Consider the following 141,499-nt stretch of genomic DNA (forward strand, 5'->3'; position numbering starts at 1 on the left):
AACTGTGTCCTCCACACCTTGTGCCTGGCCCCCAAACCCCTGATGGACACAGTCCTAGAGAGCTGGCAGCTCTGTGGGGCCTGAGGACATCCTCGGAGCTGAATAAAGGAGAATTCTTTCCTGCCAAGCATCTGGCCGGTGTGGCTCTCCCTGAGAACCTGACTTGGAAATTCCATGGTGAGGGCCCATCTCCAAGTGTTTGGCAACCAACAAAGAATATAGGGAAGCATTGCCCAGCTGCTCTCTCACGGGTCTAAGGAACTAAGAGGAAATTCATTCTTTATTGTAGCAAGAAAGATTTCAGTTAGACTGCAGAAGGGACTTACTGACAGAGAAGGGAACAAGCCTGGAGCTCCTAACTAGAGTTAGAAAATGACTCAGTGGTCCCTGTGGGTAGCTCCACAGGCCGACTCCTGGGACAGGAGGGAGCCATAGTCCCTACAGTTCCTGCACAGGCGGACCATTGTCTAATGGAGGAAACATGTCACATCCCCAGGTCAACAGCCGAGTGTGAGGACACCAGAGAGGAGAGAGGAGAACTGGGGGGGAAGGGGGCTCTGAGAGAATGAGTGCGTGTGGTCACATGGGAGGTACTCCTGGGGTGCGGGGTGGGTAACAAGAGCGTGAAGATGTCCAAGGCAAGTGAGGGGAATAATGGGGAACCCTCTGCTGTATGCCACGCCCCATGCTCAGCACTTTACGTGTGGGGTGTCATTTCATCCATACATCCAACAAATACTTCTTGAATGGGCCAGGCTCCGTGCTAGGGACTGAGGCTACAGCTGTGAACAAGGCAGACACAGTCCCTCCTCTCCTGAAACTTAGAAGGGGGAGGAGACAATCAACACATATGTAATAACAAGGATGATACGTGCTTTCAAGAAAAGTAAAGCAGGGAAGGAGGTAGAGCAAGGTGGCAACTGGAGTCAGGACTGCATTTTTTTGTTTGTTTGTTTGTTTTTGTTTTAGGTGAAAGAAGGCATCTCCGCAGAGGTGACATTAAGCAGAAAACTGAATAAAGTGAGGCAACAGTCAGTGCAAAGGCCCTGAGGTGGGAGTGTGCCTGCCAGGCTCTGGGAACAGCAGGCTGCCTGCGAGAGTGAATGAGGGACATGTTGAACCACAGCTAAGGGGAGAGATGAGCGCATTCTGGTGCGCGCTGGTCAGCCACAGCACGATATGTGATCTTGTTATAATGTGATAGGAAACCACTGGAAGGTTTTTGAGCAGGAGAGTAATATGACTTGTGTTTTAAAATATATTTTTGGGGGGAGTCTGGGTGGCTCAGTTGGTTCAGCAGCTGTCTTAGGGTCAGGTTGTGGTCCCGGGGTCCTGGGATTGAGCCCCATGATGGGCTCTCTGCTTGGCGGGGAGCCTGCTTCTCCCTCCCCCCCACACCCCCCCCCACTCGTGTTCTCTCTCACTATCTCTCTCTCAAACAGATAACATAGAATCTTTAAAAAAATGAAATGAAATAAATATCTATTTTTAAAATTTTATTTTTAAGCAATCTTGATTACTTAAAACATTAAAATCTTGACCCTGAGATCAAGAGTCTCACACTGCACTGACTGAGCCAGCCAGACGCCCCTTAATTTAATTTTTTTTTTTTTTAAAGATTTTATTTGTTTATTTGACAGAGATAGAGACAGCCAGCGAGAGAGGGAACACAAGCAGAGGGAGTGGGAGAGGAAGAAGCAGGCTCACAGCAGAGGAGCCTGATGTGGGGCTCGATCCCATAACGCCGGGATCACGCCCTGAGCCGAAGGCAGACGCTTAACCGCTGTGCCACCCAGGCGCCCCGCCCCTTAATTTAATTTTTAAACAGATAATACATTCATGTGGTTCAAAAAGAAAAATATATATAAAAGCCCCCAAAATGCAAAGGCCCTGCAAAATCTTGTTCCCCTTCATCCCCTCATTTTCTCTCTTTTTTTTAAAGATTTTATTTATTTATTTGACAAAGAGAGCCAGCCAGCAGGGAGAGTGGGAGAGGAAGAAGCAGGCTCCTAGTGGAGGAGCCTGATGTGGGGCGAGATCCCAGAACTCCAGGATCACGCCCTGTGCAGAAGGCAGACACTTAACGACTGCGCCCCCCAGGCGCCCCCCCCATTTTCTCTTTTATACCAATCACACGTTTTAGTTTCTTGGTTGTCCTTCTAAGATTTCTTTATACAAATGCAAGCATATATTTAATTAACATTTGTATAGCACTTACTGTGTGTCAGACCTTATTCTAAATTCTTTAAAATATAACTCATTTAATCCTCATAACTCAACCTTGTGAGATAAATACTGTTAGCCCTACTTTACAGATGAGGAAACTAGGGTACAGAGAGACTAACTTAATCCCCAAGATTGCACAGCTTTCTAAATAGCCATATTCGTTTTCTAGGGCTGCCGTAACAGATTACCACAAACTGATGGCTTCAAACAACAGAAATTTGTTCTTCATAGTTCTGGAGGCTAGAAGTCCAAAACCATGGTGTCAACAGGGTTCATTCTTTTTTTTTTTTAAGATTTTATTTATTGGGATGCCTGGGTGGCTCAGTGAGTTAAGCGTCTGCCTTCGGCTCAGGTCAGGATCCCAGGATCCTGGGATCGAGTCCCATCAGGCTGCTTGCTCCGCTGGGAGCCTGCTTCTCCCTTTGCCTGCTGTTCCCTCTGCTTGTGCCCCCCCCCCAATTTATTAAATAAATAAATAAATAAATAAATAAAATCTTTAAAAAAAAGATTTTAATGTTTAACAAACTGAGTCACCCATGTGCCCCACTCACTAAATATTGTTAAAACAAAATTAATACCTTAAAATCCGCTTTTTCCAAAACCAGTTCTTCCTTGTTCAGTTTTCAGAGTAATAAAAGAGGGTTTTGAGGTAAAAAAAGATTTTATTTATTTATTTGAGAGAGAGTGAGAGAGAGAAAGAGAGTACAAGCAGGGGAGGGGGCAGAGGGAGAGGGAGAAGCAGACTCCTGGCTGAGCAGGGCTTGATCCCAGGACCCCGGGATCATGACCTGAGCCGAAGGCAGATGCTTAACTGACTGGGACCCACGGTTCATTCTTTTTAGAGGCTCTGGAATTTGTCCCTGCCTCTCTCCCAGCTGCAGGTGGTGCCCGCAATCCTTGGTGGTCCTTGGCTTGTGGATGCCTGTCTCCGATCTCTACCTCTGCCTTCTCGTGGCATTTTCCACTGTATGTCTGTTTCTATGCCCAAATATTCCTCTTCTTACAAGGACACCAGTCATGTTGGATTTAGGGCCAGGCCTGATCAGGTATGACCTTAACTTGATCTACAAAGACCCTATTTCCAAACAAGGTCACATTCATAGGTTCCGGGTGGACATGGATTTTGGTGGGACATTACTCAGCCCAGTGTCATGCTAGAATGTGTATTTGAACTAAGGCAGTCTGGCTTCTGAGTCTGGGCTCTTAATCACTGGTTACGCTGTCACTCAGTAAGATTCTAAATACATATAAACAAAAAATATTAAAATCTCCCTTTTCTACAAACAGTGGAATATCATATATGCTTCTTTGTACCTCATTTTTTATTATTTATTTATTTTTTAAAGTAAGCTCTACACCCAGTGTGGGGCTTGAACTCATGACCCTGAGATCAAAAGTATCATGCTCTGCCCACCAAGCCACCCAGGCACTGCATACCTTCTTTTTTAAAGATTTTATTTATTTATTTATTTATTTATTTATTTATTTATTTATTTATGGGCAGAGGGAGAGGAAGAGAGAGAATCTGAAGAAGACTCCAAGGTACCCTACTTTTTAAAATTAATGTCCATTAAAGGACTTTCCTGGGGATTCTGGGTGGCTCAGTTGGCTGAGCGACCGGCTTTTGACTTCAGTGCAAGTCATGATCTCAGGGTCTTGGGACTGAGCCCGTCATCAGGTTCCACACTCAGTAGCAGGGAGTCTGCTTGAAGATTCTCTCCTGCCGTCCCTCCTGCAACTTGTGCACTCGCTCCCCCTCTCTCAAATACATAAATAAATCTTAAAAAAAAAAAAACTTTCCCGGGGCGCCTGGGTGGCACAGCGGTTAAGCGTCTGCCTTCGGCTCAGGGCGTGATCCCAGCGTTCTGGGATCGAGCCCCACATCAGGCTCTTCCTCTATGAGCCTGCTTCTTCCTCTCCCACTCCCCCTGCTTGTGTTCCCTCTCTCGCTGGCTGTCTCTATCTCTGTCAAATAAAGAAATTTAAAAATCTTAAAAAAAAAAAAAAACCTTTCCCTATCAAGACACGCGATCTTCCTCATTCTTTCTCATAGTTGCGTAGTGTCCCATTTAATGGATCGACTGTCCCTTACCTAAGCTAACCCTTCACTAATGGACAATTGGATTATTTTGAGTCTTTTGCTGTTGCGAACAGTGCTGCAGAGAATAACTTTTTTTAAAAAAGATTTTATTTATTCATTCGACAGAGAGAGAGACAGCCAGTGAGAGAGGGAACACAAGCAGGGGGAGTGGGAGAGGAAGAAGCAGGCTCCCAGCAGAGGAGCCTGATGTGGGGCTCCATCCCAGAACGCCAGGATCACGCCCTGAGCCGAAGGCAGATGCTCAATGACTGAGCCACCCAGGCGCCCCCTGAAGATTATTTTTATTTATTTGGAGGGGAGGGGAAAGAGCACAAGTGGGCAGAGGGGCAGAGGGAGAGGGAGAAACAGACTCCCCACTGAGCAGGGAGCCCGATGCAGGGCTCGATCCCAGGACCCTGGGATCATGACCTGAGCTGAAGGCAGCCGCTTAACCTACTGAGCCACCCAGGTGTCCCAGACAATAACTTTATATAAACTTCATTTCTCACTTGCGCAAGCATATCTGAAGGATAAATTTCCAGAATCAGGATATCTGGATGCATTGAGAATTTTGGTAGATTTTGCCAAAATGCCCTTTTGGGGGCCTGTACTGATTTATATTCACATGTGTGAGAGTACTCTGTGACAGCGTGCACAAGAACATGGTTTCCTTACAGAAACAGCTGCAGGGGCGCCTGGGTGGCTCAGTGGGTTAAACGTCTGCCTTTGGCTCAGGTCATGATCCCAGCGTTCTGGGATCGAGCCCTGTGTTGGGCTCCCTGCTCTGCGGGGAGCTTGCTTCTCCCTCTCCCTTGGCCCTTCCCCTGCTTGTGCTCTCTTGTGCTCTCTCTCTCCCTCAAAAAAAAAAAAATTAATTCTTAAAAAAAAAATGAAGTAGTTGCAGACTATACTATTAAACTTCGGGATCTTTTGCCAGACTGATAGGAAATGGTATCTCAGTGTGGTTTCCGATTTTCATTTCTCCTGAGTTTCAGCTTCTTTCCATATGTTGAGAAGCCGTTTGTATTTACCTTTTCGGGAACTGTCAACTCATATCCTGTTCCTGTTTCTATTAGGTTGTTGGTCCTTTTAATGATTTTCCAGAAATGCTTTATAAATTAGATGACCCTTCGCCTGTGATCTGAGTTGCAAATATGTTCCTCTAGTTTGTCATTTGTCTTATGCCTTGATTTATAGTGTTTTACTTGCAAAAGTTTTTGATTTGTGTGTAGTTGACTATAATCAAACTTTTTAAAAAGATATTTATTTATTTATTTGAGAGAGAGAGAGGGAGAGCATGAGTGGGGGGTGGGGAGGCGCGAAGGAGAGGGAGAAGCAGGCTCCCTACTGAGCAGAGCGCGTGACATGAGGCTCAATCCCAGGACCTGGGATCATGACCTGAGCCAGAGGCAGACACTTAACCGACTGAGCCACCCAGGTGCCCTAATCAAACTTTTTTTGACGGCTTTTTGGGTTTGAGTCACGGTTACACTTTTCCCGTTCTGAGATTATAGGTTCTCCAGTGTCTTCCTCTAATGTTTTATGGTTTTGTTTTGATTTTTTAAATATTTAAATTTTTGATCTGTTTGGAGCTTATCCTCGGTGAGGTACTCAATATGACGTACAGATCTAATTTTTTTTCCCAGTTGGCTATCTAAGTTGTGCTAATGCTGTTTATTCGAGTCCATTCTCCACTTTGAGATGCCACGATTATCAAATCCTAAGTGACTGTGCATTGGGTCTATTTCTGGACAGTCTATTCTATTCCATTGGTCTGCTTGTCTCCTCCAGCACCCAAATCAAGTTGTTTTAATTATTGACACTTAAAAAATATTATCTATAGTAGTGAAGTTAGTCTTATCCTCTCCCCCAATACAGTTTCCTGGTATTCGTTTCCCTTTTCTTTTTCTGAGGGTGGTGAACCTCAGGAGATCTCATGGGACTTATACTCTGTAAAGGAACAGACAATAAACAACAATTACATGTCACTTCGTAGTGGAAAAAAAAAACCCAACAATAAAACAGACAAAAGGACAGAAGGCAAGTAGGCAGTCCTATTAGGCGTGCAGCCAGGGAAGGCCTCTAGATGAGGTGAACACACCTGAGTGAAGGGACGGAGACCACCCAGATACCTGGCGGAAGACACTCCTAGCAGGACCAAGGACAAATGCGAAGGCCTGAGCCAGGAGCATGCGTGGCATGTTGAAAACAACCAGGCGGCTAGTGCAGCTGGAATGGAGTGTTCAGATGGGAGACCGGGAGGCGATGAGGTACATCATGCAGGCCTTGAAGGTCATAGCAAGGACGCTGGCTTTTCCTTGGAGATGCGGAGCCAGGGGAGGGGACTGAGCACCATAGTAACAGGTTCTGACCTCCCTTTTAACAGGCTGCAGGGTGGAGAGCAGACTGTACAGGCGAGCGCAGCAGCAGGGAGGGCGATAGGATTGGGGATGGGCGAGTGGATTGTAACTCAGTTTCCTTGTCCGTCTCCCCCAGTAAACTGTGAGTTTACAAGGACAGGCAGTGATCTATGCACAGAGTGGGCATGGATAAACATTTGTGGGAGGAGGAAGGGAGGGAGGATAGACTGGAGGAGGCAGGAGAGGCAGAGTCCCCTGGGGAACGGCTCTGCAAAGGCCACAGACAGTAGAGGGAGCAGATGTGATAACAGAGCCGGCTCCCCAGCAGGGATGAAGGCTGAAAGGGGCTGAAGCTGGGGAAGCTCGTCTTCCCAACCTAGTGCCCCCCCAATCCAAGATCTGTGACTCCCATCAAGAACAGGCTATGTGCAGTTTAGGCTGGAGTTTTGTTACCACGAAGACCCTGGAGAGGGGCTCTGTTCCTCAAGGACAGAGGGTTCAAGAGTGAGGTAGCCTGGGAGAGAGAGCAGCTTTCCTGAATTTTGGCATGCTGAGGCCCTGGGAAGGGATAATTTGTCCTCTTTACAGATGATAAATTGAGGCTCCAAGAAGGAAAGGAACTCACCCAAGGTCACATAGCAAATAAATGGCCCAGTCCAGTGTCAGGGACTTGGTGTCTATAAGACAGCTCCTTGGCCACCGCCCAATTTTTGTCTGGGTCCCTCTGCAGTTTTGGGGAGTGACCAGGTGCAGAAGGGAGAGAGGATTCCTGGCATTCAGCCAGCCCTTAGCTGCTGCCCAGGCACTGCTGCTGCCCCAGTGCGGGTAGGACCAAGCTATGGGGAACAGAAAAATGGGACCCTTCAGGACTTCACGATGCTTTGAGCAGAATGTGCCTGGGAGCAGGGCAGGTAGGTAAGAGGCACCAAGCTAAGGGGCAGAGGAAAGAGGTTGGGCTTTGAAGTTCAGCTTGGCTTTGCCGCTATCTCACTGTGTGACTTCAGGCAAATAGCATCTATCCAGAAACCTCAGTTTGTGCACCTGTAAAATGGGAACAGCACCTCTTCCTTACAGGGCTGGCATGGGGTTGAATGAGGCAATAGGAGTCCAGTGCTACCTGAAAGTGCTTCCTTCCTGGCTTTCCCCCACCCAGACTGGGGTGCTGGTGTCCCTGTCCCCTGTCCCCTGTGCCTAGGTGAAAGGGAACATGAGCTGTGTCTCAAGTCCCAGGCCTACAAGTGGATCTAGGCTATGGGGCATCTGGCCAGTGCCGATGCCTATTAGGGTCAGGTGAGCTGCACGAGCCCCCGGGACAGATGGGTGGACCCTGCTCTGACCAAGTACCTCAAAGTTCTCACTCTGGGCCTCAGTTCCAGGGAATCTCTTGAGCGCTGGTTGGAGGTGGGCAGGAATTAGAGGCCTTCCAATGGGCAGATGGAGTTGGGCTTCAATAGTAGTGAGCTCCCTGTCTATGAGGTATGCAAACAGACTGGACAAGCCCTGGGCAAGGATTCACTCATCAACAGACATCAAATAGCGGCAAGAAAGAGGGTACATGATATGGGTGGGGCTGGTCAAGATCTCTAAACTGAGATCTGAAGGACCAGTATGAGTTAAAGTAGGGAAGAGAAGAGTGTTTAGGTCTGAGAGAACAAGAGGTGCAATGCCTAGAGGCAAGAGACAGCCCTGCATTTTCAAGGAACTGAAAGTTTAGCATGGCGGAAGGGTAGGAAGCAAAGGGCAGTGACTGAGCTGGGTGAGGTCAGAAGTCACCCGTCCTCATCTAAAAAGGGATCCGTCTTAGGGGTCAGGATCCACCCCATCACATGATGGTCAAGGATGAGGAGCAAGCCAGGTGAGAGAGGATGGGGCAGGGAGGGAACCATCTGTGCAAACACCTGGAGGAGAGGAAAGAGTTGAGAGCCCCTCAGTCTGGCTAGTGCCTGGCTGGGAGAGAGGGGAGGGAGTGTGGCTGGGACTAGAGACCCAGGTAGGGCCTTGTGGGTCTTGCTGAGTAGCCTGAGGGCCATTGGGAGTCACCAAAGGATTTTACATGGTGGTGAAAGTGTGTGTGTATTGGGGGAGGGGTAGTGATCCAACCGCAGTAAAAACATTGAGGAAGGATGTCTGGGATGCCCTTTAAAGTCCCTGCAGACCCCAAGACCCTGCAGAAACTCTGGGGAGTCCAGCACTCTTAGGCACAGCACCATTAGAGGCATCTCAGGGGGGATGAGGAAGTTCATTAGTCAGAGGAACCTCAGAGAAGTCAAGTGACACCTGGGGGTGGGGTCTGGTCTCACCTCATCACTGATTCATTGAGTCAGTAAGTCTTAGCTCTCAGAACGTAGGGGCTGGAAAGACAATTCTCTTGTCATAAGATGGGGAAGTGAGGCCCCCAGATAGGTTAAATGAAATTGCTCCAGACCACAGAGCAAATCAGTGGCAGGGTCAGGGTCAGGGAGCAGGAAGCTAGCATCTACTGAGGACGTAGTATGTGCCAGTTCAGTGCTAGGCAATTTAGACATCGTTTAATGCAGTACGGCTTCATTCTGCAGATGGGCAGACTGAGGTGCAGATGGCACGACTCTTGTTTCGGGTCATATAGAGATAGTGCTGGAAGCCAAGTCTGCAGACTCCCTGTCCTGCAGCACCTTTGGGTCTACGTTTAAGGTGGCGGTGGGGGTAGGAGGCGGGGCGTGTCGAGAAGAGTGAGGAGGAGGGTGGGGCTGTTTCTGGGACTTTCCTCTCTGAGGTCAGAGGCCCGAAATAGTTGCGCTCCAGTGGGCGCCCCGAAGCTTGGCCACACTTTATGTGCCCCGCCCGCTGCGGGGAGCGGTCTAGACACAGCGCGCGTCCCCTCCTCTGTTCCATCTCCCGTAGAACGGAGTGAACCTCGCCAAACGCTCGGCGCGCCGTGAACGTGCCCCGGGGTGCCCCGGCGCGCTGAAGCTGGCGCCGCGGCGGCAGGGCGGTGGCCGGCTCCGGGGACACAGCGCCGCACTCCACTGCCTCTCGACTCCCAGCGCAGCTCCTCCGGGGGCCGCGGCTCTGAGCTTGTCCGCCGCCGCCCCGCGCCCGCCAATTAGGAGGCGGAGGCGGACTCCGGGCACGCCTCCCCTGTGACGTCACGCAACAGTCCAGGAAGCCCCGCCCAGTGGCCTTGCCTGGGAAAGGCCTCGGTGGCGGGCGGTGGATGCGAGCTCTAGGTGGGTGGAAAGAACCCCCGTGTGAATTGCACACATTATACCTGCCCTGAGAAACAGAGGCAGGGTGAATAGTCTCCTAATTTTAAAATGTATTTATTCACTCAGTTGCTTTTCCTCCACCCATCCATCGGTCTGTCCATCCATCTGGACCATCCACCCCACCGTCGCTACTGGGCGCCTTCTGTGTGCCAGGAGCTGAACTGGGTGCTAGGGATAAATAACGATGAACCCTGTGCTTGTGTTCAGGGAGCTCAGAGTCTAGTGAGGAAGTCTGACAGTAACAAATGCTTACACCAATCAATCATGCTTTTATTACAATCGTGATCCATTCTCGGAACGTAAAGTACAGGCTGCTGGAATAACGGAGTGTTTAATTTAGATTGGGGGCTTGGGTCTCTGGAGAAGTTATATTCGAGCTGACTCCTGAAGCAACAAGAGTGTTCCAGGCAGAGGGAAGAGCTTGTGGAAAGGCATTGAGGTCGCCACGCACTTGGAGGGTTCTGGAAAGAAATAAGAGGCCAGTATGGCTGGAAAAGAGTTGGGGGAGGGGAAGCAAGGTGAGATAAGACGCTGGAGCTTTGGAGGAGCAGATTATTCAAGACCTTGAACACAAGAGTAAGGGAGTAGAATTTTAAGTGTGATGGGCAGCTCCTGGGGGGCTTTAAGCTGGAAGGGGGGGGTCACTTTGTTTTGCTTTGTTTTAAGATCTTCTTGGCTCTGTGTGAAGAATAGACAAGAGTGGACACAGGGAGACCCATTAGGAAGACCTTGTAGGTGACCTCCAGGACTGAGGGTAATGAGCTAGATGATGAGAGGGGGGCCATGTGCATGGAGAGCCATGAACAGACTCAAGAAATAATTAGAAAATAGGTTCTACAGGCAGCTGGTTGCTGGATTGAGTGTGGGGGGATGGGTGGGACCGAGGGAGATTAAGTACTTTTATTGGACAATTATTTGTAGAGTCCTCTCTGGGTGCCAATTACTGTTCTAGAGTACCTGTCAAGATTCAGATCCTGGTCCTGCCACTTGCTAGCTGTTTACCTTAGGGAAGTCATTTAACCTCTCTCTGCCTTGATCTTTTCCTTTGAAAAGCAAAGATCCCAATAACACCCAAGAGGATTGTTGTCAGGATTAAATGAGTTAATATATGTAAAACCTTGGATCTGGAGGTCTGAGACTGGGCTCTGAGGCTTAGTACTTGGACTTGGTTACTTGGGACTGAGCGCTTGGGCCTGTAACCAAGGCTCCATTTCTTGAGCCTGCCCCTAACCTGACTCTCCTCTCTATGGCTTCATAGCACATGAGAAGGGTGTGACCCTACCTGTCTGCACTGTTTGCTCCACAGAAACCTCAGATGGAAGGGAAATAGAAGGCTGCTCTGGACTTCTCCATGGGGCCTTGCTGGGGCCCCTTTCTTTTCCCCCTAAGCCAGGAAACCCATACTCCCTACTCTTCTGCCCCTCCCCCATAGCCATCTGCTTAAAGGAAGTGGCTCTTTAGTTCTTCACAGGAAGCCACAGGCCTCCTCTGCCTCAGGTCCCTCCAGCTACTGCTGACCCAGGCCCTCTGCTGGCCCAGGCCCCCTTCAAGGCTGAATCCAGGGATACCCTATACCTGGCATCATTCTCTGCTGCCCAGCCAAGGAGAAGTGTGTGTGGATTGTTCTTCTCATTTCCTTTAGATCCCCGTGGCTCCGGTCTGGAAGCACACGCTGTAGGCCTGGAAGTAAGACCTGACTGCAGAGGGTCCTGATTGCTCTGCTGGGGAGTTTGGAGATCCCAGCATTGCAGGACGGAGGGCCTGCAGTGCAAGGGAGAGGAGGGGCAGGCCCTGCAGGGATCCTCAGGATTGACCACTCCTGTGAGCTTCAGGAGCTCCTGCTGTAGAGCACAGGTAGGGTCTGATTCGTTTTGGTCTTCAGCGTCCTTGGTGGGGTCTGCCCTGCGGAGGGCTGGTGGTAATTGTGGAGGGGCCAAGAATGATGCAGGCTGAGGGAGAGTCAGGGCGGGACTGTACTGCCACCTGGTGGCCACAGCGGCACATAGCACCATGGGATGGTGCTGAGAGGAAGTGAGCTGACTTTCAAGGGTCTGGGGGCCAGGGAGGCCCTTAAAGAATAAAAGAAACCCCTACGTGAAGGGATTTTATTAAAGAGGAAGACACCTCTCACTTTAGTACTTGGGAAAGACACTCCAGGTCTAGATGAGAGTCCAACTCCTCCCCTCCTCCATTTCATAGACTAGGACACTGAGGTCCAGAGAGAAATGATGAGGACAGAGGACCTCAATGTTGTTTTCCATCAGGGCAGCCACACAGATGGGATCTATTTTTGGACTTGTCTTAGGGTGTGGTCTCAGAGTGAGGAACTGCCCTGCTGGTTTCTAGTCACCCTCTTTTGTGACCAAACATGGCATCTCTCGGCACCATCACCCACCTTAGTCACCAAAGTTGGCACCACAAGGTGGCTTTTGGCAGCTTCTAAAAATAAAATCCACTCTCAGAGGGCCAGGATCAGACAGGACTGAGAGGATTCCAAAGCATGTGCTCCAGGCTCAGCAGTTTTAGGCAGGAGGTACCTCAGAGACCATAATATCCAAGCCCCCTTGTTTTAAAAATGAGGAAGCCAAGACTCAGAGAAGGCAGGTAACCTGCTGGAGGCACCACCCTGTTGCTGGGCCGGGACTCGGCTTTTTGTCTCTCTGAAGGCCATGGCCAAGGAGGAGTCCACAAACGCATTAGCATCTCCTGACGCGTTGCGTTCGTGAATTCTGGCTTGTGTTCATCATTCTGCCTCACACGTTGGAGACAGGATGATTGTGGCTCATGATGGCTCCTGAGGGCCAGGATGGGTGGAAGGAGATGGGGGCAAGGAGTTGGTGACAGGGAGGGAGGAGGGGGTCATAGATTCTTTGTGGGGTCTCCTCGTCTGTGCACTGTGGGCTCCGAGGAGGTGGGAACTGGGTCTCTTCCACCACAGTGTTCTCAGCAGCCGGCACAGTGCCTGACAGACTGAGGGCCCCATAAATGCCTGAAGAATGAAAGCAAGGAGTCCTCCTGCATAGACCCATGGGATCCTGTGGTAAGAAGAGTGTCCCCTTAAAGACGGGTCATTTTCAGTGTCATTCAGCCTGACAAGTGCTGAAGCCTCAAATCTGAAATCCTGGGGGCAGAGCTGTCTGTCTCTCTCTGGCCTTGAAGCTATTCACGTGAATAAGATGCCAAGGGAAGGGACGTCTGGATGGCTCAGTGGCTTAAAGCGTCCAACTCATGGTTTTGACTCAGGTCATGATCTCAGGGTCCTGGGATTGAACCCTGAGTCAGGCTCCACGCTCAGCATGGAGTCTGCTTAAGGATTCTCTCCCTCTTCCTCTGTCCATCCTCTCTCTCTGTCTCTCTCTCTCTCAAATAAATAAATCTTTTTTTTAAAAAAAGATTTTATTTATTTATTTATTTATTTATTTATTTATGATAGAACGAGAGTGAAAGAGCACAAGCAGGGGAAGCAGCAGGGAGAGGGAGAAGCAGGCTCTCTGCTGAGCAGGGAGCCCAATGCAGGACTCCATCCCAGGACCCTGGGGTCATGACCTGAGCCGAACTGAGCCGCCCAGGCGTCCCAAATAAATAAATAAATCTTTTTAAAAAAAGATGCCGGGGCACCTGAGTGGTTCAGTCGGTTAAGCATCTGCCTTTGGCTCAGGTCCTGATCCCAGGGTCCTGGGATCGAGTCCTGCATCCACATCTGGGCTCCCTGCTCAGTGGGGAGCCTGCTTCTCCTGCTCCCTCCGCCACTCCCCCTGCTTGCACTCTTTCAGTCTTGCTCTCTCTCAAATAAATAAATAAATAAATAAATAAGATCTTAAAAAAAAAGATGCCAAGGGAATAAGTGGGGGGTATATGCTCCTGGGGGCAGGGTGCCCACCCTTGGGAGAAAGGAAGAACAGGGCCTGTGAGCTCCAGAAAGTAAACCCTGACTCCAAAGTCACATGATCTAGTTCCCGGTTGTTATTTGGCTTTTTCCTGTCTGCTTTAGGCTTTCATCTTACAAAGGAGGAAACCGAGTCACATGAAGTGAAGGAACTTGTGTTAGGTCTGTAGGACTCCAGAGAAAATTCCTAGCTACTGTGCTCCACTGCCTTGTTTGAAAACCCCAGCCTCATCTGTGCTGGAGAATGCTGAGTAAGAGGTTAAAGGCCTGTGTTTACTCAGACCAGTGTTAAACAGGGTTCAGCTCCCCCATCCCCAGGCCTACATAGTAGTGGCAGTGGGTATTATCAAGGGTCCCCGAGGGAAAGAACAAGAGGTCCAGTCACCCTTCCCATGAATACTGGGGAAGGTGAAGGGACAGGTAGATGGGAGGCGGCTGACCTCGGGTTCCATTCTACCCACATATATTAGCACTACTGCGTGCCAGGCCTGTGCCAGGCATTGGGGAGGAGAGATATTAGAGATAACGCCCCCCCGAAGGTGTTGAGGGTTACACACCGTGTCTCTGGGATGTCAACCCTATAGACAAACTGGGGTGCAGGGCTCGGTCGAGTGTGAAGCTTGAGACTCCACCTCCTCTGTAGGTGAGAGTCCCCCGCCTGCCCCTCTGGGGATGGCCCCGGCCAAGACAGGACTCTGCTGAGGCCCTATGGTGAGTGTCAGGTCAGGGGATGCAGCCCAGCTTTCGCTTTTTTTTTTTTTTAAGGATTTTATTTATTTGACAGAGAGAGAGACAGCCAGCGAGAGAGGGAACACAGGCAGGGGGAGTGGGAGAGGAAGAGGCAGGCTTCCAGCAGAGGAGCCTGATGTGGGGCTCGATCCCAGCACACCGGGGTCACGCCTTGAGCCAAAGGCAGACGCTTAACGACTGAGCCACCCAGGCGCCCCCCAGCTTTTGCTCTTGGACACAAGCCACGAAGAGTGCCTGAGGAGCAGGCGGTGTCTCTCCCACCTGTGCATCTCTCCCACGAGGAGCGTTTCTCTGGGGCCTGGGGCAGGCCCACTGAGCCACACGACTGCCGGCTGCAGACAGGGCATTAGATCTGGGGCGGGAGCGGGTGGGATGGGACCTCTTACCCGCCTTCCCACACACATCGGTAATTGGAGAAGACTTTGGGGATTATAAGTGGTGAGGGGTGGGCGAGGCCTGAATGGCACTGCTGTGGCCCTTTTGTGACCAGCTTTCATGGTTCACACAGGACTACTCCCCAGGGATGCCGATCTCTGCAGGAGGCTGGTCTGGCCTGGAGGCTGGTGCGCCCACTCACAGACCAGAACCCTGGTGCCGGCACCAGCCCTGTCTTCACTACCATTTTTTTTTCTGGGACCTCTATGCCACCCCCCCTGGACCCCGCCTGGGTCCAGGCACCCTGGTTCACCTGGACAGGCCTCTCAAACTTTGGATCTCCCCAAAGGTTTGGGATGGCCTTTCGTTTCCATTCAGAAGGCGTAAAGACTCCATATGCAAACTGTCCCCTTGATCCCCAGAGTTCTTGGAGGAAAGGAGACCTGGCCGAGCTGAGCCCTCAAAAAGCTGCCATTACATACTTTCCCCAAGGAAAAGATCTGGCCTTATATTCTCCATCTAAGGGAGACCGCTCTGTGCTTCTTCAGAGAATGGAGATCAGGCTTCTCCATCTCTGCCTAATCAGAAAAGTAGCTGGAAGCTTCTCCCACTGAGAACAGACTGAGCTCTGCCTCCCCGGGCACCCTGTGAAATCGAGCCTGAGTGTTCACGCTGTGGCAGGAGGCTCTGCTGGGAAGGAATCCCAGAGGAGGGGATGTCTCAGCTGGGTTATGAGCTTCAGAAGGACATTCGAGGCAGTGAGAACAGCACGTGCTGAGGCCCAGAGACAAAACCACCCGGTTGGGTTCCGGGAGCTGTGGTTGGCTTCAGGGCGGAAGGGGTCGGAGGTGTGTGGAGAAGGCAAATTAGAGCCAGATCTTGCAGGGCTTCTCACAGCAAGTGTGACTCACAGAAGGGCAAAGCATTTTCCTTTTTTTTCCTTTTTTAAAGATTTTATTTATTTGTTTATTTGAGAGAGAGCGCGCGCGAGAGCGCACAAGCAAAGGGAGCGGCAGAACGAGGGGGAGAAGCAGGCTCCCCGCTGAACAGGGAGACAATGTAGGACTCGAACCCAAGACTCTGGGATCATGACCTGAGCCGAAGGCAGATGCTTAACTGACTAAGCCACCCAGACGCCAGGGCAAAGCATTCTCTGATTGAATTTTATTCTGTGTTTTCACTTAGGTCACCGATGAGCGTGACAGAGAAAGCTCTGGACTACAACTGGAGGAAGGAGTGGGTTCCCAGTTGCTGCTGGCTACTCCTCTTCTTCCTCCTCCTCCTCCTTGCTGTTTTCGAGGTGTTTGTGGACCGTGTAGCCCAGTAAGGCACCAATCTTACCCATGAGGACACTGCCACCGCTAGCCCCTGTAAATCAGAGAGAGCCAGGTCACTTGGGGCCTGGGAATCCAAATGCCTGGAAACCATTAGTGAACTCCAACCTCTTCATTTCCAGTGGAGAAACAGGAGCCCTGAGAGAGGACAGGACTTTTGCAAAGTGAATCTAGTTCTCCCTTGACTTGCCATCTCAAACCAGAGATGTGTTTCAGAGTGGAAAATACACAAATAACAGCCCATTCTCTTCACATCTGCAGTGAACACAGTGTTATTAATAATGCTAATAACAGCCACCTCAGTGGAGACGTCCCTGTGGGGGCTGGGGGTTCACACATAAGGGATTTCATCCTCCTTACAACCCTGTGACATGCACGAGCGCAAGCATCCTACAGTGCAGGACTGTTCCTAGCTTTGCCCACACCCTTCACCTCCCACTGCTGGGGTGTAGACTGATCTCTGTCTTCTCTTCTGCCTCCTCTGAGAGGGGCTCTATTCTTTTGGGCTGGTTCTTCGAGCTTTTGTCATCCAGAATTGAGAGCAGATGGAAGATTCAGGAAGGCAGAGGGGGAGTCTGCCAGGGGCAATTTTTTCTCTGGGATTTTAGAGGCCTCAGAGAGGGAGGGAGGGAAAGAAAAAGAAAGGAGTGGAAAAGAGAAGTGAATGCATTTTTTTTATTAAAAAAAATTTTTTTAAGTATAATCTCTACACCCAACATAGGGCTCGAACTCACAACCGGGAGATCAAGAGTCACACGCTCTACCAACAAAACCAGCCAGGCACCCCTCTGCACCACCTGTTTGCCAATCTGGTTCTCTAGGATTGAGCAGATTCCTAAAATGATATATTAAGGATGGTCATCCCCGTTAACAGATAAGGAAACTAAGGCTTGTTGTGACCTGGCCAAAGCATCAGTGAGGCACCTGGCTTTCGTGGTTTAAAGCGAGGAACATGATGAGGTTGGAATCCTGACTCTGATGCTAATTAACTGGGAGAACGCGAGTAAATTACTTAGTCCCTCGGTGCCTCAGTTTCCCCGCTTGCAGGATGGAGAGTGTAAGAACACCCGGACTCGTGGAGTCACCTGGCTCTGGCAGCCCGGCCCGAGGGCCCGGCCGCCAACTCACCGAGGCTCTGCAGCGTGGCCACCAGCCCCCCGGCGGGCACACCGCCCCCGTTCGCCACGGCCGACAAGCTCATCAACGAGGCGCCCACCGAGTTGGCGGCGATGCCGGTGCTCAGGAAGCCCAGCGCGGGCAGCCCGGCGGCCAGGAGCCCTGCAGGAAGAGGAGGTGACGAGGGAACGCCCGCAGCCGGGCGCGCCCCACCTTCCCGAGCTTTCCGGCCCCCGGACACACCTCCTCCGACCACCATGTAGGTCAGTGCGCCCCAGAACCCGGAGCCTCGGTCTTCCGAGCGTCGTTCTTCCTGTTTTCGCTTGCCTATGGAGAGGGGACAAAGTGGAGTGGGGAGCGGGGCTCCCTTCTCTGTGCCTGCTGCTCGAGACCACCCCTAGCCTTCCATTTCGGGGAGCCTCCCTGAAGGGAAGAGACTTCAGCCAAGGCGCGGTGCAGGGCGCAGAACTGGCACAGAGCAGCTTTCGGGTGGAACGGAGGAATTGACATGGGGGCATTCCAATCTGGGGCCCTGGCTACAGCGACCCGGAGCTGTCCATCGTGAGAGCCCTTCCCGTCCCGGAACCAGGGATCCTGACACTCTCCCCCAGGGTCTGAAACTCTCCGCGTCTTTATCCCTCCGCCCTCCGGCGTGCGGGGCTGCTTACCTGCCTCCACCCCGCCGCAGGCGTAGAGTAACAGGTAGCTCAGGAAGAGCGCTACCGCCTCCTGCCGCATGGGGGCGCCGCGCGCAGGCTTTGTCACTGGCCCGAGGAGGGGGAGAGGGAGGAGATGGTCTCCAGAGCTCTTTTGGACCCGCTCGGTGGTTTCCCCTTCCTATTCTGGGATGAGTCCATAAAATACAGCGAGGTGCTCTGGACTGAGCCCAGGACCCTCCTAACGAGCCGCGGGCTTTCAATTTCCTCGTGGCAACGACAGTAATACAGCAAATGTTGCAGCCTAGACACACGCTCAAGACTCGGAATTCAAACCTTATGCTCCTTCCATTATAGCACAGAGTAGGAAAGTACATATGCCCCCAAACTCACCTCTCATGTGATCTTTGTCGGCTCAATGAATTTTCCTTGAATTAAAAACGAACAAACTCCCATATATTGAGGACTTAGCACTTCGTGGCACTAGGCATTCATACCCGGAACAACCCCATGGGGTAGGTACCGTTGCTCTCAACCATGTGTTACAGAGAAGGAAGCTGGAGCTGGGAGCGGTTCAGTCATACTCCTAAGACTGCCCAGCTAGGAAGTGGCAGTCAGCATTTAAACCCACAGTTGACTGATGCCCAAACACACACTTTTTTAACAACCACTCCAGATAACTTCATCTATCCTCAAAGATGAACTCATTGTCACATTAGATCCTACATTAAGGGAGTTTCAGAGATCGTCCAGTCCTTTGGGCAAGTAAGGTAGCTCGGTCTCCATTTTACAGATGCCAAACTAAAGCCCAAAGAAGTGAAGTGCCAGGGTTAAGGCCACAGATTGCTGCGTTGGTACCAAAAGCTAAGTCTCATGCCTCTTGGCATTTTATACCCCAAGCCCCTCAAAGCTCCCAGCCCATCTCCTGGGACCAGTCCTAGCCCAGGGCACTACAAGGGACCCAGGGGGATAGCCTCCCTGAGGAATGCGCATCCGGGCTCTCGGGGCATGAGGCTCACAGGCAGGCAGCCTGGCAGAGGCTGGCAGCTTGCCATTCACACTTCCTAGATTCTGGGATTACCTTGGTGGAGGGGAGAAGAGGAATCTTCCTTTCCTTCCCGGAGCCTGATGTTAGATGGGAATAGCGGTGAGGTAACAGCTCTCTGGCTGAAGGCTGGTTTTTTATAAGCACATTTGGAGTGCCTCCTCCACTCCCAGGCAACCAACCAATCCCAGACTGAGTTTCCGTTTCCTGGACTCATCTTGGGTTTTCTTTCTGCTTTCCTCTAGCTCTGCTCGGTGATGGTGTCTCTGCCATATCCACTGGCAGAAACATATCACTGAAGCCACGGACTTTCTGAACAGCTGAGCAAAGCAGATCATGCTGGAGTGGGAAACACGGCCCTGCTGGGCTTCATGAAGCCGAAACACCAGCTCCTCTCCGGATGCCGAGACCTTTCACAATTCAATTCATAATAATGCTTACCATTTATCGAGCACTTTCTGCACAGCAGGGCCTCTGTAAAATACCTTCTATACATGATCTCTTTCCTATCCCAGAACAATCCTGCGGAGTATCATCAATTGTTTATAATCCTCATTATAAACAGGAGGAGATTTAAGCTTGTGGAAATGACGTCATTCGATTCCATGTTTTCTCAGGCTGGTGCTTCTGGGTGGTAGGCTTATGGTAAGACCAGGGAAGGCCATGTGCATGAGGCCATTGGCTCACATCCTTAGCCATAAAATGGATCCTCTGGTCCTGGTAATGGATTGAGCATTTTCTTTTCTTTTCTTTTTTTTAAAGATTTTATTTTTATTTGTTCATTTGACAGCGAGACAGCCAGCGAGAGAGGGAACACAAGCAGGGGGAGTGGGAGAGGGAGAAGCAGGCTCCTAGGGAGGAGCCTGATGTGGGGCTGGATCCTAGAACGCAGGGATCACGCCCTGGGCCGAAGGCAGACGCTTAACGACTGTGCCACCGAGGCGCCCCATCTTTTTTTTTTTAATTAATTAATTAATTTGACAGAGAGAGATCGTGCACGCGCAAGCAGGCAGAGTGGCAGGCAGAAAGAGGGGAGAAGCAGACTCCCCGCTGAGCAGGGAGCCCTACGTGGGGCTCGATCCCAGGATCCCGGGATCATGGCCTGAGCAGAAGGCAGACGCTCAACTGACTGAGCCACCCAGGCGCCCCTGGATTGAGATTTCTTTAAACCTTTGGATAGTAATGCTTGCAGAAGCGCTAGGGGCAAGAACGGCAACCCATGTTTGGAGTACTCAGCTGAACGTTCTGGTAAGGATGAGTCACTGCCTTCTCCAAAGTGCAAGGGAGCTGATATAACTGAGCTGCCACCAGGGGGCTGGCGGGTCTCCATGACCTGCATCACTACACCGCAGCCTGTGGGCTGGTTGGCTATTTGTTGGCAGTTGCTAGATTAACTTTGGTGAGAGGGAACCCAAGTTGTGGGGTCCATTCAGAGCCTCCATCTTTGCTACCGTGGGCATTCGTTTATGGATCTTTTGCAAAGCAGTAGAGCTGCTAGGCTCAGAGCCTGGTTGACGTCCCCAATATGGGACATGCGACTGTCTGGCTGGACAGCCTCCCCTGCCGTAGACAGTCTCTGGTGAGCGTTAACATGAGACACAAAGATCCGCATGTCTTGTGCCTACTGCCATCCATACACCCCTTACCCAGACCTGCTTTTCTTCGAAATTCCAGTCTTGCGCTTTCCATGCCCTTGACCAACGAGCCAAGCCATTTGCCACTTGTTAGGAATTAGTGTCCGTCTGCACCTCAGTCCATCTCTTCCTCCATGCAAAAGGGGACGTCAGAGTACGCTGCTCACGGTTCTGCCCCTGAGAAGCTTTACCACTGTCCAAGGCTACCCCAACTGGGGCTGTAATAGAGTAGTCCGCTTCCAGCTGGTGCCAAAATATCATACTGACCTATCCGTGAAAGGGGTTTGACTCCTTTCCTCTTTCATAAATCAGCTGCAGGGAACTCTGCATGAGACCATGGCTGTGAGTTAAAGGAGAGGTGTCAGATCAACAGAGTTAGATACAATGAGAGTCCGAGCTGCCTGTTCATTCGACTTATTTGTGCCTTCTGAAGCCTATGGGCCCAGCCCTGAATGTAACACTTCCATCATATTGAATTGCTGTTCTTCCTACCTGATAACATCTAGCTTAAAACATACAGCTCCCTGGCATCCAGTGGTCACAGCGGGGCCCAGTGCCACATCAGGACTTTTTGTTCAAATGGCCCATGGTGAGTATGTCCTTACTCTAGATCTCAGGGGTCCTCACTACACCTCTCCTTTCTGAGCTCCCTACAGAAACTTTATCCACCACAGATGCCTCCAGCCACATTGTATCTGCAGGATCATGTAAGCCACTGGATTTAGGCTAAACTCCATCATCATCTGGCCTCTGTTAGTCCCCGCTCTAACCAGAAAGCTATGTTGGCATTTTGTGTCTCTTAGTTTCTGTGTCAGCTCAGACTCCATATCTTTAACAATCTTTGAAAACTGTGAATATTCTTCTCTTTCCAGTGCACAGTTACCCCAGCAAATGGCCGCAGATCTCTTTGGGGAAGGATCAGAGGGACAGTTACTCTATGTAACTATGGTATCACTCACTGCAGAGCTGCTCCTTAAGGGGGCATGACCTCTCCTATAGTCAAGGTGTTCTGGTTCTGTGAACTTAGGTCTAGGATCTGGGTGAGAGACTGTGATTTTCCATTTCCCATTGTGGCAGTTAATGTCAGTCTTCCACTGATCAGCTTTTGATTTTTTTCTTAAAGATTTTATTTATTTATTTGACAGAGGAAGAGGGAGAGCACAAGCAGGCGCAGTTTCAGGCAGAATGAGAGTGAGAGGGAGCAGAAGGCTCCCCACTGAGCAGAAAGCCCAATGGAGGACTGGATCCCAGAACCCTGGGGTCATGACCTGAGCTGAAGGCAGATGCTTAACCAACTGAGCCAGCCAGGTGCCCCTTGATTTTTTTTTTTTTTATATATAAAAATTGAGAGTGGGTACCTGGCTGGCTCAGTAACTAGAACATGTGACTATTGGTCTTAGGTTCATAAGTTCAAGCCTCATGATGGGTATAAAGATTACTTAAAAATAAAATCTTTTGGGGCGCCTGGGTGGCACAGCGGTTAAGCGTCTGCCTTCGGCTCAGGGCATGATCCGGCGTTATGGGATCGAGCCCCACATCAGGCTCTTCCGCTATGAGCCTGCTTCTTCCTCTCCTCCTCCCCCTGCTTGTGTTCCCTCTCTCACTGGCTGTCTCTATCTCTGTCGAATAAATAAATAAAATCTTAAAAAAAAAATAAGATCTTTTAAGCTTTTTTTTTTTAAGATTTTATTTATTTGAGAGAGTGTAACATGAGAGTGGGGGAGGGACAGAGGGAGAGAATCTCAAGCAGACTCCATGCTGAGCGTAGAACCCAATATGGGGTTTGATCTCACGACCCTGCGATCATGACCTGAGCTGAAACCAAGAGTAGGGCACTTAAACGACTGAGCTACCCAGGCGCCCCCAGAATAAAATCTTTTAAATAAATAAATAAATAAATAAATAAATAAATAAATAAATAAATTAGAGGATTACCCAGTCAGCTGTCCATCCATCCCATCCCCATAGTCAACTTGTCATAGATCCCTGCAGATCAAGGCACCCTCATTGTCACTTTGGCCTTGCTGCCCATGACAGTCATCATACTCACCTGGCCTTGGACGCCACCTCTGCCATTCTGGGATCCCAATATTACTATTATTAGGGATGCCAGTTCCACGGCAGCATCTCTCACTCTTCATCCCCCTCTACCAAAGTTAGACACCACCAAGCTACTCAGAGACGCTAATGTTTATTTCTCAGTGAACCCCTCGTTGCCTTAGTAAAGAGAGTGTCCTCTGGACACTATGTTCTCCTACAGAACATAGTCAGATGCTGAGTTCTTGGATCTTACTTTCCCACCTTCTTGAACTTTCTGACCTCTTCTTAAATACTCGACCATGGAAGTTTTAGCATCTTGACCTCATTTATTGTAGGCCACCATCCTGCTTTAAGGAACCATCCTTGTAAAGTATTAAGCCCATATTTCAATTATTCGTTGCTGAATAACAACCCCCCCAAACTTAAAGGCTTACAACAACCGCATTTATTATTTTTCACAATTCTGCAATCTGGGTTAGGCTTAGTTGAGTGTCCATTTGCTTCATGTGGTGTTTACAGGTGTTTGTAGGAGAAGAAATGTCCAAGATGTACTTTTCACTTACATAAATGGCACTTCAGGTGGGATGGATGGAACACCTGGGGACTGGTCAGTCTTCTCTCTCTTTTTAAAAAAGATTTATTTATTTGAGAGAGAGAAAGAGAGCACACAAGTGTGCACACAGGGAGCAGGGGCAGAGGGAGAGAGAGAGAGAATTCCAAGCAGGCTCCAGCATGGAGCCCGATGTGGGGCTTCATCTCATGACCCTGAGATCATGACCTGAGCTGAAACCAAGAGTTGGATGTGAATGCTTAACTGACTGCGTTCCTCAGTCATCTCTCTTAATATGGTGTCTCCACATGGCTAACTTGTACTTCCTCATAGTATGAGGGTCTCAGTGTGGTTGGATTTCATACATGGTGGCTGGCTTCCAAGAAGGAGGAAATGGAAGCTGCAGTCTTCATGAAGTTTAGGTCTGGAACTGGAACAGTGTCCTTCCACCATATTCTGTTAGTTAAGGCAAATCACAAAACCAGTCCAGATTCCAAGAGAAGAGGAAAACAGGCTCCATCTCTCTCTTTTTTTTTTTTTTAAAGATTTTATTTATTTATTTTGACAGAGAGAGACAGCCAGCGAGAGAGGGAACACAGGCAGGGGGAGTGGGAGAGGAAGAAGCAGGCTCCTAGCAGAGAAGCCTGATGTGGGGCTCGATCCCAGAACCCCGGGATCACGCCCTGAGCCGAAGGCAGACGCTTAAGGGCTGCACCACCCAGGCGCCCCCAGACTCCATCTCTTGATGTGAGGAGGGGCACGTATAAAGAGGAAGGGAAGGATTTTGGAAACTATCTACCAGAGACAAGCTCTAGCTATCCTTTTTTTTTTTTTTCAATTTTTTTTTGTTTAAAGATTTTGTTTATTTATTTGAGAGAGAGAGAGAAAGAGGAAGAGAGAGCACAAGCGGGGTGAGGGGTGGAGGGAGAAGCAGACTCCCCGCTGAGCAGGGAACCCTATGTGGGGCTCAATCCTGGGACTCTGGGATCATGACCTGCAGCAAAGGCAGATGCTTAACCAACTGAGCCACCCAGGCGCCCCTGAGATCTAGCTACCCTTGCAAGAATACTGAAGACTGTGGGTGCCTGTCTGGCTCAGTCAGTGGAGCATGCACTCTTGATCTCAGGGTTGTGGGTTTGAACCCCACGTTGGGTATAGAGATTACTCAAAAATAAAATCTTAAAAAAAAATAATACTGAAGCCTGAGCTATGGGACAGTGGTCCATGATGATGTGATCCCTATGAGCCAGTCTTGTATTCTGCCATGCCTGCCTCCTCACTGCCATGTCTAAAACCCCCAAACTCTCTCCCACATATATTAACTAGGTTTTTTGATACCTTTGATGTATAGCTTATTTTTCCCAGGTCAGGACTTAAATTTCCCCACTCAGGATTTGCCGGAAACTGACCTGGTTATTTGAGGAGGTGATAGGAGCAGGTCTTGAGGAGAATAAATGCCATCTTATGAGGCCTCTGCTTCATGTGAGATTATTGGATAGTCTCAAGGAAAAGGGAAATTGTTCTTCCTTGGGAAGAGGGCAGGGGCTGCTCAAGCGCCCAGGAACACTCAGGAGAATTTATGAGATAAAGAGTTTTAGGTTTGTCTGCCCTAATGTCCCTATCCCAGGTCTCAGGGTCCTACTCTTTCTCTGTCGGGACCTTGACTCTGACACAGGGGATCTACTAAAGCTGCACATTGAGAGTCCTTTGCACCTGTGCCACTTATAACCTGCCTGAGCTGGATGTGGTTTCTTGTTTTGGGGGGTTTGGTTTTGTTTGTTTGTTTTTTTTGTTTTTTGTTTTAGTTTCCCTTCACCACAAGAGAGAGCTTTCATAATTGTTGCAGCTGAAGGCCAAGGTTATCACTTCACTTGCTACCAGCAGTGAGATCCCTATTGCCTTCACATAAGTGAGAAAAACAACCACAGAATCATACACTGAGGGTCTGTTTTCTAGGGCCTCTTCTGATACTAAATGTCAGCCTATGTTCCCTAGAAAATGGAGCCCAAATCGAAGGTTGTATGCTAATGCTTTCTTGGGAGTTTCAATCCCCACAGCCAGGGGAAAAGAGAAGTGAAACAGAGAAGGAAGGAAAGAAATACAAGCTAGTGCATTACTTCGCTGGCCAGAGTCCCACAAAAATCAAAGCCAGTTGCTCAGTCACATAGGATCTCTTCAGAGAGGTCACATAACACTATGTCTCAGAATAGTGCATAAGAAGGAAGAAGAGTGAGGTTCACTCTCTGGTCTCATGGTCACCGACAGGGTCTTAACTCTGCACTTTGGAATTGTGTGAATTCATTCCACTGGGCTGTTTCTGGGCAAGCCAGAGCCTTCCTGGGTCCAGTTGGGTCAGACGTGAGTGCCAGAGCTTCTGTGCTTCCCACTGCAGCAGGCTTCATTGGGCTCATGCTGAACACTAGCATTTGCCTCCCGATGATGCTGAGGCATCCAGGAACGTTTGGAGATGAGGCAGGGATATGGACCGCTGGAAGACATCTAAACTGCGTCTGGGGCAGTGAGACTAAAGACCCGCATTTACTTTAGAGTGAGGTGGGAAGGAAGCTACTGGAAGGATTTGAGCAGAGCGACGTCTGACAAGTTTTAGCAGGATTATTCTGGCTGCCCAGGAATCGATTGCAAAAGTCCAGGTGTTTCAATCAGGGTTCTATCAGAGAAGCAGAACCATTAGCAGTGATATAAAATTAGCGATTTATTATAGGTATTTAGCCTGATACAATCATGAGGGCTGCTTAAACAGATTACATAGGTTGTTGCTTGTGTATCTGGTGTTGGGCTAGAAGTCAACAAGGCAGTTCTGGTGGTGGGTGTTCTGAAAGATGGACATGACGTGCTGGATGTCAAGGTCGAACCGGACCCCTGAAGATGTACGGGAACCCACAAGGCCAAACTAGATCTCCTGTTGGTCTCTGCATACCCCCAAGCCTCCAACTTTGACGACCAGCGATAGAAGCTGATGCCCTTCGTCGACACACACACTTAAGCCTGGAGTCGGAGAAGCGGAAGGCAGAGAACCGGGGGTTGCTGGAGGGGCTGTGGGCCCAGCTGCTGCCTTACACGGACAAGGGGAGCCAGCAGACCGGGGAATACGTGCATGAGCGGCATCTGACTCTGTAGCAACCTTCCACGAGTAGGCGTGGCTACAGCCTCACTCGGCCTCCAAATCCTGCCTACGTCTTCCTTGTGTGGCAAAACCACGCAAGAAAGGGAATTCTGGGAAACGTAGTTCCAGCTTAGCTAAACTGACAGAATACAAATTCCACCACACCAGGTAAGAAATTAGGGTGGTTTGAGCCAGAGTATTGGCAACAGCTGAGATACAAGAGAAAGAGAGAAGTCAAGGATGACACCAAGATTTTTGACCCAAGCAACTGGGAAAACAGAGCTGTCGTTAACTGAAGGGGAGAGGACTGCAGAAGGAGCTGGACATTTTTTGGAGACACCAAGTTTGAAATGCTTAGAAGACATCCAAATAGACATGTCAAGTTCGGGGAGAGGCCGGACTAGAGACAAATTTCAAAGTCATCGGTGATAGAAAAGTCAAGAGCTACATAAGATCTCATAGGATGAGTGGAGAAAGAAAAAAAAGTCCAAGGACTTCTTACATTCCCCACCAGCTGTAAAGAAGTGCTTGAACTCTGGACGTGTCTTGAATATCCCTCACTATCTGAATCTGTTTGCTTTCTTTTTTTTTTTTTAAGATTTTATTTATTTATTTGACAGAGATAGAGACAGCCAGCGAGAGAGGGAACACAAGCAGGGGGAGTGGGAGAGGAAGAAGCAGGCTCATAGCAGAGGAGCCTGATGTGGGGCTCGATCCCATAACCCCGGATCACGCCCTGAGCCGAAGGCAGACGCTTAACCGCTGTGCCACGCAGGCGCCCCTCTGTTTGCTTTCTAAGCTTGGGTGGTGAGTTCCGATGCAAACGTCGCATGCGTTGAGTGAAAAGCAAATGCCCACCACCCTCATCCCTCATCTATACAGCCTGGGACAAAGGTATAAAATAGAGGTGCACCTAGTAGGTCTAAACATTAAAAAACTCTAAACGAAGAGACAACCTATCATTTAAAATATATTCTAGTGCCTGGGTGGCTCAGCTGGTTGGGCGTTCGGGTCTTGATCTCAGGGCTGTGGGTTCAAGCCCCATGTGTGGAGCCTACTTGAAACAAACTAGCTGAATAATAAAATAAAATATATTCTATCTTTATACTTTAAATTTACCTTCATAATGACAAAATAAAAAATATGTGTAGACCTATAACTTTGATGTGACCGAAAGTCTATCAAAGTGAATGCATTTCATTATCATACTACATATCTGGGTGTTCTAGTCCTGAACTGGAAATATTTGGACAAGAATACAAAAATATGTACATAATTAATAAATTATTATATATTTATTCCATATAAAAGAGAGAGAAAAAAGGCTGGCCTGTAACTCACAGCTAGACCATGTTATTGAACATAAATGATCTCACAGGATACCAATCTCAAATGTTACTCTGAGACCATGACAAAATAAGACAAAACAAGGCAAGGCCACTTTATATTTTATCTTAGCACAGATAACAACAAGGTCATTGTGCCTCCCTCAAAATATCAAGCTACCCTTTTCCCCTTAGCTAAAATAAGTGACTGCTACTTCTTAACAATTAGTTTTACCCTCGTGCTAGTCTCGTCTCCCTATGGATAAGATTTATGTATTGAGATTCCCGTAGAATTGTCCTTGCTCTCTCACGTCCAGAGAGTGAGAGCAATCCCTCACTCTCTTAGACTTTCCCCCAAGTCATTCAGCCCTAGTCCAGATCCTATAAAAGGCTGCTTGTAACACCCATGATTCCCAGTGTGTCTATTCTCCCTCGCTGCAGTGCTTTATAAATCCAATTTGTTTATCTATCCGGGGGTCTTTGGCTGAAGACCATTAACACGCTAAGAATATATTTTTCTTGACTTTTTTTTACCAAAATTACTAATCTTTCTTTCTTTTTTTTAAAGTTTGTATTTAAATTCCAGTTAGTTAACATATAACGTAGTTGCACCTTTTGTGCTCATGCTCAGCTCCTGGAAGTCCCCTTGTGGCCTTTCCTATTCTGTTAGCCCTTGGAGGTGGCTCTGAACGTGTGGCTGTTAATCCCCTGGGGCGGCTCCCAGGGTGTGACCAGCATCTGCTTCGCACTCCTCTATCAGGCCTCACTGACTGCCCAACATCAGTTTCAGGGGTACAAATAGTGATTCAACACTCCCATACAACACCTGGTGCTCATCGCCACAAGTGCACCCTAATATTTCTTTTTTTTAAATGTTTTATTTATTCGAGAGACAGAGCACAAGCAGGGGAAGAGGCAGAGGGAGAAGCAGACTCCCTGCTTTCCAAAATATTTAACTCATTTATTAAAAATTTAAAAAGCAAACTATACACATTAATATAACATTTAAAATGAAGATTTAGATGGCACCTGGGTGGCTCAGTTGGTTGAGTGTCTGACTCAGGTCATGATCTTGGGGTGGTGGGATCGAGCCCCTTGTCCAGCTCTGTGCTCAGCATGAAGTCTGCTTCTGCTTTGGATTCTCTCTCTCCCTCTCCCTCTGCCCCTCGCCCCACATGTGCTGTCTCTAAATAAATAAATACTTAAAAAAATAAAATGTAAAGTTGATATATTTTGGTTTTGAAAATTTTATCAAATCTTCCTAATTTTTTAAAAATAAAACTCTCTGCCATTTTAACATTCAATATCCAGCTAAATCCCATAGAAAGAATAGGTACTATGCCTCACACATGTTCCACCTAGATCTATGCATACCCAGATGAGTAATAATATTTGTTCAATTGGAAAACATTCCTCAGCTGCCATGTGTAACCGTTGTGAATGCCAAGGTAATTTACGAGTACCTCCAGTTGGAAATTGAAACTGGAAGAGAAACAAGAAAATGGACACTGGACACTACTGGAAAATGATACTTTGTTGTGCCAGAATTTATTACCTTCGTGCTATCAGAGAGGAAAGTTTTGGCAAGGCAATGAATGAATTTGTCGGTTCTCTTGCCTAAGCTCTATCTTTCAGTGTCCTGCAGACTTTGAAGCAGTGTGTGTTCTCTGATGTTGGCACTGACACAACCTGCAAACCTTTACAGCAATCAGCACAATTCACTTTTGTTTTGGGAACACAGGACACAGGATTTTAGAAGAATTCCCTGGGGCCTGAATTGTGCTAGTCCTAGATGTTTATGATTTTGGGTCGTGCTGTGCCAGTCCTAAACTTCAGATCCTGAGCCACGGAAACACTCGTGTGTTCTTTATCTGATGAGTGCTTGTGATGTGCAGGGTTCTCTAAAACACAGGGCTTGGATCTAAGGATGGTAGTAGTAGTGAGGCGTCCGATATTGAAGGATATTTCAGAAATTGTATTTGTGTCTCTTTGGTTTCTGAGTTTAGATAACAGGAGTTCAACTAGTGAGGGATACCTGGTATTTCAATAATAGAACCAATCAATAGCATTTACAGACAGACCAGAGCTGAGATACAAGAGAAAGAGAGAAGTCAAGGATGACACCAAGATTTTTGACCCAAGCAACTAGGAAAACGGAGCTGTCATTAACTGAAGGCGAGAGGACTGCAGAAGGAGCTGGACATTTTTTGGAGACACCAAGTTTGAAATGCTTAGAAGACATCCAAATAGACATGTCAAGTTCGGGGAGAGGCCAGACTAGAGACAAATTTCAAAGTCATCGGTGATAGAAAAGTCAAGAGCTACATAAGATCTCATAGGATGAGTGGAGAAAGAAAAAAAGTCCAAGGACTTTTTACATTCCCCACCAGCTGTAGATCGTGGAGGAACTCGCTAGAAGAAATCTGGGTGCCTGGATGACAACATGGAGCATAGCTACCAGCTGACCTGGAACGTTAGTCCTTAGACCATTATTGTCAGTTTCAACTGCTGTTAACAGAATACCATCAACTGGATGGCTTATAAACAACAGAAATGTATTTCTCACAGTTCTGTAAACCGGAGAGTCCAAGATCAAGGTACCAGCAGATTCGGTGTCTGGTGAGAACCAGCTTCCTGGTCGCTGTCTTCCCACTGTGTCCTTGCTTGGTGGACGGGGAAGGGAGCTCTCTAGGACTTCTTTTATGAGGGCACTAATCCCATTCAAGAGGGTTTAGCCCTCATGAGCTAATCATGTCTCAGAGCCTCCACCTCGAAATACTATCACATTCAGGATTAGGTTTCAACATGTGAATATCAGGAAGACATAAACTTTGTCCATTGTAATCATATTGTAATTATATTAGAGAAAAATAGACATCTGTCTTGGTCAAGCCACTGAATAATTGTTTGTTCTTGTTGTTAAAGCAGCTTAGTCCAACTCTAGGTGACCAAGCTCATGGAGGTCCCTACCCCCAACATAGTCCAGAAAGAATAGACAGGAGTGGCTGAAGGGTGTGGTTCCTCATGCTAGAGGGTGGTGTGGGGGGCAGTGGAACATTTCCTTCAATCACCTTGAGCAGAGCAGGTATGGCATACATTGCTGGCAGATATGAAGAGGCCTTGTGGTCTAGGTGAGGAGGACTCGGCAGCGAGCTCCTTGGACAAATGACTTGACACCAGATGGGAAAGAGGACAGATGACAAAGACTAGATAATCCTTACCCTACTCCATTCCACCTGTGCCTTCAGCTCAAAAACTTCCCAGAACTCGGATGCAGCCCCTGGGGAATGTGTGGAGCAGACTCGAAGTTACTCCTGCCACTACTTACAGCCAACTTTCCATTCTATGCTGGATCCCATCCCCATTCACCTACTCAAAGGCTTTGTTCCTTCAACTTTCTCCTGCATCAAGTTTCCCCCTTCCTGTAATAGCGCCCACTGAGGAAATAGGTTAATCTTCTCTTGCCTTCACAGCCTTTTAAAATTATACTTTGTCGTTGTGTTCCAAATCCTCTAAATGCTTCTCTATATGCCACTTCCTCACCTCCCATTCTCTCTCTTTCTCCTTTTCTTTCCCTGCCCTGCCTGTCTTTAACCTATCTCAGTCAGGCTTTTCCTCCTGCCAACCCAGTGCAACCACTCTTGTCCATCCCCCCAAAGCTCTTAGCAGCCTTTACCACAGATGATCACTTCTTTCTTTTCTTAAAGTTTACTTATTTATTCACGCAATCTCTACACCCAACAGGGGCCTTGAACTCACAACCCTGAGATCAAGAGTTGTGCGCTCTTCCAACTGAGCCGGCCAGGGGCCCCAGTGATCACTTCTCTTTTTTTTTTTTTTAAAGATTTTATTTATTTTGTTGACAGAGATAGAGATAGCCAGCGAGAGGGGGAACACAAGAAGGGGGAGTGGGGGAGGAAGAAGCAGGCCCATAGCAGAGGAGCCTGACGTGGGGCTCGATCCCATCACGCCGGGATCACGCCCTGAGCCGAAGGCTGACGCTTAACTGCTGTGCCACCCAGGTGCCCCCCCAGTGATCACTTCTTTTTTGAAGACCTTTCTTCACTTTGCTTCTGAGACTCAACACTCTGCTGAGTTTCTTCCTATCCTCACTGGTTGTACCTTCTCAATTTCATTTGCTGGATGACCTCTCCCTCCTCTGCCCCATCCTTCACTTAGGCGCCTGCTCGCGAGCCACCTGCTCAGGGAAGTCTTTCCTGACCATTCCATCTAAAATAGAGCCTCTCCCATTATTCTCTCTCCCTTGTCCCTGCTCTATTTTTTATCTGAGCATTTAGCATCACTTGAAATTATATATACATTTGTTCACTCCTATATCGGCTGCCTCCCCAACCCCTAGAAGGGAAACTTCATGACAGGAGGGACTTGGTTATATTTGTTGCTGTACTTTTAAAAAATAATCTCCATGCCCAACGTGGGGCTCAAACTCACGACCCCAAGATCAAGAGTGGTATGCTCTACTCAATGTGCGAGCCAGGAGCCCCTTATGCTGTACTTTTAAGGCCTAACCCCGGATCTGATACTTACTAGATGGTCAGTGCATGTTTCTTGAATAAATAACATAGAAATTAAATCCAGTTATATGACAATATATCTCAATAAAGTCAGAAACACAATATAAGTAAGAAAATAATGTTTTAGAAAAGAAATTACAGTTTTTTTAAGTTTTATTTCTGAATTTGTGGACCAAGAATTCATCCCTGCGACAGAAGCCAGTTCTAATTTTTGTCAACTCCCCCTTCCCCACTCCAGACCTACACCACCCTCCTTAGCATGAAGATTTTCTGGAGATGGTGAATAGGAGGTAAGCAGTGACACTCCGGGAGAGCTGACCCAGTTGAAGCTAAGTGTCCCCTCTCTGAACTTCCACGGTATCCTAAACACTGAACAATGTATTCATCCATTATTCTGTCAATCGTTATTTCCTGTATTCCCCCTTTCCTCCTGATACTATGAACAATACTGCTAGAAAATTGTCTTCTCCTTCTGCTCCCTCAGGGGTACACCCTGCTGCTGTCAAAGACACATGGAGGAAGGCTGGATAAGGGAAGAGGGACAAGCTTTGACAGGACAGACGTTCAGCAAACACAGGTGTGTGCCCAGGTCAGTTCAGGAAACATCCATCATTGTCCTCACTTCAGTCTCCCAGCAGCTGATGACACTATTGACTAATGTCTCTCACTTTTCTCTTGGCTTCTGTAAAACCACTCTCTCCTCTCTGCACTCTCTTGCTCATGCCTCCTCACAGACGTCTCCTCCTGACCAGAGCTCTGTGTTGGATGGACTTCCTTTTGGATCAGGAAGGCCGCACTGCTCTCCTCTCTCTATGGGCTTCCAAGGTAATATCATCGAGTTTTAGGGCATTAAATAATGTGTATGTACTGATAATGTCGCCCAAACTCTATCTTTGTCCCAGACCTCTTCTCTAAGACATATACAGACTAGGGCCCTCTGCTTACATAACGTCTTCCCCTGGATGTCCCATAGACATCTAGAACTTACTACACGCACACCTTGGAGATATTGCCAGTTGGGTTCCAGACCTTCACAATAAAGTGAATATCACAATAAACTGACTCAAATGAATTTTTTGGTTTTCCAGCACATATAAAGTGTAACGTTTATACTATGCTGTAGTCTATTAAGTGTGCAATGGCATTATATCTAAAAATACAATGTACAAAAGAGTACAATGTACATTATCTTAATAAAAAGATTTTATTGCTAAAAAACGCTAACCATTGTCTGAAGTTTCAGTGTAATGTAATCTTTTTGCTGGTGGAGGTTCTTGCCTTGATTTTTGTTTTAGTCGCTTACGATTTAATTAATTTTCCCTGTTTCAATAGTTATTTACCCCTTCTCACTTTCTTTTTTTTTTTTTTTAAGTGAAGTATAGTTGACATACAACGTCATATTAGTTTTAGGTGTACAACGTGATGATTTGACAATTCTGTACATCATGCTACACTCACCACAGTAAATGAGGTTGCCATCTGTCACCATATTATTGTAATATTATATTATACACATTATATATATTATTACAATATTATTGACTGTATTCTCTATACTGTACCTTCCATCCCCGTGACTCAGTTATAACTAGAAATTTGTACCTCTTAATCCCCCTCACCTATGTTCCCCGTCCCCCACCCCCCTCCCCTCTGGCAAACACCAGTTTGTTCTCTGTATTTGTGAGTCTGTTTCTTTCTGTTTGTTCATTTGTTTTGTTTTTCAGCCTCCACATATCGGTGAAATCATATGGCATTTGTCTTTCTCTGTCTAATTTATTTTACTTAGCGCAATACCCTACACGGGCTTCTATGTAGTCACAGATGGTCTTGCCTTGGAGTTACTAGCTGCTGGCCGATCAGGATGGTGGGTGCTGAAGGTCGGGGTGGCTGTGGCAATTTCTAAAACAATGAAGTTTGCCGCAGCAATTGCCTCTTCCTTTCACAGACGATTTCTCTGGAACATGCGATGCTATTTGATAGCATTTTACTCACAGTAGAACTTCTTTCAAAATTGGAGTCGTTTCTCTCAAACCTTACTGCTGCTTTATCAACTCAGTTTATGTACTATTCTAAACCCTTGGTGTATTTCAACAGTCTTCACAACAGGAGCAGACTCCATCTCAAGAGACCACTTCCTCTGGTCATCCATAAGAAGCAGCTCTTCATCTGTTCAAGTTGTAACATGAGACTGTGGCCGTTCAGTCCCATCTTCAGGCTCCACTTCTCATTCTAGTTTTCTTGCTGTTAACACCACATCTGCAGCTACTTACCCCACTGAAGTCTTGAACCCCTCACAGTCATCCATGAGGGTTGGAATCAACTTTTTCTTTTTTTTTTCTTTTTCTTTTTAAAAATATTTTATTTATTTATTTGACAGAGATAGAGACAGTCAGTGAGAGAGGGAACACAAGCAGGGGGAGTGGGAGAGGAAGAAGCAGGCTCATAGCAGAGGAGCCTGATGTGGGGCTCGATCCCATAACTCCGGGATCATGCCCTGAGCCGAAGGCAGACACTTGACCGCTGTGCCACCCAGGCGCCCCAGGAATCAACTTTTTCTAAACTCCTATCAAAGTTGTTATTTTGACTTCTTTCCATGCATCACGAATGTTCTTAATGGCACGTAGAGAGGTGAATCCTTTCCTGAAGGTTTTCAATGTACTTTTCCCAGATCCACCAGAGGAATCACTCTCTATGGTGACTATACCCTTAAGAAATGTATTTCTTATATAATAATGCCTGGAAGTTGAAATTATTCCTTGATCCATGAGCTGCAGCATACGGATGATATGTTAGCAGGCATGAAAACAACATTAATCTTGATGGACATCTCCATCAGAGCTCGTGGGTGACCAGGTGCATTGTTAATGAGCAGTAATATTTTGAAAGGAATCTTTTTTCTGAGCAGTAAGTCTCAACAGTGGGCTTGAAATATTCAGTAAACCACATTGTAAACTGCCACGCTTTCATCCAGGCTTTGTTTTTCCATTTATAGAGCACAGGCAGAGTAGATTTGGCATTGTTTTTAAGGACTTTTGGAATGGAAATGAGCATTGACCTCAACTTAAATCACCAGCTGCACTAGCCCCTAAAAAGAGAGACAGCCTGTCCTTTGAAGCTTTGAAGCCACTCACTGACTTCTCCTCTCTAGCTATGAAAGTCCTGGATGGCATCTTCTTCCAGTAAAGCTGTTTCACATACATTGAAAACCTGTTGCTTAGTGTAACCGCCTTCATCACTGACCTGAGCCAGGTCTTCTGGAGAACTTGCTGCAGCTTTTCCATCAGCACCTGCTGCTTCCCCTTGCACTTTTATTTTATAGAGATGGCTTCTCTCCTTACCTCTGCTAGCTTCAGACTTTTCTTCTGCAGCTTCCTCCCTCTCTCAGCCTTCATAGAAGTGAAGAGAGTTAGGGCCTTGCTCTGCATGAGGCTTTGGCTTAAAGGAATGTTCTGGTGGGTTTGATCTTTTATCTAGACCACTTGAACTTTATATCAGCAACAAGACTGTTTTGCTTTCTTATTATTCGTGTGTTCACTGGAGTAGCACTGTTAATTTCCTTCAAGAACTGAACCTTTCCTTTCCTTTCACAACTTGGCTAACTGGCACGAGAGGCCTAGCTTTCAGCCTATTCCAGCTTTTGACATGCCTTCCTCACTAAGCTCAATCATTTCTAGCTTTTGATTTAAAGTGAGAGACATTTGGCGCTTCCTTTCACTCGAACACTTAGAAGCCGTTGTAGGGTTAAAAGTTGGACTAATTCCAATATTGTTCCCTGTGTCTCAGGGGACAGAGAGGCCTGAGGAGAGGAAGAGGGAACAGCCGTTTCATAGAGCAGTCAGAACACACACATTTATTGGGATCCCTGGGCGGCTCGGTCAGCTAAGTGTCTGACTCTTGATCTTAGCTCAAGTCTTGATCTCAGGGTCACAAGTTCAAGCCCTATGTTGGGCTCCACGCTGCATGTGGAGCCTACTTAAAAAACAACAACACATGGGACACCCGGGTGGCTCAGTCAGTTAAGTGTCTGTCTTCAGCTCAGGTCATGATCCCAGGGTCCTGGGATTGAGTCCTGTATTGGGCTCCTTGGTCAGTGGGGAGCCTGCTTCTCCCTCTGCCTGCCACTCCCCCTTCTTTTGTTCTATCTCTCTGACAAATAAAGGAATAAAAATCTTTTTAAAAAACCACACATGCATTTATTAATCAAGTTCACCCTCTTATATGAGTGTGGTTTGTGGTATCCCAAACAATTACAATAATAACATCAAAGATCACTGATCGCAGACCACTGTAACAAATACAATAATGAAAAGATTTGAAATACTGTGAGAATTACCAAAATGTGACAGAGACAAGAAGTAAACAAATGTTGTTGGAAAAATGGTGCATATAGACTTGCTTGACACAGTGTTGCCATAAACTTTCAATTTGTAAAAGTGCAATGTCTGCAAAGTGCAATAAAGCCAAGCTCAATAAAATGATGCATGCCTGTATGTCAAAAATAAAACCCTTGATTTTGTCTCTGAAACCTGTCCTTCTTATCTCCTCTTTTGCTGGAAATGATACCACCATCCACATAAGTGGGTACATGGATCATCATTTCTTCCTTTCCCTTACCACCTCCTAAATCCAATCCATCCCTAAATCCTGTTGACTCTCTCGCCAAAATATGTCTTGAATCTGCCCACTTCTCTCACTGCAACATTTTTTTTTAAAAGATTTTATTTATTTGACAGAGATAGAGACAGCCAGAGAGAGGGAACACAAGCAGAGGGAGTGGGAGAGGAAGAAGCAGTCTCACAGCAGAGGAGCCTGATGTGGGGCTCGATCCCACAATGCCGGGATCACGCCCTGAGCCGAAGGCCGACGCTTAGACGCTTAACCGCTGTGCCGCCCAGGCGCCCCCTCACTGCAACATTTTAATCGTCACCTCCCACCTGGACGACTACAGTAGCCCCTCACCAGTCACTGTGCATTTTCGCTGGCCCCCTGCAGTCTATTTTACCCATAGCAGCCAGACCAATCTTAAAAATACAAATCTGTCACTTGTCTGCTTGAAAACTACCAATGGCTTCTTTCCCGTTATACTACATACACTGTGCCATATCACGGTGTACAGATTCTGCACATCTGGCCCCAGCCAATCCCTGCCAACCCCTCTCCTTGCCCGTCCCGCTAAGTTCCAGTTATAGCGGCTTCTTCTTCATTCTTGTAACTGCCTAGCTCTATTCTACCTCAAGATCTTCACCTTTCCCTCTGCCCAGAACATTCTTGGCTAAGTCATATGGCTAATTTCTTGACCTTCATGTCTTGGCACCTCCTCAGAAAATTATTCCCTGACCTTCTAACCACACCCCTTACCTTCTCCCCTATCCCAACATTGTTCTCTATTCCTGCGGTACATCTCATCATTCATAGTCTTTGCAATTCGACTGTCTTTGTTACTAGACTTTTGGCTTCACAAGTTCAGGATTCACATCGGTTTTACATACCAGTGCATCCCCAATGCCTAAGCCAGAGCCTGGTATATAGTGAATACTGAATAAAGATCTGTTGAAAGAAATGACCTAGATATGGCCCTTAAATCCCATAATGCCATACTCTGATAGATGAAAAATGTGCTAATGGGCAATTAGAAAGCTGGTAAGTAATACATTGGAGATCAGAACTGGAACACAGACAGACTCATACCCCAGTGTGGGGTTATGGATGTGAGTAGAAGGGATGCTGTATTTACATGACCCAAGGCAGCAACATCTCCCTGATAAGAAACACAGCTTTTTTCTTCTAATAATGAACATTTACCTAGTACACCAAATTCCATGTATTATTTTTACTGTTTCTTGTTTATTTTGTTTGTGTTTAATATCCCCAAAGTAACACAGCTTCTAAGTGATAGAGCTGGGATTCAAAGCCACACAGTCTAGCTCCCAAACCTACATCTTTTTTTTTTAATGATTTGAGGTGAAATTCACATAATAAAATCTACCATTTTATTTTTTGTTTTTAATTTTTTTAGATTTTATTTATTTATTTGACAGAGAGAGAGAGAGCAAGCAGGGGGAGTTGGCAGGCAGAGGGAGAGGGAGAAACAGACTCCCCACTGAGCAGGGAGCCCAATGCAGGCTCGATCCCAGGGCCCTGGGATCAGCACCCGATCCAAAGGCAGATGTCTAATGGACTACCATTTTAAAGTGAACAGTTCAGTGGCAGTACATTCACAATGTTATGCAACCACTACCTCTATCTAGTTCCAAAACATTTCCATCATTTCAAAGTAAAACCCCTTACTTATTAAGTAGTTTCCCCCCATTACCCTCCATGTACTACTTTTGATTCTCATAATGATCCAGTTGTGCAATTGAGGAAAGTGAGGCCCTGAGAAGCTCAGTGATAAGTCCAAGGTCACATAGTAAATAGTGGAAGAGTGATTTTCAACTTTGGTTTTGAACTTTAGTTCCACTAGTAAATGTGAAATAGTGATTTTGAACTTTAGTTTTCTGACCCCAGAGCCTAAACCTTTGAATAGCACACATCTTTGGGCAAAAACCCAAGAAGGAGGCTGGATTTGGGTTTCAGAGGCAAATTTTGTTGGGGCAGGGATGTAGAAACCGTAAGTGCATCCTCAATTGTAAAAAATGCACGTTGAAGTAAAGCTGCAATTAGTACCCTATAGATGGTTAGCAGGACCAAAAATAATCTAAGGCCACGAGCAGCTATAGGCAGGGACTTGGAAAGGTTAGCACTGCAGGAAACTTTGCCAAAGTCTTAAGAACAAGAAGTTCAAGGGCGCCTGGGTGGCTCAGTCGTTAAGCGTCTGCGTTCGGCTCTGGTCCTGATCCCAGCGCTCTGGGATCCAGCCCCGCATAGGGCTCCCTGCTCAGCGGGAAGCGTGCTTCTCCCGCTCCCCCTGCTTGTGTTCCCTCTCTCACTGCCTCTCTCTCTGTTAAATAAATAAATACTTAAAAAAAATAAAAAAGAACAAGAAGTTCATAATTCCTTGGGCAGCCCCTACATGTGCCAAGCTGAGAGATGGAGAGGCCGAGTGTCCAGGAGGGTGTGGCTTGCCTGGGGGTGGGGGCAGGGTCAGCCAGGAAACCTCAGGTGGGTGGTTGCAAGAGAACCTGGGGCTGCAACTGGGCAACACAAAGTAGGAAACGGGCCTCACACCAAATGTATCCCACTCTGAGGGAGGTCACCAGAGCAGGAGTACTCTGAGGGGTAGAGGGCCTCGCGTTAGTATTCTTCTGCATCGTCCTGGAAGGGCTGTCATCACTCTAGCAGCCCTCCTCCTCAACAGAGAGGTCCTCTTTCTGGGGCTTCCCCCTTTCTCTCTGGAGGTCACTGATCCTCGAGTTCCCCCCCTTTTTGGGGATCTCTGACAGAGGGCACACCTCTTAGGTTGCCTGTCTTGGTTTCCTCTTCTCCCTCCCTGTGTTGGTGATGTTCTCTCACAAGCCCCCCACCTTTTCCAGGCTCGGGATCTTGCCCGAGTTCTAGTTCAACAATGCTCAGCTCTCCGCTCAACCGCGCCCCTCCTGCTCCCAGAGGGCAGCTCCATGGAAACCAAAACATCACAACTCCGCGGAGGTATCGCGAGAGGCGCGGTTGCAACCGCGGCCGGGGAAAGGCGGAGCGAGGGCGGGAACAAAGAGCGAAGTGGGAGGGGTCTGGGCGCTTCCGAGGTCCCGGGCGGGAGAAGGTACCTCCTAGTGGCGCCCCCGCGTGACTGCGCTTTACATAATCGAGGCCACGCGCGTCATAAGTGGCGTACTCCAGTCCAAACCGAATCAGAGTTGTCATAAGCCCTGTGTTCCGCCCCTTCGTGGTTGATGGACGTCGAAATGAACCAGTGAACGGGCGACCAGGTCCGCCGCGCCCGCCCTGATCCGCCCGCACTCGCCGGCCCGCCCGCCTGCAGCAGCCCGCAGCCTGCTGCCGCCACCGCCGCCAGCTTGTCCGTCAGACTGTCAGATAAAGCGGCGGGCCGGGCCGGCTGGGCGGTGAGCACGGCCCGGGCCGGACATGGCGGCTCTCTACGCCTGCACCAAGTGCCACCAGCGCTTCCCCTTCGAGGCGCTGTCTCAGGGGCAGCAGCTGTGCAAGGTGCGCGGGCTGGGGCGGCGGCCGGGAACTGGGACGCTAGAGGCGCGGCCCGGAGCCCCCTGTTCTGCCGGGCCGCTCGGCGGGGTCCCCCGGGCAGGGCGTGGCAGGCCCGCCTAGCTGAGGCGCCTCACCCGCTCCGCTGGGGGCCAGCGGGGCACGTGGGGGAGTCCCGGGCTCCGTCCAGGCCCCCGCGGCCGGCGTGTCCCGGTGCTTAGCAACCGCGAGGGATTGTTCTCGGACCCCTTGAGGTCAGGGGAGGAGACAGTGGGTCCCCTGCTTGCTCCCGACCAGACGCACCGAGATCCCTCTTGGGCTGGCTTCCCCGTCGTTGGTTGCAGACTGAGGGACCCTCTGCCCCGCCTGGGACTGAACTCCAGAGTTGGGTGCTGCCTGGGAGGAGAGTCTTACAACTCGGGTGCCTCACGGGCACTTTCCAGCCAGTCTCAGAGTCGGAGGTGGCGCGGCTTTATAGAAAAGCCCCACAATTAAGCGCACGAAGCAAAAGATTTTTCAGCATCCAGTTGGTGACCTTCGGTCCTGGCCCTAACCAGCTACTGTTCAGTTTTTACTCCTGAAGGTCCAAGTTGCTTTTTTCGTTCGAGTTGCTTCATCCTGCTTTGCCTATTTAAGTTAATAGAAGTGCTGTGAGGTGACAGTTAAAAGTCACAAAGCCGGCCTGAGACAGATTTTGAGATATTCCCAAATAATCCAGTTTGTGCCTCTGATATGGGTAACTCCTAACTGTATGTCACCGTGGCCGCAAATGGCCGTGACTTTGTCACTCTCTGCTTACCCTGTAGGAGAGAGCTCAGATGTTTGAGTGCCTTTTTAAGGCTTCATATAAATATATATATACATTTGAAATATATTATATAAATATATATATATTTGAAATATATATAATGCTTTTAAGGAAGTTTCATATTGGTAAGCAATAATGATTTTAATTTAGCATTTTCATTTCGCAAGTGAACCTGCTCAGAAATCAAGCAGTGGAAGTGGCAGAACTGGAACTAGAATCCAGGGCTTCTGATTTCCAGTCTGAGGCTTATTCATACATACTTTTGTTTTACAATTTATGACTAGTTCCATATAAATTCTTTCTTAATTCCCACATCAATGCAGGCCAGTGATGCCAATATTACAAAAGAGAAAAATAAGGCCCAGAAAGTTCAAGTGACTCACGCAAGCACAGTGGCTATGCTGGGAATAGTAGGTCTTCTGCCTCCTACTGAAGGCTGTTTCTGTTTCTTACTGCCTTTTAAAATTATATCCTCATCTCATTTCAGGAATGTCGGATTGCACACCCTGTTGTGAAGTGCACCTACTGTAGAACTGAATACCAGCAGGAGAGGTACAGTTTTTGTTGACCATGGAAGATGTTAATAGGCTTTTTCCTCTTAAAATCGACAATTAGTTGCTTTTCACGGAACAGATCTGTAATTGAGTGCATTATATACAGATTCTGCAGTTTTTTTATTATAACACATTGACCAATACAAAACACACATCTTGTTCCTTAGTTATCCACTGATTGCTTAAATTTTTTAAGTTACTTTTTTTTCAGCTCCTTGATCGTTATATATTGTGTTTATAATCTTTATGACATGAAGAAACCTTAACAGCAAAACAATGAGCCTCATGTTTCAGTGTGTTTATATTAAGAGCTTCAGGAATTTATAATTCAAAAGAAGATACTTTTGGAAATGTGACAATTCTGATAAGGGTTTGTTAGCCCCAGTCACGTTTGAAACTCATTGGCCTTATGTAAATCTCATTTTTAAAAATGTGAAAAACATTTAGGTGTGAGGAAACACACATTTTGGGGAGACTTTCAATAGCAGCAAAGTAGTTTATTGGTGTAGTAAGTTTTGTGGGACTGCAACTATATTAGTTCTTAAAGCAGGGTGGGGTCTGTTTGCTAACTCACACATAGACCTAGAAACCTACTTTTAATCAGCCTTATTTCAGTTCTAGGAACATCTTCCCCAACACTTCATGAATATTTTCAAACCAGAAATGGTTGAAAGAATTAGACAATAAACACTTATATACCCAGCACTTAGATTCTACAGTGTACATTTATTGTATTGGCATCTATCCATCAGTTTATTAATCCATCTTATTTGTGATGCATTTTATTTATTTATTTTTATTTATTTATTTATTTATTTAAAGATTTTATTTATTTGACGGAGAGAGAGACAGCCAGCGAGAGAGGGAACACAGGCAGGGGGAGTGGTAGAGGAAGAAGCAGGCTTCCAGTGGAGGAACCTGATGTGGGGCTCGACCCCAGGACTCTGGGATCACGCCCTGAGCTGAAGGCAGATGCTTAACGACTGAGCCACCCAGGCGCCCGTGTGATGCACTTTAAAGTGTGGACATCAGTACACTTGATGCTAAACAGTTAAGCATGCATATCATTAACAAAATTCAACATTTCTTTACAGTCCTTTATTTTTTTAGAGGTAAAATTTGTGCTCAGTGATATGCTCAGATCTTAAGTACATCATTTGATGAGTTTTGCAAACCGTATACATCTGTGTAACCCCAAACTGTTTCAAAATATAGAACATTACCATCACCCCAGAGGGTCCTCTCATGCCTCTTCCCTCTCAATCCCTACCCTTCTTGCCTTCCCCACACAGCTACTGTTCTGATTTTCCTTTCCACCATAGATCAGTTTTCCTTGTTCTCGCACTTCATAGAAATGGAAACATACAAAACACGCTCTATAAGCATTATGTTTTAGTTTTTACATTTGGGTCTATGATCCATCTTGAACGAATTTTTGGGTCTGAAGGGAGATATGAAGTTTGACATAAAAATTTATTGAAGATGGCGGTGCCTGGCTAACTTAGACAGTGGAGCATGCGACTCTTGATCTTGGGGTTGTAAATTCGAGCCCCATGTTGGGTGTAGAGATGACTTTAAAAAATTAAATCTTGGGGCGCCTGGGTGGCACAGCGGTTAAGCGTCTGCCTTCGGCTCAGGGCGTGATCCTGGCGTTGTGGGATCGAGCCCCACATCAGGCTCCTCTGCTATGGGCCTGCTTCTTCCTCTCCCACTCCCCTGCTTGTGTTCCCTCTCTCGCTGGCTGTCTCTATCTCTGTCAAATAAATAAATAAAATCTTTAAAAAAAATTAAATCTCAAAAAAATTGATTCAAGGGCACCTGTGTGGCTCAGTCAGTTGAGTGTTTGCCTTTGGCTTGGGTTGTGTTCCCTGAGTCCCAGGATTGAGATCCGCATCGGACATCGGACTCCCAACTTAGTGGGGAGTCTGCTTCTCCCGTTGCCTCTCACCCACCTTGTGCTTTTTCTCTCTCACTGTCTCTCTCAAATAAATAAGTAAAATCTTTTTAAAAATCTTTTAAAAAATTGATTCAAGATGGATCATAGAAATAGTTTTTCTTTGTATGTTTTCTAAGATGTCAGGAGCATTTGTATGGAGATATATATATATGTATTTTTTTCAGTAATAATCTTCAGCAATAAATCTACACTTCTTCAGTAATAAATCTAAACATAAACCGAAATGTTCAACATCACAGAATTGCTGATGTGAATCCTCTTTCTAAAAGAGTTTCCTTTAAATGCACCTCACTTCTTGTACTGCCTCTTTAAAATGGCAGAAAATTGCCCTGGAAAATATTTTGTTTGAATATTTCATTTTGATTTAAATGTTTTCTACTTTTAGGTTTTTCTTTGTTTTAACTTCATGGTCACTTTTATAGGACTTTATGGGAAAATAATCACAAAATAGCTAATAGGCTGGATTTTTATGTGATTTTATTTTCAGCTCCAGAATATTGTTTATTCTTGCACATCAAGCATTTGTTTGTACCTCCCTTTGTGAAGAATTAAACTTTATTTGAAGATGATTTTTTTCCCCAAGGTAGTTTATCAGTTTCAATATTTAGGTAATATTATGACCTCTGGACCTTCATAAGACAGAAGACTTTGTTTTTGTTTTTTGTCAGTGCTTAGTTCTTAGAGAAATTGGAAATATTGATAAAATATTTGGTCATAGCATCTATTTCCCCACATCTGGAATTTTCATATGCTTTTACTTACAGAGGAGAGTGTAGACAGAGTAAAGTCAACATGGATAGAATCTCTAAGTTTGTATTCCAAACACAGATACTTTATTTCTCACCTTAGGTTTCTCAGGTGTTCATCCGAATTGAGGAGAATTACTGCTAGTCCATTTCAGTCTAACATGATATTCTTTTGAGGGTCCTGTCCACGTTTGATCATTTTGTTTAGTGATACTTGGAGATGTAATGTGATAATCAGAAATAACTCATTCTCCATTTTAACTAAAGTCTTATTTAATCTGATCTAATAAAATTAGTAACCACAAAATAATTAACAAAAGAGTTTTTGGCCAGTTACTCAACCTTCAGTTAACCAAGTATCCAGACCACATATCACCTTGGCACTTAGCAATGAGCAAATTCTGTGGGCTTAAGGAGGAATCAGTTTTCAGATGTAAGTAAGACAAGTTTTTTTCTTATGAAAGCCTTGTGTCTCTTTTTTCCTTAACAGTAAAACCAATACAATATGCAAGAAATGTGCTCAGAATGTGCAGTTATATGGAACGGTAAGTAGGGTTTCTCTGTACCTAACAGTGAGTACTCAGGTCTCTTGGAACCTTATATTCTGTGGATTATTAATGTAATTACCATATTTTTATTAGAACTAGTTATGTGTTAATACTTTCTCAGTGAAGTTTATCTAGTATTTGAGCTTTCGAGCTTAGCTAATACTTAGTATTGAGAAGGTCTGTGTTTATGGTCATGATGGTAGGATTGTCATCATAATTTTCCTTGAGAGCTTTAGTAACCAATATGAAAAGAGGAGGGGAAGGATGGATCCTACAATGTGACTTCCTTGTTTGGTAGCAGTTGACTGTTCATTCTGATGAATGGATTTTTGTCTTTCAGTGTTAGGGTTCTGCATACTATGTCCGTCCAGGGAATCTCCCAACTTGTGATATGGTGATAATGGCAAAGAGGCCTTTTGAGAAATTTGGAAGTACCTGCTGGTTTCTTCAAGGAACTGGTTCTGTGAATTTCTCAGAGAAGTCCCAGCATATACACTAATGGGGTTTTATTTGTTTATTTATTTGTTTAAAATCAATAGTCCTGTGCAGAAAAACACCTTACGTAGTGTTAGGAATTGGGGTTCATTTGATCGGTGTAGAAGGAAATTTATGAAGTCGGGAATACATGTCTACAATGACTAATGAACTATGTAGTAGGAATGATTGGTTTAAAAAATGCACTGGTATTTTATAATATACTCAGTTGACCCTTTTTCTCTCTTGAAGCCCAAACCTTGTCAATACTGCAACATAATTGCCGCGTTCATCGGCAACAAATGCCAGCGCTGCACGAACTCAGAGAAGAAGTACGGACCACCATATTCGTGTGAACAGTGTAAGCAGCAGTGTGCATTTGACAGGAAAGATGACAGAAAGAAGGTAAATCTCTGTGTTTTCTGTTGATTTTTTCTTTCAGAGAATTAAGGTGGGTCACTTGTGTCAAAAAGGGGCACCTGCTGGGCTCAGTAGGTGGAGCATATGACTGTGGATCTTGGTTTATCGGTTTGAGCCCCATGTTTGGGTGTAGAGATTACTTAAAATCTTAAAAAAAAAAAAAAAAAAAAGAGGGGCACGTTGCTCAGTGGGTTAAGTGGCCGACTCAATCTCAGCTCAGGTCTTGATCTCAGGGTTGTGAGTTCAAGCTCCCCATTGGGCTCTGTGCTGGGCATGAAGCCTACTTAAAGCCTACTTAAAAAAAAGAAGAAGACATATAACAGAGCAAAGAATTCTCAGTTCCTCTTCTAGTTTTTATTGACCTTGAAGATTTTCAGCCTTTGTTTTCTTCATTTACTAAATGTGGACCATTATATTCTCTTTTTTTTTTTTGAGTATATATATATATATTTTTAAACTTAATTAACTAACTAATTAATTAATTAATTAATGTGCTTTCTGCACCCAGGGTGGGGCACAAACTCATGGCCCTGAGATCCATGTTTGCATGTTCTTTTGCCTGAACCATCCAGGCATCCCTGGACCATTATATTCTAATCTCATGAGTTGGTATTTCATGAGAATCTGAATTACAGTGATCAAAATCCCACATAGGTGAAGTGATGATTGGCAGAATTCTGTAGAATTCTGTAAAGGAGAGATTGTGACTGAAGCAAGATACATGACCAGTTTCACTATCTGAGTCTTCAAAGGTTTCTCTCTGTTGAAGTTAAAAATCACAAGATGACATGGAGGAGAGTTCTGCGTGGAGCAATGGGGCATTGGTAGAATAAAAGTGGTTTAGATTTGTTCTGTTTAAAACCCTCCAGTGGTTTCCAGCTGCACTTAGAATAAAACCCAAAGCTTTTCCCTGGCCTGCACGGCCCATACCTGCCTCTCAGTCTCATCTGACCTCACACCTCCCACCCCTCACCTTATCTCAGCCACACTGGCTGCCTTTCAGCCCTTCAGATGTGGCCGTGTCATTCCCACCTTTGTGCTAGCTGTCGCTTTGCCTGATACGTCCTTCTCAAAAGCATCTTAACTGGTTCCTCATGCTCAGATGCCACTTCTTCACTGAGACCCTTTACTCACTCACTCACCCCCTATCATATTACCCTGTTTTATTGTCTTCATAGCATGTAACATTGTGAGAAATTAATCTTGTTTTTTTTTTTTTTAAAGATTTTATTTATTTGACAGAGGTAGAGACAGCCAGCGAGAGAGGGAACACAAGCAGGGGGAGAGGGAGAGGAAGAAGCAGGCTCACAGCAGAGAAGCCTGACATGGGGCTCGATCCCATAACGCCGGGATCATGCCCTGAGCCGAAGGCAGACGCTTAACCGCTGTGCCACCCAGGCGCCCCTAATCTTGTTTTTTGCTTATATGTTTGTCCACCTCCATTAGAACATGAGCTCTGTCCATCTTGTTGTCACATTTCCTGTGGCCTGGCACATAGTAAGTGCCCCCCCATATTATAATATATATATGTAAATATATCTATTTAGGTTGATAAGACTTGTACTTTATTGAGAACTTTTTTCTCTCCCTTTCAGTTGTTTTACCAGACATGGCCAAAATATTAATCTGAAATATATCTTCAGCTTGCTGTTATTTATTGAGAAAAAGTGTGCTTGTCATTTTCTACTTTTTTAAAAGTGACTGAAAAAGTGATTATTTTATATATCTTTTTAAATTGAGGTATAATCAACATACCTTATATTAGTTTCATATGTACAGCATAACGATTAGATATTTGTGTGTATTGGAAAGTGAGCACCACCATAAGTCCGATTAACATCCATCATTATACACAGTTACAGAATTCTTTTTCTTGTGATGAGAACTTTTAAGATCTCCTCTCTTAGCAACTTTCAAATATGCAGTATAGTATTAACTATAGGCATCATACTGTACATTTTGTCCCTGTGACTTATTTATTTTATAACTAGAAGTTTATACCTTTTGACTACTTTCATCCATTTCACCTGCCCCCCACTCCCCATCTCTGACAACTATCAATTTTTTCTCTTCAATAAATATTCTTTTGGGATGCCTGGGTGGCTCAGTCGGTTAACCGTCTGCCTTCGGCTCGGGTCATGACCCCAGGGTCCTGGGATCGAGTCCTGCATCGGGGGGGGGTCCTTGCTCAGCAGGGAGCCTGCTTCTCCTTCTGGCTGCTGCTCCCTTGCTTCTGCTCTCTCTCTCTGACAAATAAAGAAATAAAATCTTTTTTTTTTTTTTAAAGATTTTATTTATTTATTTGACAGAGATAGAGACAGCCAGCGAGAGAGGGAGCACAAGCAGGGGGAGTGGGAGAGGAAGAAGCAGGCTCACAGCAGAGGAGCCTGATGTGGGGCTCGATCCCATAACGCTGGGATCACGCCCTGAGCCGAAGGCAGACGCTTAACCGCTGTGCCACCCAGGCGCCCCAGAAATAAAATCTTTAAAAAAATAATTAAATACTCTTTTAATGAAAGAATACAGTACAGAAACTTTTTCAGTGTCCAGAGCTACTTTTTGGAGATGCTTAGGCTCACAAGCACTAACTCTTGCCAGCCAAATTTATTAATTTACAATGGGAGGCTATAACTCTCCAGTGACCAGAATACTCCTGCCTGCTAACCAGAGCACATTTTCCCTGCATCAGGATAACTGGAGAGGCTGACTTAGGAATCAGGAGGTAGCATATACTAAGAGTTGGAGTATAAGCTTTGCAGTCCTGAAGGCCTGGGTTAGCTGAATGATCCTGGGCAGGTTTGTTAATCTTATTATGCATCAGTTCCTTCATCTTTGCAGTGGGGAATAGCTGTAGCTGCTTCACAGTGCATAGGGAGATTTAATTGAGGTAGAAGACTTGCCTAAGTTCACACACCTCATAGGTGGGAGAATTGGTACTTAACCCAGAGGGTCTAGCTCCCAGTACTTATAGTCTGTAGTACCCATGTACTACATTTTCTTTTCTTTATCTTTGTCTCCTTGTCTTTCAGGTAGATGGGAAATTGCTGTGCTGGCTGTGCACGCTTTCATATAAACGGGTCCTTCAGAAGACCAAAGAGCAGAGGAAACATCTGAGCAGCTCTTCCCGTGCCAGCCACCAGGAGAAGGAACAGTATAGTCGACTCAGTGGTGGCAGCCATTATAACAGGTAACCCCAAGATGCATAAGGTAGGACTAGAAGTACTGGTTGGTCAGATAGAATACACAGTTAGCCATGGAAGATACCATTTGGTATACATTTTCCTAGTCTTTTCTCTGTAGTTACTAGCCTTAGGAGGAATCTCCTTAACCATATTTCATAGTTCATGTATCTTCCAAGTGCCAGAGAGATTTCCGTAAGGTATCAGGATTTCCTGACTTGGTTTGTATTGTGTCTGAAAAGTTTGTGGACCTTGTTCTACTTTCCCTGTAATGTTCTACTCACCCTTGGAGTGGGTTATCTCTTTAGAAGATTGGACATTTCACTTTCTGAGGTATGCAGTTTTTTTATGCATATTTGTCCAGGAGATTGATAGATGTTCTAGGTTAGTCCTGGTGGGATCTAGTCAAAAAGATGTCCTTTCATTGTAGCCTTAGCTTCCTTTCAGAGTACCTGAAGTGTCGTTAAGAATTCTGGCTCTGGATTGAATCCCAACTCTGCCAGTTTCTCTGTGTGGGTTCTTGGGCAAGCTTTTCTCATCTTTAAAATAGGAAGGGGCGCCTGGGTGGCACAGCGGTTAAGCGTCTGCCTTCGGCTCAGGGCATGATCCTGGCGTTATGGGATCGAGCCCCACATCAGGCTCCTCCGCTATGAGCCTGCTTCTTCCTCTCCCACTCCCCCTGCTTGTGTTCCCTCTCTCGCTGGCTGTCTCTATCTCTATCAAATAAATAAATAAAATCTTTAAAAAAAATAAAATAAAATAGGGAAATAATAGTATTACCTCATGGAATTGTTGTGAAGATAAATTATATAGTGCATGCATAGTGATTAGTTTTATAACTGGCATATAGGAAGCATTCAATATATTTTAGTTACTGTTTGTTATTGTTACCATTATGATTTTGTTTGTTCATTTAGCAAACATTATTAAGTACTCTCATGGGCCAGCAACTCTGCTAGGAAGGCAGAGATGAATAAAAGAATCATGCTGCCCACCAAGAGTATGCAGTCTGGTAGGGAAGACAGACCTGTAATCACATCATTGCAGCATAATTCAATGAGCATGAGAAACATCAAGATACAGGCATGAGATGCAGTAGTAATTAACTGCCTTGGGAAGTCAGGCAAGAGAGGCTCAGAGAAGAGCTGGTGTTGGAGCTGGATTTTAGGATGAGTTGGAATCATCACCAAGGGAATGGGCAGAGGCATCCTAGGCTGAGGGAATAGCGTTTGCAGAGTCACGGAGGGCATAAGACTATGGAACCCTGGGGAATTGCAGGTCCTTTTATGTTGCTGGACCTTACATTTGGGAGTCAGGGAATGGGAGAAAAGGGTATTCTGCGGACATGTTAAGGAGCATGAACCTGATCTTAGGGTCTGTAAAAAAAAAGAAATTAACCCTGATTATTGTGGAGAATACATTGGAAGAAAAAGAGACTGGATGCTGGTTAAGAAGCTTTTTTATGAGTCCAGGGTAAGAGATGTTAATATTAGAAGCCATGGCACCAGAGATCAAAGAAGCAGATTCAGGAAGATCATTTAGAGGGAGAATTATGAGAAATTTAGATAATCTGATGAACAGGTAGAAGGGCAGAACCTGGGTGAGTAACGGATAATTCTCACGTTTCTTACTTAGGTGAATAGGTAGATTCTTAACTGAGAGAGAATATAGGATGAAGAGAAGTTCAGGTTTTAAAAGTTGAGTTTGTGGGACCCCTGCATGGCTCAGTTGGTTAAGCGTCTGCCTTCAGCTCAGGTCCTGATCTCAGGTCCTGGGATTGAGCCGCCAGGTCAGGCGCACTGCTCAGCAGGGTGTCTGCTTCTTCCTCTCCCTCTGCTTCTCCCCCTGTTTGTGCTATCTTTCAAATAAATAAATAAAATCTTTTTAAAAAACTAAAAAAAAATAAGTTGAATTTGGAGCATTAAGAGGAATTATTTTTTGGGAGCTTAGCCTAGAACTCAGAAGAAAGGTTCAGATGAGGCCCATTGGCAGCACATGAGAGTCAGTGGGAATAGAAGTTGTTATAAAGTGTGGATTCCTGCTGCTCCACCCCAGACTTTAATTCATAGGGTGTAAGATGGAGTCCATGAATCTGCATTTGGGGAACACCATTTCCAACCCATATGATAAGTTGTTAAAACCATGCTGTTGGATGGTATAATTCAAGTTGGAGGCTGACAACAGAACTCTAGAAGCACTCAAGAAGGATAGAGTGAGTATTTGCAAACCATATAGCTGATAAGGGGTTAATGTAAAAAATATATGAAGAATTCATGCAACTCAATAATAAAAAAAGCAGATAATCCAATTTAAAAATGGGCAAAGGACCTAAATAGACATTTTTCCAAAGAATACGTACAAATGGCCAGTAGATACATGCAAAGGTGCTAGACATCACTAGTCATCAAGGAAATGCACATCAAAACCACAATGAGATATTACCTCACATCTTTTAGGGTGGCTGTTATCAAAAAGACAAGAGGGGCGCCTGGCTGGCTCAGTCGATGAAGCATGTGGCTCTTGATCTCAAGGTTGTGAGTTCGAGCTCCACTTGGGTGTACAGATTACCTTAAAAAAAGAGAGAGGGGAAAAGACAAGAAATAACGAATGTTGGTGAGGTCGTAGAGAAAAGGGAACCTTATACACCATTAGTGAGAATGTAAATTGGTACAGCCATTGTGCAAAACAGTGTGGTGGTTCGTCAAAAAATTAAAAACAGAGCTACCATATGATCCAGCGGTCATTCCTGGGTATATATTCAAAGGAAACGAGATGGATATATTGAAGAGATACCTGTACCCCTGTGTTCATTGCAGCTTTATTCATAATAGCCAAGATATGGAAACAAAGTAAATGTTTTTCAGTGAATGAATGGATAAAGAAAATGTGATATAGATACACACACACATACTATATGGTATCACTTCTGTGTGGAACCTTTTTAAAAAGCCAGTTCCATAGAAACAGAGTCTGGAATCATGGTTGCCAGGAGCTGGGAAAACGGGCAATGGGGAGATTTAGGTCAAAGAGTATATAAACTTTCAGTTCTAAGAAAAAGTTCTGAGGATCTAATGTACAGCGGAGTGACTACTTTTAATATGGTATATTCTTGAAAATTGCTGAGAGTGGATTGTAAGCATTCTTGCCATTAAAAAAAAAGTTACTATGTGATGTGATAGATGTGTTAATTATCTTAATCTTGGTTATCATTCCATAACATATATGTATATCAAACTCTCACGTTGTATGCTTGTATACAATTTGTCACTTACTCCACAATAAAGTTGGAAGGGGGGAAGGATGGCATGGTCAGTGGTATCAAGTATTGAAGAAATCAAGAAAGAAAGGGTCTTACTTGGGGCGCCTGGGTGGCATGGCGGTTAAGCGTCTGCCTTCGGCTCAGGGCGTGATCCCGGCGTTATGGGATCAAGCCCCACATCAGGCTCTTCAGCTATGAGCCTGCTTCTTCCTCTCCCACTCCCCCTGCTTGTGTTCCCTCTCTCGCTGGCTGTCTCTCTGTCGAATAAATAAATAAAATCTTAAAAAAAAAAAAAAGGGTCTTACTTGAGGGTGAACTCATTGGGCCTAATTTTAATTTTTAGTGGTGTTGTGGGACTCAGATAGTAGATTCACAGAACTACACTGAAAAAGAACTAGACTAGGAGTTCAACCTGGTATCTAGTCCCAGCTTCACTATTGACTAGCTGTATATCCTTGGGTAGGTCAGTTAACCTCAATGAGCCTCAGTTTCTGCAGAGTAGTAATAGTACCTTGTATATACCTCACAGAATTGGAAATGCATATGAAACATTAAATGTAAAAGTGCTCTTTAAGCGGTGTGTGGCTGGCTCAGTTGGTGGAGCGTGTGACTCTTGATCTCAGGGTCATGAATTTGAGCCCCACATTGGGGATGGAGCCTACTTAAAATTTTAAAAATTAAAAAGATTTTTAGAAAAGTACTTTTTAACTGTAAGATAGATTATACTTCCTATTAAAATATTATTGACTCTTGGCTCTGTTCCCATAAATATTAATAAAGCAGGTAATATTTAATTAAAGCTAAGAATTTTGGGGGCCTACGGAAGAGAGCTACCCATGCATCCAGGACCTATGAAATCAATACCTTGGTGGATTTTAATAATCAAGAATGGGATGCCTGGGTGGCTCAGTTGGTTGAGCGTCGGCCTTCGGCTCAGGTCCTGATCCCAGGGTCCTGGGATCAAGCCCCACATCAGGCTCCTTGCCCAGTGGGAGACCTGCTTTTCCCTCTCCCTCTGCCTGCCGCTCCCCCTGCTTGTGCTCTCTCTCTCGCTCTTTCTGTCAAATGAATAAGTGAAATCTTTAAAAAAAAAAATCAAGAATATGGAAGAGTTGTGGTATCATGTTGGAACCATTTAACAAACTTTTATTGTGATGTTTTATAAATCTTTGATTTCTAATATGTGTCTCTCTATTTTTGCATTAAAAGCCAGAAAACACTTTCTACATCGTCAATTCAAAATGAAATCCCAAAGAAAAAATCCAAGTTTGAGTCAATCACAACCAATGGAGACAGGTAAGCCAGTTGGTGTGTGTGCATGTGTCCGTTTGAGCTGCTGCATATACAGGTCTGGAAACGGGTACATTTCAGGGTATGCCTTGGACCTAGTCTAGGGTTGTTGTTGAGCCTCTGAGAGTCATTACATGAGCCGCTTGATATCTCATGAATAAGCATTGCCGATATTTGTTTGTAACTAATCCTGTCAGTAAAACACAAGCACATATAACTGCATTTAATAGCAACTGAATTCTGCAGTCCACAAATAACTCCCTCACACTAATTCTAAGAAGTCAGGAGCTGTATGCCTTTTACTATGATCTGTGCCTGTGGCCTCCTCTAGGCAGGACAGGAATTGGTCTTGAGAGGTGGAGCGGAGACCATTTGGAGTTAAGGCAGTATTGCTCGATCTGTGCGGGGTGATCCATGCTTCCTTAGCATGCAGAAAGCCCAGTGCAGATACTGAACAGCAGAGAATGAGATGCATTTAAATATTTTTGCTTCTTTTTAAACCTGTCTAAATACAAATTTTTATTCTTTGCTTTCCCTTCTCCTGAGCAATGCTTCCTCTTGCAAGCTGCTTTGTCCTAATATCCAGAGTGCCCCATCTGTGTTGGTTCAGTGCTGCTTCCCAACCAAGTCTTGGGGCCACCCATTTTCCTGTTTCTGCAGGCGCAGGCATCCTGAAGTGAGACACTGACATACTCTTCCCCCAGATCCTTGGAATCGTGTCCATTCTGGAAACTCCCAGTATGAGTTGTCCCTCCCAGCCAGGGGTGGGTATGGGCGTAGACTAGCACATAGGCTTACCAGGGCTGAATTTTGTTTAGGGGAACACAAAGCATCTGTGAAATTTACTCTTTCCTGTTACCTCTTTTATTAACCTGATTTCAGATTCTACAAGGTGTCTTATATATTTTTTTAATATTTATTGATTTATTTAAGAGCAAGAGTGTGAAATGGGGAGGGACAGAGGGAGAGAATCTCCAAGCAGACTCCCCACTGAGCGCAGAGCCCGACACAGGACTCGATCCCACAACCCATGAGATCATGACCTGAGCCAAAACCAAGAGTCGGATGCTTAACTCACTGAGCCGCCCAGTCACCCCTACAAGGTGTTTTTTTAATCAGTTAGTATCACTGATTTATACTTTTTGAATTGAACCTTCTGGAAATGTTTTACTTAGATATTCAAATTATATGGGAGAAGGAACCATAAAGACCATCTTCTCTGGTCAGCTCCACTGTTCTCTGAGTAGGTATCCTGGCCGTTATGAGGATTGTCCCATCACCTCTGCCAGGGGGCATGATCCTGCAAAAAGCATGTCAAGGGGTGAACCTTTCTGAGTCCCCTGCCTTTATAGAGGCCTAGACCAAGACTCACAGCCTTTAGGTTCATCATTTCTGTTTTGTGCTCACTTATGACCCAGACTGTATTTGAATGACCTGGAAAACCTCATTTATAACCTTTAGTTGAATCAACCAGTCCTTAAAGTTTGCCTTCTTTTAGCTTATTTTGTTCTTGAGATGCTGCCATTATTCTTGCTGTCCACTGCTATGAATATACAAAGCAAAACTTAAGTTTTCAACTGGTCACCAGTAAAGATTGTTTCCTCAAGTAGGATGCTGGTCCTAACACGGTCTTTCACAATCTCCTCTGGAAAAGATCTCAGAAGATCATTTTTTCCTTGAAATGTAGATGCTAATTTTTTAAATAACTTACCCTAATAACTTGAAAATTTGGAAAATTTTTCTGCTTCCACAAAAATTATTTTCATACATATATGAGTTCTGTTCCATTTGAATGTTCCTGCATTAGCAGGTCCTGACTATCAATTCCACTTGTTTGCATTTCTTTTAAAAGTTCATAGCACAAGTTAAATTACATTTTTCCTTTTCTTTTTCTTTTTCGTGGGTTTTTTTCCTTGTTTTTCCTTCAGTTTGGAAACATTTTATTTATTTATTTATTTATTTATTTATTTATTTATTTATTTTTAAAGATTTTATTTAATTATTTGTCAGAGAGAGAGAGGGAGAAAGAGAGACAGAGCACAAGCAGTGGGGAAGGGCAGGCAGAGGGAGAAGCAGGCTCCCTGCTGAGCAAGGAGCCCAATGCAGGACTCAATCCCAGGACCCTAAGATCATGACCTGAGCCAAAGGCAGATGCTTAACTGACTGGGCCACCCAGACACCCCTTTATTTTATTTTTTAATTTAAGATTTTATTTATTTATTTGAGAGAGATAGAGAGAGCACAAACAGGGAGGAGAGAGAGAAGCAGGTTCCCCTCTGAGCAGGGAGCCCAACACGGGGCTTGATCCCAGGACCCTGGGATCATGACCTGAGCCAAAGGCAGACGCTTAACTGACTGAGCCATGCAGGTGCCCCTGAAGACATTTTTTTTTTAAGATTTATTTATTTGTCAGAGAGAGAGGGAGAGAGAGCACAAGCAGGGGGAGCAGCAGGCAGAGGGAGAAGCAGGCTACCTGCTGAGCAAGAAGCCCAATGCGGGACTTGTTCCCTGGACCCTGAGATCATGACCTGAGCCAAAGGGAGACGCTTAATCAACTGAGCCACCCAATGTCCCGAAGACAATTTTTTTAAAAGATTATTTTAGAGAGAGTGAGTGTGTCTGCACTCACATAGGGGGAGGGGCAGAGGGAAAGAATCTTGAGCAGACTCCCCACTGAGTGTGGAGCCCCACACCAGGCTGAATCTCTTAACCCATGAGATCATAACCTGAGCAGAAACCAGGAGTCGGACACCCAACCAGCTGAGCCACCCAGTCACCCCTCACTTTGAAAACATTCTGATAAGCCTTTTTTTGATGGTCTTTTTGTAATGTCATGCAAACCCCCAGTGTTTTTACTGAGTATCTATCTTGAATTCAGTTCTGTACCAGATGTTGGCAGTCTCGCTTCTGAGCTCTCTGTTGTAGCTGCCGCCCCGTTTTCAGTTGATTGAAGACTACTTCCTGGCCCCTCTTCTAAAATATCCATATATGCTCTTGTCCTTTCATTGTTATCCCCTCTTGTCTTCTTCTTTTTTTTTTTTAAGATCTTATTTATCTATTTGACAGAGAGAGACAGCCAGCAAGAGAGGGAACACAAGTGGGGGAGTGGGAGAGGAAGAAGCAGGCTTTTAGCAGAAGAGCCTGATGTGGGGCTCGATCCGAGAACGCTGGGATCACGCCCTGAGCCGAAGGCAGATGCTTAACGACTGCGCCACCTAGGCGCCCCTCCTCTTGTCTTCTGCAGGCTGCTCTCTAACAACTGCCCATTCACCTTGCTGTTCTACCACATTCTCCTCTCTTAGCTTTTAAGTTTAGAGGCATATTTGATCTTTTTTTCCTTTTTTCCTTCTCCATTAGCCTTCTGTGTTGTACAGAGAGAATGCATCACTTTAGCTTTTGTTTTCTTTTGTTTTTTTTTAAGATTATACTTACTTATTTAAGAGACAGAGCAAGAGAGAGTGTACATGAGCAGGGGGAGGGGCAGAGGGAGAGGGAAAGAGCCGAGCAGACTCCCCCGCTCAGCAAGGAGCCCAAGGCAGGACTCAATCCCAGGACCCCGAGATCATGACCTGACCTGAAGTCAGATGCTTAACCACCTGAGCCACCCAGGCACCCCTAGGTTTTTTATAAAACTTTTTCTTGAATAATTTTATTTTTTATTTTTTTAAAGATATTTATTTATTTGAGGGGGGAGGGGCAGAGGGAGAGGGGAGAGAGAGTCCTAAGCAGACTCTGCACTGAGTGCAGAGCCAGACACAGGGCTCAGTCTCACAACTCCGAGATCACAGCCTGAGCTGAAACCAGATGCAACAAACTGCCACCCAGGCGCCCCCTCAAATAGTTTTGTGCTTCTAGAATGCCTTTGTCTTTTTTTTTAGTATCTTGCAGAATTCATAGTCTCCCTCTCATATTTTCTAGTTTGTTGAAATTGTAGCAAAAACTTTTCAATTTGAGGAAAACCTGAGTTCATTTCTAGCTTTCCTTCCCAGAGAAAATGCACCAGCTATTTTTTGATCATACTTGTTTGTTGTTCTGTTGGTGATAGAAAAGCACTCTCACCTTGTGGTTTATTGTTTCTAAAGGACATTCTTTTCCTTTCCTCATGGGTTTTTTTGTTTTTTTTTTAAGATCTTATTTTTAAGTAATCTCTGCACCCAGCGTGGGGCTTGCACTCACGACCCTGAGATCAAGAATTACAGACTCTGGGGCGGCTGGGTGGCACAGTGGTTAAGCGTCTGCCTTCGGCTCAGGGCGTGATCCCGGTGATGTGGGATCGAGCCTCACATCAGGCTCCTCCGGTGTGAGCCTGCTTCTTCCTCTCCCACTCCCCCTGTTTGTGTTCCCTCTCTCGCTGGCTGTCTCTATCTCTGTTGAATAAATAAATAAAATCTTTAAAAAAAAAAAAAGAATTACAGGCTCCATTGACTGAGCCAGGCTGGTGCCCCTCCTTGTAGTTTTATTTCATTCTCCATTTGAAATATGCCTGAAAGAGTAGACTTACTTTGTGTGACCTTTAAGGACAGACCCAGGGCCAAAGGATAGGAATGACAGGGAGGCAGGTTTTGGCTGAACCTGAGGAGGATTGCTCTTATATTAAAAGGCTTAGAAAAGACAAGAAGCTTTCTAGAGAAGTTGTGAGTTCCCTGTCATTGGAGATATTTGAAAAGAGACTGGATCTAATTTTCTGCCTTGCTAACCTAGCCATCTGTTTTCATTTGATTTCCAGCAGTTCTTATTAATCAGAAGTTAGAGAGTTAGAAAGGTCAGGCCCTAACACAGGATAGACATGACTGGTTTTGTCAACAATGTATTGCTATGGGAAAAATCCTCTCTTAAGCAGGTAGAGAAGAGCTTTAGAAGCTTTTGGGACCACATGATTCATATTAGCCCATTACTCTGTTTCATTTGTCATTCTAGTTACGAGCTTAAGTAAATTCTTTTGGATAGAGGGAAGACAATCCCTTGGCAGGTATTAAAACTGATGGAGACTTTGATGGATTCTTTCAGCATTTTCTCCTGCATGCCTTGTTTTATTATATGGCATTTACTTTTTGTCACCCAGTAATTCTGCATATTCATCAGTTATGAGAGCATGGATCCATTCTTCTCACATGCTTCATGTAGACCAAGAGAGAATCAATGCACTGGGTCTTCTAGCCATGGAAATGTTTGACTTGGTAACTCTGAGGATGTCCAGTGATTCCGCTTGCTCTTTGGAGTTTCTACCTGTGTAGAGAAATGCTGGTTATTAGATGTAGTTCAAGATGGAGGAACGAACCAACAGCAAGGGGGACCTAGAGTCGTTGCTATATTGATATAGGGAACTGGAAGTCAATATTCCAGTGTCTGCTTTGGAAAAATAGGTTTGTGTTTTACTTTAAAGGTTGCCCTGGGAAGAGTAAGAGCTTTCTTTGGGAAGTCTCTAGAGAAGGGCAGGATTTGACTCTCATGGCAATGATTCTTTTATTTTTTTTTTTTAAAGATTTTATTTATTTATTTGACAGAGATAGAGACAGCCAGCGAGAGAGGGAACACAAGCAGGGGTAGTGGGAGAGGAAGAAGCAGGCTCATAGCAGAGGAGCCTGATGTGGGGCTCGATCCCATAACACCGGATCACGCCCTGAGCCGAAGGCAGACGCTTAACTGCTGTGCCACCCAGGCGCCCCATGGCAATGATTCTTAACTTGTTTTGGGTATAAGACATCTCTGACCATGGGGCGCCTGGGTGGCACAGCGGTTAAGCGTCTGCCTTCGGCTCAGGGCGTGATCCCGGTGTTATGGGATCGAGCCCCACATCAGGCTCCACTATGAGCCTGCTTCTTCCTCTCCCACTCCCCCTGTTTGTGTTCCCTCTCTCACTGGCTGTCTCTATCTCTGTAAAATAAATAAAATAAAATCTTTAAAAAAAAAAAAAAAGACATCTCTGACCAACCAAGGAAAGCTATGGATCCTCACCCTAGAAACCACCCATTGTATGTATACACTGAATTGCACATACAATTTCAGGGGGTTACAGATTCCCTGGAGCTGGGCCTGGTTAGAAGATTCTGCTAAGAGGACAGACTTCACCTGGCACTTTGGAAAAATGAAGTGCTCGGGTACTGTTCCTGAGAAGAATCTGTTGAAAACCCAGGTTGTGGTGTGACTCTGGAGTTTACCACCTCTTTGTTCCTTTTCTAACTAAATATCACTGAATTCTTGATATTGGAAGTGGTGGTCAACAGGCCAGTTGCAGTGTAGGGGAAGTTGGCTTCCTTCCTATTGGTTTCATCTTCATGGGGCACCTGGGTGGCTCAGTCGGTTAAGTGTCTGCCTTTGGCTCAGGTCGTGATCCTGGAGTACTGGGATTGAGCCCCACGTGGGGCTCCCTGCTCAGCAGGGTGTCTGCTTCTCCCTCTCCCTCTGCCCCTCCCCCTTCTTGTGCTCCCTGCCTCTCTCTCTCTCCCTCTCAAATCTTTAAAAGAAAATTTCATGTTTTTATAATTTTTAAAAGGGACTGACTGCTCCTGAGATGGAATGCAGCAGCTTTTTTTTTTTTTAAGGTTGTATTTATTTATTTGAGAGAGAGCGAGAATGAGTGTGGGGAGGGACAGAAGGAGAGGGAGAAGCAGACTCCTCACTGAGCAAGGAGCCCAACGTCAGATGCTTAACCGGCCGAGCCACCAGGCGCCCCTACGAGCAGCTTCTTAGCAGCTGCACCACATCACTGTGTTTTGGGGCAAAAAATAAAGAACCAAAAGATGAGGTCTGTGGGGAGCTTTAAAAGAAAAGTACATGAGCTTACAATTGATCATTTAGACAGACTCTAGGGAAATTAGTCACAAAAAATTGACTGTTTCACCCATAAATAATTGGGAATCTTCAGTGCACCTGAAACACAATGTCCTTGACTCTTGGGGAATGCATGTGTTTTTGTCTCGATTGTAAGAGGAGATGCTGCAGAAGTGCTCTGGGTTGTGGTTTGGTTGGTATAGTAACCTCGTGATCGCCTTGCCTGTGCCGCGTAGCAGGTGCTGTTGAGTCTGGCGTATGGGGCATTGTGCTTACTGCTGGGAATTCAAAGAGTTGTTCTTACCCTTGAGCTTGTAGTCAGGTGGCCTGTGGTGTGTCCTCAAGTAGGAAAAAGGTGTATCCCTCCAAGTTACGATTTTTTTCCCCTCCGTGTTTCTACTCAGCTTTTCCCCAGACCTGGCTCTGGACTCACCAGGCACTGACCACTTTGTCATCATTGCCCAACTGAAGGAAGAAGTGGCCACTCTGAAGAAGATGCTACATCAAAAGGATCAAATGATTTTAGAGAAAGAGAAGAAGGTACAGTTTTGTTAATGCCTCTCAGGCCAGAATGATGCAAGGGGAAGCATGTGGTACCACAGGGCATGGTGCTAACTCTTGTTTAGCTGACATTTATTTGGTACTGACCACGGATGCTTTGAGAGATCCAGTGGCAAGGTTGGGATATCCTGGGAGAGGCTTACTATCTGCCAAGATGACTGATGGTCTGGTATTACCGTGGCAAATCCACCTTGGTCAGGTGCATTTAGAAAGTTGATTTTTCTCAGCATTTGGAGGGAGCTTCCGCTTCTCAGGGAGGACTCGTGTTAACCAGCCTTACAGAGGTGATGTATAAAACTACAGTGCCCCTCTTAATTCACAGTGGGGCATTACTGACTACTACTCTTAGCGTGAGCTGCTTTGGAAGGTTGTAATCAGAAGGTGCTGAATGAGCGTGGAGTTGGGACAAGAGGAGGTAGTTATGTAATTGGAACTCTTAATGCTCTCAAGCTAAGCGAACCTGATGTCTCCATCTGTGTTATTGGGATGGCCATGTCTGTGGGACAGTAATACTCAAAATATGTGGGCCAGGTCTCCCTCCTTCCTGGACAATGTTTAGGTAGGCCTTCCTCCGTGACTCTTAGGTCACTTTGCTTCCATTACTGACAACTCCCTTCCTGAGTGACCCGTTCTTGAAATACATTAACATCTTCAGTAAAGTCTTACTCTGGTCTAACAGCCTCCCTCTTTAAGAGAACTTTTTATATCCTTCTTCTGATTGAGGTCTATTTATCTTATTTTTAGGTTCTTAAAGAATATCTCATTTTTGTCTTAATATATTAATAACCATAATAGCTAACTTTTATTGAATACTTAACTATGTGCCTGACTGCTCTGCGTGCTTTCTATGTATTAACTCACTTATCCTCATAATAACCCTTTGAGAGAGGAATTACTGTTACCATCATGTCATAGATGAAGAGAGCCTCCAATATTTTTCCTTTCACGCTTCCATTCCCTTCTCCTAGTTGTGTGTTTTTTCCCTGAGGCTGTATGTTTTTTTGCACCAAGTTTGGAGTGCTAGGATTCATTGTGAATGGCTAACGAAGGCATTTATAATGTTAAAATATTTATATGCATTCTTTCCCTCTAATTTTGACCTCATTTTACAAATGAGGAAATGGACCCAAAGATATTAAATGAGGTACCAACTAGTAAATGGCAGAACAAAGTAATTAACTCAAATCTTTCTGACTCCGCCATTCTTTCTACTAGCCTATGCTTTCTTCTGCCGGTAAGGTGGAGATTCATGGGGAGAGACCAGTATTCTTTCTACTTTACTACATGACTATTGGATGAAAGCAGACCCAAGGGGCGCTTGGGTGGCTCAGTCGTTAAGCGTCTGCCTTCGGCTCAGGGCCTGATCCCATCAGTCATTCGAACAAGCTGTCAGTTACCTCACACTCTCTGGCTGTGCCCGTACAGTTTCCTGTGCTTGGATGCCCCTCTCCCTACCTTGTGTGCCAGTTGTCGCTCATGTACCTCAAAACTCAGCTCACACATCACTTCCTTGACATAGATATCTCTTCTCTCTGCTCCTTGAATAGCATAGTCAATAGAAGAAGACCCTGGGATTTGAATTCTAGCTCTGCCACTTGCCTACATGTTTGATCTCGGCCATGTTATTTAACCCTTTCTAAGCCTTGGTTTTTCCCATCTATAAAATGGGAACAATAATATTGTCCCCCAAAGGTTTATCATGGAATTGGATGAAAAAATATAATCAAACAGTTTGGGACACCTGGCTGTCTCATTTGGAGGAACATGCAACTCTTGATCTTGGGGTTGTGAGTTCAAGCTCCATGCTGGGTATAGAGATTACCAACAAAACTAAACAAAACAAAAACAACCATATATATACATATGCGTGTGTATACACACACACACACACAGAGATTACTAAAAAACAAAAACAACTGTATACATATATGTATGTTCAAACATTTTGCCTGGAACAGGGTTAAAAATTCAATAAATAGCAATAGCTGTTTTTCTCCTGACTTCTTTTAAACCGTCAGTCATATCGTATTATAATCACTGATTTATTTGGAGGATTATTGGCATGTATTAAATACATAAAATCCTTATTTTTTTTTCAAGATTTATTTATTTATTTGACACAGAGAGAGCGCACAAGCAGGCAGAGTGGCAGGCAAAGGGAGAGGGGAAAGCCCGACGCGGGGCTCATGACCTGAGCTGAAGGCAGATGCTTAACCGACTGAACCACCCAGGCGCCCCAATACATAATATCTTTAAAACCTGCCAGTGACGAAGTATCAGAAATGATATGTCAGGATTTTGTGTAATTTTCAGGAAATCTTTAGAAAAAAATAGGATACAGAATCCCCTGGCTTTGATGTAGTTAGGGATCTTCAGGAGAGCCCTGGATTTCATTCATTTGGGAAACCATTTAGTTTTTTGGTACCAGAACATTTTTTGTTGCACAGAGATTTCTTCCGGTCACACCACCTTTTTCCTCTCTCAGATCACAGAGTTGAAGGCTGATTTTCAATACCAAGAATCTCAGATGAGAGCCAAAATGAACCAGATGGAGAAAACCCACAAAGAAGTCACAGAGCAATTGCAGGTGAGTCTGCTCATTTTATGTGATAACCCTGGTTTATTTAGCTGATTGTATTTTAGGTGATTATTTCTTAGATTTCTTTGTTCTCAGGGTATTGACAAATTCACATTAATCAACCTTATAGTTGTCTTTTATTGTTTCACTGTTAGGTGTGTTCTGATCTTTTCCCCTCAAAAACAGTGGAAGTAATAAATGTGTGCTTTGATTTTTGGATAAGCCAGATGTGATTCCAGATGTCTGGATGATGAATTCTGTTTATCCAGCACACGAAGGCGCTTCGCGGCTCGTTTGTGTTGCACAAAGCATCCTTTTGTAACCGTGGATCCCAGGAGATTGAAGTGTGCTGATTAACCTCCAGCAAACACTGTCTTCCCCTGAACCAAGCCCTAGAGCTTTCTGTTGTTTTCTGCCTCTAGAACTTGTTCTCTTCCTGACCCTCTACATTGTATGCCTTAGCATCTGCATGAAAAACATGACCTGTTAAGACATCCTTCTTGCACTTATTTTTTGTTTTGTTTTGTTTAGGCTAAAAACCGAGAGCTCCTGAAGCAGGCAGCTGCCTTGTCTAAGAGCAAGAAGTCCGAGAAGTCAGGAGCTATAACCTCTCCGTGAGAGACCATAAGGAGGCTCCCAGGCAACAGCAAAGGGGTTCCTGGCTTAGGGTGGGTGACCTGGCTGTTCTCTGGGAATTGCAAGCTTTCTTAAGAAATCTCTATTTTATAACAGTTATCCTCCTTCGTGGGATTGCAGTGGGCTGAATGGAAACACCTGGTTTGTGCTGTGTCACGACTGCATGCTTGGATGTTTGGGGTTCCAAGCTCTCTGTCTCATACACTCACTTCCCTTTCCCTCCCTTCTCCCCTCCCCCCTCCACCAGTACTACTCTCTGTCTGTCTCTCCCTTTTGGTACTACTCTGTGTGTGTGTGTGTGTGTGTGTGTGTGTGGTGATCACTGCTCAGTGTTATGTGCAGAATGATTATTTTGTTTGTCTGTTTGTCCATCATCGCATCCTGCCGTACCCATGAGCAAATAGTTTGGCATTAATTACATATCACTGCCACCCTCTGAACTTCGAAAACTGCCACCTTGAGACTTGGTACAATGGAAGAGGCTTTCTCTCTCCAAGAAACCTTTTGCTTCAGGGTATACTCTTGGGTTTTTTTCCAGGTATATTATGTATGAACTTTGTACTATGTATAGCCAGAGTTTTATTTATTTTTTAAAAAAAGAAACTTTTTCTTGATAAAGGAATAATGGTAGCCTAGCTTGTTCTTCTTGTAAAAGTGATGCCTCTTTAAAAAAAAGTTCTCTCTACCTTTTAGTAAAGGAATAAGACCTTTTCTTGTTACCTTGGAGTCTTAAAAAGTGCTTGCTGAGGTGAAACAATTCAGTGCATAAGTATGGAGTTAAGTGCCTTTTGGAGGATTTCTTGGAAGAGCATTTAAGAAGAAGATACTTAAGGGAGGTAGCAAAGATTTGAACAGTCTGTCTTTTTTTAAGTAAGGGCAGAAAGAAAGGTTGTCCAGGTTTTACTGGACATTTCCGTCCCCTACCCCTTTCTTGATTGTTTTATGTGACTGATTTTAAATTCTCACACTGCCACTTCTTTTTTAAAAAAAATATCCTTCAGTTGTTATATTGGGCCATTGTCAGAGAACATTTTTTTAAATGAGCAGATTCAAAATGGGATAATATTTGAACTACAGAGCGTTTTGAGAGTCAGTGTGAGCTGCTCCAGTATGGACTCTGAATCTGATTGGGAGAAAGGACATCACTGGACCTTCTCCCCTCTCCTCATCCACCCCAGCCTGGACACTCCCCGCTTTTAATGGAAATGTATTGAAAACAGGTGCTTGTCAGAAGCAGCTTGGCCTCAGCCAGAATTGTTTGTGTCCTATTTTCCCTTCTTGACCCAATAGGCACATGGATTTACTTTTCCAGGAGAGGAGATAGATTTGCACTTCTAGCCATTCTCTCAGGTCCTTTATGAGATGTTTGTGAAGGAAGTGAGAGACGTGTAATGTACCATGAAACACAATAAAATCAATTACCTTGGAATCATTAATGGAAAGGGAGGGGTGCTGCGGCTAGAGGTAACCATGAGGGCCAATGACCTTTGTACCTCAGTGTACCAAAATTGTAAGCGGTCAGTTTAACTTGCTAGGCATTTCCTAGAGGCAAATGCTTATGATTTGTGATAACATTCTCACAAGCGGAGCCATGCACAGAATGGGCCAGAGATGTGGAAATGGGTGGCTTCTTTCTGAGAAGAGAAACAATGGACCATGTTGCTTCTATCTCACTCTGGTAGGGGAGGTCATTTTCCCTTCTAAGCAGGGGAAATGGTAGTGCTAAATAGTTTTGTAACTTTTTGAATGAGAAACTTTTAGGTAAAGATAAACTGTCAGATAATATTTTTCAGATGCATTTACGTTTGACTATGGGGAAAAGATTGTGAAAAAAGTTACAGTCATGGTTTTTTGGGTTTTTTTAATTTGGAAGACTTGAGAAATTCTGTTTCATGAAGTGATAATATAAAAACACATACTTAGTTTTATACTAAATCTTTTTTTAAGGTCTTGGCATTTAATATAAAGCAGATTCACACATTTTCTAACTTTCCACAAATTCCAAAAAGTGAAGGAAGAAGCCTCAGTCCTGAAATTTTGGTTTTTAAAAATCATGACACTGTTTTACCATGAAATCGAGTAGCTAACTTTTGGTAACACCTTTTGTTCATTTATATGTTTGTATAATGGACATTTTGAAACACAGGAATGTTTTGGTTTGTACAAACTTTGAAAAATGTGTGTTAATAAAAATTCAAATTGACTCAAGTCTAATTGTTGGGTGAGTGATTGACCGATTGATTGCTGTTTTACCAATGGACATATCCCACAGCGCCCTTCAGTCTAGAAGACATTTTGTCTTGCTTGTAGACTTAAATGTTTAATTAAAAGCCTAACGGTGGTAATAGGGAGTTTCATATCCATCAGAGAATAAACTCATTCTCTTTTCTTCTGTGACTTTATTTTCCAGTTTAAGTGCTTGCTTTGTTATAAACACTGTGCTAGACAATGAGAATACAGAAGTGAAGAAGATTGACAGTTACTGTCCTTATGGGCTTCTGCTTCGTGAAATATTGGACAACACCATTGTTTCTTGATTTTGTATTTACCATTATTTTTCGAAATATGATACAGGATGAATCTTTATAAGGTATGAGTGAAAGGATTTTGAGATATCATTTCAAGAAGGAGAGGAATGTATTAGTTTAAAACTTTGGTACTGGTAGGTTTTTTTTTTTTTTTTTAAAGATTTTATTTATTTATTTGACAGAGATAGAGACAGCCAGCGAGAGAGAGAACACAAGCAGGGGGAGTGGGAGAGGAAGAAGCAGGCTCATAGCGGAGGAGTCTGATGTGGGGCTCGATCCCATAACGCCAGGATCACGCCCTGAGACGAAGGCAGACGCTTAACGACTACACCACCCAGGCGTCCCTGGTACTGGTAGGTTTTAACATTAATAACAGGTGCCTCTTAGATATTGTCACTGTCACATCCTGGTCATTCGATTTCATAGACTCAATGACAACTTACTTTCTCTAAATTCAAGACAGTTTTATTTTGTAGGTACCATGGTCTGAATGTTTGTGCCCCTCCCCCCCAATTGATACATTGAAATCGTAACCCCAAAGATGTTAGTGTTAGAAGGTGGTACCTTCCTCTAGAAGGTGCTTAGGCTCTGCCTTCATGGATGGAATCAGAGACACCTTGCCTCTACCGCCATGTGAGGACACAGCAGAAGGCACAGACTGTAGACCAGAAAGAAGGCCATCACTAACGTAACCGTGCTGGCACCTTGATCTTGAACCAGCCTCCAGAACTCTTGAGAAATACGTTTCTGTTGTTTATAAGCATATAAGTTTATCTTATAAGTTTATCTGCGATATATTGTTACAGCAGCCCAGAAACACTAAGACGGTAGGCTATGTTTATAACCATCTTTATTGTGTGAATTACTTTATCCATTTACTCAGCCTTAAAAACCACTGTAGGGGAATTATATAGTATAAACAGTTCAAGAGGGTCTTCAGCCACTTGAAATAACCGTCCAAATTTAGGACTTTGGTTCCATCCTTTGTGGTTTAAGATCATACGTTACCTGCAGTATAGCTGTCTTCGCAACTGATGGCCCTCTCAAGGGTCTTGGAGGAGGGGCCATTTCTGGGAAGGCCCAAACTGTCAGGAGTTGCAGGGTATCCTGATTATTATTCCTACATAAGAAACTACCCCCAAATTTAAATATGCCCACAGACCCTATTGGTCAAGAATTTGGACAGGGCACTGTGGGGATGACTGCTCTTTGTTCTACAATGTCTGGGTCCTCAGTTGGGAAGATTCAAAAGCTGAGGAATGCTTCCTGGAGCTGGAATCATCTCTAAAGGCTGTTTACTTGTATATCTAGTGCCGGGCCGGGATGACTGGAAGTCCAGTAATGCTGACTAGAGCACCTTACGTGGGACCCTTCCATATATAACTTGGCCTTCCCAAGCATGGTGGCTCAAGGTAATCAGACTTCTTCCACGATACCTCTAGACTGCAAGCACAAGTGATCCAGTGAACAAAGCTGACGATGTGTACATCTTCTGGTCTGTGTTCGGAGGTCACATTACCTTACTCGTGCAGTACTCTATTGGTTAAACAGTCAGAAGCCCATCCAGACTTGAGGGGAGGGGACATAGATTCCTTCTCTTTATGAGAGAATGACAAAGTAGAAGAGCATGTTGGGTGGAAACTATTGTGGTGGCTAACTTAAAAAATAGAATCTGCCACATAGATTCTGGAACCAAACCAAATCCAAGAGAGCAAGGCAGAACTGCAGTGTCTGGGGCACCTGGGTGGCTCAGTTGTTAAGCATCTGCCTTCGGCTCGGTGTGATCCCGGGGTCCTGGGATGGAGCCCCACATCGGCCTCCCTGCTCCGCTGGGACCCTGCTTCTTCCTCTCCCACTCTCTCTGCTTGTGTCCCTCTATCGCTGGCTGTCTCTCTCTCTGTCAAATAAATAAAATCTTAAAAAAAAAAAAAGAACTGCAATGTCTTTCAAGGTCTAACTTCAGGTGTGGCTCTCCATCATTTCTGCAATAACTTACTGATTACAGAGGTCAAATTACTGACACTATTCGAGACAGAATGATGCCACCCACGTGGGTACATACCAGGAGGTAAGGATCTTCGGGGTCTGTCTTGTAGGCTGGCTACCACATTGCCCTTTGGCCTATAGGATTGAGTAAAACCCATGTGAACCTCTAGATTTGGAAGCCAGAAGTGAAAGCGTCAGTTTGGGAAAAGTAGTTCATATCCCTCAGCTCTTCCTGGAACCAATGCCTACTTTCCCTACCACTGTTTGCCAGGTTGTCGCTGCAACAGATCATCAACTCTACTTGAAAATTGATGCCGGAGTTGTGCCATGGTTAACTCTGACGTCAGACTGCATGGGTTTGAGCTCTGTCTCTCCTTAGTTTACAGTTGGTGTGAAGATGAAGTCGTATCTGTAGAAGTCGTTAGAACAGTGCTTGGCACGTAGTATGCACTAAACTTTGTAAGCAATTTTTATGCGTGACTTCTATGGAATCTACATTTTCTATTTCCTGAGGGGGAAAGTAATAGAGTCATAAATTAGAATCACCATGGATGTCCACTTGTTTTGGCTTCCATTGTTACCTTATCCCAAGGTCCCATTTAGGCCCTCAGAACATTCATGCAACTCACAACTTGTCTATTCTTTTCTCGACTCCAAACGACCCACCTCGTGCATGCCACTTCATCACACTGGTTCGTAGAGTGTTGTTTTTTTTTAAGTTTAATAAGATATCGATCGCATATAGTAAAATTTATCCATCTTTGTATACAGATCAAAGAGTTTTGGTGGATGTATTCCGTTGTGTAATCACCACAATCAAGATATAAAACATTTCTAGCAACCTCAAAACTTCCCTTATGCCCCTTGGTAGTTAATCCCCTTCCCCCAACTCCAGCCCCTGGCAACCATTAATTTGATTTCTACCGCCGTAGCTTTGCCTTTTCTAGAATGTCTCATAAATGAAATCATACAGGGACGCCTGGGTGGCTCAGCTGGTTGGGTGTCTGCCTTCAGCTCAGGTCATGATCCCGAGGTCCTGGGTAGGAGTCCCACATTGGGCTCTTGGCTCAGTGGGGAGCCTGCTTTTCTGCCTGCCTCTCCCTCTGCTTGTATGCTGTCTCTCTCTCTGACAAATAAAATCTTTAAAAAAATGGAATCATACAATATGAAGGCTTTCATGTCTGACTTCTTTCATTTAGCACCTGCTTTCGAGATTTGTCCTTGTTGTTGCATGTCTCAGTAGTTCATTCCATGTTCCAGTAGTCTGTTTATTTTATAGCTGAATAGTTTTCCATCGTATGACTATATCACAATCTGTTTACTCAGTAGCTGATGGACATTTGAGTTAACTTCCAGCTTTTGGTTATTATGAATAAAGCTGCCTTACACATTCATGTACAGATCTTTATAAAACATGTGTTTTCATTTCTCTTGGGTAAAACACCTAGGGGTGGGATTGCTGGGTTGCTGGATTGTATGGCAAATTTGTTCGATTCTCTAAGAAACCACCAAACTGTTTTCCAAAGTGGCTATATGATTTTGCATTCCCATGAGCAGTGTATGATGAGTGCTCATTTGAATGCAGTCTTCATTGCAACCTAAGTGAATATCTCCATTGACCCTTCCCTACCATTACCAAGAACACTTGCCATATTGGTGATAATGATACTTTATTTTTAAAATATGAAACTTACTTACTGATGTATAGCATACTTCAGAAGAGGACACATCACATGTATATGACTTGTTGAATTTTCATAAAGTAAACACACCTATGTAATCACTACCCAAATCAAGAAGACTGCTACCAGCATCCTAGAAGCTCACTTCATGCGCCCATTCCTAGTTACTACCTCTCTCAAAACTAACTACATACTATGCTGACTTTTAATAATAATTTTGCTGGATATGAATCTAATAAAAATGGATCAATATAGAATGTACTCAGTTTTTTCTGGCTTCTTTTGCTTTGCATTATGTTATTTTTAATTTTTTTTAGGTAGGCTCCATGCCCAACATGGGACTTGAACTCACTCCCTCAAGATCAAGGGTCAAGGGTCGTATGCTCCATCGACTGAGCCAGGCAGGCACCCCACTATGCATTATATTTGAATGAGTTCACCCACATTGCTCACACAGCAGTAGGAAATTTATTTTTGTGTTTATCCATCCTATTGTTGATGGACATTCAGGCTGTTTCCAGTTTGGAATTAGTAAAAATAAATGCTGCTCTGGCCTTCATCATAATAGTCTCAAACTGGAAACAATTCAAATGTCCGTCAATAAGAGAATGGGTAATCAAATCGTAGTATATTTGTATGATAAAATAGTACTCAGCAATAAAAAAGACCAAACCACTGATACATGCAACATCATGGATAAATCTCAAAAATATTATGTTAATTGAAATAAGCCAAGCACTAAACGATACATAAATATGATTCCAGCTCTATGAAGTCCAAGAATAGGGGAAAGAAATCTGTAGTGATAAAAATTAGAAAGTGATTTCTGGGGATGAGAGAAATTGGTTAAGAAGGAGCACAGCTTGATAGAGCAACGTGTACAAACCTGCAGTTCGTTGATGTTTTTGTACAACGCTGACCCTTTCCTTTTTTTCCCCCTATAAAATATGTGATAGAAAGGAGCACAGCTCAAGGAAACTTCCCTGGGTAATGATGAAATTGTCTATATCTTGATATGCGTGATCGTTCCACGGATGTATACAAGTGTCAAAATTCATTGAATTGAACACTTAATGCCTGTACATGACGTTGTATTGTAAGTCAATTATAACTCAATAAAAATAATTAATACAGAAAAATGTTGCTTAGTCCTAAAAAATGCTTTTATGAACATTCCTATACTTGGTTTTTGGAACACATAGGTATTCATATCAGTTGAGTATTTAGTTAGGGGTCGAATTGCTGGGTCATGAATATGTATGAATCACGGCTCTGCAACTTAATAGCTGTATAGCGTTGGGCAAGTACCCAGGACCTCTAGAGAACACCAGATTCCTTATCTGTTACCAAGGAGCTAATCTCACATTGATGGGTGCAAACCATGAAAACTGTTTTTGCCAATTAACAAAAGGACATAATGCTGAGAAAAAAATCACAGATTTTCAGAATATTTGCTATTAGAAATATCAGTAAGAATGGAATATTCCACTCCTGCCTAGAGGATTTGAGTTACTTTGACACAGAGAAGCAGCCTCAATTTCTAACCCAGGTGCAGAGCTTTAGATAAGGGGTTTCCAGCTACAACATTCCACATTTATCTTCACGTTGTAGTTTCCAAGGAAACAAGATCCCGAGTCCTCTTGTTAGTTCAGGCCTGATGATAATCCCCTTCCATGTAGCCTGGTGTGCTTTGAGGCTATTAAAACACTGCTTCTTTTAAATTTTACCTACACTCCATCTTTTCCCCAAATCCTAGGATAGCTCTCCTTCTGTGCTTGGTGAGACGCCCCACGATTCCTCCGGTATGCAGTCTCCCCCGCAGCATTAACTTAATAAACCTAACTTTGTCAGACCACAGGTGGTCTTTATCAGATAGGCTTTATCTTGGGGGGTACCATAAGGTTTGTAAAATGTGTTCACATTGCCGGGAGAGGCATTTAAGAAATGGTAGTTTATTATTATTATTCATGTATAAATATAATAAATGTTCATTTGACATCTAGTATTTGCAAGACACAAATGTATTGCTATGACAGCACAAGACAGCACAAGGCACAGATGGAAAACCACTTTTTATCTTAGATGGAGAAAGAAAACAACAATAACAAAATCCTATGTCTTCAATTCCTAGGAGAAAAATACCTTTGCTGAACTTCCCTTTAAATTGAGTCAAGTGTAAATGAAAGAATACTTGACTATTTTATATGTAAAAAAGTACAATTTACATGATTAGCTGTAAGATTTGACAGAAAACTATGGATTCTAAGAAATGGTAGCATTTTAATAACCAGAATGAGAGCCCCCAAATGTCATCTGTCCCTTTCTATAGAGAAAGAAATGCTCTTAAAAATACCACAACGAAAATAGAAATAGCTTTGCTTCTCTAAGGCTCATTCACTCATTTGGGGTCTCATCCCAAACAGGCAAACGGCTTCCTCTCTTGCCATTCCCCAGAGACTACAGAGTAGGCTGGGGTGGGGTTGGGTGGAGAACACAGGAAGCAAACTACTGCCAGTTTCCCTTTCACTTCTTCCTATCGAGATCTCCTCCCAAACCCAAATCCTACCCACGTCTGTCCATTTATGATAAGCTCACAAAATGCAATCTTCTACAGGAACATTGAGGTCATACCCTCCAAATTACTCAGGGAACGTTTTTCCCCCCACCCTCAAGGGAATGATTTTTAAAATTTGAGAGTCTAGCTCTCCAAAAAAATCCTGGTTTGGGATACATAGTAAGTGAAGAGGCTATTTGGGAAGGATTTAGATGGAGAATGAGTTTGGGAATACGAGAATGCGTTTTAGGGAAGTAGCGAGATGAGGATGGAGTTAGCTTAGTGTTTGGGTTATGAAGTCAAATCTCCGAAAAGCAAATTAACCACTGTGGTCTTAATTTTCTCAGTTTGTAAAAGGGAAAATAACTCTTGCTTTGTTGAGTTACTTTGCTTCAACACTTAAAAAACCGATTGTCCATAATCTATTCAGAACGTAAAAATATAATTAGAACATTGTCCCTTGCTATGATAGAGCTTATGAACAAATGAATTGCAGTGAAGATTCATACATAGTATGTGCTCAATAAATATTATTATCATCATCGCTTTATTGTTTAGATTAGAAGAGGGGTGGAAGGAGAAATGAAAGCGGTCTGTAACCATAAAAGCGCTCCGCAATTACTACCAAAGCCCTACAGGGTGGAAGTAGAGTGAGGAATTTCAGGAGTTTGGTTACCGATCTGAGTTTCAGGGTTGTCGAATTCTCCCATATTTGGGCCTGAATTCTCAGAATAGAACAGAATAGGATGTAAGGGCTGAGATCATCTGGTACAATTTTATGCTAATCGAAAATTCTTGCCGCCTGTCACCGTGCTCTGGCGAGAAACAACACTACCACACCAGCTCCTCCAATTCGAGCCCCAACCGTGTGACGTCAGAGCCCCGCCCCATTTCTCCAAGGCCGTTGCGTCCAGTCTCTAAGCTACTGTCCTCGTCCCCAGTTTCAGCAGCGCCTGCGCACTATGGGCGGGGCGGGGCGGACGCGTGCGCGCGGCGTGGGGGCGGGGCTAGTGCGCACGCAGCCCTAGCTCCTTCCCCCGCCCTTTCTCTTCTCGGTTTCCCCGTCAGGCTGCGGGTTCAGTCTGGCGGCTGCTTCCGGTAGGAGCGAGGTGCAGGTCGAGTCGGTCTCAGTTCCTCGTCATGTCCTACGGTCCCTTAGACATGTATCGGAACCCAGGGTCCTCTGGGCCCCAGCTCCGGGACTTCAACAGCATCATACAGACATGCAGTGGCAACATCCAGCGGATCAGCCAAGCCAGTGAGCTGGGGGACGGGGCTGGGGGGCAGTGGCCGTCCCGGGGACAGGCCTGGGTGAGGTTGCCGGGGTGCGGAGCCCGGCCGAGGCTACGGCCAAAGCCACACTTGAGGCCGTCTCGGGCTCTCTCCTGCGGGCGCGGCGGCTGCTATCCTTGAGTCTGTCAGGCCCAGGCTCCCTAGCCTCAGCTGAAGCTTGAGTTTCTTCTCAGGTGTACTGCTCTCATGGTATGGGGGCCAGAGCAGCAGTCTTGACAGCCCTAGGGTGGGAGGGGTGTGTGTGTCATCTCGGGAGCAGTGAGTGAGTTCACTTGGCGCAGTGGTCAGCCGAGTTTTTCCTGTCATCTGCCTTACCCCCACCCACCTCTCTTTCCTCTTTGGCCAGTTTGGATCGGGAAATGTTTACTGATATAGACTTTAAGTTACATTCTGTTCAGCTTTTTGCTCCTTGGAAATCAGCAGCTTTCAATTAAGGGAAGTGGAGAGTGCATGTGTTTGGGTGACTTAATACCCAGTCTTCCTGTAATGAATTTGGAAATCAGATACAAAGACATGTATTTGAGGGGTGAGATGACTTCTGTTTTAATAAAGAAAATTCACCGAAAACATTCCCATTTACATGGTTTTGTCTTTTGTAGCAAAAGATTTGCATATTTTTGGATTTCAGGCTGATGAAGCTTCTGCATTCCTTCTCTATTTAGCAGCTTTTTTGAACAAATCTCATACACAGAGAGGCTCAGGGACTTGGACACAATAATATAGCGAGTAAGACATGGTAGAGTTGGTTGTGGATTTCAGAATGTCATTGCCTGTCTTAAAACTAGCCCCCCCCCCCAGTCATTAGGGTCTGAGTAAGACTGATTGAGCTGATTGAGTCAAATACAGGCAGTTTCTTGGGCCTGAAAATCATCACAGAGCCTTATAAACAGGTCAGTGGCAAAAATTTACTTGGAAAGAATGGTGATCAGCATCCTTGTTTATTATTGTGTTTTTGTGAGCTTGGCTGTACTCTGTTAATAGGCAGATTTCAGTTGGTCCTGAATTATAATTATGTTCTATATATAGAGGGGGAAAGTTTCTGATGAAAAGAGTGTGAGACTGGGTGAATGGAAGTGGAAGGAAGACTATGTGGGCTGTTATGTATAAAAATTTAAAAAAATTAATGTGACCACTAGTTTGAAAGTATAGTACTTCGTGTTCCAATTTCTTCTTTTGTGAGGGAGCTGTAGTACCAGTTAGGTCAGAAGATTCTGGTTCAAGGCTGAAAGTTTATCACTGAGTCTAAATCTAACCTTCATGTCTGTTTGTGAAATACTCATTCTACATATATTTGAGTATTAGGCATACTCATATACTGAGTATAGGAACGCATGGCATGGATTCTTTCAACAGGGAGCCCATGGCATATAACAACTGAAATATAAAGTTGAAAAGGTTCAGTACTACAGAAGAGATATAGCAACACTGAGTAGGTATTCAGGGGAGAAAGATACCATTTTCAGTTTGGAAGGATCTGGGAAGGCACTGTGGCATTTGAGCTAGGTCTGGAAAAGTGGTGGAAAGGATTTGAACTTTTAACAGTAAAGAAGGGAAGAGGAGGGAATAAAATGAACAAGGCATGGTAGTGGGAAGGCACGGGGTGTATGTAGAAGAGTGGAGTGATTTAATTTGGCTAGAGGGGTGGACCGTAGAAAGTAGCGGAAAATTGGGTTGGAAAGGTAAATTGGGCCCAAATATGAAGGGCTTTAAGTGCTAAACTAAGGGGGCTGGATTTAGTGGGTTTGTGTTTTTTTTTTCAGATTTTATTTATTTATTTGAGAGGGAGAGAGAAAGAGAGAACAAGCGGAGTTGGGGGAAGGGGCAGAAGGAGAAGTAGACTCCTCACTGAGCAGGGAGCCTGATGCAGGGCTTGATCCCAGGATCCTGAGATCAGGACCTGAGCCAGAGGCAGCTACTTAACTGAGCCACTCAGATGTCCCTTGGATTTAGTTCTTTAGAAATGTATAAATTGAATTGGAAGGGAGAGGCTGGAATTAGAGACACCAGTTAGGAACTGTGAAAATGAAAAGGAAGGAAGAGATAGGCTTCTTTGGTGCCAGAATTGAATAGAATTTAGCTGTTGGTTGGGTATCGGGCTCAAGGGATCATTGGAGTCAACCATTAATAACACGAATAGCTAACATTTGAGTACTTATTGTGTGCCGGGCAGTGCGAAAAGTGCTTTATATGCATTATCTTACTTAATTTTTTAACAACTCCGCTAAGTAGTTACCAATATTATTTCTCTTTATGAGTTAGGAAACAGGCTGGAAAAGTTTAAATAATCACCAAGCAAACAGGTGCCTGGGTGGCTCAGTCGGTACATTACTATGTACCTGTCACATCTTATGACCCTAGGTAGTGTCAGTTGGAATTTTTCCCTTAGGGTTGTTTGGGGAGGAATTGGGAATTTGAAATTGGCACGGTAACACTGTTTCTATCCTGTTATCAGGTTAGTGACTTTCCCCAAATCTCTCCAAGACGTGGTGGGCATACTAAGTATACACTCTGAATGTGAGCTCACAGACATATACCCGCATCCATATAGCCCTGCAGGGAGTCTGTACCCATTGAAAATTTGAGAGAATAGCTGTTCTTTTTCTCAGCCGTTCAGCCACAGATGTGGGTTTGGAATTGCTGAGCATATCGGCTGAAATATGGCAGGCCACCACGTGGGTTGTTACAGATACAGCTAGGGTTGACTGCCTGGTACAGAAAGGGTTGTTATCAGTATGTGTGGGGTACAGAAGAAATGTACTTGACTTTGCCTATTATGGAGTAGAGGGTCTGGGCAAGTATTGCTGTGTCAGATATAGGAAAAAAACCTAATAGCCTTCAAGTTATCTCTAAAGAGATTAAAGAACAGCATTTCTGTTCTTTAATGTTGCTTATTTATTGCCATGGTTTTTTTAAACTATAAAAAATGAAAGGCAGTTGAATTTTTGAAACTAATTATCATGAAATCGCATGGGTTGTTGTTCAAAGTTATTTTCACATTTGCCATTTGCTTTTTATTTCATTGCCATCTCTTAAATCTTCATGATCTTAACACCTGTATGACAGCAGCATGCTCTCAGTGTCTCTGTTTCCATTCTTATTCATCCTGGTAATGCTATCAGTAGTATGTCTAACATCCTGTTTGATCATACCACTCACCTCAAGAGCCTGCAGTGGCTCTCTCTTGTCTGCTGCATCAGATCTTAACTTTCTACCTTGTTTTCAATCTCTGTCAGCTTTTTAAAAAAATATTTTATTTTTAAGCAATCTCTATGCCCAGTGTGGGGCTCAAACCTACAACCCTAAAATCAAAAGTCACACGTTCTACCACTTGAGCCAGACAGGCACCCCTCACTCTCTGTCATCTTAACCAAGATTAGCCACACTTCTCTTCACCCTTTGCCATAGGCAGGCTGTTTTTCTTAACATCCTTAAACACTGGTTTTTGCTCCAAGTCTTTGCTCATTCTGTTCCACCTTTCTTTAATATCTTTCCCTAACTCACTAGCTATCTAAATTATACAAATCCTCTGAGTTGTGCTTAAACCGTGCCCCTTGTAACTACACCTACCTTTGATTTTGAAAGAAAGTGAAGTCAGAAATCTGAGCATGGGCTTTAGGGTCAGCAGTTCTGTGACTGATTCCTTGCGCCTCTATGCAGTGTTAACTTTGGGCAGTTTATCATTTCCCCTTTTTGTCTGTAACCCTATCTGTAAAATGAATAGTTTCTTTTTTTCTTTTTAGATTTATTTACGTATCAGAGAGAGAGAGTGGGAGGAAGGGCAGAGGGAGAGGGAGAGAGAGAATCCCAAGTAGACTCCCAGCTGATCATGGAGCCCGATGCCGGGCTCAGTCCCAGGACCCTGAGATCGTGAACTGAGCCAAAATCAAGAGTTGGCCACTTAACTGACTGAGCCACCCAGGCGCCCCATGAATAGAATTATTAAAATGGGGTGTTTGAAAGTAGAGTGACTGGCACGTAATAGACGTTCAGTAAATGGTGATATTATTGGTTGAGTCTCTTGCCCTACTGTGGTTCAGTAATTAGATGAGCAGTCTCAGGAGTCAGACTGCCTGGGTTTGAATCCTAATCGGCTTCTTACTACCTGTGTAAAACATACTGCCTTATCTCTCTATTTCTCAATTTCCTCATCTGTAGTGTAGAGTTAAAAATAATATCTACTTCATAGGGTTGTGAGAATTAAATGATGTAATTAGGTAAAGTGCTTAAAACAATGCCTGCAACATAGTAAATATTTAAGAAATGTTGGTTATCCTTTTGTAGTATTTGTTGTTGTTTCTTTGAATTTGCAAGCACTTTCATTCACAGTTTAGCACTTTTATTCAGTATTCCTTAATTAATTTTTTTTGACCTTGTCATTCTAACCAGAGAGACAATTTTTAGTTTTCTGGGTATAGAGACAGCATGCATTGTACAATTCTCTGTAGCTCCAGTGCCTGGCACAGCAATGGATATGTAGTTGGCCTTCAATATGTACTTAATCGATGTTATCATTGCTAAGTATATTGTTCTTGGTCTTGAGTATGATAATTATAGCTATCCTTAATTGAGTTCTTTTATGTGCCAGACACTGTTCTAAATTTAGCTTCATATTGTCTCACTTTATCTGCTCAAAAACTGTATGAGAGTTCTCTTGTTATTCCCATTTTTTAGGTGAGGAAACTGAGGCACAGAGGAGTGAAGCCTTTTGCTTGAGATCATAAAGCTAAGTTGGGGCACCTGGCTGGGTCAGTCAGTGGAGCATGCAGCTCTTAATCTTGGTGTTGTGAGTCCAAACCCCACATTGGGTATAGAGCTTACGAAAAAAAAAAGATCATAAAGCTAAGAAGTGGTAGAACCAGGAATAACACATAGTCTTAATTCAGAGTATGCTCGTGACTGCTGCATATTCTGTCACTGGTACAGTAAATGGAAGATTATGTCTTTGATATTTAGTGCTCATGTTTAGTTTAGTTCAGAGCCTTAATATTGTAATGTAGTGGTTACATTTTTAAAGACAGGTCATCTTCATTGTAGCTATATGAACACAATATAAATCATTTTCAGGGTAAGACACTGAGATGACTTAATCGTTGTAATCACCACATAGGCTATCATTTTCCATTTGGGTGTAAATAATGGTTTTTTCTTTGAAAAAGAAACACTATGATGGTAGTTACTTTGATATGACAAGACTTTCTTTCTTTTTTTTTTTTTTTAAAGATTTTATTTATTTATTCAACAGAGATAGAGACAGCCAGCGAGAGAGGGAACACAAGCGGGGGGAGTGGGAGAGGAAGAAGCAGGCTCATAGCGGAGGAGCCTGATGTGGGGCTCGATCCCATAACGCTGGGATCACGCCGAGCCGAAGGCAGACACTTAACCGCTGTGCCACCCAGGCGCCCCTGATATGACAAGACTTTGATTTGGATTAAGGTTCATTTGGAGATTCAGGGGCGCCTGGGTGGCTCGTCGGTTAAGCATCCAACTCTTGATTTTGACTCAGGTCATGGTCTCAGGGTTATGATCTTAGGGTCGTGAGATTGAGCCCTGCATCAGGCTCCATGCTCAGTGCAGAGTCTGCTTGAGATTCTCTCCCTTTGCACCCCCTAAATAAATAAATAAGTAAAATCTTAAAAAGAAAAGGTCCGTTTGGATATTAAGATTCTGCTTAAAGCTGATATCAGCTACAAGCACATAAGGAGTGTTCAATTTAGAGTAGTTCATAGTGTGGATATCAGCTGTAATGTACAATAAATTGATTTGTTTTGTAGTCTTCATAAAAGTTTTAGCCAGGACATGCTTTTAAAAATAAGAGGTCAATGATAGAAATTGAGGTCTAGTTTTAAAAATAACAAAATTGCTTACACAGAAGTTAAGCACTTGTCTTTACGTTTGGCCTAGTCATCGGGTTTCCAGGATTATGTAGCATTTCATAGACTATTATTTTCATCCAAAATGTTGTAACAAGTCAACCTAAGGTAAAATTTTTATTTACTGGAATTCTTAGAGAAGGAGTTTTCTCACTAACCAAGTTGACCAGAAAACCCTTCTAGATTCAACCCATTTTTAGAAAAATCTTTCCAAAAAGTATCACTTTACTTCACTGTAAGTGCACTCCAGTGAAAATAACTGAGTATGGGAACATTCTATTCCTTTCTGGGCTTTAGGTTTACTAAGGGATAAAATTCTTAGATATAAAATAGATGGGTCATTGAGTCACTATTTTTTAATAAGTCCCTGATGTTGGTGGTTATGGATGGCAGTATACAAAAAATTCTGCGTCTTTGGATTCCAGTAAAGTAAGACACTACTATCCTTATGATTTGAGTTTTGGGGTATCTGACACCTGAGTCTTGCTGGAAACTTTTAGGAAAATATCTTAATATTCAGAAATTTAGAAAAAGTTGATGGAGGCTTGGATTAATTCTGGTGCTTAGGTAGGAAGTGACCCTATAAATCCCTCTTCCCTGCACTTCTGTAACCACCCCTCCCCTAGCAAATTCAGGTAACCTCAACAAACCAAAAAGGAGTCAGAAAAGTCTAGATGAAAAAAAGTTCTCAGCTGAGAATACACAAAGAATAGCTGATTTTTAATAGATTTTTTTCCATGTCCTATAAAAAACCCATTGCTCTCTGGGGTATTTAATTAAAAAATTTTTTTAAGTTATGGGGCGCCTGGGTGGCACAGCGGTTGAGCGTCTGCCTTCGGCTCAGGGCGTGATCCCGGTATTATGGGATCGAGCCCCACATCAGGCTCCCCCGCTATGAGCCTGCTTCTTCCTCTCCCACTCCCCCTGCTTGTGTTCCCTCTCTCACTGGCTGTCTCTATCTCTGTCAAATAAATAAATAAAATCTTTAAAAAAAATTTTTTTTTAAGTTTATTTTTTAGTAATCTCTACACCCACGTGGAGCCTGAACTTACAACCCTGAGATCAAGAGTTGCATGCTTGGGGTGCCTCAGTGGCTCAGTGGGTTAAGGGTCTGTCTTTGGCTCAGGTCATGATCCCAGGGTCCTGGGGTCGAGTCCCAGTCCAGCAGGGCTGCCTGCTCAGCAGGGGAGTCTGATTCTCCCTCTTCCTCTGCCCCTCCCCCAGCTTGTGCTCTCTCTTGCTCACTCTCTGTCTCAAATAAATAAATAAAATCTTAAAAAAGAGAGTCACATGCTCTTCCAACTGAGCCAGCCAGGTGTCCTGGGTATTTAATAAGTTTTGATAGATGATTAATACCTTGATACTTTGACATATCTCTAGAGTTTCTAAGGAGGGTACTCTACTTATAAAGACAGTCAATAAGATGAGATCTGTTTCCTTAAACTTTTTGTAAGATCTACCTTAATGTGTCTTCATATATTCAACCAACTGTTTTCTGGAGGGGTGTGTGTGTGTGTGTGTGTGTGTGTGTGTGTGTTGTTATGCAAATTCAAAATGAATAGAATGTGGTCCCTGCCCTCCTGAAGCACATACTCTGTCCAGTCCCATTTGTACACAGGTGGATCCTCTTTAAGCCAAAGTCTGGCTTGCAAAAAAACACTCTTTGGTTACATAGCATCATTCTGGAACTACAGCTTTTTTATTATTGTTGAATTTTAGCACTGAGCAGTGAGGGGAGGACTCAGAGAACATTTATTCCTCGCACAGCTGTAAAGATTTAATGAGGAAAAAACAGTACAAGTAGTAAGTATTAAAACAATATTAAGTATTCAGTATATGTTAGTTAAACCTGAATATCACATACAATTGGTAAAAAGAGATCCAGCAACATGAAATGACTTGCTTGGTACCATGCATCTAGTTAGTGGTCATATGTGGCTTAGAGGTCAGGTCTCATTATTCCCAGTTCATGTTCATCTCTTTTGCCTTAAAGAAAGTGTCATGATATAAAAGGGAGGTTAGGGGCGCCTGGGTGGCACAGCGGTTAAGCGTCTGCCTTCGGCTCAGGGCGTGATCCCCGCATTATGGAATCGAGCCCCACATCAGGCTCCTCCGCTATGAGCCTGCTTCTTCTTCTCCCACTCCCCCTGCTTGTGTTCCCTCTCTCACTGGCTGTCTCTTTCTCTGTCAAATAAATAAATAAAATCTTTAAAAAAAAAAAAGGGAGGTTAACTCAACCAACAATGACTTATGTACCCACCGGGCGCCTGGCACTTTGCTTGATTCTTGGGAGTACACAGGAATGTTCCCAAAGGTGGGAGGGAGTTGGGGAAGAGAGCAGGTTAGAGCAAGGACATCAGCCTACCTGGGGCAGAGAGCTATTAGGTTAGGGAGGTATCAGATAAGCAGGGTGGGGCTAAGTGGAACAGTGGAATTAAGGCCTGCCCTCTGTTGCTCCATTTCATTTCCTTTAAGCCTCAGCCTTTTGAGAAAACGTAATGTGGTGCAAAGAATACAGTCATTGGAATTTGCCCTGGGTTTGAGTTCCGGTTATTATGGTACTCTGTGGCTTCCCATTTCATTCCTATTTGAAGTCCTTGCTCTAGTTTAGATACAGGATCTGGCCTTTATCTCTTTGGCCTCTTCTGTTACCCCCTCTTGCTTCTCTACTATAGCTGCAGTGGCCTCCTCACTGTTCTTCACAAGAAGCACTCTTGCCTTGGGACTTTGACTTCTTACTCTCTCTGTTAGAAAGCTTCTCCCCCATATATTCGTATGGCTTGATCTTTCACTTCCTTAGATCTCTTCTCTGTGTCACCTTCTCAGAGAGGTTTTCTCTAACTACACTATATTAGCTAGTACCCTCTCCCCACCCTGTCTTTCCAGCCCTTACCTGAATTTCTTTTTCTTTTTTTTTTTAAGATTTTATTTATTTATTTGACAGAGAGAGCACAAGCAGGGGAGCAGCGGAGGGAGAGGGAGAAGCAGGCTCCCCGCTGAGCAGGGAGCCCGATACGGGGCTCGATCCCAGGACCCTGGGATCATGACCTGAGCCAAAGGCAAACGCTTAACCAGTTAAGTCACCCAGGTGCCCCTGTTTTTCTTTATGGTACTTAATCACCACCAGAGATACATGCTTATTGTCTATCTCTTTTCTTTAAACTGTTAGCTTCTTAAGAGCAGTTGTCTTCTAGAGCATAAGACAGTATAGAGCAGATACTATGAATGAATGAATGAACGAACGAATTCTGTCTCGTTTATGAGCCTCAGTGTGCCCATCTAGATACTGAGATAATAATGCATATTATTTAAAGGGTTGTTGGGATCAAGTAAAATAATGCTTAATAAGTGTAAAGGAAAAATACTCATTTTTCCTTTACTTTCAGTGCTTCTGACATCAGATATGTGTGTCTTCCACACACCAGACAATTCTGAGATTCTCCAAACACCAGTTGGATTTCCTACAATTTACCCCATTCTGACACTTCTGCCTGGAGTTAGTATCAGATGCCACAGGTTAAGGACTGAGTCCCAGGTGACTGTTCCCCTTCAGACACCACTTGGAAGTTCTGGCTGTCATGTGTACTTCTGTCCAGTGGGCTGTAAATCAGAGGTTCCCATGAACCCCTCCTTGGGTTCGATTAATTTGCTAGAGCAGCTCACATAATTCAGGAAAACACTTACTTATTACATTATCAGTTTATTATAAGAGAACATAATTCAGGAACAACCAGATGGAAGAGATGCCCAGGGCAAGATATGTAGGAAGGAGCTCGGACACCCTCCAACACCCTGCCTGTATCTTCGCCTGTTGACCAATCCAGAAACTTGTCAAATGGCGTTCAAGAGTTTTTATAATGTTTAATTTAATCTGCAGTTCCTATCATCCCCACCCCCCAGCGCCACTTCTCTGAAGTCAGTGGGTGGGGCTGAAAGTTCCAACGTAGTCACTTGGTAGTTCTGGTGACAAGCCCCGCCCAACCTAAGGTTGTCTCCTCTAACTCACCCTAGGAGCATAAACTCTGTGCTCAGAAGGGGCTCTTTATGGGGCACCTGGGTGGCTCAGTCCATTAAGTGGCCGACTCTTGATGTTGGCTCAGGTCACGATCTCAGGGTCCTGGGATCGAGCCCCACATAGGGCTCTGCACTCAGCCGGGAGTCTGCTCAAGGATTCTCCTTCTCTCTTTCCCTCTGCCCGTGTGTCCTCCCATCCCTCCACCCCCCCTTGCTCATGTGTGTGCGTGCACATTCTCTCTCTTTCTCAAATAAGTAAATCTTAAAAAAGAATAAATCTTAAGGAAAAAAATCTTAAAATCTTAAGAAAAAATAAATCTTAAGGAAAAAAAATTTATTGCACATAAAATTCCAGGGGTTTTAGGTGCTTTGTGCCAGGAACTGGGGACAGGGACCAAGGTCATTTTTTTATTATATCACGTCAAGTACCTAGCCCAGTGTCTGGCACATAATAAATGCTCAATTAATGCTAATGTCTGCCCTCTTATAAATTATTTGTATGGCTAGCCAGTTGATAGTTCTAGTGGTATCCTGATTCCAATTTGACTGAGATAAGGGGAAATTCCACATGTTAGTGATGAAAAATTTTATTTATATCTTATAGAATGCTGCTTTAGCAAAATGCATTCATTATGGTGCCTACAGTTTCTGGTGGAACCATTAAGCTAAAAGTAACCCTCATTTAATAGAATAATTGACATATTTTAGGGAAGTTGGTCAAAAGGCAAAATTTTAATCACTTGAACACTGTATTTCCATTATAAAATTGGAGTTAATGTTTTTGCTAAACAAAAACATGGTCTCAAGGTAAGATAAAATCATAACTTGAAGTGCTGCAAGTTTATATATTCTTGACTTTGGAATTTTTTGCTTTGTAACACCCATTGTGTAGTGATTTTGGCTAGACAGAAATAACTTATACCTATTTCTAAGGACTGGGTTGTTCTATTCCTACTTAGGAGTAGCGTCACCAGCAATCAATTAGGTTTTGCTTAATCACATTGTTTCTTATCAGACTTTGAGGCTATTAGCTCATCCGTGTTTGTGTAAGGTAACTTGGTATTTAATAAATTTCAGCTTGCCTTTTTACTACTCTCTCTCTCTCTTTTTTAAGATTTGTGTATTTGTTTTAGAGAGAGCATAGGGGGCGGGGCAGAGGGAGAGGGAGATAGAAGCAGACTTCCGCTGAGCTCGAAGCCAGTCCAGATCCCAGGACCCTAAGATCATGCCTGAGCCAAAATCAAGAGTTGCACTCTTCACTGACTGAGCCACCCAGGCGCCCGTCTTTTTATTACTCTTGGTGACCAAATTAAGAGCAAGATTATGATTGAACCTCAAATTTTGTTATTTTAAGGAACACCCTATCATAAAGTCTAATAAGTGAAGGTTTTCTCTTACTGGATATGGAAGCATTGTGTGTACATTGTCCCTATAATATATACAAATGATATAATATACATTGGTTTCCTCCTCATCTTCCACTAAGCCAGTCAGTTAGCAGACTGATATTTCACAAGTGAAACTTTGGCATTAATGCTGAGAGAATAGGAAAGGCCCTCACAAAGGAGGCTGTGTTTTGGCTGGAAGAGTCATATACCTATTGTGTTATGTTATCTTTTGAAGTTCTGGTGAAACTGAAGATAATCGTGTTTCCTCTGGGCAAGGAGTACTCTATTATGTTCTATACTCCAGGAACTTGGAATAGAAGGAAGTGAATGCTCTTCAGGAGCAAGCAAGCAGGAGCGCCTGGGTGGTGCAGTCGGTCGAGCATCCACTTGGTTTTGGCTCAGGTCATGATCGCAGGGTCATGAGATCGAGCTCAGTGCCAAGCCCCATCTAAGGCTCCGGGCTCTGCGTTCCTCACAGAGTCTGCTTGGAATTCTTTCACCCTCTTCCTCTGCTCCACTCCGCCCCCCACATGCATGCATGCTCCCTCTCTCTCAAATAAATAAATCTTAAAAAAAAAAAAAAAGCAAACAACAGCAAAAGGAAATACAAGAAAATTCCAACCTCTACAAATAAATGAGTGAATGAATCTAACTCCTTCATCCTCCCCGACAACCAGAAAAAGAACAGAAAGCAGGACACAAAAGAAATCAAAAGGTCAACTGCACTACAAAAACGCCTACAAAAAACTCAAAAATATTTAGAATAAGGAAAAAAAAAAGAAATCAACGCTCTATTTCTGGTGCACAAATCGGTGAAGTACAGGGCTATTCACATTCCCAGGCCAGCTAGTGTTATAGTGATTCTCCTTACTGACAGATGATCAGTTCCTCTGGACCTCTGCTTCCCTAGTCCAGGGCTAGAGGCCTAAACATCTAGAATTCAAACATGACCATTTCTAGTGTTAGCAAAATATCTAGAAAAAGATAGAGAATGTTATCTGAACAAAAACATATATTTGGGGGCGCCTGGGTGGCACAGCGGTTAAGCGTCTGCCTTCGGCTCAGGGCGTGATCCTGGTGTTATGGGATCGAGCCCCACATCAGGCTCCTCCGCTATGAGCCTGATTCTTCCTCTCCCACTCCCCCTGCTTGTGTTCCCTCTCTCGCTGGCTGTCTCTTTCTCTGTCAAATAAATAAATAAAGTCTTTAAAAAAAAACAACAAAAAACCCCCCCAAAAAACCATGTATCTGTAGACAACATAGTTAAAAAGAACGAGGCCTTGCAGTTCAATGTATCTGGGATTGAATTTTTTGCCCTGTTACTTAATAATTGTGTACCCTTACATAATTAACTTATGTAAATTTAACTTATATAACTTATTTAAATATATCTCCTCATTGGCAAAATGAAGATATACCTACTTCAGACTGTTGCTGTGAAAATTAATAAAATAATGTGTACAGAGCTTCTAATATAAAAGCTCCAGGCACATAGAGGTGCTCAGTCAATGGTAATTTATTATTACTATTTTTTAGTGGTAATTTATTATATTATTAACAACAAATGTACATTGTCTTTCCAAAAATGTTTGCTATGGAAAAATTATTGTGTATTATGAATTTAAATTTTAATTGTTGCGAGTTGATATTTGGTAGTAAGGCCCTTCCAAAGGTGTTGAAATTTTAAACCAGCGCCATGGGAAATATGGGAAATTTTGGAAGTCCTTTGGGAATGACAAACAAAACTGCCACCCTCTACTTGGCGACATAGTATCTGTAGAAGAAAGGTGAACCTCATAATTACTTTTAGAAGGGAATATATATGCTGAAGGTTTGATCATAACATGCTTTCTGTTAGTTGCATGAACTTATTCAGGATGTGGAGAGAGATCAGTGATCTCGAGAAGTAGGATGCTTATGATGGATGTATTTTTCTTTTAAATAAATCTTTCCCCCCCACTCTCCCCAGCTGCTCAGATAAAGAATTTGATGAGCCAACTAGGAACTAAGCAGGACTCAAGCAAGCTACAGGAAAATCTGTGAGTAGCTTCCTAACACGGTTGGGTTCTGTGAGGGCCCTTTGAGGACATACCCACTGTCCTTGCTGCGTGGCCGCTTAGGAAACGTTTCTGGCCTGTGGAGTCAGAATGACAGGCATTGGGACATGAAGTAATAGCTGGATCTAGAAGAGGGGCAACAAAATATAGTCATGGGTTGTGATCTCTGCTGCCTTTCAAAATCCTTGAACTCGGATTCTTTCTTTCCTTGGGCTGTTTAGCAGAACACTTTGAGAACTAGGGAAGGGAACTTCTACCACTGTTAAACTGTATTCTGCCTAAATGAGCCTCCTTGTTGGCACTCCTGATCTGCAGAGCTCGTCTAGTCTAGTGGGATTTCCAACTGTAAATATGAGAAAAATGTATTCACAGTGATCTGAGGGGTGTCTGAGGGAGAGGAGAATGGACTGGTAATAGGGACTCGTGATTCTTTTTATTACATCCTTCTTGACCCCGTTTCTGCTTTTAGAAGTTCTATTCTTCATCTTTAAAGTATACTGAACGATATTCTTTGTTTCCTGTCCAGACAATGTGAAGTGAGAGAATGACTTACTGCTTTGAGCTTTTTCCCGGGAGATGTGAACTCTGGATGTGTTAGTAACGTCTGGGAGGTGCAGACTCCTGATCGACACCTCTTGTTTTTGACTCCTTCATTTTTTATCTTGGAGGCCCCTCCGCAGTGAAAAAATAGTAATGATTAAGTAGTATGGGTTTCTTTATCCTCCCTTAAAACCTTTGTAGAAATGGCCTCAGAGTAGAGGAAACCGTGACTAAAAGGGGCTATTTTTGTTTCCACTACTTTCCAATCTCACTTAATAGAATGCATATTCTTCCCTCTTTAGTATTCCTCCCCTTATACTCCTTATATGTTTTTATACAGTACAGGGCTTCTTTGTTTTGGAGGGAAGAGCCAGAAAGTCAAGCATGAAGGACGATGGGGAGCCAAGAATAAAGCTGAAAAAGTGCCAGCTTTAAGCAAGAACGTGGGAGTAGATCTTTGGAGCTTGTTCCCTAGGGTAGAAGCTGTGCTTTTCATGCACATTTCATCCAAACCCCAGTGTCTGGATTCCGTCTCTAGTCAGTGGCCTGTGATAGACAGCAACTAGGCAGAACTGCTGGGCAATGGACGGGAGAGTTTTGTGCGACCTCGGTGTGTTCAAAATATTAGGTTTAGATGTGGGGGCAGTTGCTCTTTATTTCTATGAGAATTGCTGATAGGCATTTCTTTTCTCCCCAAAGAGTTAAAATACCTGATCAGCAGGTTTCACTGAGGTAGGTTCTTTCTACTGAGTAACATGAAGATGCCTTGCAGTGGGTTTGACGGAGTCGTATTTTTTTTTTTTTTTTGTGAACTGGGGCCTCTGGGAACCCATTCCTTCAAGTACCCCTTTCATTCCCTGCACTGGGGCACTCTTAGAACTAACTGGACTAACTTTAACAACTCTTGAGCAGCGGGAATATCCTGAAACATGTCTTTTCTCTCTTAGGCAACAGTTACAGCACTCTACAAATCAGCTTGCCAAGGAAACAAATGAATTACTGAAGGAATTAGGGTCCTTGCCTCTTCCCTTATCTGCTTCAGAACAGGTTGGTATTTTCTGGTGTGTGTGTTTGTTTAATAGGAAAGGACTTTGTTTTAATGGGAAAGCAGCGTGTGAAACAAAAATAACTTGGCCTTTGGTGCTAGGTAGACCCTCTCTGACCCTCAGTTTCCTTATCTGTAAAATGGGGTTAGTGACTGTCGTGACAATAGAAAGAATGTACGCACCAGGTCTTGCAAAGTGCTTGGCATTTAGTAGGTACTCAGTATCTGCTGCTATTATTAATCATAACATACTAACATATTGATAAAATGAGTTGAACTGGTAAAGAATATCAGTGTTTGCATCAGGGATATGGCCAGCAGCTTTATGATTGCAGGTTTGGTCCTAGTTTGTTTTGTAGTCAGTTTCTATAAATTTCAGTCAAATATTTTTGGTTTCTGTTTTGTAGTTGCTTTTGTATCCCATCATGAGTTATTCATAGGTCTCAGGTTGAGGAAATGGCCAGGGGAAAAGATTTCTCTTTTCAAGTTATTTTATTCAGTGGTCATTGAAATCCTTTAAAAACACACAATTTTTAACTGGAGTTCATTGCTCCCTTAATGTTTTCTTCACACATTTCCTGAAGTCAGTGTGCCTCCTCCTCTATTGTGGCTTGACCTGTTTTACTTATCATTCATGGTCTACCTCACATCCTCTCTCTTCCAGGAAAAAAAGACCTTCTCCATCTACCTTAGCCTACTGTGATTCCGTTTTTCTTTTAGCTTCTCTACCATTCCTGGGAGCACTTTATTTATTTTGCTTTTTATTACTGAGATTTTTTCTGATGATGTCCTATCTCTGATGGCTCTAAAGACAAAGCCTACAACTTCCCTATTCTGGATTGTTTTTCATTCTGTGAGTTGTGGCAAGTTGGAACATGAAATAATTTTAGTGTGCTGTGATGATCATTTAAAAAATAGAGTACAAATATCAGAATGTATACTATGTAATAAAGAGAACTATTATTACAGGAAGCTTTCATTTCATACGTATGTGTGTATATGGTGCTAGGTCAAGATGTCACATTCTTACTGGATGTCTCCATCAAAAAAGTTTGAAAAGGCTAGTTTAAGCCTTCCCTGGCAAGCTGTTTAATGAAGCAGGTGTTTAGTCTTTGGAGTTTTGGCGCCCCCTTGCACAAAAGAGAGGAATCAAGACTAGCTGCTTTGTCCTGGTGCTACAAGGTAGCTCTGTTAAAAAGTAATGTTAATGTAATCACCTTTGGTTGTCCATGTGTATGCTGTTGTTATTCATGCTGATATTTCACTTGGGGACCAGTTCTCCTTGCCCTCCAGTATCTCCAATAAAAATCACCCCTTTCCTCCTCTTAGCTGGACACTTAGGGAATACATGCTTGTGGATGGTTTTAGTAATAAAAAAGGAGTCTAAGGGTCTTGATGAAACCAGTGTACTTAAAAAGTACTTAAGGGTTAATAAGCCTAAGCAAAAATAAATAGAAAGTTAAATCTGGTACCAAAAAAAAAAAAAAGAGAGAGAGAGAGAGAGAGGAGGATTTAATGTATTCCAAAATCGAATAGAAGTTATTTTTGGATCATGCATGCGATTGTTCCCTTCCATTATCTTGGATCATTAAAAACGCGAAATAGATCTACAAGTAATACCTTGATCCCTTCCCCTGTTGTGCTGAATACCATTTGCCCTTTCGATTCTTTCTTCATCTAATCAGTCTTAGCCTTACCACCATCTTTTTGCTGCTGTCCTTTATATTAGATCACATATCCTCCTTTCAGTCTTTTTTCGCACTCATGTGTTATCATCAGTGATCTTCTTGTTGCCAAATCCAGTGGGCTTTTTTGAGCTTTTATTCACTTTTCTGTCTCATTTGAAACAGCCCATCCTGTCTCTACTGAAATTATCTTCTTTCTGTGATCCCCTTTCAGTGTGTCTCCCAACTCTGGTAACCCTTGCTGGCTTCTTTTCTCTTTCCCCAGCTGGAGTCTCAACCTCCTTCTCTGACTCTCAGTCTTCCTAGAAATAGGCATGCCCCAAGGCTCTGCCATTGACCTCTCATTTTCTTAGTCTCTGCTTTCTCCCTCAGGAGGCTTATCTATTTTTATGAGCTCCCTGTCACCTTTATGAACATGACCTCCAGATCTTTTCCTGGCTCTAGCCCTTAACCTCTAAGGACTAGGCCTATATTGCCAATTCCTACTCTAACATCTGTTCTTGAATATGCTGCCTTCATCTAAAATTAAAGTGTTGTCTTATACCGAATTTCTCCCATTTCACCCAAATCCCTTAACTAAGCTGATTGATAATACTGATTGTCATAAAAAAAAGTTTGTGCCTTTTGACCTAATATTCCCATTCATGAAAATTTGTCCTAAGGAAAAAAATTGTAGTCTGGAGCTGGATTTCCTCTATTTAAATTCTACCCCTTCTACTTACTGACTGTGTGATCCTAGGCAAATTACTTAATTTCTTTGTGCCTTGGTATTCTGATCTGTAAAGTGGGGATTATAATATAGGTTGTTGTATAGATTAAAGTGAGTTATTATGTTAAAGTACTTATAACCATATTGGTACATGGTAAGCACTGTATTAATATTAGCAGTTATGGTGGGGCTCACATCAGCTTTATTTATAATAGTTAAAACCTGAGAATAATTTAGAAGGAATGTTTACATAAAATTTACTAGATCAACTTGATAGAATATTATGTAACAAAGACCACAATTGTGAAGAGTATGATAACATGGAAAATGTTTATGATATACTTAAAGATAGTATTTTTTGTGGGGCACCTGGCTGGCTTAGTTGGTCTAGCATGCAACTCTTTATCTCAAGGTTGTGAGTTCAAGCCCCACATTGAACATGGAGCCTACTCAAAAAAGAAAAAAAAAAAAATGGTGTTTTTGGATAGTGAGATTAAGGAATGGTGGTTTTTCCCTCTTATTGTTACAATGTTAATGTGAAAATAAAAAAATCCCAGAAAAAAGGGAAAAAGTTCCTCATGTAAATTTGCTCTCAGGGGTCACCTGGGTGGCTTCGTCGTTTAATGCCTGCCTTAGGCTCAGGTCATGATCCCAGAGTCCTCGGATTAAGGCCCACATTGGGCTCCCTGCCCAGCAGGGAGTCTGCTTCTCCCTCTGCCCTTTACTGTGCTTGTGCATGCTCTCTCTCTCAAATAAATAAATAAAACCTTAAAAAAATAAATAAATTTGTTTTCAGGATGCCTGGGTGGCTTAGTCGATTAAGCGTCTGCCTTTGTCTCAGATCATGATCCCAGGGTCCTGGGATTGAATCCCACATAGGGCTCCTTGCTCAGCGGGGAGCCTGCTTCTCCCTCTTCTTCTACCTCTCCCCCGTGCTCATGCACTCACTCTCTCTCTCTCTCTCCCTCAAATAAATAAAATCTTTTTTAAAAATAAAATAAATTTGCTTTCGGTATTACCATAATTCTCCCAGGTGTGATATTTGAGTCATTTTTTTTTTAATTTTATTTTAGAGAGAAAGAGTGAGGGAGAACATGAGAGCAGCAGAGGGAGAAGCAGACTCCCCACTGAGCAGGGATCCTGATATGGGGCTCGATCCTGGAACTCTGGGATCATGACCTGAGCCAAAGGCAGACACTTAACCGACTGAGCCATCCAGGGGCCCCTTGAATCATTCTTGATGTTAGCCCCCTTGTAGCCTTATAGGCAATCACTAAGTCATAATGTTTCTTAAATTCATGTCTTTTGTGTTCCCATTACTGATACAATGTGCTCCTAATCTTTAACCTAGAATATTGCAATAGTCTTTTTGACATGTTTCTTTTCTCCATTCTATCCTGTACACCATCACAGACTACTTTTTCTAAATTATCATTTTGTACCCATCATGTTTCCTGCTCAGAAACCTTTGTTGCTCTTTGTTCTTTAGGGACTGAATCCCAGACTCATTAGCTTGGCATTTAAAACCTGGTCCGGGGGCGCCTGGGTGGCACAGCGGTTAAGCGTCTGCCTTCGGCTCAGGGCGTGATCCCGGCGTTATGGGATCGAGCCCCACATCGGGCTCTTCTGCTATGAGCCTGCTTCTTCCTCTCCCACTCCCCCTGCTTGTGTTCCCTCTCTCGCTGGATGTCTCTGTCTCTGTCAAATAAATAAATAATAAAAAAAAAAAATCTTTAAAACCTGGTCCGGTCAGTCCCTTCTCTGTCTTTCTAGTTCTCTCTTTTAGCTTTTAGCTATTCTCATGAAAAAAACTTTGGTTCCAGCCAAACTATCTCCTGATAGAGCCTCTTCAAATTTTTACTGGCATGCCTTTGCTCAAACTGTTTTCTTACTTGGATTTGTCTTATTCCTTCCATGTGCTTATTCAGACCATTCTCTTCCTTCAGTGTCCACTTTCTCTTGGCCTTTTTGGCCACCTGAGTTCTTACTGATTATACCTGCCTCCAAACTCCTGTAGCACTAATTGGATATAACAGTTATTCAGAATGATTTGTAACTTGTGTGTCTGTATCCCTTATCTATAAGTAGTTGGTAAACTGTTTGAGGTCAGGGATGAGTTTTTACTTTCCTGTTCATAGCACATAGCAGGTGCTCTCATTATGTTTTTTGAGACATAGAATCAGTAAGCTTAGTAAAGATAGCCTGTAGTAGTTTTCAGGTTCTCAAAGATTTTAAACCTCACTACAGTATAAAGGAAAATGATTCTGTAGTTTTCAGGGAAGCTATGAACTCAGTGTAGATGAATATTTTTAACATTTTAACATAATACAATCTCTTTTGGGGTTCAGTCTGAACCTAAAGTTATTTATTCTGCTTTTAGATTCTTCAGGAAACCAAAATTCTCAATTGCAATTCCCTCTGTGTTTACCTTACAAGGTAAAGGACACACAGTCCCCAGGTTTGTCAGAATGAAAAAAGGAAAATTCAGACTTGGCCTATTGCATTAATGAGGGATTGGAGTTAGCAAAGAACACGTATATTAACTTAAGGAAGAGCTTATAGTAATTTTTCTGGTTGGAAATAGTGGGAATTAAAACCAAATTATTCATGGTTAATATGAAATTTCAAGTCTTTGTTTATTTCCTTAGCGCCAGCAGAAACTTCAGAAAGAACGCCTCATGAATGACTTCTCTGCAGCCTTAAATAATTTCCAGGCTGTGCAGAGAAGGGTATCTGAGAAGGAGAAGGAGAGCATTGCTAGAGCAAGAGCTGGATCTCGTCTCTCGGTGAGTTTATTCCCAAAAGAAGACCCTTGCAATTGCAGTATGTTCTTTCCCACACTGTTGGTTTTTTTTTTTTTCTCCTCCTAACTCTGACCGTTTTGACCATTAGCTTTTGTTTATTATCTGCCCCCCCAATAATAATAAACATAGACATTAGCTTTTGTGAAAATGTCAGATTGGTACTACCTATATAAAAAATATGTATGGAGGGTGCCTGGCTGGCTCAGTTGGTAGAGCATGTGATTCTTGATCTCAGGGTTGTGAGTTCAAGCCCCACGTTGGGTGAGGAGCCTACTTAAAAAAAAATTTTTTTTTTAAATAAAAATAAATTTAAAAAATATGTATGCCTGTGGTCTAAGACTAGACAGGAATAGGCACAAAGATTTGAAAAAGTGACAGATAGAATTGTGTGTAATTTCTTTTTTACTATTTTACTTGTCTTACATTAAAAATGTAAAAAAAGAAACAAAGAATCTGTTTCCTAGTATATATTTGCACTAGTCCTCTCTGTGAAACAAATTAACAAATACTAAATTTTAACAACCCAACTTTTCAAAAGTATCAAAGAGCCATGAAAATATTAAGGTCAAAATCTAAGAGAAGATGAGAACCCATAGAGAGGTAAGCTGAGCATTGAAACTGCTTTTGTATGGAGTATATTTACTGAGGGCAAACTTGAACTTCAGTTTTGATGTCCTTAGGGCATGAAGGGGAAGAAAAGCCCAGAGTCCACACAAGGTGGAAAATCTAAAAGAAGGTGCTCCTCCAGTTAAACTGGACCCCAAAAGGCTATATCCTTCAGGTATGGGTGAACCGAAAGTAATCCTACAAAAAGATTGCATTAGCACTGAGCTGAGCGGCAAAGGACAGCAAGAGAGAGGGGAGATCCAGACAGTAACTTGTACCACAAAGGAACCTTGAGGCAAATTTACTGCCCAAATTCATACTACATGAATGATCCAAAAGCCCCAAGCTTCAAGTAGTTCTGGCCTGGTAGAGTACCTAGATGTCAGGCAGAAGCAAATACAAATCCTCTCTGGTTAGCCCCGCATTAGGCTCCTTGCTCAGCGGGGAGTCTGCCTCTCTGTCTGCCCCTCCCCCTGCTCGCTCTCTCTCCCTCTCTCTCTCTTAAATAAATAAAATCTTTAAAAAAAAAAAAAAAGAAAGAAAGAAAAGAAAAAAGTAAGCTCCACATGGAGCCCAATGCGGGGCTTGAACTCACGACTCTGAGATTGAGTCCTGAGCTGAGATGAAGAGGCTGACACTCAATGCACTGAGCCACCCAGACACCCTTCCACCAGTGTTTTCGTTCCGTGAGTATAAACGTCAACACAGTGAAAATTGCAAATAACATCTTAGTATTATTTTGAATAATGGTCAAACAAATGGAAAGTACCCAACTTCGTTAATCGTCATGAAATTGCACATTAAAACCACAATGAGGTACTATTTCATGTCCAAACGTAGGACAAAAATGTAAAATTCTGTGATGACTGAGAGTGGTTGTTATAGACATGAAGCAGCAGGAAATTTCCTACCTGGCCGGTTAGAGTGTGAACTGAACAACCACTGGAAGACATTCTGCCTGTAACTTCAGAACACATCAGCTCTACCCTAGAGAAAACTGGACATGTTTATATCAGGATAAATGTATAAGAATGTTTATAGCAGCATTATTTGGAGTAGTCAAAAGTTGGAAACATCTGAATGTCCCTTGGTAGGGTAGGTAAATGCATGATGGTATATTCACATACTGTAATATCGTAGAGCAAAGAAAGTGAATGAACCACAGTTACATTCAGCATCAGGGATGGATCTGGCACAATCTGGCATGATCCAATCAAAGCATGGAAGAATACAAACAGTATAATTCCATTCATGCGAAGTGCAGAAGCAGGTAAAATGATATTAAATAAGGATACATATCACTATATTGAAAACACAAGAAAATGATCATCGTGAAGTCAGAGTAGTGGTTACTTTAAGGGTGAGGAGGGGCGTTGTAATTGGAAGGGCGTAGAGGTAGGCTTGAGGGCACTATCAGTGTTTTGTTTTTTGATTTGGGGAAAAAGTAAAAATTAAAAACAACCACCACAACAAAAAACCTCACAGTGTTCCTCTGGGTGGGTAGAATTTTTTTTTTTTTTTAAAGATTTTATTTTATTTATTCGACAGAGATAGAGACAGCCAGCGAGAGAGGGAACACAAGCAGGGGGAGTGGGAGAGGAAGAAGCAGGCTCAGCAGAAGAGCCTGATGTGGGGCTCGATCCCATAACGGCAGGATCACGCCCTGAGCCGAAGGCAGACGCTTAACCACTGTGCCACCCAGGCGCCCCGGGTAGAATTTTGAAATTTGTTTCATTTTGCTTGTTCTTTTAATTACTGCTATTATAAAAAGGGAAAAACTTATTTTTTAATGGAAATAGATTGCTCGTAACATTTTTTTCTTTTTTTAATACATGCGTTAGACTGATTTTTGAAATGAGTCTGCCACGTTAGTGCCTGATATGCCATAAATGTCCATAAATCTTTACATGTTCTGAAAATTTGTTTCCCTCCAAGTTTTCAACTCTTTCCCTTATTCTACCTTCCTGCAGATTGTAAAATAGTTACTATTACTATTACTATTGTTTACTCCTCTCCCCAACCCATGTTCCCTCCATCCTGTTCAGTAAGGTTACCACTCTGAACCCAGATTTACTTTCACCTACTTCATACCCACTTTCTAGTCGAGACAGATTGCCACAGCCCTGTGTCATCTTACAGATCCTGTTGGAGCCAAGGGATGTTGCTTCTTTATACTGTAGTGAAAGGAAGCCATTGTTTTGTGTGTCTATCTGTGACATGTTTCTGGATAACAGCAGCAATAATGCCATCTGCTTTCTAGGCGGAGGAGAGGCAAAGAGAGGAGCAGCTCGTCTCATTTGATGGGTAAGGAATTATCCATACAAACTGCTGGCTAGTTGAGATGGGATTCTATACTTTCTACTTACTTCTAATTTAAAAAATGACTGCGGAGAAGAAAGAAAAATAAAGGGAGACCTGGGGTGGGTAATTTATAATCCACCAAATAAAATTAAAAAGTCAAAACCTTGGGCTTTTCTAAAATCTTTGAATTAGGGAAGAAAGAATTTCAAAGTGAAAAAAAAAAAGCCAGAGAAATCCCTGAAGTCTTTGTGTTGGGGAGAGAGCTTGGCTTGCTAGGAATAAGTACACACCCACAAATCTACAGATTAAGATTTTACCTCTAATTCAGATTTAAGATTTTCAAAGTTCTGGATCTCTGTTTACCCACCTGTAAAATGGAGGCAACTCATTCTTTCAGGAGTAGTACAAGAAAAAGCAAACAGTTTGCATTTGAAAGACATCTTCTTTCTTAACTTCTCCAGACTGAATTAACTAATGCCATAGAAATGTGTTGGTGTTATTAATTCAGAACTTAAAATACTTTATCATGGATATGTAACTCTCTCTTCCCACTACACTGTGACCACCTCAAAGGGCTGTCTGGTGGGCTCTCTCTTACTCTGTTTCGTATCTCCAGCGCGTGGAGGAAACTTTAAATACTGTGGAGATGATGTCTGATTTATGCATACTGTCGGAAAAATGCTTAATACTGTATTTTCAAAATGTTTTATGTCTAGCATCATACGTAGTATGCCTTTCTTCTAAATATGGTACCTGAAAAGAAGAGTTATAACATTTCACTAGTTTTTTATTTTAGTTTTCTCTTAAGAGGCATTTAACCTAGGGGCTCCTGGGTGGCTCAGGTGGTTAGGTGTCTGCCTTTGGCTCAGGTCATGATCCCGGGGTCCTGGAATCGAGCCCTGCGTCAGGCTCTCTGCTCAGCAGGGAGTCTGCTTCTCCCTCTCCCTCTGACCCTCCCCCTGCTTGTGCTCTTGCACTCTCGCTCTCTCTCTCAAATGAATAAATAAAAAACTTTAAAAAAAATTTTTTAAAAAGAGCCATTTAATCCGAAGTATAATCTCAAGGAATGTTCTGAAAATAAGATGTGGTTCTCTTAGACTAATTGGAGAAGCACTGACAGGTCACTTAGCCTGCTCTCCACCCGTTTAGTACCCAAGAGATGAACACAGCTTACACTCTGAGTGCTCTCGAAGAGGGTGGGCAGTGTGCTTCACTGAGCTTCAGTGACTTCAGTCTCTGTCTGCTTTCCTTGTCTAGCAAGTCCTAGCAAGATGGCAGAGTGTACCTCTAACTGGAAAACGGCAAGGAGTCCCATTCCTCATAATCCTGCTTCATCTCAGTTTTGCCCAGGGAAGCTGAGACTTTGTTTTCTTGGTATTATCAGCTCTTTGCCTTTAGATATGAAGAACGTGGCCCTCAAGGACTTTGTATCGATACCAGAGGAGTTGGAGCCCTGGTAATGTCCTTGGATAGGCTCTGCTGCTAGTAGAAATGTTGTAGGTGTCTCACGCACACCTTGGAGAAGAGGAATCAACTCGCGTGCTTGTTTCTTTGCAGCCATGAGGAGTGGAACCAGATGCAGAGCCAGGAGGATGAGGTGGCCATCACTGAACAGGATCTGGAACTTATTAAAGAGAGAGAAACAGCAATTCGGCAGCTGGAGGTAAGAGCCAGGTATCTGCATGTTTGACTCCATGTATCTGCACTCTAATCCACCTGGATTTTCTCTCAGCGATTATGAAAAAGCATGAAATGAGTCCTTACGTGATTTGCAAATTATGGCTCAATGTAATCTTGGTGAATATGAACTATTCTTATGGTGATACTGGTCATGGTGCCCAAGAAGACTCAGCTCCTTTCCTCAGTTACCATATTCTACATGGTCCTGAGATTGAGCCCGCATCAGGCTCCCTGCTCAGTGGGGAGCCGGCTTCTCCCTCTCTCTCTGCCCCTCCCCTGTGCTCATGCTCTCTCTCTCCAGAGCGCTCTCTCTCTCTCTGCCTCTCAGATAAATAAATAAAATCTTAAAAAAAAAAAAAAAAAAAAAAGACTTTGTCCCCAGACCTCAATGCCAACTTCTAGATCAGGTGGGATTCCATGGATAGAGCCCCTTTGGGGCACCTGGGTGGCTCTGTTGGTTAAACGTCTGCCTTCAGCTCAGGTCATGATCCTGGGGTCCTGGGATTGAGCCCCGTGTCAGGCTCCCTGGTCAGCGGGGAGTCTGCTTCTCCCTGCCCCCCCCCAACCTTTCAGCTCGTGCTCTCGCTCTCTTTCAAATAAATAAAATCTTAAAAAAAGAGAGAGAGAGAGGGGCCCTTTGCTTAGTCTGAATAGCTCAGAATAAAGGCAGGCCAAAAAGTTTGCTTAATTTTTGTGCATCCCAAAGTTCAATCCCAAGTTGTGGATATGACTTCACTGCAGAGAAACAGGAGCAGTTTTTGAGGTGGGGGTTGAGGGAAAGGTCTCGAGGCCTTTCTTACCTGATTTTCCAACTTTAACTTTACATAGTGACCAGTATATTCTTCAACCTGAGTAATTTTCTCCTCCATGCAGCTAGAAGACTGCCATCCCTGGGGGGCCAGTGGCGGGGGTTGTAGAGAGGAGAAACTTGGAGTTCCTCCATGACCTTCATCTGTGGGAGTGGCTCTGAACTCTGTACCTTAGAGTCACTTGGAGATTTTTTTTTTCCAAATGCCCAGCTGTTCTCCCTCCCTTACCAACTATTAGTTTAGACTATGTGAAATTCCCATTTTTTGTGGATTAAAAATGGGCAAATAGGCACAAGATTTTTTTTTTTTCAAACTTCCCAGGTGATTATAATGTGCATTCAGAATGGAGACCCACTGCCCTAGAGACCATCAGTGTCTGTGTTTAGATGGAACAGTTCATCCTCAAGTTTGATGATGATATTGCCTTCGAAGATGTCCTATCTTTTCTCTTTTTCGCCTACTGCAACTAACCACTGACTTGGTTCTCTAACGTTAGAAATACTGTTCTAGCAGAGAGTTGAGTGAGACACGGAGCTAAGGAAAGGAATGTAAGGTAGAGGACGTCAGGAACATAATGGGTGCTTCACAAATTCAGCATTAAGTCCGAATGCCTTAGCTGGGACTGGATTTTCATATCCAGTTATTTCCTACATCTAATTTACAAAGCCTATGCCAATGGAAAAACAACATACTGTTGTGTCTGATCGACCCTCACATTGTGCTTCTGAAATTTCTGGCTACCAAATGTGTGGACTTTTTCCACATCAAGCAATCCTGCGACACCAGCTTAGGTGTTTTACAATTTAACCCAATTCCAGCACTGTCTACCTGGAGTTAGCATCAGATCCCACAGGTTAAGGGCTCAGTCCCACAAGACTGCCCCCTCTCCCCAACTTGGGAAGCCAACTGTAAGTCTAGGTTATTACCTGTGCTTCTCACTGACAGGCTATCAATTGGATGTTTCCCATGATTCCCTCATTGGGTTTGATTAATCTGCTAGAGTAGCTCAGAACTTAGGGAAAAAGTGTATTTACTAGGTTACTGGTTTATTATAAAAGGATACAACTCAGGAACAGCCAGATGGAAGAGATACACAGGGCGAGGTATGTGGGAAGGGGTGCAGAGTTTCCATGCCCTCTCCACCTGCAACACTCTCCTAGGACCTCCGTGTTCACCAATCCAGAAGCGCTCTCAGGCCTGCCATTTAGGATTTTTATGGAGGCTTCGTTATGTAGGCACAATTGATTAAATCGTTGGCTCTTGGTGGTTGATTCAGACTACAGCCCTCTGATAACATGGTTGGTTCTCCTGGCAACCAGCCCCCCATTCTGAGGGGCTTTCCAGAAGCCTTGTTCTTTAAGCTCAGGTGTGGTTGAAAGGGGTTTGTTATAAGTAACAAAAGATAATTTTATCTCTTTTACCACTTAGGAAATTTCAAGGGTTTTTAGGAGCTCTGCTCCAGGAATGGGATGAAGACTAAATATATATTTCTTATTATAAATCACAGTTTCACACCCATGTTATAACCAAGCTGGGCTATTTGCTCTTCAACTCAATTAACTTTTTGTTTATATGGCTTTTCTTTTGCTTTAAGGTACAACTCAAGTCCTACCTTTTCTGTAAGCTTTCCTCGGCATACCTCCTATACCATTTACTAGTCACTTCCTATATAATGACTTTTCTTATTTATCTTATTGTGTGCTCATCCCACCCCTCACCCCCATTAGCTAGTAAGCCTTTTTGTATCCATAGCAACTAGCAGACTGTCCCAACTACAGTAGACTGTTAAGCAAGTAATTGAGGTTTTGATGTGCTGGTAAGAACTAGTCTTGCCAAGTTATGATTCGGAAGTCACGGCTTTCAAGGCATTGTTTTTTCTTGTAGCATTCTGAGAGGCAGTGTATTGCAATCGAAAGAGCACGGGCTTTAGAGATATTCTGGCTGCAATGCTTAGTTTCCTTACTGACCAGTTTTGTGACTAGACAGTTATAGACAGTATAACCTCTCTGAACCTTATTATCATCAAAGATACTTGACTTCATAGAGTGACTGACTGATTAATGTAAAATATCAAAGAGGCATAGTAACATAATGAAAACATCATAAACTTTTAATTCTCAGCTCCGCCACTTGCTAGCTTTGAGACCTTGGGACAAGTCATCAAACCTCGCTGAGCCCCAGTTTTTTCTTCTGTACGATGGGCATAATACATGTCTCCTTGTATTGTCATGAGGACCAATCAGTAATGATTAATCATAGCTGACACTGATGAAGTGCTTATTGCACAGTTCCAAGAACTTTAAATATATCAACTCATTTAGTGCTTCTGCACTTTAGTATAAGATGGGTACTGTCATTGTCCACATTTTGGAGGGGACAGCCCAGAGAGGTTCTTAACCTAAGATGGTACAAGACTGTGGAGGACTAACTTCACACAGCAAGACTGTGGGTCCTCTCTAGCTGACTGTCAGGCTCCAAGAGTCTGTGCTTAATCATCTACCTGGTATAGTTCCTGGCACATAGTAGGCATTTAGTAGATATTAATTAACTTTATTTTCATTTTCAGTTTATGGAGAAAGCATGATTTATAAGCCTTAGATACACATGTAGAGGAATTGAATCGTCTAACATTGTTACTTAATGATTTTTTGTAATCCTTAGGCTGACATTTTGGATGTCAATCAAATATTTAAAGATTTGGCCATGATGATCCATGATCAAGGTGATCTAATTGGTATGTATCATTGATACCTTTAACCTCAAGGTGAGTTGATAATAGTACTTGTGTGTGAAGAAGTCAGTAAGACATGTCTTAGGAAATTAGGAATGCCACTTAAAAATTATTAAATTCTTTTTTTTAGCCCCCTTTTTATATTGTCAGATATAGAAACTAAAGTGAGACCTCCATGATTACTCAGTTCACTTGTCATAGCCTCTTGTTAAGTCTTTGGCTGTTTAGGGAAATATCTGTTGGCTTCCCAAGCTTTTATCTCCAGAAACTTACATAATTTTGGGATTAGTAACCTTTTTTTTTTTAAAGCTTTTTATTTGGAAATGATTTCAAATTTAGAAAAGTTGCAAAAATAAAAAGACTACAAGGGATTCCCTTATAACCTTTACCCAGATTTACCTCTTGTTAACATTCTACCCCCATTTGCTTTAGGTTTGCTCTCTTTCTCTCTAAATATACATGTGTATACATAATTTTTCCTGAACCATTCATGGGTAAGTTGCATACTTCACAACCCTTTTGCCGCTAAAATAGTTTAGTGTTTATTTCCAAAGGATAGAGCTATTGTCTTAACCAGTTAGTAACTTTTGGTTCCATGGCTGGAAAGTTGGAATGGTGGTGGTGAAACCAGGACCAACAACATCAAGAGTGTGTTTAATTTGCAATCTTGAAACATCGATTGTGGTAAAAACATCCACTGTCCTTCTTTTTTTTTTTGCAGACAGCATAGAAGCCAATGTGGAAAGCTCAGAGGTACATGTAGAGAGAGCCACTGATCAGTTACAGCGAGCTGCTTACTATCAGGTAAGAGCACGTACCAGAGAAAGTCACCGTGCTGCAGACTTCCTGAGCCATCCCAGCTCATTGACACATTGAGAACAGCTGCAGCCTTCGGCTCAGGCTTAAGCTGGAGGCCAATGGTCGTCATTGCAGTCGCGGTCCATTTTTAATATTTTCCTCTGCGGAGAAATCTACAAAAAGACACCAGTCCGTGAATAAACTTACACAGAAGCCTCTTAGCTACAAAGCTAACCCCATAAGCTGGCATGATACCTAAATCTGGTATAAGGCTCATTTAATATTCTGAACAGCTACAATTTGTTTCAGTTAGGAGAGCAACACATACAAAGCAGGATTTGGTGGGTACTTTATGTTGACTGCGGCCACACAGGATGGACATAAAATCAACTCCAACTATTTGTAAATAAATAGGGGGTTATCATCTTTCTGTGAATAAATGGGAGTTAATCATTCTACTTTGTATGAAGTGATATTCTTTTACATATTAGCTGAAACTCTGGTTTTGTGACTTTTACCTGGGTCTTTATCTCCAGTGTGCAGATACTGTAATTGAGGTCCTTTTCATTTCCTCTCCATTTGGTGCTGTACGGCTTTTCAGAAATAAACAACATTTCAGTCATTTTCCATGTTTCTAGGATAGTTGTATTTTACCTGGAAATGTTCTTTTTTTTTTTTTCCCAAAGATTTTATTTATTGGGGCGCCTGGGTGGCACAGTGGTTAAGCGTCTGCCCTCGGCTCAGGGCGTGATCCCGCCGTTATGGGATCGAGCCCCGCATCAGGCTCTTCCGCTATGAGCCTGCTTCTTCCTCTCCCAATCCCCCTGCTTGTGTTCCCTCTCTCGCTGGCTGTCTCTATCTCTGTCGAATAAATAAATAAAATCTTTAAAAAAAAATTTTTTTTTATTTATTTATTTGACAGAGAGAGAGCCAGCGAGAGAGGGAACACAAGCAGGGGGAGTGGGAGAGGAAGAAGCAGCCTCCCAGTGGCTCGATCCCATAACGGCGGGATCACGCCCTGAGCCGGATCACGCCCTGAGCCGAGGGCAGACGCTTAACCACTGTGCCACCCAGGCGCCCCTACTTGGAAATGTTCTTAAAGAAATTTGTTTTAGCAATAGTGTTTCCCTTTAAAAACTGAGTGATGAAATTATTGTCAGACAGTAAAGGAATTATCAAGTAAGTTATATACATCCATTCAATATTATATTATGTGGGAATTAAGAGATGCTTATGAAGAGTTTATAATAACATTTTTATGCTAATATGTTCAGTGAGAAAAACATCAAACATCTGACAGAATGATCCCAATTCTGTCAGATAACAATATTCATAGATAAAAGATCATGAGAAAATACAATAAAAATGCCAGCAGTTTTATCTGTTGGTGGTTATTTTTTTTCTCCTTGTCTATATTTTTTACAATGAACACAAAACTTTATAATAGATATAAAACCTTTATTAAAATACACATGCACAGGGGCATCTGGGTGGCTCAGTCAGTTAAGCATCTGCCTTCAGCTCAGGTCATGATCCCAGGGTCCTGGAATCGAGCCCCACATTGGGCTCCTTGCTCAGTGGGAAGCCTGCTTCTCCCTCTCCCTCTGCCTGCTGCTCTCCCTGCCTGTGCTGTCTCTTTTTGTGTCAAATAGATAAATAAAATCTTAAAAAAGAAAAGAAAAATACTCCTAGGACCAAAAGAAAAAAATTCATTTAAAATACACATGCACAAATAACTTATTTTATTACAAATACTGCCTAGCAGCATAGGTATAAACAATCCCTTTGCAGAAATGTATTAGGGGACCTGGAATTAGAACTTGCTCTACTGCCTCGTGCTGGTGACTGTTGAGGTTTTGGGAAGGGTCTCTGCATATTCGTGCATGGATAGAGTTAATGCTGGATTATGAGGAGGCAGGTTTATGAAGCACTTTTGGAGTCTTAGATATGAAAATTTTTTCTTGTCTCATGAATGTCTTCTTTATATATTTTTCTCCTCAGAAAAAATCTCGCAAGAAGATCTGTATCCTGGTGCTTGTCCTGTCCGTGATTATTGTAATCTTGGTAGTTATTATCTGGCAAATTTATAAATGAAGTGATTGCCTCAGAGCCGCCTTCTGCTGAGCTGTTTTCAAGGGCACCTGCTTACTGGAGTCTTGCCAGAACAAACTGATCACAAGAAGAGAGCATACACCAGAATGTCCTGTAATAATTTAGTTAGAAAATAACTACTAACTAGTCCTTTGGAATTAGTGACCTATGGAGACAGTATTTATCAATTTATGTATACATTTTATTGATTTCTCAAATTAGGAATTAATTTATGTGGACTTTGCTTTCTCTTGTATTCTGATTGCCCTTCATCTCCAAGTATTTACTGAAAATTCCATTCTAGATATTCTTGTTTTGACAGATAACACTACAGTCTTGTAATATTGTCATTTTATGTGTATACTAGATTCACCTTTTTACTAGCAACTGAGATATAATTACTTTCTGATAGCCAGCACATTGTCAGGAACTATATAATAAGCTGGTACTTTTTTTATTTAACATTTTAATTTGAATTTCCAAGAAGCCTATTCTCTATCTGCTTTGAAAGATTTTGCCGATGTATTTAACTGGAAAGTAAAAAAATTGCACAGTTGATCCAGATTAAAAGTATCTATTCGAGCTGGCCAGTTGTCAAGGTACCTGTTAACGGGGTTTAAAGTTTACTTTATTACCTGCTAGTGTCATCCATGGCAATTCATGTGCAAACACACTAAACCATCTTGTTCACTTTTTTAAGAGGTTAATTTAATTAACATTATGCTCTCTGGGGTCCCTCTCCCCCTGTCTGTATAGAAAGGGAAAATTAGACAAAGCATGCTTTTGGAAAGCAAATAGGAATTGTTTGGAATGATTTAAACTTTTTGTTGTTGTTCACTTGTGGTTCTGCATTCCTGGTGAATGATGAATATTGCTGTCAAAAGGCTGCCCCTTCCCCATAAGGGTTGCTGGGCATTTGATGGCAGGAAGATTAAAAGCTAGACTGAAGTTGGTTTAAAATTTAGTTCTGTGAACCTGGTGATAAAGCAAAGAAAAGGTTCATTTTTGTAAATACTGCCAGTTTGGAATAGTGATGTTAGACTTATCCTAATTTATGAATAAGAGATTAATCTCCATGCATAGTTTTAGACAAAAAAAAATGTTTCAATAAAAGATTGCTGTCTTGTAATAGAAACGTTGTCTACTTCCCTTTTTCACACAGGTCTAGAGCAGTTAAAGGGAATGTAATTTCTGTAGGCTCTTACATAAGTATGAATTGGGCCAACAATTTCAGTTCATCCTTTAGTGAATTAGAGGACTGGGCTACCCTCAGTATATTTATATTCATTTCTTCCACTCCCTCTAATGTTACTTAATCTCCTTTTTACCAAACTAGTGTGAATAGTAGGGAAACAAGGGCCCAAATGCCTAAGTTTCTTTGTACTCTTGCACCATTCCACTCCTTAATACAAATAAACATTTTAAAAGCTTTTGTAGTAAGTTTTTGAGTTAACATGTCGTAGCTATTAGGTGATACGCTGTCCTGAGAAAAATTGAGACTGGCGAGAAGACTGGAGATCAGGTGAGGATTTGTTTGGGGGTGGAATAAGGGCTGCTGCTGCCCTTTCCCTGAAAAACAGGATGGAGCTAGTGGGGTGTCACAGTGGCCCAAGCAGCAGCTTCAGGGCTCATTCCTTAGTTCTACAATCATGGCCCCATCAGCTCCAAATTACAGCTGAACTTGGGTACATCATTTGCTACATTTCAGACAAAAAAGTCCTGGTTGTGAAAAAATGCTTTCAATTTGGGTTAAATGAAGCTATCATAGTCTGTTCGATAATACTGTGTAATTCAGTGGTGGTGGTAATAGTTGCGGGTAGCCAATCTGACCTTGGCTTAGATTTTGAATGGCCTGGAGTTTATGGTAGTTGCCAAGAGGTTCTGCTAGATGATCTTAATAAACCTGTTCACAGAATCCTCCTTATCTGTGCTTTGTTTGTCTTTGTGGGGAAAGGGGCATGGTCTAGGACAGTGGTTCTTAACCATGGCTTCACATTAGAAACTAAAAAATACTGATACCTAGGTGCCCTTGCCACAAGATTCTAATTCAGTTAGTTTGGAGTATACCCTGGGCATTTAAAAGCCCTAGATAATTCTCATGTGTAACCATGGTTGAAAACTATTAGTTTGGAGGTCAAAAACTAGACGAGCACAGAAGGCTGAAGAATCTTGGCTCTGCCATTAACTTGCCATAGGTATTTAGATAGGTCATTTAACCTATAGGTGCCAGGTTTTCTTGGTAGCTTTCTTCTAGCTATAACATTTTCTGATTATAAGGGTTACAGGGGTTTGGTCTGAACATATGAATTCTGTTTGTCTCAGGGGCGCCTGGGTGGCTTAGCCGTTAAGCGTCTGCCTTTGGCTCAGGTCATGATCCCAGGGTCCTGGGATCAAGCCCTGCATCAGTCTTCCTGCTTGGCAGGAATCCTGCTTCTTCCTCTCGCACTCCCCTTGCTTGTGTTCCCTCTCTCACTGTCTCTGTCAAATAAATAAAAACTTTTAAAAAACAATGTTTAAAAAAAATTGTTTCCCTCGGTATTCCTTTCCTTTTCTCTCCCCCTTTCTCCTTCCTTTATGTAATGTTCTAGAAGTACTAAGCAGATCTACCATTCTCTCGAGTGAATTAAAACTATAGTACTATACAGGGTAAAATAGAAGTGTCATTCTGGGCCCTTCCTCTGGGAATGTTCCAGATCAAGAACTTGTAGCTGCTAGACTGATGCTCTCAGGGCAGGTTTTGTCTTGTCTGCTAAGGGGTGGTGATACACACTGTCTTATACCATTCAGCAACAATATCAAATTGGAATTACCATTCCATCAGTGCAAAGTAAAACACCCTAAGCCTCCTCCATTCATTTTTTAAATTGAAGTATAATTAACATACCGTATTATATAGTTTCAGGTGTACAACATAGTGATTTGATATCTATAGACAATGTGAAATGGTCACAAGTCTTGTTACTATCTGTCATCAAAGTTTTTACGTTATTGACGGTATTACCTATGCTGTATATTATATCCCCATGAGTTATTTTATAACCGGAAGTTTGTACCTCTTAATCCCCTTCACCTATTTTGCCTGCCCCTGACCCCTCCCGACTCTGGTAGCCAGCAGTTTGTCTCCTGTGTATATATGTCTGCTTCTGTTTTGTTTTTAGTTCATTTGTTTTGTTTTCTAGATTCCATATAAGTGAAATCATATGGTATTTGTCTTTCTCTGACCTATTTTATCTAGCATAATACCCTCTAGGTCTGTCTATGCTGTTGCAATGAGCAAGATTTCATTCTTTTTTATGGCTGAGAAATATTCCATTATATATATCTCATTTTCTTTATCCGTTCATCTATCGATGGACACTTGGGTTGCTTCCATGCCTTGGCTATTGTAAATAATGCATTGAACATAGGGGTGCATATATCTTTTTGAATTAGGGTTTCCATTTTCTTCAGATAAATACCCAGAAGTGAAATTGCTGGATCATATGGTAGTTCTATTTTTTTTTCTATTTTTAATTTTTTGAGGAACCTCCATACTGTTTTCCATAGAGGCTATACCGATTTACATTCCACCAACAGTGCACAAGTGTTCCCTTTGCTTCACATTCTCGCCAACACTTGTTATTTCTTGTCTTTTTGATACTGGCCATTCTGACAGGTGTGAGGTGATATCTCATTGTGGTTTTGCTTTGTATTTCCCTGATGATGAGTGACATTGAGTATCTTTTCATGTATCTATTGACCATCTGTACGTCTTCTTGGAAAAATATCTACTCAGGTCCTCTGTCGATTTTTTAATTGAATTTTTTTAATATTGAGTTGCACGAGTTCTTTATATATTTTAGATGTTAACCCCCTATTGGATATATCATTAGCAAATATCTTCTCTCATTCAGTAGGTTGCCTTTTCATTTGATTGATGGTTTCCTTCACTGAACAAAAGTTTTTTAGTTCGATATAGTGCCGTTTGTTTATTTTTGCTTTTGTTGTCCTTGCCTAAGGAGACAGATCCGAAAGGAAACTATTGCTAAGGTCAACGTCAAAAAGCTTACTGCCTGTTTTCTTCTAGGAGTTTTATGGTTTCAGGTCTTATATTTAAGTCTTTAACCACTTTGAGTTAGTATGTAATTTAAAAGAGTGGTTCAGGGGCGCCTGAGTGGCACAGCGGTTAAGCGTCTGCCTTCGGCTCAGGGCGTGATCCTGGCGTTATGGGATCGAGCCCCACATCAGGCCTCTTCCGCTATGAGCCTGCTTCTTCCTCTCCCACTCCCCCTGCTTGTGTTCCCTCTCTCGCTGGCTGTCTCTATCTCTGTCGAATAAATAAATAAAATCTTTAAAAAAAAAAAAATAAAAGAGTGGTTCAGTTTCATTCTTTTGCATGTAGCTGTCCAGTTTTGCCTACACCATTTATTGAAGAGACTGTCTTTTCCCCTATTATATATTCTTGCCTCTTTTGTCATAGATTGACCATCTGAGAGTTAGTTTATCTTTGGGCTCTCTATTCTGTTACGTTGATCAATGTGTCTGTTTTTGTGCCAGTAACATACTGTTTTGATTACTACAGCTTTGTAGTATAGTTTGAAATCCAGGAGTATGGTATTTCCAGCTTTGTTCTTTTTGTTCTTCTTAAAACTCCATTCTTTTTTAGAAAGGGCGCCTGGCTGGCTCGGTTGGTGGAGTGTATGCCTCTTGATGTTGGGGTTGTAAGTTTGAGCCCCATGCTGGGTGTAGAGATTACTTAAAAATAAAATCTTCTAAAAAACCCAAACAACTATATTCCTTTTTTTTCCCCCTTCCTATCAGAGGTCATCCTTAGTCATAGGAATGAAGCTTTTGCTCTTGATCACTAAATGCAGACCAGAACCCAGCTCAGATTTCAGTCTATCCTATATCCTAGGGCTAACAATCACCTGCTTCTCCCTGCTTTCCTAAACATGTTAAGTGTGTCCCTAAGTTTCACAGGATTTTTCAGTATTGTTTTTCAGTGCTATGAAATACAACTACTTTAGAGTCTCCATTTAACCAGGATATAGTGTGAAAGGTTTTGATACTCAACTCCTGGTCCTACTTATAGGCCATTTGAGTAGTTCATTTTAATACTTATCCAAAATGAAATTTAATTGACAATGTAGCACTTAATTTTTAAGGGATAAACTTGAAATAACAGGATTTTTAATGTTGGACTCTTGATTATGGACCAAGTTTTTACCAGTCCATGAAGAAATGAGAAAAATGATGTAGTGGGCTTTTTATTTTTATTTAAGATTTTATTTATTTTTTTGAGAGAGAGTGAGAGAACACAAGCAGGGGGAGCTGAGAGGGAGAAGCAATGAGCTAAGCAGGGAGCCCAATGCAGGTCTGGATCCCTAGACTCTGGGATCATGACCTGAGCTGAAGGCAGACCCTTAGCTGAATGAGCTACCCAGGTGCCCCTGTAGTGGGCTTTTTAAAGTACCATCTTTGAGACACCTGGGGGCTCAGCCTGTTAAGCATCTGCCTTCGGCTCAAGTATGATCCCAGGGTCCTGGGATCGAGTCCCACATCAGGCTCCTTCCTCAGTGGTGAGCCTGCTTCTCCTTCTGCCTGTGCTCTGCATCACAAATAAATAAATCTTTAAAAAAAAATAAAGTACCATCTTTGTATGTGAGATAATGACCTTCCAACTTTTTTAAAAGGATATTTCAAGACTATAAAAATGAATAGGTGTAATGTGAGTTGTAAGTCTTCATTTTTAAATCTCCTTAGTTGACAAAATAAAAGTTGACATCCCTTAATGCTAAGTGAAATAAGTCAAGCAGAGAAAGACAATTATCATATGATTTCTCTCATCTATGGAACATAAGAACTAGGAAGATCGGTAGGGGAAGAAAGGTATAAAGAAAGGGGGGGGGGTAATCAGAAGGGGGAATGAAACATGAGAGGCTATGGACTATGAGAAACAAACTAAGGACTTCAGAGGGGAGGGGGATGGGGGAATGGGATAGACTGGTGATGGGTGGTAAGGAGGGCACGTATTGCATGGTACACTGGGTGTTACACGCAACTAATGGGGCATCGAACTTTACATCGGAATCCGGGGATGTACTGTATGGTGACTAACATAATATAATAAAAAATCATTAAAAAAAAAGTTGACATCCCTATATTACTTTCTCCCCCAGTCCATGACATCTCTAATGTCTGTGAAACACTCGTCTGGACTAGCCCCATCATGTTACAACTGAAGAAGCTGAGGCCAGGAATGGCAGTCTAATACAGGAATTTAAAGCTAGAAGAAGTGCTCTACATGTGCATGGTCGTTTGTGGGATGACATTTGAACCCTTACTACCAGTAATTTACTATGCTAAATGTAAAAACTTTTTGTATATTTCTTGTCCCCGTTTTGTGGATTAGGAACTTGAAGCATAGTAAGTAACCTGCCCATGGGCACACAGTTTAGGAATGATGGAGCCAGGATTTGATCTCAAGCACTCCGACTTAAAACCACACCTTGAGACACTCTACAATGTGTTTTTGCTCACCTCCTCTTTCATGAAGGATTCTCTAAAAATCTGGAGTAGTGGCAATTTCTGCCCATCTTTTCTTTGGTCAGCACCTTGTGAACTTTTCATTCACCACCCTGCTAAATGAAGCCTCTGGTTTGTAGTATCTATTCACAAACACAAATTTGTGTCGCCATTTGATCACTCATAAAGAGGTTTTAAGAAAGTTTTCTGACATCAATACGCTCCTAATGTCTTTAGGTTCTATTCTCAGGGGGTCTCAAAGTCTAAGAAATTAATATTAGTTGAGGTACCAGAATCCCAAGGCAGCTGGCCCATCAGTCTTTCCAGTTCAGGGATTGCTGCCCTTCAGTTTGCTGATCTATACTGACATCACTGGCGCCCAAACAAAGAGCATTTTGCTTTATAAGGCCTAGGTAAATGTAAGTGCTATTACATCAGAAGCCAGTGTGAATATCAGCTGTGCTGGAAACAAGAAACATGGCCAAGGAGTAAAGAATTATAAGGGTAAGAATATACCTTCAGGTTTCTTGGGTATATAGTCAGCACTGGAAGGGATCAAATAATGGACCACACACAGAAGCTGAGAAACTGAAAGGCAAAGTTGACATTTGTTATCAGGTCACTGTTAGCTAGAAATGGCTTCAACACCACCTTATGCCTGAAAAGGGCATGGAACCTTGAAGGCCTGGACAATCTCTGTAGATAAAAGTACCTTGTTCTTTTCTGTTATACTCAAAACACTTGAGAATAATTCCTTCTCAGGAATCATGTACTCGTGCTCAAAGGAGGAGCCATAGCCTGTTTTCTTGAAACTAAGTTCAGAATTTGTATATTTCCCATCAGCCTCGTCTTTGGAATCCCACGTCTAGAAAGGAGAATATTAACAGGTCATTTGATAAGTGTTCCAATCAGTTAGCGACCCTGCTAGTTCAGTTTACTGTGCTTTTGAAGGCCAGAGGAAAATGTGATTCTTGTGCCTGTCTAAGACTTGATAATTTAAAAATCCAAGTTAATATTATGCTGCAGTTAAATTTTGATGCCTTGGAGATGTCAAAGGGGCAAACACCAGGCTGATGTTTGATTTAAAAAATCTGAAGGACCAGTAGTAGGGAATCAAGAAGAGAGATAACTCCATCATAGAAATGATGTGCTGTGCAGTGCCTGTTTTGGGGTGAACAATAATTTTGCAACTGGTTTCTTTAAAAACGGCCAGATAATCCTCTCCTGTTTTCTACAAAAATGAGAAAGTGTTGGGAATCAGTTGTGTGCTAACAATACGTGTAAATGTACCAACATCTAAGTATGAGAGACTAGTGGTGATTTAAGAGTATGGCCTTTGGCATCATACAGATTAAGGTTCAAATCCCACTCACCACTTGTTCTAGAGTGAGACTGGGTAACTCAATCTCTCTGAGCCTCCCCTCAGGAATACCTTATCTCAACAAGTGTCATGAGGATTAAATGAGGTGATCCATATAAAACACATACTTGCACAGAAAAGTAAGCATTCAATAAAGCCATTACAATCAGAGGCCCTGCTATTTATTGGTCTCTTTCAGCCCACCGTAGGCCTACGGCAGGCCTGAATTCTAATGCCTCCTTGCACTATTTAATCACCGTGATCAAAATTTTAAAATCCAAAGGGGCCACAGCTTGATTAACTATTTCATTCATGCACACTTAAGATTTGGACGTCTGCCTTCAAATTGGATCCGCCCTTTGCTGCAGTCTGTCCAGTTTTCATAAACAAACTAGATGATCCCCTATAGCAGCCTCCCAGATCATCTACAGAAATCCTCAAACCCAGATTTGGATTAGGAAGCGGATATAAATAGCATGCACGTAGCTCTAAGGTGAGGGCCGTTAGAAGAGAAAACGATCACTCCACTCTCTGAGTTCTGCCCTCTAGCTTATCTCCAAATTGGGGTGGAAAGGATGTTGGTGCAAGCCCAGGGCAAGGACAGGGTCCCAAGACTTTAGAGCCCAGGGGCGTGTCTGGAGGAGAACACAGGAGAGACGACACCCCTCCTTACAAGCCCCTTTCCTCAGACACTTCCCGGCCAACGAAAGCCCTACCCTCCCAAGACTCTTCCAGAGAAGGCCAGCTGTCTCAAAACACGAAGAAAAACTTAAAAAAAAATGACACCCCAGTCTCCACCGCCACTAAACACGTCCTACGCCTGCGTATGTGTACGTGCGCGCGCTCGCGCGCGAGTGCGTACGCACAGACTGCTGGGATGCCGCCTCTCCCCATGGGTCTTCCAGTTTCCCGGCGTGCTTAGGGCCCGCCAAATGGGAGGGGGAGACGCAAGATGGCGGCAGCCGCGAACTCCGGCTCCAGCCTCCCGCTGTTCGACTGCCCGACCTGGTGAGTGGCGGGGCGGCCAGGGCTGGAGTGGCCTGGCCCGGCCCGGCTTGGCCCGGACTGGCAGGGCGGCTCATTTCTCGCAAGAAGCCGAACGGCTTAGAGACCCTGGAACTGATTGAGGGAGAACTGTCCGTCGGGCCGGGCGGCGTGTGGAGGAACCGGCAGCCTGGAGCCCGGGCCCAGAAACTGAGGAAACCCAGACTTGGGGGCTCTGAGGTGCTCGCTTAGGCAGTCCCTTGGGCGATCAGCCGGTTGCCGGGGCGCTCTGGGGCCTTGGCCCCGAACTTACCCCAACTCCTGACTGAGTGCCTGGTGCTCTTGTGGAGCATGGTACCTGCCCCCCTGCTCTCTGTCCCGAGCGCGCACGAGCCGGCTTCCCGGCCCCAGCCCAAGCTCAGCGCCCCGCATCCGTCTGTCGTTGCTGCATCTCCCGTGCGGTGCTTTTCTGTCTGCCGCAGACTGGAAGCGCCCTGAGGGCAGGGACGGCTCTGACCCACCTCGAAGCCGGGCACAAGTGGCATCAGTAATTTGTTGGGAGGAACCCCTTTCAACCCTTCTTAAGCTCTTGGGAATAATGGAATAATTTAATTTAGTCTTTGAGCGGGGCACAAGATGAATACATATGAATTGCCTTGCAAAGAGACCCATCCGAGTTAGAGCTGCTTCTGGGGTAGCTCATCACAGTTTATGCATTATTCCTTTCTCTTTCCCGTTATATTGAGCTCCTCAAGGGCAAGGACGGTCTGATTCATCTTCCTGTTCCCCCAGCTCCTAGGCCTAAGCCAGGCACATAGTAGGAGTTCAGAAAGCATGTTGTGGATGTAGCATTTAACATTCCTTTCCCTGTTTTCCGTTCAAAATGGGCTTTTGTCCAACGCACTGTCCTTTCAGCAACTGCTGTAGAGGAGTTGGGGCAGGATTGTGAGATGACTATGTTGCATCTTCAGTTGGATGAGGATGCAGTGTGTGTGTGTGTGTGTGTGTGTGTGTGTGTACAAATGTAGGGGCTCTGGCAAGATTGTTCTTTCTTCAGACTTAAAAGGAGCAAAGACCGGAAACAGGTGAAAGTATGGCTGTTTTCTGGGTCCTTCTGCATTTTTGTAGCACCCAGTTGTTTCAGTCTACAAATTGTACGCCTATTTTGGTCCCTTGCTGCACTGATTTCAGAAGTTGGACGAGGACTGTAAACTTACAGTTAGAAGAGACTATTTGAGATCACTTACCATTTCCTCAGAGTCTCGTATGTCCCAGGCACTGTTTGGTGCTTTGACGTATATGTATCCTCCATGAATGGTGTTTTAAGGAGTATAGAGAACAGTTCCCTTCAGCATGCCATTGTAGGAAGACCTGTAACAAACATCTCTTGTATTTATTGGTACCTGGTTTTATGGGCATGCTTTTGGATTGCCCTAGTTCCCTAATTATGTACCTCTGATTTGGTCTCAGAGCTCAGGACAGTGCCCTCTGTTTATTCTGTGATGAAACTAATCTTGATCAGCCCCAAACACCAGCTGATTTATTAGTGGTAGTATTGTGTATTAGTGGTAGTGGTAAATCTTAGATTCAAACTCCAAGTAACCAGACTACCCCAGCTTTGGTACTTGGACTCTCTGTGCTGCTTTTTCTCTGAGGTTGATATCCAGTGTTAAAATATAGGTTTCTTTGGTGCTGCTCTAAATACAGATCCAGTAAAGTCTGTTTTAGAGCAATTGAATCACTGGGGAAGTGTCAAATGTAGAAAGGAGCTGTAATAACAGTGAAGTAGATGACATTTCTGCTTGAACATGAACTAATTATAGGCTGGTCGAAGAGCTGCATTGTTGAATGGGACAGTGATTGTAAATGGCATTTACAAACTCATCCTGAAAATGCTTTTCTCACTCTTATTTTTCAGGGCAGGTAAACCCCCACCTGGTTTACATCTGGATGTAGTCAAAGGGGACAAGCTAATTGAGGTATGGAAATACATGTCTTCCTTTTTTTTCTCATCACACTAAACATTTTTGCCAGTGACTCACTTTTCCACCCCCTCTCCTGTGCTTTGTTTTCCAGCAATGCTACTTTCGTTCATCCTGATTTTTTTTCCTATTAAAAGCACATGGTGATATAACACATTCAAACCTGGTATCTCCCACAGACACTCAGTTTTTTGTGACTTCTCTCACCTTCCAAATGAAGGGTTTTAATTGATCATAGGCTAATGGGTCCCCATCAAACTCGACTTGGTGAATTCTCTCTCTCTGAGTACATGGAGTTGTGTGGAAGTTGCAAGATACGCAGTAACTGAAGAAGAAAGTGAATGATGTAGATTGCGTTTCACTTTTAAGTTGCATTTATGCAATTCAGGCCCAAGCCCTTCAAAGAAGTGTAGTAAGCTAAGACACTTGCTCAAAAAAGAGAATGGCACGGTGATGAAACTCATTCATTTGTTCAAAACACTTATTGAATGCTTACTGTGTGCCAGTCATTGCTCAGCAGAGGGACTACAACAGTGAACAAAACAAACGTGGTTCCTGTCCTCAAATTTTCTGATAGGAAACATAATCACACAAAAATTACATGCTTATAATTGAAATAAGTATATATATAATTGAAATATATATATATATAATTGAAATAAGGAAAAGTTTAGCAGAATTCCAGCTTTTATACGAGTCTAGAATGAACACCACATGGTACTTGAGAACATGAATTTTGATTAGTTTTAGGTTGTATACGTTTTTTAATCCTTATGGTACCATTTACTTACCAAGAAGTGGAGATTAAGCCCACAATGACCATGGAGTTGTGAGTCTCCATGTCTTAAGGCAATTTTATGTTTGCTTACTCAAATAGAATTTAGGTTCGAGGCCCCGTTATTGAATGCAATTGGTTTTCTTTGGTGTGTATAGTAAAAATCAAGATGTTCCATGGTTGAAAAACATCTGTGAGATCTCCTGAAGGAGACCCAGATGTTTTGCAAAGTATTAAGGCATGAATTGTGATGAATTCTGTTAATTCCTCATGCCCTTAGCCAGTCACTTATAGAGGCCTTTTGTCTTGGGTTCCTCTGTCTTAAAGGTTACAAAACATCCAGATCATTCAAGGAAATAATTTAGCTAAAAGGCCTGTGAAGCGTTTTTTACTATAGACTGTTCCAAATATTGTTTCTAAACAGTGTGAAGGTTTGAAGACATATAGGAATTTATTTTGGTACTAGAATTTAGTAAATCTTCAGTTTGCAGTAGAAGAAACAGACAATGAGGGATAAGCCTTAATGTTAATATCACATTCCTTTGTGAAATAATTTATTTTTTCAGAGCACTCTAATTTGTCAAACATCCCTCTGATTATTGGTTTCCATTAACTGATTGTGTTCTCTGTCTTTCAGTGCTCTTAGGTATGCTAAGTTGCCATATGATTGTCAAGTTACAATCCTTAGATACCACTGTATTGTTTCTGAGAGAAATAAACCTAATATGTGCTTATTTTTAAGGATTTAGGCAGCACTTGATACTAGCCGAGCTATCTATATCCTAGCCTTGTGTCAAAGGCTTGTGATGTGCTGTGATAGCTGGGTTTAAGAAGTGCAATATTAAAACAAAAGCCATGAGTCTTTTAAGCTCAGTGTGTAAAGACACACTCTGAGTTATAACTCAGAGGCACAACTGAATAGTGGTATTAGCCATAGCTAGTCAAGAAATTGTGGTGTTAGTTACTATTGAAAGACCAATGCATTATTTTGTTCAGTTGACGTTGTCCAAGAATTAACACATTTCCTTGATTCTAAGACTTACCCCCATATATTTGAATGTTTCTGTCACTGAGATACCTTTTTTTTTTTTTTTTTTAAGATTGTATTTATTTATTTGACAGAGAGGGAGAGAGCACAAGCAGGGGAAGCAGCAGGCAGAGGGGAAAGGAGAAGCAGGCTTTCCTGCTGAGCAGGGAGCCTGATGCAGGACTCGATCCCAGGACCCTGGGATCATGACCTGAGCCAAAGGAGACACTTAATCGACTGAGCCATCTAGGCGTCCCTTGAGATACCCACCAGGAGTGGGTGATCTTATATATTGCTTCCTTGAGACCAGCCTACAAGCACTGTAGTTAACAAATTTAAGTTTGTACAGACATAATCTGTGTGCATATAAATATGAATGAAAAATGCCATGATATTTAGCCTGCATATATAGTACCTGGAAAGAACAAGATGTTGAAATCTCAGGGCTCTCTCAGTTCTAAATCAGTGTCTTATTTTTAACCCAAATCTTAAAACTCGGGGATGACACGGGGATAGTTGATTGAGCTGTCAAGCTGTTGTTAAATCTTGGTGCTCCATCGTGGTATGGGTCTGGGACAAGCTCTGCCAACAGCAGATGGGCACTGCCAGACAGAGTTTCCCAGAGGTGACCCACATACCTAGACTAGCTTGAACCACTTGAGCCTTAAGGCTAAGCCTTGAAAGAGACTGGCTAAGTGATAGTTAAGAGGAAAATTAAGAACGTGACCCATAGTACTTGTTCACTTCTTAAAATGTTTCTTGCCTTATGGTGCATTTTTTTGATGTAGGCAGAGTGAAGAAAATATATAATGTAGTGGTTGAAAGAGCTTGGGCTCTGAAATAAGACGGATCTGAATTTCTAATCCAGCTTACAGATACAGTAGTGTCCCCCCTTATCCGTGGTTTTGCTTCCCACGGTTTCAGTTACTGGCACAGATGATCTTCCTGACATGTTGTCAGAAGGTCAGTAGTGGCCTAATGCTGTGTCACAGTGTCTGTGTCACTCACCTCACTTCATCTCATCACGTAGGCATTTTATCATCTCACATTATCACGAGAAGGGTGAGAATAGTACAATAAAATATTTTGAGAGAGAGACCACATTCACATTAACTTTTATTGCAGTATATTGTTATAATTGTTCTATTTTATTATTGTTGTTAATCTCTTATGGTGCCCAATTAATAAATTAAACTTTATCATAGGTATGTATGTATAGGAAAAGACACTGTATAGGGCTTAGTATTATACGAGGTTTCAGGCTCCCAGTGGGGATCTTGGAATGTATCCCCCGTGGATAAGGGGGCAACTGCTATGTTTAGTTGTGTGAACTTGAATATGTTAATTACTTTCTTTTCTTTTTTTTTTTAAGATTTTATTTATTTATTTGACAGAGATAGAGACAGCCAGTGAGAGAGGGAACACAAGCAGGGGGAGTGGGAGAGGAAGAAGCAGGCTCATAGCAGAGGAGCCCGATGTGGGGCTCGATCCCATAACGCCGGGATCACGCCCTGAGCCGAAGGCAGACGCTCAACCGTTGTGCCGCCCAGGCGCCCCTGTTAATTACTTTCTTTGTGCCTCAATTTCGTCATCATAAAAATAAGAATGAAAGTACCTGCCCACCGCACAGAGTGATTGTGGAAACAAAGTGACATAGCAGGAAACCTAGCACAGTGTATGGCGCCCAAGCGCTCAGCAGTTGCTGCAGTATCAGTGGGGAATGTATTTCTGGATTCATAAGGGGAACACTAAAGCACAGGGGAGAATAGTGGCCCACTGTGAGTTCAGTGACGCAGCCAGGAATGAAATCTAAGCCTCTTGAGTTCTAGCCTGGTACCATACTAACTTGACTATTTCTCTGCTCAGCTTTGTGCTATCTTCTCTTGGGGACTTTGGGAGGTGTGTAGTGTGAAATGTGAACTAGAGCTTAAGGAGACCTTGTGTGTAAAGGGAAAACATAACACATTCTTGAGCAGTCAAGTTGTAGACTTGTAGAACTGGGAGAAGTGTTAGCAGTAATTTATCTAGAGTTTTTCATCTACAACCCAGTCTACAACCAACCAGCAAAGGCTTTACTGATTCAGGATTAAAAGAAAGATGAGGATAGGGGGCCTGGCTGGCTCGGTTGGTGGAGTGTGCAACTCTTGATCTCAGGGTCATGAGTTCAAGCTCCACATTGGGTGTAGAGAATACTTAAATAAAAATTGAAAAAAAAAAAAAAAAAAAGGACAGGGTTGGGAGTGTTCCATAAAGCTAAAATGAGCTCAAAGAATGTCCTTTATCCTTACCCTTCATATTTATTTGGTGTTGAAATGATCTTTCTTTTATAAAGTGTTTATGATGATACTAATTGGTGACAGTTTCTTTAATGTCCTTATTTGGCAAAATCAAAAGTTAACAATGCTACATCAGCTCCTTCTCTCATAATTTTTTTTTTAATAATAGTTTGCTGGTCTGTGAAATCCCCTTTTCTGCTATTATATTGGGACATTCTATAGTTTTGGGTTCTTTTTAGTGCCATAGCAGTGTTTAGAAGCATTTTAGAGTTCTTCTCTTAGACTTATTTCAGACTATGGCGCATTGTTTACAATATTGACATTGCAGGTCCTTCACACCTGAGTTCAAATCCCAGCTCTGCTACTTAACCAGCTGGGCCACCTTGGATGAGTGGCTTCATCTCTCTCCATCTGTTTTCTTGTCTTTGACAGTAGAGGTGATACTTGTTTCACAGTGTTGTTTTGAGAATTAGATGAGGTCATGCTTAAAATGCCCAGCAGTAAATAGTCTGTCAGTAAATGTTAATCCCCATACCCTTCTTCCCCAAACTTAGAAAATCTTTGCCCCGTGAAGTAGGTCTATGTTTGGACACAGCAAATACTCATTTAGAGTTAACTTAGAGTAATACTTTTTTGTGGCCAGTGAAGTTAGCTTTAGGTACTCGTACAATGGTAGCTAATGTAATTGCACTTCCTGAAGAGGGTTCCAGAAACACTTCGGGGCTATGGCAGCATGATGAGAACGCACATTCGTGTTTACACCCTTTCCTTTCCTCACCAGTTGTTAATTTCCATTCGAATGTAGGTTTTTTGAACAGCAGTCTTATTACTTTGTAGACATGTTTGTACTTCTTGTTTCCTGGTTGACCTAAAATTAAGATCCAGTGAAATCTTAAATTTCCAATGGATGGAAGACAGCCACTCCCACAGGCTATGTTCATCTAATAGAATTAAGAAAAGTTCTTTTCTTTTTTTTTTTTTTTTTAAAGATTTTATTTATTTATTTGACAGAGATAGAGACAGCCAGCGAGAGAGGGAACACAAGCAGGGGGAGTGGGAGAGGAAGAGGCAGGCTCATAGCGGAGGAGCCTGATGTGGGGCTCGATCCCATAACGCCGGGATCATGCCCTGAGCCGAAGGCAGACGCTTAACCGCTGTGCCACCCAGGCGCCCCTAAGAAAAGTTCTTTTCATACCAACACAAGACATTTAACCACTGCATTTGGGGAGATTAATTGCCACCCACCTCCCAGAAATGCTAGTGAATTATTCTGAGCTTTTTATCTTGAAGAATAGTGGGAAATAATTTTGTTTTCACCTTGGCAAGGAATTTTATCTACTCAAGATTCTCTACTTACTAGATTGGAAGAATTTTTGCTAAACCCTGTTGAAACAAGATTTAAGTAATATTTAATTTAATATTTATTTAGAAACTGATTATTGATGAGAAGAAGTATTACTTATTTGGGAGAAACCCTGACTTGTGTGACTTTACCATTGACCACCAGTCTTGCTCTCGGGTCCACGCTGCCTTGGTCTACCACAAGCATCTGAAGAGAGTTTTCCTAATAGATCTCAACAGTAGTAAGTAACTGACACCCCATCCCATTTCACACATTCCCTTTGGGACAATGTGAAAATGCTCTTTGGTTCTATAGTTTTGAAATCATGTTTTATTGCTCATCAAGGAAGAAGCTTGTGTTTGATTTTTAAATCAGCTCTTTTCTCTGTCTGTGATATCTCCCATTTTCCTGAAATAATTGATGATTACAGAGAGAAGAGGGTTTTGGGGCGGTATGTCCTGGGAAGGGCAATAGGTATATACAGAGAAAAAAAAAAAAACAGTACCCAGGAACCAGGGGCTGTGGGTATTCAGGTGTTTATAGGACCACAATAAAATCGTGGTCTGGTTTAAGAGGAAGCCACGAAAAGCTCTATTAATGTATTAGAGTAGTGTTGCAAGACATTAAAAAATATTTGCTTTGAGCAAAATTTAATTTTTTATAATGGGTTCTTTATTCCAGCTACATTTTGCTTTGACTACTAACAATACCAATTTTAATTCCACGAGCATACTCTGAATAAGATTTTCATCTTTGCCAAAGTTAATCCCAGAAATGCACCTGAGACTTAACTGCATGGGGCTCTGAAGTTTGTTCATTTTGCCCGTGTATCGGTATAGTGTAAAGTGTAAAGCCTCCTGGGCTGATCATGAAATGCTCCTTCTCCCCTACACACACACACGCACATACACACTCCCCTACACACACACAATCTGCTTATGTAATGGCTTTGGAGAGCCTTGTCTCACAAGTACTTACTTGCCAATTTATCTTATCTTTTTTCTCCATTTTATAACATGCAGAATGCTGACGTGGAAAAATATTGAGACTCTCCAGTAGAATTTTGGCTTGCCTTGGCATTCATATTGCACCCGTTTCAGCCAGCGTCCTCTATTGTCCTGGGAAAAACCCAAACATAACTGCCACCAGGCCAGAAGTTCTTATGTTCCTTACACTTGGGGCTGGAGAGGTCAGACCACAGCAATGCCTGTCTTCTGCCTTGCGGGGCATGGCTGTTGCTGGGTTGGAGCCATTCCTGCTGGACCCAGTATGAAGCCAAACCTGTCTGGCAGCAGAGAGCAAGCAGTGGTCTTTGTTATATGGGGTAACTACAGGTCTGGATATGTGTAAGAAATCCACTGAAGAGATTCAAGACTCAGTGAAGAGTTTCCTTTTCACTGTAACCTATGACAAGGGATGCAAAGTGGTCCCAGTGCTATTTTCACTTTAAAAAGCAAAACCGATGTGCTGGGAGGAGCTATTAGCCCTCCTACAACTCAGGTTGGTTTTTGTTTCTGTTTTTCTCTCTTATATTTCTGATTTGGTTATTCCCAGCACACGGCACTTTCTTGGGTCACATTCGGTTGGAACCTCACAAGCCTCAGCAAATCCCCATCGATTCCACAGTCTCATTTGGCGCATCCACAAGGGCCTACACTCTGCGTGAGAAGCCTCAGACACTGCCGTCAGCTGTGAAGGGAGATGAGAAGATGGGTGGAGAGGACGATGAGCTCAAGGGCTTACTGGGGCTTCCAGAGGAGGAGACCGAGCTTGATGTAATTCCACGTCTGTCTGCGGTGTTATTGTGTCTTTTGGGACTCTGGGTTTTGCCGTATGGAGCTGTTCTGTGTAGCTCGACATGCCAGTGACTTAGCATCAGGAGGTTTTCTTGAGCCCGGTAGTGGGCCTTTGCCACTTTGCCAGTACAGCGTGGCCAGATGTGACGCACCTGGGACAGCTGCACCGTGTGGGCTTGGTTGTGTCCAGCCGAGGCTGGCGAGGAGTTCCTGTCAGACCTTCGTTGTCGTCTGTGCACCTTCACTGGGTGTTAGAAGCCAAGGCTGGGAGTTAAACTTTTCTGGAGCTGCCCTGCCCAGTGCGGTAGCCGTTAACCACGTTTCTGGTATTCAGCAGTCACATGTGACTAGGGACTACAATATTGAGTGACAAGGATAGAGAACATTTCCATCACCCAGAAAGTTCGGTTAGACAGCACAGACTTAGAGAGACTGAAGCTTTAGTTCACTTAACATTGCTTTTTTTGATATGATTCAAACAGCCTAAGAATCTGAGTCAGAAGTAGACTGCTTTTGCTCCTATGGGCCTAGCTGCCCTGAAGGCCATGAATTTTACAAGATGTAATTTTAGGGGCGCCTGGGTAGCGCAGTCGTTAAGCATCTGCCTTCGGCTCAGGGCGTGATCCTGGTGTTCCGGGATCGAGGCCCACGTCGGGCTCCTCCGCTGGGGGCCTGCTTCTTCCTCTCCCACTCCCCTGCTGTGTTCCCTCTCTCGCTGGCTGTCTCTCTGTCACATAAATAAATAAAATCTTTAAAAAAAAAAAAAAGATGTAATTTTAAAGTGCTAAAGTTGTCCTTTTCCAGAGGCTAGCCCCAGTGGTTTGTGATGCGGCTATTGTCCTTAACATGTCCATCGCTGCACTGGTGTGACTGCTCTATTCAGGTAGACCAAATGCCAGCATGTCTTTACCTACCCTCATGCACTTACCTCTTGTTCAGCAAGGCAGTTTCCCAGCCCTTAGGAAAGAAAGCACAAAGGAAATCTTAGAATTTAGAAGTTATTTTGTTCTAAAGAAGGAGCCTCATAGCCGGGCACCTTGCTGCGAGTCACACTGACCCATCTCTCCCCCATGCTGCTTCCCTGCTTCCCTGTCTTCTAAGTTCAGTTTGTTAGGTCCTCCCTGGGTCTTCATTCTGAAGACATTTGGAGTGTCTCAGACTGCAGTGCAGATTGGAATAAGGCCAGGGGATTGGGAAGAGGCAGGCAGCAGTGCTAAGGCCAAGTTAATCATTGAAATAGATGGGTGGTTATGAATAGAAATGGGGCCATACACAGGGACGGGGAGTGAGAAACTATTAATGCCTCATATTAAGTGCACTGGCCCTGTCTTTCTGAGCCTCAGTGGAGAGGGCTGCTGGGGAAGAAGCTGTCAGTGGCCCTCTCTCATCTCTGTTTCGTTACCTTAAGACAGTTCATGGAGTTCCTCCCAGTCACATTGTTTCATTCTCAGCGTGAAGACATGATAGTCTTTCCCCCAAAAACACAGAACCTCACCTCAGGGATATTTGCACAGATGACCTGTTCTCAACTTAAGGTTCTTCACCCCCTTGTGGTCATCACTGTCCCACTAGTCAGTGGGGATGTTCCGTGTTTTGTCAAAAGAGGCTTGTTAATAGTAGCAGTCTAAGGGCAGTAATCTTTCTGAATACAAAAGAGAATCTTGTTTGCCTGGGGTGGTTAAGGTTCGCTCCTAAAGCCTTTGTTTAGCTCTATAATCATCAGATTCCCTGTGTACTGACTCCTTTCTGTCTTGTGTGAACCCTGGCCTAGAACCTGACAGAGTTCAACACTGCCCACAACAAGCGGATTTCCACCCTGACCATTGAGGAGGGGAATCTTGACATTCAGAGACCAAAGAGGAAGAGGAAGAACTCGCGGGTGACTTTCAGTGAGGATGATGAGATCATCAATCCAGGTGAGGTGTCTTCCTGGTTTCTTCCGATGAAAAAGCTGTGATCTCAGAGAGCAGTGAGTACAGTGTGTAGGTTGGTTGTAATGTTTCTCAACAAGGTGTAGGGTAACCAGTGCTATATTAAGGAAAGAGAATTCTTGCAGGTCATTGATGGAGTACCCCCGAACACTCCAGCGTTATCCAGTTGCAGTGGGAAAGAAACAGACAGAGGAAGGGCCCGTGTAATTGAGCATACAGAGCCAGGCCGCGATTCCCACCTGCTGATCCAGCAGGTCTGCGTCCTAGTGGAGGTTGAACTAGAGTTGTTTGTTGTCTTACCTCAGACTAGAGCATTACTGTCTTTGCGGAGTTCTGAGTATGACTGGTAACTCCAAGATTGGAGAGCCTTCTGCTGCCACCATTGACTGCACTGAAGACTTGCCTTTCTGTAGGAAGTACTGTATAGAGTTTGTATGGAAACGTCAGCAAGGTGAGAGCATCTCTTTATGGGAAGGCCACCAAGTTCACCAATTTGTTCCATCATTCAGCATCCATTTATTGGTCTCACACAGTATGTCAGGTACTCTGGTAGGTAGATAACATCGAGCCAGAAAGTATCATTTGTTTGATGAGGATGGAATCGAGATTCTGAAAACCTTGTTAGAAATCAGTCTCAGTGGATGGAAACAAAGATCCCAAACTAACAAGTTGCTTTTACTTCCTAAATGAAGTACAGTGAGAATAACTTTCAGGTCCTGCATTTAGGTTCAAAATATCCATTATTTAAATGGAGAAGAACCGTTCCAGTGACAGCTCATGAAAAAAAAAAAAAAAGATCGAGGGAGTTTAGTTGATTGAATGAGTCATCAGGGGGATGTGGAAACTAATCAGTTGCAGTTTAAAATTGCATTAGAAGAGTAGGGGACAGTAACCCCACTCACCTGTGTTCTGAGCGGAACTCACCCAGCCTTAACACCGAAGGTGCTATGTAGTCCTGAGGGAGAAGGAGACTCACAGCCAAGGAAGACTGTCCCCCAGATGCTGGGAATGTAGGGGAACCATGCTTGAGGAGGCATGGCCACTGTAGTTGGCCATTTTCAGGGCTGACCTAAGGGAGGAAGGAGTAGGCAAAGCCAGAGCCAGTGAGTATCAAGTATTTGGCTCAGCATAAAAAGCAACAACAAATCCTTCTTATATGTAGAAGAATTAAAAAGATCCCTGTGAAAGATCCAGGCATTCGTTTGGTGTGTGAAGTAGAGAGGATTACTGTCCAAGCCATGAATGCCCAATAGAAATGTTCAGGCAGGGGCTTAGTGACCACTTGGGGAAACTTATTTCTGGGCCCCCAAACCTACTGAATAAGAATTCCCAGGGGTTGGACCTAGAAATTTGTGGTTTTAAACAAGCTTTTTTTGTGCTGACGAACAGCCAGCGATTTGGGAATCACTGGACTAGTCAATCTTTTAAATCTCTTTTAGAAGTCAGGGTCTGCTCTGCTGTTTGTCTCCTTGAAAATTATTGCCTTGGGGGTCCCCTGTGTGGCTCAGTCACTTAAGCATCCCACTCTTGGATTTGGCTCAGGTCGTGTTCTCAGGATTGTGGGATCAAGCCCCTTGTCGGGCTCTGTGCTGAGCGTGGAGTCGGCTGGAGTTTCCCTCTCTCTCTCCCTCTGTCCCTCCTCTTCGTGTGCTCACGCTGTCTCTTCCTCTCCCTCTTTCTCTCAAATAAATAATCTTTAAAAAAAAAAAAAAGGGAAAAAGAAAATTATTGCCCTGGAGCGGAATGTGTATTTAGACCAGCCTAGCATAGCGGTAAGGAGGACCTGGGGTTGAAATGGACCTCTTCACTTAGTAGCTCTGTGATCTTGACCATGTGACAGACATCGGCCTCACAGGATTGGTGGGGAGGTTAAATGATTAATATATGTACAAATACTTTAGGTCAGTGCTCGGCACTCAGTAAGCCCTTGACAAATGGTAGCCATTATCCCCACTGTCGTCAACCACTGCTTTTGCATTTTATGCGTGCAACCGTTCCTATACCAAAAGTAGGCTTATTTGTGAGGAACTGATTGGTAGATCTTGAAGGAGCAGAGATCTCATGGAATGGGTGTATCCTCTTTCTTGGAGTGGAATGGGTAGAGATGAGGAGAGGGTGAGAGGCCCGAGCACCGTTCAGACAGCATGGCACAGGATGGGGTCCTCCAGAGAGTTATCTGGCCCCTCCGCAGGCCTGTTGCACACGTGGGGGGCGTACCCCGTGAGCTCCCCCCCTTGGGCTCCCGGTGCTCTTTTGCTTGATTTAGCTTGCTTTGCTGAAGGGACGATTGGAACAGGGCACCTGTGGGGACGAGAAAAAAGGTATGGATGCCTTTTATAGAAACCTCATCTCTTTCCTAATGAGCCTAGATATCTTTCCTTCTTTCTTCTACATAGAAGTCATTCATTTCTTCATTCACTGAGCAAAGATTGGTTGTGAACATAATGCCAGGGTGTATTCTTTGGAGGCATCCTAGTATGTGAAAAACCAGACTTATTAAATAAACCAGGGATTAATTAAATAATGAATCTTTGTTTTCCAAAGGGATTCATAGGAGTGTTTCTTTGAATAGCAGGCACCCTCTATGCATTTAAAGGATATATGCGCCCCATTAGGGAAACAGTTCCTTTCCCACCACTATATTAAGACAAAAGGGGGCTTGGAGTAGTTTTTTTAGTAATGATAGTAAGTCTGTCTGCCTGTTTCCAGACCCTCAGCCTTCAGTGAGAAAGGTCCTGTTCATCCCAGGTGATCTAGCCCTGTCGTCCCCTCTGTGCTCCAGGAACACTATCTCGCACCCCTCCACTGTGTTGTAGCCTGTCTGGCTTTTCAGCTGTGAACTTCTTAAAGGTGGAAAGGACAGAATCTTGCTCTTTATTTCTGTGCTTGATGTCCAGTAAATGAGGCAGGGGAGAGTTACTGCAAGCACGTCCCTTCCTTGGTCTTAGCACTTTATTCCTGCAGTGAATGAGGCTAGAACCGATAATGTGTGTGTGACCTGTGAAAAGGGGGCTGCTCTCCACCCTCCCTGGAAGCCCCTGAAGGGGGGGCTTCAGCTCCTTTAGTAAGTCTTGATTGTATATGGTTGTTCAGGTCAGAAGGCCAGGTGAACTTGGAAGCCCTGGGCCTGAATCCTAATTTCTGGTGTTTGCTAGTGAGCGGGCACTGGCGAAGTACATGGTGTGTGACCCCTTCCCATGTGTCATGTGTCATTGTTTTATCACTAGCATGGGGTTGATAAAATCTGCTCTTTGGTTTCTCCCTTCAAAGAAGGACGTATATGGAATGGAAAAGAAATTGGGAAAGGCAGTACAGCGCAGTGGTCCAGAGCCCAGGCCTATTTCTGGCTGCTTGGACTCAAACCCGGGTCCCCCCACTCCCCAGCAGGGTGACTGGACCAGGCACTTTACCCCTCCAGGCCTGAGCATGTCTGTTAGATGCTGATGGTAGTAGTACTCACCTCAGGGAGTTGTGAGGATTTAACACCATGCCAGCATCAGTAAGCACTTGAGTGTTAGCTGTACTTTACTGTTTTAATGTGAGTTGTGATTACCTTGTTTGCAGTGGGCCCTAGTCCCTTAATCCCCCCAGCAGAGTCAGACTAACCCGTCTCTCATGTCTTCTGCAGAGGATGTGGATCCCTCGGTTGGTCGCTTCCGGAACATGGTGCAGACTGCAGTGGTCCCAGTCAAGGTAGGAAGCACGTTGTAACAGTGTTCGAAATGCCATACAGTCTGGTTTAAAAACCCACTCTTTTATGTGTAGGTAAGTATTAATTGTGTGCTTCATTTTAAAACATTTTTTGCTCTTCTGTTTTTCATCATGTGGAAATACTTTCATTCCACCTGAATCTAGGGGATCCTGGAATGCCATAGAAAGACTGCAGGTGACCAGCCAGCTCGATGCTGTGCGTAAATTATGGTATGCTGGGAGTCTGTAACTTTACCTCCCAGCAGGGTGCACAGTGAGCCACTTTGCTTTCGCCTTGCCCTTCTGACTCCAAGTAAGCTCTTAGGCGAGGAAGAGGCATTGTTGAGTTTCTGCAGGGCCCCTCCAGCATTGGCCATGCCTTTGTTTTGTGATTGGGAATGGCACAGATAGGAAAGGCAGCCCAGATCTGGATTAGGCTGCAAGATCGAGTATGTTGAAGAACCAGGAGGTGGAAGTTACAGAGATGTTCTGATTGCTCAACATGTGACCGCTCAGACTGTCCAAAGGGAGCAGATGGCCCCTTTAAGTAGTGAGATCCCTGAGAATTAGAGATATTCAAGAAGTGATTGGTAAATGCTGGTCAAAGGTGCTATCGAAAGTTTTATTTAAAAAAAACAGTCTTTAGGGATGCTTGGGTAGTTCAGTTGGTTAAGTGTCTGCCTTTGGCTCGGTCATGATCCCAGGGTCTGGGGATTGAGCCCTTCATCGGGCTCCTTGCTCAGTGGGGAGTCTCTTTCTCCCTCTGCCCCTCCCCTCACTTGTGCTTGCACTTTCTCTCTCTCTCTCTCTCTTTCAAATAAATAAATAAAATCTTAAAAAAAAAAAAGTCTTTAGGGGTGCCTGGGTGGCTCAGTCGGTTAAGTGTCTAACTCTTGATCTCCACTCGGTCTGGATCTCAGGGTCATGAGTTCAAGCCCTGAGTTGGGATCCATGCTGGGTGTGGAGCCCACTTTAAAAAAAAAACCAAAACTTTAGACTATATTAGACTAGATTGATTACCTATGTCAAGTTTTTGGTTAATCTTTTTTGATCCAAAAGGCGTAGAGGGTTGAGGGGGATCTTTCATGAACGTTCACAAGCCCGTGTGAAAAAGTACGAGACAGAATGTTTCTCTGCATCTTCATAGCATTCATGTCACATTTCTCCTAGAGCTCTTTTCTCTCATTTTGCTTCTTCCTTTGGAATGTTCTGTTGTCATTAAAGTATAAAACCAGGGGCTCCTGGGTTGCTCGTTCGGTTAAGTGTCCAACTCTTGATTTTGGCTCAGGTCATGATCTCAGGGTTGTGGGGTTGAGCCCTGTGTCCAGCTCCACGCAGGCATGGAGCCTGCTTAAGATTCCCTCTCTCGGGGCGCCTGGGTGGCACAGCGGTTAAGCGTCTGCCTTCGGCTCAGGGCGTGATCCCGGCGTTATGGGATCGAGCCCCACATCATGCTCCTCTGCTATGAGCCTGCTTCTTCCTCTCCCACTCCCCCTGCTTGTGTTCCCTCTCTCGCTGGCTGTCCCTATCTCTGTCGAATAAATAAATAAAATCTTTAAAAAAAAAAAAAAAGATTCCCTCTCTCCCTCTCCCTTCACCACCACCACACCCCCCCACAAAAAGAATAAAACTGGCAAGGGGCACCACGCCGGCTCAGTCAGTGGAGCACGTGACTCTTGATCTCAGTGTCATGTTTGAGCCCCACTTTGGATGTAGAGATTACTTAAAAAAAAAAAAAAAAGTATAAAACCAGTAGATATTTTTACTTTGTCAGTTTTATTATGATATAATTTACATACAATAAAATACACACATTTTAAGTGTATAGTTTGAGTTCTGACAAATGTATGCATGTGCATAACCACCACTATTCTTAATATATAGATTTCCATCACCCCAGAAAGTTCCCTTGTGTCCCCTTGCTGTCAGTTCCCCCCCCTTCTAGCCCCAGGCATCCAGTACACCACTTTCCATCACTATAGATTTGTTTTGCTCTCAGATTAATGTTCAAAAGTTGGGCGGTCAATATGAAGGTACTTTTACTTAAATACTTACTACCACCTGTTAACACCGCTGCTTCCTAAAAGGGTATTTTAACATCAGAAGAGAGGGAGGCTAAGACTGTAGAATAAAGCGTAGTCACTTAAACTGAATAGGTTTTACTTTATGAAAAGCTCACACATCGTCCTCGTTTTTCTCAGTGCGATGTAGGATGGCGAGCCCTTTGCGGGGAGCGGTATTGGGAGCCATCACGTTAGACAGTGACTGTCCGGTCTCTTCAAACCCTGAGCCTTCAGGACAGTGAAATAGATTGTCTGGGAAACAAAACAAGCTAGACGGTTGGGGGCCTTCTCTGAGTTTTCTAGGGCTGGAATAGAAAAGGCTGACTAACACCCTCTTGTGCCTCACCTCTTGCTTCCTCTGTTCCTTATGCACCACAGAAGAAGCGGGTGGAAGGCCCTGGCTCCCTGGGCCTGGAGGAATCGGGGAGCAGGCGCATGCAGAACTTTGCATTCAGTGGAGGACTCTACGGGGGCCTGCCCCCCACACACAGTGAAGCCGGCTCCCAGCCGCACGGCATCCACGGGACAGCACTCATCGGTGGCTTGCCCATGCCATACCCGAACCTCGCGCCTGACGTGGACTTGACTCCCGTCGTGCCGTCAGCAGTGAACATGAACCCTGCACCAAACCCTGCAGTCTATAACCCCGAAGCTGTCAACGAACCCAAGAAAAAGAAATATGCAAAAGAGGCTTGGCCGGGCAAGAAGCCCACACCTTCCTTACTGATTTGATATTTTTGGTCATGGAGAAGGGTGGGATTGGGTGGGAATTGGGTGGAAGGGTGAGGGGGGAGCTAATGAACTAGGGAGAAAAACTTTCCATGTGTGCGGTCTCGTCTTTCAGAATGTTTCCTGGGGCCCTAACCATGTACTATTAGAGCTGGGGAATATCCCATAAAGACCTGTCTTCAGAACACTGAGTGTAGAGCAGTGTTTCATGTTTCCTGCTAAGTAGGCTGCCCTGGCTCTTTTCCAGGCCTTCCATCACCTCCTTTTTCTTCTCTCCCTCGTTCTCGGGTCATTTTGATTTAAAGTCACATACCCTGGGGGGACTCCAGGCCCTCAGGTGGGCTCTAGAGCCGTGGCGGTGGCAGCAGCCTTACCGGCCTGTGGGTCCAGCAGCCTGTTTCTGGTGACTGTCCCTGCAAGTCCCAGATAGCAGAGGGGTTGCCATGTTTCCCAGGTCGAGCAGAAGAAGGTTTAGAATTCTTCAGTTAAGCTAAGGTTTCAACTCAGAAATGTTTGCCTAGGTCACTGGTTTTTGAGGTCCAGTAGTTAGGCTTTTTTCTCTTTTGTCCTTTCTGTTGGAATGAGAGCGTTTTGATTTTCCTTCATCTGTGACCAGTGCCATAGACACGGATGAGTAGTTGGAAACTTACAGTATTGTTGGAACTTTACCTGTTTCTCTTGTCACACCTGAGTACTCCACTTGCCGAAGTTTCTCGTTTGATTCCAGAGTACTGTCCTCTACTCTCTAAAGCCTGGCTTTCCTTTTCAAGTGTGTTGTGAAGGCAATTTTTTAAGGATCTGACCAGATAGAGCAGCAATTCCAATTAAAAAGGAAAAGATTTTACTTTGCAAGTAACTGATGTCTTTAAGAGGACATTTTTAAATGTTGGTTCAGAGGCTCTCCCCTCCTTTACTGCGAGCTCTCATAACCCGGAGCTCCAGGACTGGGCCCAGCTAACAAACACAGGACACGAAGGTAGCGAACAGTGATATGAGCTTTGTACAGAGATTTGTACATTTGTGTAATAGGCCTTTTCACGCTTTATGTGTAGCTTTTTACCTGTAACCTTTATTACATTGTAAATTAAACGTAACTTTTGTCATTCGCGCAGTCTGTGCTTCGGTCGCCATCACGGATTCCCGTCGCCGTCAGAGCACGCTGGTCAGAGGTACAGCTGATGGGCTTTGGCAGCGATGCTCTGGCCCCATTTTATTACCGCCAGTAAAGATACCCCCTCGTGCCGAATGTGGAAATTCTAATTAGAGATTCCAGTCCCCAGACTGAAGCCTCACTGAGCAAAGTGGGTTAAGAGGTGGCTGCTGGCCTTCATCAGGAGGCAGAACCGCACCACGGACGCGGGGAGACCGGGCTTTGGGACACCGGCCCCCGGTGGGTGTTGCTTGGGCCTGGTGGCCCACGCTCTGACTTCCATCTGCTCGCGTCGGGAGGTTGGTAGGGGACTTCAGCCAGAGTTTGGATCAAGTGTGCATGTCTTGCATGCAGGACCTCCATGCAGGGAGTGGCTTTGTGAGGAAGGTGCCAGGTAGCTTCCAGACCCCTTGGGCTGAGAGTGCGGACTGGGGGCAGGAGCAGCCTGCGGAAGAACGGGGATCTGGAAGATCTCAGCTGTGTAAGAAGTTGACTTCTTAGCCGGCCTCTGTAAAAACGAGGGTCCTGGTCTTACAAGGACACCTCCCTCCTCCTGTAATGAAGGTGACCGTTCCTGCCCACCATTTACAGCAAGTGATTTCGTTTCCATAGCCCTGAGGAGGGGCCTGTTTTTATCCCCACTTCACAGGTGAGAAAACGGACGAACTTGCCCATGATCCCACTGTAGCGAAACTCCAGTCTGAATCCAGAGCCCGAGCGGCTCACGCAGCCTCCAGGATGAACGGAGGCGACGGGTGTGCTCGCCCCATGGGCGACGCACCGTCGTGCTTGGCAGGCGCAGCTCTGTTCTTGGCTAGGTTTGTTTTGAAGTTTAAAAAAAGTTTTCCAAACCGAGCAACTCACTGGAAGTTATGTTAAAGGGCTTAGATCTAGTTTAGATAATAAAGTAAACCTTTGCTGGTGAGAGAGCTACTCTGCATGGTCGGTTTCAGAATTTGAGTTGCGGGGGGAACTGGCAGTGTCGTCTCAGAGAAGGCCCAGCAGAGGCTGTCCGAGCCAGCCGAGCTCTACCTTTCCTTGTAAGGGTCTGTTTGACTTCAGTGGAACTGGCTTCATTTGGTAGTTCCCTGATGTCAGGAGGTGTGTATGCATGGAAACCTGGCCCCCGTGACACCATACTGCTGTGTCATTCCAGCCGTGTCGTAGTCTCTCTCAGACGCGAGCACTGCGGAAAGGGGTCAGTTGTCTCTCGGCCTTAATGCGGCTCAGGATGGGCTACAGGTGGATAAGCTCCCCTGCTCACCATGGGGCTGGCAGATCTCATCACTGTAGCGAGCACGACGTCGCTGTGCGACACAGCGTCTCCCCGGCCTGAGACACGCACCCATTCTGGAGGAGAAGTGACTGCAGGTTTTCCCAGAGTCCTGTGCCCACCCATAGGCCATCGGCTAAGGAGGGAGGGAATAACCCTTGTTCCCCTCCCCAGGGCAGGAGAAGGTGGTGAACTCCTTGGAGAGGGACACCTGTTGACAGGAAGCCACCCATTCCCCAGGTGTTCCTGGCTCAGAATCAGCTGTTTGGTGACAGCTTGCCAAAAATATGCCCATTATCTGCAAATCATAGAGTTCTAGAATCTGAAGGACTTAGGAGATCCAGTCTGGATCCTTCATTTTGCTTATGAGCAAACATGGCAGTGGGGACCCACTTCTCTCAACTACTATGGATGGAAATGTGTGAGCTGAGCACAGAAGTGCACCACCCCGCCTGCAAGAGGCGTGCCTTCTGCAGGGAAACACACACACTAGCGATGCTGCCACCTGCTGAGTGCCGTAGAAGAGGGATGGACAGGGTGAGGACAGCAGAGATGGGCAAGGAGGTCAGGGAAGCCTCTAGGGAGATGACATTTGAGTGGAGCATGGAAGAAAAGTAGGGAATTGTCATATGGAGGAGTGTGGATCAAGCTTCCCGGGGCAGAGGAACAAGCATGAGACGTGAGGGACTTGGGGATGGCCCATAGCGGGAGGAAGGAATCAGAAGGGCAGAGGCCAGATCCCACCCTGTAAGCTTTGCTGGGGAATTGGAAAGTTTCGAGTTGCCAGGAGACCACAGAAGGTGTTTTTTCCTTCTACTTTAAAAAAAGAAAAGAAGAGGAAGGAAGAGGGAAGGAGGAAAGGAGGTCAGGAAGGGAGGAAGGATGGAAGGTTGGCTTAGTAGAGACATGCTCATGTAGAAATATGAGAACACCCAGAGCACATGCACTTCGCCCCACCCCCACCCAGAGTCAGGGAGGGGGATTTCAGGAATCAGATGGTAGAAAATGCCTCTGGCTGCAGATGAACAAGGCCGTCCCTGACCACAAGTCTCCCTAAAGTCAGGGAGACAGGCGTTCTAGTGCTCCCTCTCTCGCAGTTTAGCAAACCTAGAATTAAGTCGAAATGTTGAGAGAACACGGAAGAGAACGTTTCCAGTAATTCTGTCTTCGGAAGGGAGGTGGGGCTCAGGGGAGAGGGTCCTGGAAAGCTTCAGAGGGATGACCTTTGATGTTTTCAAGTGGCAGAGGGGAGGGCACACTGGATGCAGGGGCAGGGACAGGCGCAGGAGCAAAGGGGGCGGGTGGATTAAAGTCCCCAGCATGTGACGGGGGTGGCGGGAAGGCTCTGGAGTGCTCACCTACTGAGTTTGGCTGGCATCTGTCTTCGTGGAATAAAACCATTGCCTGTTCCGCTGGGGAAATAGGATTCGGAGGCAACCTTCTCTGAGCCTGGGCCGAGGTGCAGTTCCGGAGTCGGCCAGCAGGCGGGGCCCCGCTCCCATTGTTAGAGCCGCCGTGGAGGCCGTGTGACCTTCCGGGGCTGCGGGCCCGCCCGGAGCGGAGGGGGAAGAGGAAGGAAACCGGTCTGGCTCACTGTCCTGCACTCTGCCGGCACTTTGTGTCTGTTCTTCCCCTTCCTTCTCCCAACGGCTCTGAGAGGAGGTCGGGAGAGCCCCATTTCACAGCTGGGGAACTCGAGGCTCTGGGAGAGTAACAGACCAAGGTCACACGGTGGCAAGCGGCAGAGCCCGGATTCAGACCTGGGCCTGATGGTTTGGACTACAAAGGGCACAAGGAAGACCGGATGGGGGTTGCCTCCCTGCCTGTGCTGGGGCTCTGTGAGAGACTGGAACGTGGGCCCTTTCTAATTTTTCTCCCTCTCCATTTCCTACTGTAGCCGGGACACGGGGGCCTAAGAGCACGTGGTTCCAGGGTCCCAAACAGACCAGGTTTTCCACTCGCCGCTGACAAAATCCAAAGGTAGAGACGAGCCGTGGTGGGAAAAGAAAGGGATTTATTTCAGTGAGGCCGACACTGGGAGGACAGGAGACTAATGTCCCAAAGACTGTCTCCAAAGAGCTGAGAAGGCCTCCAGGTTTATATTAGGAGAATGTGGGACAGAGGCCGGTGGGTCCGAGCAGGTGGACAGCAAAGGTTGGTCAGACCCATCATTGTCTTGAGGTCGGTCATACGGGGTCTTGCTGTCCTTATTGCTTGACGGGGTCATTTCGGTTCCCTCGGGGGATGCTTTGCCTGCAGGGTCTTTTGCCTGAGTTAAGAGGTAAGCTGGAAGGAATTTAGTCAGTTAGACAGTTTGGGGTCAACATGGAGGTGCTCGAGGCCTCTTTACCCCTTCTGTCTCCATCTCTGTGCCCTTTGCGGGCTGGGCTGTCTCCACACCTAGGCCGGGGGCGACCGACGCATACACACACGCCGTTGCACCTTAGCCTGGGGGCCAAGGTTACTAATAACCTGCAAGCAAGATGTGGAAGGAGCTTTTGGGAGAGAACCTCTGCTGACCAGGTCCCCGGCCTGCCTGCCTCGGGCCCACCCGCCATTGCCACGGCCTTCCTGCCCCAGCCAGGCCGCCACCGGGCCGTGGAGCCTGTCTGCCCTCCCTGCAGCGAGGCCCTCCTGCTGACGGTCAAGCCCGTCCTCTCCTGGGACCATTCCCGGTAGCACTCAAGCTCAGGCTACTCTGGACCTTCTCTTGATTCCATTTCCTCACCCGCTACCTCAGCTTCCTTCCATTTCTCTGCTCTGCTTTGCTGTCCAGCTCCTGGAAAGAATGGTCTTATCTTGCTGTCTCAGCTTCCTCTCCTCCACTCACTCTTGCCTCCACTCCTGCCAGGCTTTTGCCCCAACGCTCCATCAAAACCTCTCCTGCTTATACCCTGGTCAGTCATGTCACAATCGCTGCTCCGCCCAGAATACTCTGGAGGCCCCTCATGACCTCCAGAGGAAGAACTGATCTTTCCACTGCAAGTCTGGCCCTACCTCTCTGTTTTCCTACCATTCCCCGCCTTGCTGGCTCGGCTGCAGCCACCCCGGGGGGAGTGGGGCTGGCCGGTCCCCCAAACCTGCCCCTGTGCTAGGACTCTGCCCCAGATGTCAGCACGGCCCCCTCCCTCACTGCCTTCAAGCTGTGAAAGAGGCAAGCAGGCCATGACTTCTAGGAGCTGGCCTGGCACTCCCAGCCGGGCCTCGGTGTTCTGTCAAACAATTCCACAGCACGTCAACCTCAGACAAAGCCGCGCTGTGTCGGCGATGAACACAGACAGGGCCACTCTGTAATCATCTGCGCACACACAAAACACGAACGTTGCCCAAACCGCAAAAGGACCAACCATCTTTATCACGGGTTGACTTGTGGTTCCAAAACGTATGTCCTCCCAGAATCTCAGAATGTGGCCTTCTCTGGAAAAAGAGTCTTTGCCGTGTAATTAAAGGATAAGGTAAGGGATCCTGAAATGAGATCATCCTGGATGAGAATGGGCACTAAATTCAATGACGAATGTCCTTCTAAGAGACAGAAAGGAGGAGACAGACACACAGAGGAGGAGGCACGTGAGGGTGGAGGCAGAGGTTGGAATGACGTGTCTACAAGCCAAGGAACACCAAGGATTGCCAGCAGCCCCCAGAAGCCAGGAGAGAGGTGGGGAACGGGTTCTCCCGCAGAGCCTCCAGAAGGAACCAAGCCTGCTGAGGCCTTGATATGGGCCTTCCGGCCTCCGGTCTCCCACGCTGTGAAAGGCTCCCTTGGTGCCGCTTTAAGCCGCCCGGTCTTGGGGCAATCCCCCACGCCGGCTAGGAGGAGAGACTATTGCTTCTTACTAAAGACAGCTGTGGCCTTGGCCTGGTGTCCCCTCCTTCCCAATAGAGTTTATTAGGATCCCCAGCGTGGAATTGGCCTGGCTTCCTGAAAGCATCCAGTCTAGAGTCCAGCCCTGCTTCCATCAGCCCTCCCGAATCCCCTCCCCCAAGCTTAGATCCTACAAGGCCTTCCTAACTCTCTATCACGGGTCACCCATTTGCCCTATGGAGCGCGCAGTCCCTCGCTACTGAGTCATAACTGCCCGTGTTCCTGGCGGGATTTGGCTGAAGGGCATTGACAAAATCTTCACCCAAAGGCCATCATCTCCAGCAAAAAGTGCAGCCCGCACACCTCCCTCTCTCCTACCCCCCTCCCCTTGCTCCACTTCCCATGGTTCTCCCCACCTTGTCCCACACGAGGTCACCTTACCAACTTTCTCTGTACAGTCTGTGGTCTGTCTCTCCCTCCACCCCCATGTGAATGTGAACTCCACTAGGGGGCAGGGGTTGTTTGTCTGTTTTGTTTCTGGACCTATTCAAAATGGCGAGAACCTAGCCCACCGTGGGCTCAGTCAAAATCCATTGAATGGGTGAATCGGCTGGCGCTGGGCCGGGAGCAAGTCCAGGGAGCTCCTAACCAGTCTGGCCATCAGGAAAGCTTCCCTGGAAGGGCCCAGGAGGGCTGGGATGGGATGGGTCAACAGAGGTGATCCAGGCACGAAAGTGGGCTTTACGAGTGTATTCGGGCATGTGGGAAAAGCCTGGGGAAACGAGGGGTTACTTCAAGACTGGGGGAGAACGAGCACCTCCAGGTGGCTGAAGAGGAGGCTCCGGAAGAATAAAGCAAGAGATGAGGCCGAGAGTCAGGGGCCAGGTCATCCGGCGGCGGACAGGGCTGTGGAACAGGTGAGGTTGGGAAGGCCAACGGCGAGGCTGTCGGAGGGTGAGATGACGTGAGCGGGGTCAGTGGCAGCTGGAGAGAAGGGGCAGGGTCCAGGGAGAGGGAGAAAGCCCAGGGTGAATCCTGGGTGTCTGGTTGGGGCATCTGGGTGTCCAGAGGTGCTACTCCCCGCGGCGGGGAGCACACACCCGGAGCCCAAGGTTGGGCTGGAGACACAGGCTTGGGAGATGGACGCTGAAGCCTTGCAGAGGGGGTTCCGAAGACTTCTACGGGAGAAGCCGGAGCAGGAAGGGCTTCAGGGAAGGGCAGTGGAGGGAGGCCCACTTCCCTCCTCCTCTCTCTCTGGGGCCTCTAGCCCCCCCACCCCACCCCATGTGGGCCCCTGTGGCTGGAGTCACTTGCTGGGACAGAGGTCTCCTGTCTCTGCTAATGAATAATTCACTGCTTTAAGCTGCTTTCGAAAGCAGAGGGGAGGCTGTGCGTGGCACGAGCACAGACAGACTGTGGAAGCAAAGCCCCACCTGGAGGTGGGGACGGTGGTCTGGCCCCGGAACTCTGGCCCCCCCTTATTCTGGGAGACTCATTACTGGCGCTGAAGAGGGTGGTCACCAGAGGAAGTCCAACCACCAGCAGCAGTCCAAGGGGGTGAGCCTGGCACAGGCTGACACACTCCTCCTCGTCCCAGTGGCCCCAGCTCCCCCCTCCCCCACCAGAGCCAGAGGCAGCCCGGCCCAGATGGGACAGGCCAGTGCCCTCACCCAGAGCCCATGGGCTCCATCCCTCACTCCTCATTCTGCCTCCTACATGCCTTTCCAGTTTGCCTCCGCACCCCCCAGCCCAGGTGGGGCTTCCGGCCCCTCTCCTCTGATCACTGCAGTGGCCTCCTCGGAGCCCCTCCCTGCCTTCTGCGCCATCTTGCTCGCCTCCACCAGAACCTTGCCAAAGTGCAGTTCACCTCATTCAATTCATCAGGGACTCATTCCCAAAACCTCTGGGTTAAAGGCCTTTCTGGGGTTTCACAGGGCCTGCTCCTACTAGAAACTTCTTTCAGTTCCTCAGTGTGCATCCTCCCTGCTCCCCTCCCCCTTTATCTCTCACTCACCCTCCGCTCACCTATCACTTCCTCTGGGCAGCCTTCTGTGGTCCCCAGGCTGCGGAAGGGTCTGCTTGTGTAACCCTCACCCCCTGGGTTTTCCCCTACCTGGGAGCCAGACAGCAGATACTGGAGACCTTGTTTACCACGATTTCCCACAGTGGGCCAGAAATAGAGACGGCTGCGGAGCTCTTCCACCTCCCTTCCCTCTCCGGATCCTTGGATCCTGCCCCATGGGGTGAGCAGATGTCAGTAGGTTCCTTCCCAGCTAGAAGGAACAGTCTGAGTCCAAAGGCTGTGTCCTTTCGCCTGTGACCCCCAGAAGGTGTCAGTGGCTTCCCACTGGTGCTGGGAGGAGATGTTCCCGAACGCAAGTCACATTTCCACAAGACTCCCAAACCTTTGGGGAAGTAAGAGAATGAGGAGGCAGGGCACTGTTTCCTGTGGAGAGGCACAAAAGAGGCTGAGGAAGGGAACTTTCTCTGCTCTGAGCAGCATAGAGGGGTGGTTTGAACCCAGGACTCTAGCTCAATCCCTTCCTGACTGCGGGACTTGGCGCACACTGCTTTACCTTTCTCGGGGGCAGTTTTCCCATCTGTAAAATGGAAAGAAGAAGATGACCTGCACCTCAGGGTATTTGTAGGCTTAATGAAACAATGCACAGAAAGCAGCTGGCACAGTGCCTTCCCATGGCGATCCAAGTTCCCCTTCCTGGGCCTTCCCAAGGCCGCCATGTATATGCAAATTCAAGTTTGTGCATTGCCTGGCAGGGGATGGATGGGGCAGACCCAGTGCAGGGGAAAGAGGACAACAAGGCAGAGTGCCGAGTCCATCTCTGTGCTGTGGGACAGGGTCTTGGGGCTGAGGAAGTTGGAGAAATCCTAATGAGAGGGGGAAGGGCCTCTGACTTTCTTCATTCTCTTTTCCTTACACCTGGGGAAACTGAGGCTAAGAGTGGGTGGCAGCTGTTGCCGTTGCCCGAGTATTACTCAGAGCCAGGTTTGGTACCACAGCTTTCCTGAATTTACTGCACTAAATGCAAGTTTTGCACCTCTCTGGAAGCCAGGCCAAGAGAATCATGGTGATGAGGCCACATGCTTTAGACTCAACAATTACTTCACTCAAGATCATGAGGAAGAGGCTGTTGTGTGACAAGCCAAGAACCCAGGGCTCCAGACTCCCTGGGAGGGCTGTGTGGGGGCTGGGGGAATGAGGGCAGATCCCATTCCAGAATCCTCCCATCATGGGGTCAGCAAATGCCAGGCTCTGTGGAAATAGTCAAAAAAGAGACATGCCCAGCCCTTGTGGAGCATGTGGCCGGAGGGGAGCAAAATCTGCCAAAACAGAATGTGTCTCTGTGGCATGACGATTAGTTTAAGCTGATTATTTTTATGAAACAGAAAATTCAAGAAGTGTTTCTTTTTGCCTCTCCCCCAACTCTTTAAAAGGATTTCAGTGGAAGACCTATTCCAGGAAGGGA

The 141,499-nt window shown here is 44.4% G+C and overlaps 4 protein-coding genes, 1 long non-coding RNA gene and 1 other non-coding gene across 14 annotated transcripts; 5 read left to right on the forward strand and 1 right to left on the reverse strand.

Annotated features, from left to right (window-relative positions):
• Positions 1–8,438: 8,438 nt before the first annotated feature.
• LOC117796283 lies at positions 8,439–13,129 on the forward strand. Its single transcript, XR_004620661.1, has 4 exons — positions 8,439–8,521; positions 9,547–9,872; positions 11,554–11,765; positions 12,850–13,129. It is a non-coding gene; the product is annotated as an uncharacterized LOC117796283 (long non-coding RNA).
• A 2,942-nt stretch (positions 13,130–16,071) lies between these two features.
• IFI6 (interferon alpha inducible protein 6) lies at positions 16,072–19,239 on the reverse strand. Of its 3 annotated transcripts, none has more exons than XM_011229019.3 (5): positions 19,110–19,239; positions 18,041–18,136; positions 17,616–17,699; positions 17,385–17,534; positions 16,072–16,290 (listed from the first exon to the last, which is right to left on the reverse strand). In XM_011229019.3, exons 2-5 carry the CDS (start codon positions 18,108–18,110, stop codon positions 16,181–16,183), a joined length of 414 nt encoding a protein of 137 aa, XP_011227321.1. In that variant the 5' UTR covers positions 18,111–18,136; positions 19,110–19,239; the 3' UTR covers positions 16,072–16,180. The 3 variants fall into 3 exon arrangements, with proteins under 3 accessions (XP_011227321.1, XP_034503451.1, XP_034503437.1); XM_034647560.1 differs by having other exon boundaries at positions 18,041–18,214; positions 19,110–19,211; XM_034647546.1 differs by lacking the exon at positions 19,110–19,239 and adding an exon at positions 18,422–18,450.
• A 20,941-nt stretch (positions 19,240–40,180) lies between these two features.
• Positions 40,181–69,664, forward strand: FAM76A (family with sequence similarity 76 member A). 5 transcript variants are annotated; one of them, XR_004621920.1, is made up of 12 exons: positions 40,181–40,384; positions 41,674–41,738; positions 44,934–44,988; positions 45,718–45,870; positions 48,915–49,072; positions 53,533–53,619; positions 60,789–60,924; positions 63,431–63,532; positions 64,055–64,191; positions 66,570–66,749; positions 66,870–68,099; positions 68,945–69,664. XR_004621920.1 is itself a non-coding variant. In XM_011229444.3 (9 exons), the coding sequence occupies exons 1-9, from the start codon at positions 40,304–40,306 to the stop codon at positions 64,139–64,141; spliced, it is 924 nt and encodes a 307-aa protein (XP_011227746.2). In that variant the 5' UTR covers positions 40,181–40,303; the 3' UTR covers positions 64,142–66,367. The 5 variants fall into 5 exon arrangements, 1 of the variants encoding a protein (XP_011227746.2); XR_004621918.1 differs by having other exon boundaries at positions 66,870–69,664; XR_004621919.1 differs by lacking the exon at positions 66,570–66,749 and having other exon boundaries at positions 66,870–69,664.
• A 4,274-nt stretch (positions 69,665–73,938) lies between these two features.
• Positions 73,939–106,465, forward strand: STX12 (syntaxin 12). Of its 2 annotated transcripts, XM_002913323.4 has the most exons (9): positions 73,939–74,167; positions 87,444–87,513; positions 89,019–89,118; positions 94,159–94,296; positions 97,181–97,224; positions 98,779–98,884; positions 102,372–102,444; positions 103,163–103,245; positions 105,241–106,465. In XM_002913323.4, exons 1-9 carry the CDS (start codon positions 74,050–74,052, stop codon positions 105,331–105,333), a joined length of 825 nt encoding a protein of 274 aa, XP_002913369.1. In that variant the 5' UTR covers positions 73,939–74,049; the 3' UTR covers positions 105,334–106,465. The 2 variants fall into 2 exon arrangements, with proteins under 2 accessions (XP_002913369.1, XP_019658659.1); XM_019803100.2 differs by lacking the exon at positions 87,444–87,513 and having other exon boundaries at positions 73,961–74,167.
• Positions 106,466–114,048: 7,583 nt separating this feature from the next.
• On the forward strand, positions 114,049–132,900 carry PPP1R8 (protein phosphatase 1 regulatory subunit 8). Of its 2 annotated transcripts, XM_002913324.4 has the most exons (7): positions 114,050–114,202; positions 116,097–116,157; positions 121,668–121,821; positions 123,135–123,355; positions 125,148–125,292; positions 128,936–129,000; positions 131,439–132,900. In XM_002913324.4, the coding sequence occupies exons 1-7, from the start codon at positions 114,147–114,149 to the stop codon at positions 131,790–131,792; spliced, it is 1,056 nt and encodes a 351-aa protein (XP_002913370.1). In that variant the 5' UTR covers positions 114,050–114,146; the 3' UTR covers positions 131,793–132,900. The 2 variants fall into 2 exon arrangements, with proteins under 2 accessions (XP_034503480.1, XP_002913370.1); XM_034647589.1 differs by lacking the exons at positions 121,668–121,821; positions 123,135–123,355 and having other exon boundaries at positions 114,049–114,202.
• LOC117801316 lies at positions 117,686–117,851 on the forward strand. Its single transcript, XR_004623835.1, has one exon.
• Positions 132,901–141,499: the final 8,599 nt, after the last annotated feature.

Source organism: Ailuropoda melanoleuca, chromosome 2 (genome assembly GCF_002007445.2).
Source record: "Ailuropoda melanoleuca isolate Jingjing chromosome 2, ASM200744v2, whole genome shotgun sequence".
Lineage (NCBI taxonomy): Eukaryota > Metazoa > Chordata > Mammalia > Carnivora > Ursidae > Ailuropoda > Ailuropoda melanoleuca.

What these genes read in the sequence shown, in the direction of transcription:
- IFI6 (XM_034647546.1), bottom strand. An exon ending in CTACATGGTGGTCGGAGGAG is followed by an intron (nt 17,535 to 17,615) that starts GTGTGTCCGGGG and finishes CTCTTCCTGCAG; the next exon opens with GGCTCCTGGCCGCCGGGCTG. An exon ending in GGCCACGCTGCAGAGCCTCG is followed by an intron (nt 16,291 to 17,384) that starts GTGAGTTGGCGG and finishes TCTGATTTACAG; the next exon opens with GGGCTAGCGGTGGCAGTGTC.
- FAM76A (XM_011229444.3), top strand. Translation starts at nt 40,304, where the DNA reads ATGGCGGCTCTCTACGCCTGCACCAAGTGCCACCAGCGCTTCCCCTTC. An exon ending in AGGGGCAGCAGCTGTGCAAG is followed by an intron (nt 40,385 to 41,673) that starts GTGCGCGGGCTG and finishes ATCTCATTTCAG; the next exon opens with GAATGTCGGATTGCACACCC. An exon ending in ACTGAATACCAGCAGGAGAG is followed by an intron (nt 41,739 to 44,933) that starts GTACAGTTTTTG and finishes TTTCCTTAACAG; the next exon opens with TAAAACCAATACAATATGCA.
- STX12 (XM_002913323.4), top strand. Translation starts at nt 74,050, where the DNA reads ATGTCCTACGGTCCCTTAGACATGTATCGGAACCCAGGGTCCTCTGGG. An exon ending in GAGCTGGATCTCGTCTCTCG is followed by an intron (nt 94,297 to 97,180) that starts GTGAGTTTATTC and finishes TCTGCTTTCTAG; the next exon opens with GCGGAGGAGAGGCAAAGAGA. An exon ending in CAGCAATTCGGCAGCTGGAG is followed by an intron (nt 98,885 to 102,371) that starts GTAAGAGCCAGG and finishes TGTAATCCTTAG; the next exon opens with GCTGACATTTTGGATGTCAA.
- PPP1R8 (XM_002913324.4), top strand. Translation starts at nt 114,147, where the DNA reads ATGGCGGCAGCCGCGAACTCCGGCTCCAGCCTCCCGCTGTTCGACTGC. An exon ending in AAGGGGACAAGCTAATTGAG is followed by an intron (nt 116,158 to 121,667) that starts GTATGGAAATAC and finishes ATATTTATTTAG; the next exon opens with AAACTGATTATTGATGAGAA. An exon ending in CCTAATAGATCTCAACAGTA is followed by an intron (nt 121,822 to 123,134) that starts GTAAGTAACTGA and finishes GGTTATTCCCAG; the next exon opens with CACACGGCACTTTCTTGGGT.